The sequence below is a fragment of the Peromyscus eremicus genome, unplaced genomic scaffold, assembly GCF_949786415.1.
Source record: "Peromyscus eremicus unplaced genomic scaffold, PerEre_H2_v1 PerEre#2#chr22_unloc_1, whole genome shotgun sequence".
Lineage (NCBI taxonomy): Eukaryota > Metazoa > Chordata > Mammalia > Rodentia > Cricetidae > Peromyscus > Peromyscus eremicus.
Genome location: NW_026734286.1, coordinates 11,679,674 through 11,800,336, shown reverse-complemented (window position 1 = coordinate 11,800,336; position 120,663 = coordinate 11,679,674). Strand labels below are relative to the sequence as shown.

Sequence of the window (120,663 nt, the reverse complement as noted above, 5' to 3'; positions counted from 1 at the left end):
GCATCCAGCTAAGGAATCTGAAGACCACTGAACAAATGAGGCATCTGAAGAAAAAGAATGAATCATTCAGAGTAAATGTACCAAGAAAAAGTAAATTGGCCTATTGGTATAGCACATTTCCAACAGAATAAAATTTCATAAATCTTCCCAAATGTTTGTTTCTGCTGTTCTCTATGGACTCATAATGCAAATGGTCTTTTTGTATTCCCAGTTCAATTAAAAAGCAAAGCATAGCCGGGTGGTGGTGGTGTACACCTTTAATCCCAGCACTCGGGAGGCAGAGGCAGGTGGATCTCTGTGAGTTCAAGGCCAGCCTAGTCTACAGAGCAAGATCCAGGACAGGCACCAAAACTACACAGAGAAACCCTGTCTCGAAAAAAAAAATTAAAAAAGTAAAGCTGGCTTTGGAGTTGGAGTGTGGCTCTCTCCTTCTCTAAACCCAAGCATGCTTATTAAAGGAAAATGCAAAATCTGTCTCATGTCAGAAGAACCACCTGAAATGGGACAGAAGAAAAACCAAAATTAAGGGACTATTCTATTGACACTAATCTCATAATTCTTTGGTTTTATTTTGACTCTTTAAAATTTTTCTTAAGGTATAAATATCTCAAAATCTATAAAATTAATATATATATATATTTCAACTTTTTGTCATGATGTTAATGGACATGTAGAAAACTAATTCTAGAAAATGGCTTTAACTAACTTCTTGTACATGATTTCAGGTTTGAGTCTCTATCAGGTAACTAAAATTTAAGTTGTTTTTTTTTTTTAAAAAAAACAAAACAAGTTAAAATTTAAGTTTTTGTACTCTGGTTATGCCTAACAAATTATGGTCCTTTAAGCTCTTCTAGATCTGCTGCATATGACATTTAAAATGTTTAAGTTTTCTGCAATGAACCATGATTACACCTAACAGTGACCTTTGAAGTTTCCAAAAGGAGCCCCACAATGACAATTCCACTGGGACTATGGTAATGCCATAAGGCTGACAGACACTGCCTAAAGATCAGCGTTGAACTACAAACTGTTCAGGACAATTTCAAGGTGGCTAGCTGAGATGGTCCAGCCTCACAGACTACTCTAGCCAGGATTTGAGATAAGCCCTGCACTTTACCATTTCACAGAAACTAGATAACAAATGATACAGCTAGCTCTCCCAGGGCTTGACAATTATCCCAGTTTTTTTCAGGGACCCCTAAAGATGCCATGATCCCCAGATAGCAGGTAGTAATTTTAAGAACACAATGCCCACATTCCCAAGAGGGAAGATGGGCAGTTTTTGGTCATTCAATGGGTTATGGTTATTGTTTAGGGGGATTAGTTACAAGTTGTTATTGGTAATGGTCAGGAAAAAATCTAAACAAAGGAGATTAGATTCAGGGATCTCATTCTAAAAAGAAAAAGGGGGTATATAGACATAGGATAAAAGGGTAGATTATTAAATGTACTTTTAAACCAAAAAAGCAACTACTAGTCTTAAATATTTTGCATTGATATGGATTTTTTGTATATTGATACAAATTTGAGGTTATTTTTGTTATACTGTATCTGTTTCTACACTTGTTTAAGATATTTTTGTATATTGATACAAATTTAAGGTTATTTTGGTTAGAACATACTGTATATATGTTTCTACTCTTGTTCAAGGTATTGTACCTATATAGCTCATTTAACAATGTAATGCCATTTTCTAGTCCCTTGAAAGTTATTATTACAAACTATTTAGGATAATAAAGAAATGTAGGTTAATAGTTAGTCACCTATTATAATCAAACTTGTAGTCATGTTAGGTATGTTTTCAAGGTCAAACAGAGATGTATTTTAGATAGACAGGTGGTCTTCAAATGCTTCAGAGACCTACAGAATATGGCATTTAAGATGTTTTAATAACATAAGGTTCTTTTTTTTTTTTTTTATGAGAATGAGACATGTCTGTGCCTGGCAGCACCAATCTACTTCAGAGATAATGGGTATCGAAGAAACTCCATATGGAGTTTACTTTCTTTGTGGCAAAAGTTAGCCACTGGGCAAGAAAGTGCCCTTGCCTTGACTGCTGACAGTATGCTGTCCAAATTGGACAAGCAGAGCAGAAAAGAAAGTGACTGCCAAACTTTGCAAAGACAAGGCAGGATAGTCCTTCAAAAATCCTACTTCACAGATAAGTCTGTCAGATATGCTAGACCTGCAGGCCAAATATGGATGCCCCAACATTGCAGAGGAACCTTGGGTAACATCCAGGCAGCCTGCTGTTACTGTCATTTCTTATTTTTGGAAGTTGTTTGCTCTATACTTCCTGTTTACTCGGGTAGTAGTATATCCTTCTCAAGTCTCTGATGGAGTTGAAGACTAGATAGCTATTGCTGTGGGATGGTCTGTATGTCAAGTGTGTTGCTGATTGGTCAATAAATAAATCACTGATTGGCCAGTGGCCAGGCAGGAAGTATAGGCGGGACAAGAGGGAGAATAAAGCTGGGAAGTGGAAGGCTGAGTCAGGGACACTGCCAGCAGCCACGATGACAAACAGCATGTGAAGATGCCGGTAAGCCACGAGCCACATGGCAAGGTATAGATTTACAGAAATGGATTAATTTAAGCTGTAAGAACAGTTAGCAAGAAGCCTGCCACGGCCATACAGTTTGTAACCAATATAAGTCTCTGTGTTTACTTGGTTGGGTCTGAGCGGCTGTGGGACTGGCAGGTGAGAGAGATTTGCCCTGACCATGGGCCAGGCAGGAAAACTCTAGCTACAAGCTATAGTTATAGTTTTCCTTGTTAACAAATTCAGAAAAGAAACTCACAAAAGAGGTGTAAAGTGTATAAGGTTGAGAGACATAAAAAGATAGTTTTGGGTTGGTAATACAAGTTAGGATAGAAAGTGAATTAGGTACAATACTTTGGACTCACCAAGGTAGGATAGATAATGGAGTATTTTCTCTGAATTTGTTAAATTGTTTTGTAATTTGACATTGTTAAAGTAATTCTTGCCTGTATACATTTGTATATAGTTATTGTACTTATTGCATATAGTTTTTCTATGCTAGTTAAAACCTTTGTTTTTTATTTAGACAAAAAGGGGGAAATGTGTGATATTTTGTGTTCTGACAAATAAAGCTTGCTTGGAATCAGAAGGCAGAGCTAGTCACTAGTTAGCCATAGCGGTCTAGAGGTCTGTACAGAGAGGAACAGGAAGTGATAAGGCAGGGAAGAGACAGGACCTCAGTCCCTTTGGACTGGAGGAATGGAAGAGGAAGAAAGAGACTGTGGCTGCTCTCCTGCTTCTCTGATCTTTCAGCTTTTATCCCAACATCTGACTCCTGGTTTTCATTGATAAGGTTTATTCTTCACAGAACCACAGGGCTGAAGCTGCCAAGTTCTCCTGCCTGCTTGGGATGGATCCTGGCCCCTCCTTAAATTAATTTGCATGAACTTCAACTTATTAACACTCTTTTAAAACAAATCATTCCTTGGGCCTTTTCCTTTTACAGGTTGCAGGGTTAGCTGGGTGTACTCTTTCCCTGAGGGTACCTCTCCCTTTATTCCATTTAGCACCAAGATTTTCTTTAAACTTATTTCTTTGAGTGCACGGCTTGGTTCCAACAGTCCATTACCTGGTGCTCTTTTTCTCCTCAGACTGTATATTTTGCATTTATTTTGCCTCACTTGCTCTTTCTCATTGTAGATCTGCATAAGAGTGATTACTAAAAACCACATGTCACAGTCAATACTAGACTGTCTTGTGTTGTGGAATATTTGCTTAACTAGGCAAAGATGTGGTACATTTGTTTATGTTGTAGAATATTCCTTTTGACTATGTAAAGATGTGTTCCATTTGTTTATGCTGCATTTTTTAACAATGTAAAGATGTGTTGCTTTCCCTGCCTAAGGCACCTGATTGGTCTAATAAAAAGCTGAACAGCCAATAGCTAGGCAGTAGAGGGATGGGCAGGGCTGGCGGGCAGAGAGAATAAGTAGGAGGAGGAATCTAGGCTCAAGAAGAAGGAATTGAGAGAGAACAAGGGAGAAAGAGAGGGAAATGCCCAGAGCCAGACAGTCAAGCATCCACTGGACAGACAGACAGACACAGAGTAGGAAAGTAGGACATACAGAATGAAAGAAAGGTAAAAAGCCCTGAGGTAAAATGTAGATGAAGAGAAACAGGTTAATTTAAGTTATAAGAGCCTGTGGGACATGCATAAGCTAAGGCTGAGCATTCACAATTAATATTAAATCTTCATCCATGTCATGATTTGGGAGCTGGCTGGGGGCCCCAAAGAAAGCCTGCTGCAGTCTTGAAATCTTCTCTGCCAACAACACTGATCCAAAACTCTTCCATTTAGCTTCAGGAAGATTTTTAGGACAAGGGCAGAAATCAGCCACCTTCTTTGCTAAAATATCACAAGAACGATCTAGTCCAGTTTCTAACATATTTCCCCTCTGAAACCTCTTGAGCGGGACCATCATTGTCTACATTTCTTCCAGCACCCTGCCTTCCATGCTTCTACTGGCATGGCCCATTAAGCCCCACTTAAAGCGTTCGGCCACTTCCCTAATCCAAGTTCTGTCGTAGTGTTCTGTGGCTGTGAAGAAACACCATGACTAAGGCAATTTATAAAAGAAAACATTTAGTTAGGGGCCTGCTTACAGTTTCAGAGGGTGAGTCCATGACCATCATGGCAGGGATCCCGGCAGCAGGCAGGCAGACATGGTGCTGGACAGTAGCTGAGAACTTACATCCGACCCATAAGTTGGAGACAGAGAATGAGAGACTGAGTCTCCCGTGGACTTTTGAAACCTCAAAGCCCACCCCAGTGATGTCCAGCAAGGCCACACCTACTAATCCTTCCCAAAACAGTGAGCCCACGGGGGCCATTCTCACTGAGACCCCCACAGCAGGGACCTGCACACCTGGCATACACTCACATACACATAAAAACACGGATAAGATGCCAGTGAGTCAGCCCAGTGTTAACAGCACTCCCTGCTCTTCTAGAGGACACGGTTCAGTTCCCAGTCCTCACATCAGGTGGCTCATAACTGCCTGTGACTCCAGCTCCAGGGGATCTGACAGCTTTCTGCCTTCCACAGGCACTGGGCACACGCGATGCATATTTAAAAAAAAAAAAAAACCTATGCACATATACAAAAACAAATCTTTAGAGACAAATTTTAAAATTAAAAAAGTCAGATTGTCTCCAAAAAAAGGTATAAAAATCAAACATTCGGGGGGCTGAAGAGATGGCTCAGCTGTTAAGAGCACTGGCTGCCCTTCCAGAGGACCCAGGTTCGATTCCCAGCACCCACCTGGCAGCTCACAACTGCTTGCAATGCCAGTTACAGGAGATCCAACCCCCTCACACAGACATGCAGGCAGGCAGAACACCAATGCACATAAAATAAATAATTAATTTAAAAAATAAAACATTTAGTGACCATGAATCATAAAAAAAAAATTGTTCACAATTACGATGTAATTTTACTGCTCACAAACAATGAAAGCAAATTTGAGCACTAATGAGATGATGTGCTCATCTGTTTTGACGTTAACATTAACTGGTTAAAATGTTTGATCCTGGAATGTAAAACAGCTTCAATGTTTTTCAGCCGATCGGTGTTCCAATCTGACCATCGCCGACGCTGAGAGTGCTACTTCATACACGTGCACAGCGCAGAACGGCAGAAGGGTGTGCAGGGCCACTGTTTTTATGTGTGTGTGTGCAGGTGCGCATGCTTGTGTGCACTGTGGAGCCTGCAGGAGGATGGACCTATGTATCTTTATCTGCCCCCACCTCTGGCTTGTTACTGGCTGCTGCTGCTTTGAGACAGAATCTCTTACTGAACCGGAAGCTCGGTCCTCCAGCTAGGCCGGCTGGCTTGCCAAGGAGCTCCTGAGACCGGCCTGACTCTGCTCCCCAACACCACAGCACATGCCGCCATACCTGGCTTTTAACAAGTTTGTTTGTTTTTTTAAACAAAACTCAAATCAGCAACTCAAACAGCCATTTTTAAAATCAAGCGTTCTAGCAGAAAACGATCCATAGACACATTCATTTGATACACAGGGTGGGATGACAATACTGAGTCTTGGTTTTCCAAAATTAAACCATTATGTTTCTATGAGAGCAGAAAGCGTTTTCGTACAATTTGAACACCACAGTCATACACAGTAGGCCGACCATTGGTGACACTGGTCACGGCTCGTCCTCGTAAGGGCACCAGCGAGCTGCATGTCCAGAGCTGCAGTGAAGCTGTGTGTGGTGCGCTACAGGAAAGTGAGGCCAGAGACATCTCAGTCTTGCTATGTTTTTGTTTGTTTGTTTGTTTTTTGGTTTTTTGAGACAGGGTTTCTCTGTGTATCTTTGCGCCTTTCCTGGGACTCACTTGGTAGCCCAGGCTGGCCTCGAACTCACAGAGATCCGCCTGGCTCTGCCTCCCGAGTGCTGTTATGGTTTTTTTTTAATAATTTATTTAACTTTATTTTATGTGCATTGGTGTGAAGGTGTCAGATCCCCTGGAACTGGAGTTACAGACAGTTGTGAGCTGCCATGTGGGTGCTGGGAATTGAACCTGGGTCCTCTGGAAGAGCAGCCAGTGCTCTTAACCACTGAGCCATTCCTCCAGCCCCAGTCTTGTTATGTTTTTTATTTTGAGTTTCTTTTTGGCTGTATTATACTCCAAAACCTCTAACTGTTGTCCAGTTTTCCACACCCTGCCCAACTCCTCAGTCCTGTATGGAGTTGCAGCCCCAAGGTTCTTAAGAAACCTGGGGCCCATCCCTGCTGGTCCTGTGAACCAGAGTCCCAATGGCCTCCCCAGCTGATGTTAATGAAGGACCCACTGTAGGACTGACACTAAGACCCAAACTCTTCTATGGAAGAGCTCCCTAGCTTTGACTGCAGGGGGCACACCTCGAGGGACCTCAGCTGTGCACAGGCAGGCGCACACGCAGGAAGAGCCTGGCCTGACTCCAGGGACACAGCGAGGTTGGAGACAGAAAGAGCCCCACCCTGTCCGTGCAAAGACGGGTGTGGGAGAGAAAGTGCCACACATCAGCCCAAATATGTTCACAGTCAGGCCAGCCCAACCCTGAGAGTAGCCACGCAGCTCAACCGTAGGGGAAGCCACCCAGGACAGCAGCGCACAGGGAGGGAGCATATGACTGGCTTTGACAGACACAGATCAGCCAATACCAAAGATCCCAAACGCCTCCCCAGATGCACATCACCCTGACTTCAAACTACCCATCGTTCCCCGTGCGGGAGCTATCCCCATAACGCAGGTTGCTCCCCTCTGTCCCGCCACTGGGTTTCCTCCTCCATCCTCCCCTGAGCCCCCTCCCCACACCCGTCCCCCTAACCGGTAGGTGCAGCACGGCTTCTTCCGGCGTAGCTCGGCTCCAGGCTGCCCTTGACTCCCTGGATTCCCTGCCCTGTCTCCCCACCCCCACCCCCGCCCCGTCTCTCTCCGCATCGGGACTTCTTGCTTCTCTGAACTACTTCCTGGCTCTTCTTTCCCGTTTGTTTTGGTCCTCGGCACTTCTCCGGTTCTCCATTTCAAAGCGGACACCACGTTTCCCGCTGCATGAGTCGCGGAGAGGTCTTGAGGATGGAGGTTCTCCCGGGACCGCTCCACTCAGCGATGCTTCCAGCCGAGACTGTGGTGATGCTCGTGGTGACCACTAGGTGGCGGCCCCCTCACGGCTACGGGTGCCCTCCTGCGACAAGGAGGAGGCTCCCGGCTTAGCGCCCAGGTCTCCCTACAGCTGGGCAGCCTTTACAGACCAGAAAGAGGTGCCGAAGAGCTTGCGTGCATGAAAACTACCATTGAACAAAGCTTAGAGCCAGAGCATCGTTCCTGGGACTATCGCCTGCCCCCGAAGGGTCACGGGTGTCCCACAGACCAAGGTGTGTGTTCCAGGGGATGGACGCAGACTGGTGCTCCAGAGGGGAGCAGGGTTGAAACCATCAATACAAAGGCAGCACCCAGGGCCTGGCCACTAGCACAGGTGTGGGCTGCCTGGATTCCCTGCGCACCTGAGGCTCCGCTGGAGGCCCTGCTGCCCCAGCAGCACCCACGTGTTCTTCTGAGAACAGGGATCTCTTCTGAGATCCCACAGAGCGGTCAGAACTAGGAAATGAAGCACATAGAGGGTGGGGGTGTTTGACCCCTGCTGCCTGGGAACCTAAGCTATCCATCAACTTCTGTTCGCGCCTTACAGGATCTTTCAAGGTGTTCTTCTCTGGCGGCCAGGCAGGACTGTTTTCCATCTGCATAGAAGCTTCACCGTCCTCCACCACCTGGTTGGTTTCCAGGGGTGCTCTGGAGGTAATCTACAGGAGACCTTCCATTTGGGCCCCTCTACAGGTACCGCCAACTGATGAAGGTTCAGGCTGGGCTGTACCTCAGTGTCAGAATGCGCATAAGTTCGTAGGTTCAAACTCCCGCACCAGAAAGGCAGGGAGGAAAAAGACGGACATAGATTCATTGTTTCACAGTTCTGAGGCTCCAAGTCCAAGCTACCTCTAAAGCTGGGGTGTCAGCAGGGCTAGGAATCTTTAAGAGCAGATCTGAGCCAGGCAGTGATGGTACACGCCTTTAATCCCAGCATTTGGGAGACAGAGGCAAGCGGATCTCTGTGAGCAAGTTCCAGGACAGCCAGGGCTACACAGAGAAACCCTGTCTCGAAAAAAAAAAAAAAAAAAAAAAAAACAGATCTGAGAAGCCAACACACCCGACATTGAGCCAACTCAATAAACAGTAGCAGAGTCGAGACATTACCACACTTAGCAGTATGGCCAGAAAAGTATGGGGCAGGCCAGAGGGCACAAGTGGACTCTGAGCAGTGAAGCCTGGGGGGGGGGGGGGCTGTAGTGCGGAGGGCCCAGAGCCGGAAGTATGGAGCACACACACTCCCAAGAGCCTAAGTCCTGTGTCTTGTGATCACGCTTACAGTAAATGCTCCGAGCATATCTGTGATGATATATTGTGTACCCTAATAAATTTGCCTGAAGATCAGAGAACAGAACAAACCACTGATTAAACCTAGAGGCCAGGCAGTGATGGCACACACCTTTAATCCTAGCACTTGGGAGGCAGGGATCTATCTGGATCTCTGTGAGTTCATGGCCACAGTGGACTACATTGACTCAGTCTAGGAGAGAAACAGAGCCAGGCAGTGGTGGTGCACACCTTTAGTCCCAGTGTTTGGGAACCACACACCTTTAATCCCAGCACTTGAGATCTCACACCTTTAATCCCAGTATTTGGAAAGCACACATACCTGCCATTAATCCCAGCACTAGGAAGGAAGTGGTGGCTGGGTAGAGAAAGGTATATAAGGTGTGAGGAGACAGGAACTAAAAGCTTTTTCAGCTGGACCCCTTTTGGCGGAGGACTCAGAGACATTCAGTCAGAGGATTCCTGGAGTTGACGAAGTAAGATGTGGCTGTGAGTTGTTCCTTTGTCTCTCTGATCTTTCAGCATTTACCCTAATATCTGGCTTGGGGTTTTTATTAAAAACCCATGCAATGAACTACTGTATGGTCTTTTTATAAAAAACCCAGAGCCTGATATTGGGGTAAATGCTGAAAGATCAGAGAGACAAAGGAACAAGCCATGTCTTACCTCCAGGACTACTCAGTCTGAAAAGCTTTCCTCAGCCAAAAGACTTTAGTTCCTGTCTCCTCATGCCTTATATTCCTTTCTCCACCTACCCATGTCATTTCCTGTCTCAACTTTGCTAGTGCTGGAATTAAAGGCATGTGGCTCCCAACTAATGAGATTAAAGGTGTGTGCCACCACTGCCTGGCTCTGTTTCTCTCTAGACTGAGTCAATCTCATGTAATCCAGGGTGGCTTTGAACTCACAGACATCCAGACGGATCTCTGCCTCCCAAGTGCTAGGATTAAAGGTGTGTGCCACCACTGCCTGGCATCTATGTCTAATCTAGTGGCTTGTTCTGTTCTCTGATCTTCAGGCAAATTTATTGGGGTACAAAATATGTCACCACATTTTCCCTTTTTTGTCTAAAATAATAAAAGGTTATAAATAATAGAAAAACTATATACAATAAGTATATATAATATATGCAGTCAAGAATTATATTAGCAATGTCCAGTCCATTAACATTTGACAGATTCAGAGAAAATATTCTATTATTCATCCTATTTTGGTGAGTCCAAAATGTTGTACCTAATTCACTTTCTATCCTAACTTGTTTTTTTTTTTCTAGACACATAAGCTTTTAGTTTATTTGTTCTCCCCAAAATTGTCTGTACACCACCACAGATCAAATCACCGAAGATTTACTCCTTTGGCTTTTTGCCAACACCAACATTGGCCTTTGCCGTGCCCCTGACCTTCTTCATTCTGTTCTTGCGCTCCTTCCGCTGTTTCCGGGAGGTCTTCTTCTTCTCATAGAGGCCATGTCTTGCAAGTCTGTGTTTGGGCTCATTCTTCTTAGCATAATCTAGAGAATCATAGATCATGCTGAAGCCAGTGGTTTTGCCGCCACCAAAGTGGGTCCTGAATCCGAACACAAAGATGACATCTGGTGTGGTTTTGTACATTTTGGCTAGCTTCTCCCAAATTTCAGTCTTTGGTACTGTTGCCTTCCCAGGGTGAAGGACATCAATAACCATCTGTTTCCTCTGAAGCAGACGGTTAGTCATGAACTTCCTGGTCCGGATCGTTACTGTGTCATTAATGATGGCTACGGTGCCCGAGCTGCACAGGAGGAAAAGAGGATTGCTCTCTTCTATCCTAACTTGTATTACCAACTCAAAACTATCCTTTGATTTCTTTCAAACTTATAGACTTTACACCTCTTTAGTGAGTTTCTTTTCTGAATTTGTTAATAAGAAAAACTATAACTATCTAATCTTCAATTCCCTCAGAGACCCTAAAAGGAAATAATATTACCTGAATAAACAGGAAGTACAAACAGGCAACTTCCAAAAAATGTGAGAAATGACAGAAACAGCTGGCTGCCTGGACAGTCACCTAAGGTTCCTCTGCAACATTGGGGCATCCATCTTCAGCCTACAAGCCTGGCATATCTGACAGACTCAGCTTGTGAAGCAGGATTTTCTAAAGAGCCTTCCTACTTTGTCTTGGCAAGGTTTGGCAGTCCTTTTTTGTGTGTGTGTGCCCTATTTGTCCCATTTGGACAAACATACTGTCAGCAGTTGAGGGAAGGGTATTTTCTTGCCCAGTGACTAACTTTTGCCACATATGGAGTTTCTTCAATGCCCATCATCTTCTCTGAAGTAGATTGGTGCTGCCAGGAGCAGACGTGTCTCGTTGTCATTTAAAAAAAAAGAATCTGTTATTAAAACATCTTAAATGCCATATTCTATAGATCGATGAAGTTTTTGAAGATGATCTGTCTATCTAAAATATATCTGTTTGACCTTGAAAACATACCTAACATGACTACAAATTTGATTGTAATGACTAACTACTAACTTTCATTTCTTTATATCCTAACTAGTTGGTAATAATAACTTTCAAGGACTAGTAATTTGCATTACATTGTTATATGAGCTGTATAGGTACATACCTTGAACAAGATTAGAAATATATGTACAGTATTTTCTAAAAAAATCAATCTTAAATTTGTATCAATATACATAATTTGTATACAATATACAAAAATCCAATCCAAAGTAAATATTTAAAACTAGTAGTTGCTTTGTAAAAGTAGATTCAATAATCTACCTTTTAATGTTATATCTATATTCCTGTTATTTCTTTTCAGAGTAGATTTAATAATCTACCCTCTTATCCTATCATTTCTACATAATACATTTCTATATCATATCTCCCTTTCTTCTTTTAGAAAGAGATTGACTATGACCAATAACAATTTTTAACCAACTCCTAAACAAAGACAAACATCCATAAGCCATTTTTGGGGGGAATGTGGGTATAGGTTTCTAGGCTACTTCCTGCTGATTTGGGGGTGCTGGCAATCTTACGGGGACACAAAGAAAATTTAGGATTATGGTCAAGTCCTGATTGGAGTAGTCTGTGAGGCTATATCATCTCAGCTAGCCATCTCAATATTGTCCTGTGCAGTTTGTAGTCCAAAGCCGATCTTTGGGTGGTGTTTGTTAGTTTGGTGGCATGATCATAGTCCTGATGGAATCGTCATTGTGGGGTCCCATCATCTTTTTGGAGACTTCAAAGTCACTGTTAGGTATGGTCCTGGTTCACTGCAGAAAATGGAGACTCAAACCCAAAATCATGTACAGGAAGCTAGATGAACCCTTTTTTTTAGAATTAGTTAGTACTCTATATAACCATTAATATCATGACAAAAGTTTAGAATATATATATTAATCTTATGAATTTTGATATAAAATCCATACCTTAAGAAAAGTTTTTAAAAGTCCAAATAAAACCAAAGGATCATGAGATTAATAGCAATAGAGTAGTCCCTTAATTTTGGTTTTTCTTCTGTCCCATATCAGGTGGCTCTTCTGATATGATACAGAGATTTTGCATTTTTCTTTTAACAAGCATGCTGGGCTTTAGAGAAGGAGAGAACCACACTCCAACTCCAAATCCAACTTTAATTTTTAATTGAACTGGCACTACATAAAGACCATTTGCATTATGTGTCTGTAGAAAACAGCAGAAACAAACATTTAGGAAGACTTATGAAATTTTATCCTGTTGGTAATGTGACATACCAATAGGCCAATTTACTCTTTTTCTTGGTACATTTTTTCTGGATGATTTGTCCTTTTACTTTAGATGTCTCATTTGTCCAGTGTTCTTCAGATTCCTTAGCCTTCATTCTCCTCAAAGGCAAAAACAAAACCCTTCCCCAACCCTAACTTTGGGGAGGTTCTAAATCTAATCTTTATTATTTTGATTTATAATTTCTTCTTAAATTTTTGTTTTATTTTCTAAAGGTGTTGTATCATCCAGAGCAGTATGGTTTCTTACAATAGTCATTAGGTTCTTTAATTGCACTGGGAAGGAGTTTCCTCCAAGATGGCAAGAAAGGATTGAACTGAATTTCCCACCAGCAAAGGCAAAGGATTACCTTGTGTGTCCCTTGTTGATCTACATTTATTAGTCCAGTGTCTACCTTTGCAACACTTTCTGCATAATCCAGAAGGGAGGGATATTCTGTTGGGATTATTTCTTGAGAAAACATTATTTCTAGGAATGCCCTGTTTACAGTCCCTGTTTAGGTGATCTGGTTTATCACAGTTGAAACATTTGATATATTATCTGTCTAGCTTCTGAAATTGGTATCATTCTATTTACTGCTAAAATCAGTCTTTGTAAGAAATCAGTGAAGGTTTCTTTTAGCCCTGTGTAACTTTTGTAAATGACTCCATTTTCTTTCCTACTTCTTAAATTCTGTCCCAAGCACTCAAGGCTACCATGTGGCATAAAGCCAGGGAGTGGTCATCATATAAAGATTGTCTTTGTATATCAGCATAATCTCCCTCTCTAAGATGTTGATCTTGAGAGATTTCCATACCTGTAGTCCTACTTTGTTGTTCAATGATCTTAGCCTCATCCTTCCACCAGGTCCTCCATTGTAATTGGGGACCAATCTCTAAGACTGCTCTAACCAAATCTCTCTAGTCGTGAAGGATAATTCTATTACATGTTGACCATGAGTTTAACATCTGCTTCACAAAAGATGAGTGAATGTCATATGAGACTATCACTTCTTTGAATCTCCTCAAATCTAACATTTGTATTGGAGTCCAGTCAGCTTATACCCAGTCTTGGAGATATCTACCATTTGACAGTTCCTGTAAGGTTACTGAACAAATTAAGGTTGGCTGTTTGAAAGCCTTAGGCTGTTTCTCTGTAATCTTATAATGCAATGCTGAGATTGGTTCTCTTTAAATTCTTCTGTCTGAGTCTGAATATCTCTATGCTCTGTTTTAACAGGTTTTTCTAAAACTTTTATCTTGGCACTCATATTAAATGATAAAACAGAAATAAATGATCAAACAAATAATACTTTTAATTGACATTACATAAATCCCATCAATATTAATTATTCTCTCATTTAATTGTTCCATTTACAGACCATTTAATGTATAGTCAAACAGAGACCAAATGCCTTCCATTGTGAAAATGTTTTTTAATGTGGGGAAAACTTTCTTTTAACTAATTCCTCCCTTCAAGAAATCTGCTGAGAATGATGATTCAGATGATGCTGTGGCAGCGGGAGGGGCCCCAAGGAAAGCCAAAACCCACCAGGAGAGGAAGAAAGCAAAAGATTCAGCCATCTGGACAGGAGACATGAGCAAAAGTGGCTAACTCCTGTGGTTTTTGGAGCCCAAAAACCTATGGAATTTGATGCAGAGGGGCTGTAACAAAAACTAAGCCAGCAGGTTAGAGAGTCTAGCCCAGGCAGGGTGGAGATTCTGGCCATGTATAGCTCAGGCCTGAGACAGGGGCTGAAAGTCCACAGGCAAGTGGCTTTTGCATGAATTCATACCCCACAAGTTGGGCGCCAGATATAACATGAATTGCTAAATGGTCTTTTTATAAAAAACCCAGAGTCTGATATTGGGGTGAATGCTGAAAGATCAGAGAGACAAAGGAACAAGCCACCTCTTACCTCTAGAACTCCTCAGTCTTAAAGAGCTCCAGCCAAAAGAGCTTCCTCAGCCTAAAAGGCTTAATTCCAGTCTCTTCACACCTTATATACCTTTCTCCGTAAACCTATATCATTTCCTGTCTCAACTTTGCTAGTGCTGGGATTAAAGGCATGTGATAGCCAAACACTGGGGTTAAAGGTGTGTGCCACCACTGCCTGGCTCTGTTTCTCTCCTAGACTGAGTCAATGTAGTCCAGGGTGGCTTTGAACTCACAGAGATCCAGATGGATCTCTGCCTCCCAAGTGCTAAGATTAAAGATGTGTACCACCACTGCCTGGCCTCTGTATTTAATCTAGTGGCTTGTTCTGTTCTCTGATATTCAGGCAAATTCATTAGGGTACACAATATATCACCACAAGACCATTTAGAAATTAGAGCAGCATCTGGTGTCCAACTTTTGGGGTATGAATTCACAAATTCACCAGCTTAAGCCAGAGCTGCATGTGACCAGAGGCCCGACCCTGCTGGCTAAGTTTTTTTTTTTTTGTTGTTGTTGTTTTTAAGATTTATTTATTTATTTATTTATTTATTTATTTATTTATTTATTTATTATGTATACAGCTTGTATGACTGCAGGCCAGAAGAGGGCACCAGATCTCATTACAGATGGTTGTGAGCCACCATGTGCATGCTGGGAATTGAACTCAGGACCTCTGGAAAAGCAGTCAGTGGTGCCCGCTGGCTAAGTTTTTGTTGCAGCCTCTCTGTAGCAAATTCCACAGGTTTGGGGGCTCCAAACATGCCAGAATTAGCAGCTTTCACACACTTCCTTGTGCAGATAGGTGGACCTTCACTTCTTTCCTCTCCCAGTGGGTTTTGGCTTTCTCTGGGCCCATTCTGAATCATCATTGTCAGCAGATTTGGTGAGTCAATTGGGATTTCTTAAAGGGAGGAATTAGTTAAAAGAAAGTTTTTTTTCCCACATTAAAAAAATGGGAAACATTGTCACATTGGAATGTGTTTGGTCTCTGTTTGACTATACATTAAACGGTCTGAAAATGGAACAATTAAATGAGAGGACAATTATTGTTGATGGGATTTATGTAATGTCAATTATAAATATTATTTGTTTGATCATTTCTTGTGGCTGGAGTCCTGCTGAGCTCCTGGCCTGGTTCCAGAGAGCAGCACCTAGCCCTAATCCTTCCTGTGTTTAACCACACCTTTGTTTCTCTTGTCGCCCTGTGTGAATCTTGTTTGAGAGTCAAGGATCAGAGAGTCTCCCAAGGATCAAAGGCCTAGGCAAAACTTGTTCAGGAAACAAGGAAAACTGTGGTACCTGAGAAATCAAGTACATTGCACTGGGCATTTTATGGCTGGGAGCTCCTTTAAGGTTGCTTTGAAGGTATGGAAATTAACTGGCTAAACTGTAACTAGAGAGAAATAACAATGCCCTAGGCGAAGGGATAGTGCTTCTGTCCTTCAGGGCTTGTTCCCCCTGCAGCCAAGTAAAGCTAGATTCATTCTTAAGATGCCTCTGAGTCTTCTTTCCACGGATCCACATGAACCCACACAACTGTGCTGCAACACACAGCTACAATTTCTGTTTGATCATTCAAAAAGTTGGTTAATATGTGTGCCAAGATAAAAGTTTTGGAAAAACCTGTTAAAACAGAGCATAGAGATATTCAGACTCAGACAGAAGAATTTAAAGAGAACCAATCTCAGCATTGCATTATAAGATTACAGAGAAACAGCCTAAGGCTTTCAAACAGCCAACCTTAATTTGTTCAGTAACCTTACAGGAACTGTCAAATGGTAGATATCTCCAAGACTGGGTATAAGCTGACTGGACTCCAATACAAATGTTAGATTTGAGGAGATTCAAAGAAGTGATAATCTCATATGACATTCACTCATCTTTTGTGAAGCAGATGTTAAACTCATGGTCAACATGTAATAGAATTATCCCTCAAGACTGGAGAGAGGGCCTGGAGAGAGGGCTCAGAGGTTGAGAGCAACAGCTGCTCTTCCAGAGGTTCCATGAGTTCAATTCCCAGCAACCACATGGTAGCTCACAACCATCTGTAATGAGATCTGGTGCTCTCTTCTGGCCTGAAGGGATACATGAAGGCAGAACACTGTATACATAATAAATAAATAAATCTTAAAAAAAAAAAAAAGACAGGAGAGATTTGATTAGAGTAGTCTTAGAGGCTGGTCCCCAATTACAATGGGGGACCTAGTGGAAGGATGAGGCTAAGACCATTGAACAATGGAGTAGGGCTAGAGGTATGGAAATTGTTCAAGATCAACTTCTTGGAGCAGACAATTATGCTGATATACAAACACAATATTTATATGATTACCACTCCCTGGCTTTATGCCACATGGTAGCCTTGAGTGCTTGGGACAGAATTTAAGAAGTAGGAAAGAAAATTGAGTCATTTACAAAAGTTATTCAAGGCCCCCAAAAAAACCCTTCACTGATTTCTAACAAAGACTGACTTTAGCAGTGAATGATACCAAATTCAGAAGCTAGACAAATAATAATTGAATCTCTAGCTTTTGAAAATGCTAATGGACAATGCAAAAGGGTAATTAGGCCATTAAAGGCAAGATCAGCACACTTGGAGGTATGGATCTGAGATATAATAAATATTGAATCTTATGATCATGATGATGCTTGGATAAGAGAGGTGATTCCCAGAGGTTTGAAGAAAAATAGCAATGTCAAATATTTCAATTGTGGTAAACAAGGTCACCTAAAAAGGGACTGTAAACAGAGCATTCCTAGAAACAACGTTTTTGCAAGGAATAATCCCAACAGAATGTCCCTCCCTTCTGGATTACGCAGAAGGTGTGGCAAAGGCAGACAATGGATTAATGAAAGTAGATCAACAAGGGACATACAAGATAATCCTTTGCCTTTGCCATCAGGAAACTCCCTGAGGGGCCTCTCACAGGCCCCCATGTCAAATTCAGTTCAGTCCTTTCCTGTTACCATGGAAGAAACCCCTTCCCAGAGCAATTAAAGAACCTAATGCCTATTGTGAAAAACCATACTGCTCAGGGTATATAGAACAGCTATAGAAAAGAGAACAAAAAATTTGAGAGCAACAATAAAGCAAATTTTTTGGCGAACTTCTATAAATGAACAAAGACCAAATTTTAAAATGCGAGAAAATTATGTTGTCATTGAAAATCTTGTAGACACAGGTGTAGATGTAACAATAATTGCACCAGAATCTTGCCATCAAATTGGCCTCTTCAGGAGGTAAATGTTCAGCTTTTAGGTATTGGAACATTATCTCAAGTGAACAGAGCAAGAGATGGGTCGAATGTATTGGGCCAAAAGGACAGAAAGGAAAATTAAAGCCATATGTAGCTAATATAGCTATGAATCTATGGGGACGTGATTTGTTACAGCAATGGAATACCCAGATTAACATTCCTCCAACCTCAGAAACAAACCATAAACTAATGTATGTTCTGGGAAAAATATTAGAAGGTATTATAAAGAACAATCACCAACCATCCAGATTATACAAGAACAGGGCACAAGAACTGATGATCTTTCAAAGATACCAACAATCCTACCTTTAAAATAGTTAACAAAGCCAGGTGGCAGTGACACATGCCTTTAATCCCAGGACTTGGGAGGCAAAGCCAGGCAGATCTCTGTGAGTTCGAGGCCAGCCTGGTCTACAGAGTGAGATCCAGGAGAGGCACCAAAACTACACATAGAAACCCTGCCTCAAAAAAACAAAACAAAACAAAAAAAAAAGGTTAACAGACAAGCCTGCATGGGTTCAGCAATGGCCTTTAACAACAAAGAAACTTCAGACCTTAGAACAACTGTTTCAGGAGCAGCTAAATGCTCAGCATATTGAAAAATCAACCAGCCCTTGGAATTCTCCTCCATTTGTTATTAAAATGAAATCTAGTAAGTGGAGAATAGTAACAGATCTAAGAGCTGTTAACAAGGTAATTCAGCCAATGGGTTCTCTACACCCTAGACTTTCTTTGCCTGCTCTGTTAACTAAAGGATAGCCTCATGTAGTTATTAATTTAAAGGATTGTTTCTTCTCAATACTCTTACAAGTAAAAGACAGAAAAAAAATTGCCTTCACGGTGCCTACTTACAAGTCTCAGACTGTTAAGAGATATCAATGGAAAGTTCTCCCACAGGGAATGTTAAATACCCCTACCCTATGCCAATATTTTGTATGACAGCCATTGGAAGTAATATGTAAACAATTTCCAAAATCTAAAGTTTACCATTACATGAACAACATTTTGCTAGCTGATTCAAATGTAGACACTTTAGAAAGAATGTTTGAAGAAGTAAAGAAAATTTTGCCTTGTTGGGGGTTACAAATTGCTCCTGAAAAGATACAAAGAGGAAATCCTATCAATTATTTAGGATATAGGTCTACAAAAATTTAGACTCCAAAAGGTGCAAATTATGAGAGATCAATTGCAGACTCTTAATGACTTTCAAAGATTGCTAGGAGACATTTCCTATCTATGGCACACTATTGCGGTAAAAAATGATGAACTGAGTAATTTGTTCAAAACCTTAGATGGTGACAAGGACTTAAGTAATCCAAGAGAATTATCAGCTGAAGCTGAGAGAGAATTGGCTTTGGTGGAAAAGAAAATACAGGATGTACATTTGGATCGTGTGGATCCAAAGCTTGATTGCATTTTAGTTATATTACCCTCTAAGCATTCTCCTACAGGAATATTAATGCAGAGGGAAGATATTTTAGAATGGATCTTTTTACCACATTAACACAGTGAAAAATTAAAAACTTTTGTGGAAAAGATCTTTGAGTTGATTCTAAAAGGAAAATTGAGACTTCATCAATTATCAGGAATACTCCCAGCAGGAATTATAGTACCTTTAACTAATGATGGAATTGACAAATTATGGACATAACGTGAACCTTGGCAAAGAGCTTGCAGTAATTTTTTGGGAGAGATTAACAACAAATATCCCAAAAGCAAGAAAATTCAATTTATAAAGAGAACCAGCTGGATCATGCCTGGCGTTGTATGGAACACCAATATCTGGAGCCCCTACATTTTATATTGATGCAAACAAACAAGGAAAGGCAGGTTACAAATCAGAAAATTTAAGTAAAGTGGTTCAAAGTCCTTACAATTCTGTCCAAAAATCAGAATTATAAGCCATTCTGATGGTATTAATGGATTTTATAGAAACTGTCAACATAGTTACTGACTCTCAGTATGCAGAAAGAGTGGTCTTACATATTGAAACTGATTAATTTATCCCTGATAAGTCAGAATTAACTTTATTATTTATTCAGTTACAAGAAGTAATCAGGAATAGGAATCATCCCTTACATACAACATACATCCGATCCCATACGTTCTGCCAGGCCCTCTAGCACAAGGTAATGAAGAGATTGATCAACTATTGATAAGAAATGTGTTGGAGACCTCAGAATATCATTAAAAACATTATGTCAATAGTAAGATTTTAAAAAAGGACTTTTCTATAACCTGGCAACAAGCCAAGGATATTATAAGGAAATGTCTTACTTGTTCTTTATACAATCAAACTATATTACCAGCAGGATGTAACCCAAAGGGTACTCAGAGGAATGAAATCTGGTAGATGGATGTGATTCATTTTGCAGAATTTGGAAAATTAAAATATGCACACCCCACACCATTGATACCTATTCAGGATTTGAATGGACAACTGCTCTGAGTTCTGAAAAGGCTGATTCTGTAATCACACATTTGCTAGAAGTTATGGCTGTCATGGGTATACCTGCACAAATTAAAACTGACAATGCTCCAGCATATGTCTCTGGTAAAATGAAACAGGTTTTTTTTTTTTTTTTGCTTATTACAATATTATATGTATACCACACAATCCCACAGGCCAAGCAGTCATAAAAAGATTAAATCAAACTCTAAAGTTTATACTAAATAAACAGAAAGGGGTAACAAAGACCCCTCCAGAAATAGATTAAAAATGTTTTATTAACTTTGAGTTTTCTTAGTCCTAATGAGAAAGGAACAACAGCTGCGGAGAGACATTGGCTAATAGAAAAAAACTACAGAATTAAATCAGCCTATATACTTTAATGATGTGCTGACCTGACCTCAGAATGGAAACCAGGATATGTGTTACGTTGGGGACAAGGTTTTGCTTTTGTTTCCACAAAAGAAGAAAAGCTATGGATACCACCAAAATTGATAAGTGTTCGATTTGAACAAGAGAGACCTCTTAATTGGAAGAGGTGATAGTTCGTCAACCTGCATGACCATTCAATTTAAACTACCCGATATAACTAACAAATGCTTTTCATTTGATCAGATATAACTTGCCAAAAAGGAATCTCCCCAAAGTTAAGGTTGGGAAAGGGTTTTGTTTTTGTCTTTCAGGAGAATGAAGACTAAGGATTCTGAAGAACACTGGACAAATGAGACATCTGAAGAAAAAGGACAAATCATCAGAAAAAAATGTCCCACAAAAAAGATTTTCTGCAGTAAACCATGACCACATCCAACAGCAACTTTAAGTCTCCAAAAAGATGATGGGACCCCACAATGACAATTCCATCAGGACAATGATAACACCACTAAGCTGACAAACACCACCCAAAGATTGGCTTTGGACTACAAACTACTCAGGACAATATCCAGATGGCTAGCTGAGACGATACAGCCTCACAGACTACTCCAATCAGTACTTGACCATATTCCTAAATTTTCTTTGTGTCCCCATAAGACTACCAATGCCCTAATCATCAGGAAGTAGCCTAGAAACCTACACTCACATTCCCCCAAAAAATGGCTTATGGATGTTTGTCTTTGTTTAGGGGTTGGTTAAAAATTGTTACTGGTCATAGTCAATCTCTTTCTAAAAGAAGAAAGGGGGATATGATATAGAAATGTATTATGTAGAAATGATAGGACAAAAGGGTAGATTATTAAATCTACTCTGAAAAGAAAATGGGGAGGATACAGATATAATAATATAAAAAGGTAGATTATTGAATCTACTTTTACAAAGCAACTACTAGTTTTAAATATTTTATATTGGATTGGATTTTTATGTATTATATACAAATTTTGTACATTTATACAAATTTGAGATTGACTTTGTTAGAACAGACTGTACATACACTTCTAATCTTGTTCAAGGTATTGCACCTATAGAGTTCATGTACTGCAAATTGCTAGTCCTTGAAAGTTATTATTGAAAGTTTATATTAGGATATAAAGAAATGAAAGTTAGTAGTTAGATATTACAGTCAAAGTTGTAGTCATATTAGGTATGTTTTCAAGGCCCAACAGATATATTTTAGATAGACCCATCATCTTCAAAAACTTTGAAGATCTGTAGAATATGGCATTTAAGACGTTTTAATAACATAGATTCTTTTTTTAAATGACAATGAGACATATCTGCTCCTGGCAGCACCAATCTACTTCAGAGAAGGTGATGGGCATCAGAGAAATTCCATATGCAGTTTACTTTTTTTGTGGCAAAAGTTAGCCACTGGGCAAGAAAGTACCTTGCCTCGACTGCTGACAATATGATGTCCAAATGGGATAAGCAGAACACAAAAGAAAGGACTGCTTGCCAGGCGGTGGTGGCGCACGCCTTTAATCCCAGCACTCGGGAGGCAGAGGCAGGTGGATCTCTGTGAGTTCAAGGCCAGCCTGGTTTCAAAGCAAGTTCCAGGAAAGGCGCAAAGCTACACAGAGAAACCCTGTCTCGGAAAAAAAAAAAAAAAAAGAAAGAAAGAAAAAGAAAAGAAAGAACTGCTGAACCTTGCCTAGACAAGGTAGGAAGGCCTTTTAGAGAATCCTGCTTCACAGAGGAGTCTCTCAGATATGCTAGGCCTGTATGGGGAAGATGAATACCCAACATTGCAGAGGAACCTTGGGTGGCTGTCCAAGCAGCCAGCCGTTTCTGTCATTTCTCAAATTTTTTGGAAGTCCCTTGTTTACACTTCCTGCTTACTTAGGTAATATTATTTCCTTCTCTGGTCTGTGAGGTAGTTGAAGACTAGATAGTTGTAGTTTTCCTTATTAACAAACTCAGAAAATATAACTCACTAAAGAGGTGTAAAGTGTATAAGTTTGAAAGACATCAAAAGATAGTTTTGGGTTGGTAATACAAGTTAGGATAGAAAGTGAATTAGGTACAACATTTTAGACTCACCAAAATAGGATAGATAATGGAGTATTTTCTCTGAATTCATCAAATGTTTATGAACTGGACATTGTTAATGTAATTCTTGAATGTATATATTGTATATACTTCTTGTACTTATTGTATATAATTTTTTATATTAGTTATGTAGCAAGCACATACCCCGGTTCCAGGATAGGAATAATCACTCTTGTTTCAGACTTGGTATAACACTCATTTATTCACACAGTAAGATTACAAGTAATATTTATAACGTCTTCCGAATGGAAACGGGAGTACCTCTCTGGGCGTACAGGTCCGGCCTCGCCACGTCTGTTCCTCTGGATCTTGGGTCAGCCCTCCTGTAGTCAACCATGTCTGCACTGAGGACAAGATCTCACATCTCTGGCGGCAGCAGCGGCGGCGGAGGAGGAGGAGAGTCGTCTCACGCAAGGGTCTGACGAGCTCTATTGGTCGGGTCTGGGGCTTCATCTTTTATATTCTTTCCTGGCTAGGTTTCTAGTCTTATCCCTACTTCCACACATAGCTTATAGCTTATCACTACTCCATTTGTGGTTTATTTACGTCGTTCTATTGCTTATCACTCCTGACCAGGGTTGTTCACCCTAGGTCTTACATGTTCCTTACAAGTTATAACCTTCTTTTATTATTTTAGACAAAAAAAAAGGGGGGAATGTGGTGATATACTATGTACCCTAATAAAATCTGCCTGAAGATCAGAGAACAGAACAAACCATTAGATTAGACATAGATGTCAGGCAGTGGTGACACACACCATTAATCCTAACACTTGGCAGGCAGAGATCCATCTGGGTCTCTGTGAGTTCAAAGCCACCCAGGACTACATTGACTCAGTCTAGGAGAGAAACAGATACAGACAGTGGTGGCACACACCTTTAATCCCAGTACTTGGCAATCACATGCCTTCAATACCAGCACTTGAGATCTCCCACCTTTAATCCCAGTATTTGGAAAGCACACACACATGCCATTAATCCCAGCACTAGGAAGGAAGTGATGGCTGGGTAGAGAAAGGTATATAAGGTGTGAGGAGACAGGAACTAAAGGCTTTTTCAGCTGGTCCCTTTTGGCGGAGGACTCAGAGACATTCAGTCTGAGGATTCGTGGAGTTGTCAAGGTGAGATGTGGCTGTGGCTTGTTCCTTTGTCTCTCTGATCTTTCAGCATTTACCCTAATATCTGGCTTGGGTTTGTTTTTTTTTTTTAATTAAAAGACCTACCTCAAATTCAAGTTACACATATCTGTTGGGGAATATTATTTTAAGGTAAGTTGCTTTTGTTTATGTTGCATTTGTTTAACTCTGTGAAGTTGTGTTATTTTGTCTGTCTAAAACACTAGATGTTCTAATAAAGAGTGAGCGGCCAATAGCAAGACAGGAGAAAGGATAGGTGGGGATGGCAGGTAAAGAGAAAATATACAGAAGGAAAAATCTGAGAGGAAGGAAGAAGTAGCCAGAGAAGGAGGACATCAGGGGTCAGCCACCCAGCCACACAGAAAGCCATGGAGTAAGAAATGATGAAAGGTATACAGAAATAGAGAAAGGTAAAAGCCCAAAAGCAAAAGCTAGATGGGATGATTCGAGTTAAGTAAAGCTAACTAGCAACAAGCCAAGCTAAGACAGGACATTTAATTAAGAATAAGCCTTTGTGCATGATTTATTTGAGAGCTGGGTGATGGGGCCACCAAAAGAAAAAACCAACAACACATATCATTCATTATTGCCCAAACTCTATGACCTTAGGAGGCCCTAATTTTTTCCTCGGACTTTGCAATTCTTTCCCGGAGATAGAACATCCCAGAACTTGCTCTAAAGAAGCAGAAAGGGTAGGAGCTGACAGAATTCTCAGGCTTCCACCTCTTCCCAGGGCCTTGGTTAGCACTGAAGAGTCAGAGGGGACCTAGGGCTGCCCAGGCACCCTCCGCGGCTGTGGGCAGAGGCTGCCATGAGCATCCACAAGCCCAGGCTTCAGGAAGGCAGAGCTGAGCTCCAGTGTGGTCCTCCATCCTGGCGTTTCCCAGCACAGTCTGGTTCCTATGGAGACGCCCAGAGTGGAACCAGGCTGAGCTGGGCTTCCCGCCATGCGCCAGGCTCTAGCCTCAGACTAAATTAAGTCGTCCCGGTGGGGGAGGTGGAAAGAGAGGGATCTAAAATGAGCTGGGTGAGTCAGCACTGGGGGCCTGAGGGGGATGCAGCCAGCCCACCAAGGTCTCATTCAGTGAGGGGGGGCCACGTAGCAGCTCCGTCTGAGAGAGGTTTATTAATAGACATCAGGCTTTCTGCACCTTAAGAGAAGTGACCATCCCACTCCATGCCAGGAGCTCCCCTGGTTCAGAGAGACACACATGACCCCAGCAGGGCCCAGGGTCCCCTAGGGCAGAGTCGCCTGAGTGCAGAAGACTGATCTGTGGGTGAGGCAATGAGCAGTAACAGCTGTGAAGACCACAGGCTGTGGCAAACCGCCTGCCCTCACTACCCCTCTGCAACCAGAGGCGGATGCCCTGAGCGCCGGCCTGGTCCAGATGGCGGTGGGCAGTGGGATACTCCCACCAGGGGCAAGCCCAGAATGAGGACCAGTGAAGGGCCAAACGGCAGAGCTGGCCACCATCTGGTCTGGGTGGGATGCTGGAGCTGCCGGCTACAACCTCATATTGGCCACTAGGGCCTCTGCTTCAGGAAAACTCATGGCTCCTTTAGATTAAAACTCACTTGTTACTCTTGGGGCTGAGCTGCTGGGAGCATGCCCAGCTTCTGGTAAAAGGAAGAAGAGAGGCCTGTGAGGCAGAGGGAACATTTAACCCCTCAGCTACCATCAGTGAGTGCTAAACTCCCGACTGCCTCAGCCCCAGGCCAAGCTAACCCACCCCCTGATCCCCCTGACTGCCTCAGCCCCAGGCCAAGCTAACCCACCCCCTGATCCCCCTGACTGCCTCAGCCCCAGGCCAAGCTAACCCACCCCCTGCCCTACAAGGACGGTGGAGGGGGTCTGTGGAGGGGATCTGAGGGCTGATCTTTAATGTCAACTTGACTTAGCCAAGGAAGAGACAGCTTCAGCTGAGGACATGTCTCCACCAGGTTGGCCTGAAGGCAATTCTGTGGGAGCATTTTCTTGATTGATGATTGACGTAGGGGCTCAGCTCACTGGAGGAGGTGTCACTCTGGGAAGGTGGTCCTGGTGTATATCTCCAGGTTCCTGCTTCAGTTCCTGTCCTGACTTCCCTCGATAGTGGACTGTAACCTGTAAGCCAAATACACCCTTTCTTCTCCAAACTGCTTTTTGTTATGGTGTTTTATCTCCCTTTCCTCCCTAAGCTGCTTTTTGTTACGGTGACTGGGTAAGAGGAGAATGGTGGGAGGATGGTGGAGAATGGTAGAGGATGATGGAGGATGGTAGAGGATGATGGAGGATGGTGGAGGATGATGGAGGATGATGAAGGATGGTAGAGGATGATGGAGGATGGTGGAGAATGATAGAGGATGGTGGAGGATGATGAAGGATGGTAGAGGATGATGGAGGATGGTGGAGAATGATAGAGGATGGTGGAGGATGGTGGAGGATGATGGAGGATGATGAAAGATGGTAGAGGATGGTGGAGAATGATGGAGGATGGTGGAGGATGATGGAGGATGACAGAGGATATTGGAAGATGGTGATAAGAGGATGATGGAGGATGATGGAGGATGATGGAGGATGGTGGAGGATGATGGAGGATGGTGAAGGATGGTGGAGGATGATGGAGGATGTAGAGGATGATGGAAGATGGTGGAGGATGATGGAAGATGATGGAGGATGATGGAGGATGACAGAGGATATTGGAAGATGGTGATAAGAGGATGATGGAGGATGGTGGAGGATGATGGAAGATGGTGGAGGATGATGGAGGATGGTAGAGGATGATGGAGGATGGTAGAGGATGGTGGAAGATGGTGGAGGATGATGGAGGATGATGGAGGATGATGGAGGATGATGGAAGATGGTGGAGGATGATGGAGGATGATGGAGGATGATGGAGGATGGTAGAGGATGATGGAGGATGGTGGAGGATGATGGAAGATGGTGGAGGATGATGGAGGATGATGGAAGATGGTGGAGGATGGTGGAGGATGATGGAGGACGACAGAGGATGGTGGAGGATGATGGAAGATGGTGGAGGATGATGGAGGATGATGGAGGACGACAGAGGATATTGGAAGATGGTGATAAGAGGATGGTGGAGGATCCAGATAATGAGGAGAAAAGATGGGAAGGTAGTGGTAGGATGAGGGTAAGATTATGGGATGGATTTTGAGGTGTGTGACAGGATCAGTCATTGGACACCTTCCACATGGGGCTGTATTAGTTTACTGTTGCTTTGATAAAATATCCTAACAAGATAAAATATCCTAACAAGCTGGAGAGACGGCTCAGCAGAGGACCCAGGTTAAGTTCCCAGCACCCACATGGTAGCTCACAGTCACCTATAACTCCAGAGGATCCAATGCCCTCCTCTGGCCTCTGTTGGCACTATAAATACATGGTACATAGACATACACGCAAGCAAAATACCCATACACATAAAATAAAAAAAAAATGAAGAAAATAGTAAAACACCCTAACGAAAACAAATTAAAGGAGAAAGGGTTTATTTTTACTCGAATTCGGTGGAGCACAGTCCATCCTGGCAGGGAAATCATGACAGCAAGAGCAGCTGCTAGCCACATTGTATCCAGTCAGGAAACAGAGTGATGAATGCTGGGACTCAGCTCACTTTCTCCCTCCCCACCCCACTCCCACCCTTCCCAGAGACAGGGTTTTCTCTGCATGGCCCTGGCTGTCCTGGAACTCACTCTGTAGACCAGGCTGGCCTCGAACTCACAGAGATCCGCCTGGCTCTGCCTCTGAGAGCTGAGATTAAAGGTGTGCACCACCACATCCAGCTCACACTGCTCCCTTTTATTCAGGCCAGGCCAGGCGCCATTCACATTTAGATGGGCCTTCCTACCTCAATTAACCTAATCTACACCATCCCTCACAAGCAGGGCTAGAGGCTATCTACTAGAGAAGTATCAATCACACCTCTTGTCTATTTGACGCCTAAACTTCTCAGCTTTAAGTCCTAACCTTCCTTCCCTTGTCCCCAGAGTCTCATGGCCGTCTCATAATGTTGAATGCATCCCATCCAATTGCAAAGGTCACCTATAGACTTTAACAGTTCTAACACTTTCAGAAAGTCCAAGATCTCCCTAATTGTGAAGGCCTATAAAATCAAACACACTGCATCCTACCGATACACAACAGCACACAATGAACATTTCCATTCCAGACAGGAAACGATACGATATGGTAAGTACCTACCAGACCAAATAAAGAAGGAAACCCAGGATGCAAACACCAAGTCCCCCAGCCCCATGTCTGGCATCTGTGGTTTAGAATCATCTGGTCTCCAGAGGGTTTGGGTAGCCCACTCCTCCAGCTCTGCCACCAAAGCATGCACAACCTTTCCCTTGGGCTCACCCCCACGGCATGCCTACAGCTCTGCTACACTGGTGTACTATGGTCCTGGCCCCTACTTCCTCCTGAGTAGAGTTTGCTTTTCACACACAGCGGCCTCTCAAAGCCTTGCAGAGACTCCGGCCCTGCCTCCCATTGCCTGGCTCAGTGGCTCTCTGGAGCCATGGTATAAGACTCCATGACCCCTCCATCCTGCATCTTTTATACCTGGAAAACTGGACCTCATGGGTGATGCTGCCAAGTTCAAGTCCAGCCTGGTCTGCAGAGTGACTTCCAGGACAGCCAGGGCTACACAGAGAAATAAAATAAAAAATTAAAAAAAAAAAAAAAAAAAAAAAAAAGAGGCTGGGCAGTGGTGGCGTACACCTTTAATCCCAATACTCGGGAGGCAGAGGCAGGCGGATCTCTGTGAGTTCGAGGCCAGCCTGGTGTACAAAGCGAGATCCAGGAACAGGCACCAAAACTACACAGAGAAACCTTGCCTCCAAAAAAAAAAAAAAAAAAAAAAAAAATTTCTGTTTGTCCTGTTAAAGTCATTGGAAGTTTAGGTTTCTATTTGTAACTAAGATCCTGTTTGTCCTGTGCAGGTTGAGGGATCTGTGTGCAGTCAAAGATAAGATCCTGTTTGTCCTGTGTTAGGTCCTTGCAAGTTAAGGTTTCTACTTGTAATTAAGAGTAACTTCCTGTTTCTTAGGTCTGACGGAAACTATTGCAACCCCTTTCCATGATTCCTCCCCCTGTTCCTTCCCTTTCATTTATCTTTCTACCAATGTGTAACTGCCAACCTTCTCCCCTTTGTGAACTCCATATCTCTCCTACAAGGACCCCAAGAGACCAGCAGGGGCTGCTCTCTCAAGTCCCAACAGGGTGAGGCAGCCTGCTGGCCAGTCCCAGTGAGCCCCAAAATATAGTTTGCTTTAATTGGACAACTGTAGACTTGGCCTTTTCTCCTCCTGATTCTCTGGGTTAACAGTTGGGACATCAGCCGGGTGGTGGTGGCGGCGGCGGCGGCGGCGGCGGCGGCGGCGGCGGCGGCGGCGCACGCCTTTAATCCCAGCACTGGGGAGGCAGAGCCAGGCAGATCTCTGTGAGTTCGAGGCCAGCCTGGGCTACAGAGTGAGATCCAGGAAAGGCGCAAAACTACACAGAGAATCCCTGTCTCGAAAAACAAAAACAAAAAAAAAACAAAAACAAAAAACAAAAAACAAAAAACAAACAAACAAACAAAAAACAGTTGGGGCAGCAACACAGTAGTAACTCCTCAGCCTCCTCACAGACCTCGGGTGTTGAGTTTCCTCTGCACCAGGAGCCTGGCAATCTCCCTGCAAACTCTGCACACCCTCACCAGACAACGCCAGCCCCACCCCATCTCTGTCCTGCCCCACAGACATCTGGCAGTGGGCTGGGGATCGGGGTTCCTACTAAAATATCATCGAAACCCATCGCCTGGGCTGGCAAGATGGGTAAAGACTTGCACCCAAGTCTGACAACCTAACTTTGATCCCAGGGACGCACATGGTAGGAGAGAACTGACTCCCATGGGTTGTCCTCTGACCTCCTCATACACACACACACACACACACACACACACACACACACACACACAAACACGCACGCGCACATGTACACACACATAAACACAAGTATACAAACATTCACACACATATACACACACTCAATAAATACATAAAAATTTTAAAAATCTGTTTTGAGACAGGGTCTCATTATGTACCCCAGGCTAGCCTAGAACTTGCTGTGTAGACCAGCCTGGCCTCAAACTCATAGAGATCCACCTACCTCTGCCTCCCAAGTAAAATAAGGATAATTGTTAGGTTTCACAGCCAGGACAAAAGGCTAAGGCGCCATTAACATATCAAAGCAGACCTGGCCTCCAGGTTCTCCCAGCATCCCTCAGTCCCTACCCTAAATTCTCAGCCTCAGTCCTGTTACAGGACCCTTCTGGATGGCATACCCAGTCCCTACCTAAATTCTCCAGGCCGGGGGCTGGGCTGCCCTTCCTTATATAATCCAACCACTTTGGGGACCCTGCCCTCCCGGGCCTCCTCTCTCCCTCCCCATCCCCCACTCCTCACATGGCTCAGGGTCACACCCACTCTGGACTCTCCCAGATGTTCGAGCCTTTCTCCTCCACCATACGTAGAAGTCAGCATGTCCTTCCGTTTTATTTCTCTTTTCATTCATCTGGCGCCCAAACCCAGCAAACCTAACAATAATGATATAATAATAATAATAATAATAATAATAATAATAATAATAATTTAATTTTAAAAAACCTTATACCCAGAACAAAGTGCATGAATCCCAGGCTTGTCCCTGTTCAGGACGCAACCCTTCACACACATCTCCCTTTCCTGTCCCCTCCCCCTCCAGGAAGCCCCTAGTCTCACCCTCGAAGGTAGCACAGCCATGTCCTGGCTGGAGCACTGGACTGAGCAGGAGCTCAGGCACACAGGGACCACGCACTGTCCCACTGAGGCTAAGCTCTTGTGGGCTGCCAGCTGGCCACTTGGCTGCCTGGACGTCCCCTCCGCAGGGCGGCAGGTTCCCAGAGTAAGAACAAGGGCATGGCCATCCGCGGTGTGGTCCGCGGTGTGGTCGAGGCGGTGGGTTTTATTGTAGACATGAGGGAGAGCTCAGTCACGGGCATCTGGAAGAGGCCAGAGCAGAGAAAGTAGCGGATTGAACATGGCCAGCCGAATAGACGAGAGGTGGGGAAGACAGGCAAGAGAGGGGACCAGGGGCCAGAGCAGAGGACCGAGAGGACCAAGAGAAGAACCAAGGGAGCAGTGGCCAAATCGGCAGGTTTTTGTAGGAATCCGAAGCTGAGGGACCGCAACCCTTGGGCTATGGAGGTTTAGGGCGGGAGTTGGCTGGGGGTGGAGGGGTGGGGGTGAGAAGAGCAGGGAGGAACCACAGGGACAGACGGAGCCTGGCGACCAGCATGCGCTTTGGTATGCTAATAGGAACCACAGCCATTCTTCCTGGGTTTCTTTGGGACCTGATTGAGAGCAGGAGAGGGGGGGAAATGCATCCTGTTGTCACCTGGCTTTGGGGAATAGGACATATCCCAAGGTGGGAGAGGGTTTGGGATGTCATCTGGGACACTAGCCCAGGGACAGGAGTCATCATAGGGTCCTATCTTCTACTAGAGATTCAGGAGCCAGATTTGAGTACCAACTAAAGAATGCTGAGCACCTTCTACATGCAGAGAAGGCATTGAGTGTTTGCTGTGTGCAGCCAGCATGCACTGAGCACTTACTGTATGTGGCTAACGTACTGAGTGCAGAGAAGGCATTGAGTGTTTGCTGTGTACAGCCAGCATGCACTGAGCGCTCACAGCACGCAGCAAGTTGAATCATGTGGCCAGCGGTCCACATGTCTTAACCTCATTCCCTTCTCAGGTTAAGACAAATCCAAAGCTTGGAAAGGGACAAAAACATCCCTGCTGCCTTCTTGTTATACCCTAGATCAAAGCTCTCTTAGTGTGGTATGGCTTGGCATGGTGTGGCATGTGAGTTCTGGGGCAAGGGAGTCTGATCAGATGAAGACTGATTACCTGAGGCCTAAAGCCCTCCCCATGTCAATCAAGACCCCCAGTAGACTTCACAGACCCCCTCCCAGGAGTCAGGCCCAGCCCTCCCCCCTCCCAATGGGAGAGGCTGGTTCCCACTCGGGCCCCAGCCTCCAGAGAGCAGAACCAGTATCGTGTGTCAGTCTCTGCCCCTCCTACACCACCAGGCCGGCAGGATGCAGGGTGCTGGAGAGGGAACAGAGTCACAGAAAAGGGGCAACCTGCCCGGATGCAAACCAAGGTTGCACAGGAGCAGCCCTGAACCCTAACTTCAGCGGCCCTAACGGCAGTAGCTTACACCAACCCACTGTAAAGTGAGTCAGCAGGTGGCCAGCTCACAGACCACACCCTGGAAACACCCAAGTCTTCATGGCTTTGCAGCCGTCAACTCCAGCAGCTTGAAACCCAAAGTCAGTTGAGCTGGCTGAGGCCCCTCCCACATGGAGCGAGGAGGGAAGAGGGTCGCGGGGGAGGGCGGGGAGGGAGGGACACCATCTGGGGGCCATTGCTCTGACAACCTGCAGTTACCACCTAATACCATTGTGTTAATTACCACTGCAGAGTATGAGGACTGAGCAGTGAGCCCAAGGTTACTCAAGACCACACACACACACACACACACACACACACACACACACCACACACACACATACACACCACATACACACACCACACACACACACACCACACACACACACACACCACATACACACACCACACACATACACATACACCACTACCCCCCCACACACACACACACATACCACACACATAGACATAAATTGGTGAAATTATTAAGGCCACTCCACGTAGTTAAAAGGGAGGTTTATTTAGTGGCGTAACTTGCAAATGAAGGGATAGGTAGGTTGCAGGGTCTGGGGAAGACGTAGTGCAGTTCTCTGGAGAATTCTGCTCCGTCTACCTCTAGTATCCAGGGTCCAGGAACCAAGAGAAGGCAGCGCATCCAGATCTCGGGTCTTCAGGACCCTCTCTTGGTCCCGCCTTGTAGGCGTGACAGTTACCGAAGCTTCAATGGGGGTTGGAACTTCCAGATCAAAGCTGGAATGGCTACCCACTACACACATACACCACTACACACACACACACACACACACACACACACACACACACACAAACACAGGCTTTCCAAGCTAATCATATGCTCAGCTGGAACCCCACACTCAAGTGGAAAATAGAGGCTTGAGCTGGGCATGGAGATGAAGGCCCCCTCAAGCAGCCACAGCACCTCATTCCAGTGAGTGGGCTTTTAGGGGCAGGTAGGGCTCAAGAGATCCTGGAAAGCTTGGGAGAGGGCCAGTGAGGGCATACAGGGCATCAATGAGACTGTGCCTGGGGCCTTCCTCGTCCCTTCCACAAATCTCGGGGAGGACACTCACGCCCTCTTCATTTCCTCCCAGCTCTGAAGTGTCCACAGCCCAGGCTTCTGAAGCTGTATCCGTTGTCTGCTTCTTCCTGGGACTCCCCAGGACAGGGACCTCACCCCTCAGCCATGAGGCTTACTGCTCCAGTGTTCAGGCTGGAGCACAAAAGAGACTTAGCACCTTTCCAAACCGGAAGGATGCCCAGCCATGGACTTTAAGCACAGCTGGACCCAGAGAGCCAACATGGACATAACCTTCACCCTCAGTTCTGCTTCCTCTACGCTGGTCCCCTCTGAAGAAGGCACTAAGAGGCTTCTGCCTCTGAGGACCTGGATGTCCACTGCATCTTCAAGGCAGGACGGCTCAGATGGAAGCCACGTTGGCAGGGTTGTGTGCTGACACTCACATCTGCCTTTACCATTGCCACAGACCATATGGGGCCTGATAACCGTGAGGACCGCAAGGCAAAGAGAAATTCTCCTGGGATTCCTGTCGACACTGTCCACGCTCCCTCATGTGTCCTCCTGGGCAGCATGAGGCAGAGTGGGGGACCAGGCTCAAAGGGGCTCTCAGCTTCAGGCAGAGAGATGGGCATGGGGATGCAGGACCTGTGCTTTGGCCTGGGAACGCCACTGCCAGACACAGGGTGAAACATGGAATTAAGGGGCACACTCACATTACATATAGACACAGGCAAACACACACACAAACACACAAGTGTACAAACCAAAACAGGGATGTGTTCAGAGCCACACAGGGTATCAGGGTGACACACAGAACACTTGCTTCTGAGAGATGACATAGCTCTGGAGTGGCACACAGGTGGCCCAGGAGAAGCCCAATGGCCCTGGCAACACATCCCAGGACCTTGGCCTCAGTGGTGCTGCTCATCTGCCCACTGGCAGCAGAGGCTGCTGGCAACTCCAAGGCAGGAGGAGGATCCCAGTGTCAGCAAGAGGACTTGTGAGCTAAACTGGCTAGTCCTGGGCAGAGAGGGACACTGGGTACTGTCCTGGGCAGAGAAGGACACAGAGTCCTGTCCCAGGCAGACAGGGACATAAGGGTCCTGTCCTGGGTCAGAGGGACACAGAGGTCCTGTCCCAGGCAGAGAGGGACATGGGATCCTGTCCTGGGTCAGAGAGACATAAGGGTCCTGTCCTGGGTCAGAGGGACACAGAGGTCCTATCTTAGGTCCTGGGGCCAGAAGGACATGAGGTCCTTAGTGGGGATCAGAGAGGTCACAGGGCCTTGGGTGGACACCAGAGCTGTGCCCTGTCCTGGAATTCTAGGAGACCTTCAGTCCAGGGCTCTGAGCCTTCAGTCAGTGGACACCCAGCCTGGGTTCTACTTGATTGTCTCCTGTAGCCGAGGACCCACCAGGCCAGCCCTCCCCAAGTGGTCACGGACTTCCCATATTCCTTCCTCCAATGTTGTAACTCATGCCCAGATTGGCAGAGGGCCACAGGCCACAGTGTGGCAGCTCTAATCCTTAGCATGGGTCCCTCCCACCCACAGGACAGAGGTTAGGAACCCACAATGACCAGAGAGGCCAGCAAAGTGATGAGGACGGTGTGACAATGAGGGGCAGTGGGACCTTCTCTCTCTAGTCTGCTGCCCATCTAAGGCATCCCCACCTAGGACCCTGGGTGTCCTGTACATGGGTGCATGAGGAATGGTGATTCCCAGGGACTAGATGATCCTATCCCAACTCTGGTGACAGACACACGGCCATGCAGTGAGTCACTGCAGAGAAAACCCTGTTCCAGCTGAGAGGCCCCAAAGGGCTTCCTGTAGGAAGCACCTACTGCAGGGGCATCCTCCAGACCTGCCTCAGAGTCTCACTGGGCCAGACAGGGGCAGGCCAGTTCCTGGTTTAGGCAACTGACAGTCCCCGAAGAGTCCCCTAGTCGGCAGGACCTAGGGAGGAAATGGAGACAGCTCTCTGGGGACTGCACAGCCTGACCAGGCTCCACTCCCAGCCTCAACCAGACAGCTGGACTCTCAGCAGAATCCATGGGCCTCCAGCAGCTCAGGAGACATCAGCAACGTCCATTCTGCAGGCTGTTGTGAGGAAGGGCTGTGTTGATGTGGATGCAGGTTGAGGACAGAGCCCAGCATTCGGATCCGTGAGTCCCCCCTCACACAGGCTGGGTCTCCCTCCCTCTTCTGTCCAGTCCCAAGCAACAGAGAGTAGGAGTATGAGAAAGGTCTTCCTCACCAGAGGCCCCCACCCTGCCTGCCATCCACAGTGAAACTCCTGTTGTTATTAAACACAAAGCAAGCAGACCTGCACCCCCGCACTCCCCAAACACCTTTACTGCACTAAAAACGGCATTATAAACAAACACATTTGGGGGAGGCGTCTTAAAGATTCACACACAGTCAACTGCAAACACAAGAGATATCAAACAGTATAGAAAACAGGACCCCACGAAGGATAGTGGATGGGAAACAAAATAGCAGGCGATCCACGGGTACCTCTCTCTATCCTGACTGACCAGCCCAAGTCCTGGGTTCTGCCCAGTTCCAGAGACAGTGGGGGCCAGGCATAGGGAGGAGTCAACTCCAAGGTGCCACTGGGCTGCGCCTCCAGGGCCCCTAAGGAATCAGCTCCCATGCCCTTCTCTAGAGGGACTTGGGCTTTTGGAGTTTGAAGATAGCAAAAGAGGAAGGAAGGATACGGGATCCTCCCTGGTCCATCAGTGCCCCACAGGCAGTCCATTCTGTTCTGAGCCATAGAGTGTGCAAACACAGCAGCCATTCAGGGAGCCATTTATCCCACCCAGGAGGGTTTCCTAGGCAGGGAAACCACTCACAGCCCAGCCCCATCCCTCCCACCCATCACCACAGCCTATTTACACTCGGGAGCAAAGGGCATCCTGGCACGGCAGTTTGTCTGCAGCCTGCAGGACGCGGAGGGAGTCAGAGGCTTGAGGCCGAAGCTCTGGGTTACAGGTGGCTCTGATTGGCCAGCAGGAGCGGGGAGAAGCCTGTGCCAAAGAGCCAACAGCCAGGAGACACTGCCTCCCTCAGCTCCTAGTGCGCCCCGGCCTTCCAGTCTCCCCAGCTCCAGCCAGAAGGCCAAGCCCTCCTGTAGCTCTGGATGGAACCCCAGCCCCAGGACCTGAGAGGCTGGGTCGACCTGAAGCCAGCCTGGCCAAGGAGGATGACCTCCCACAGACTGGGGGATGTCACAGAGAGCTTCTCAGAGCGTCTGAGCAGAGAGTATAGTAACCAGACTGTGAGGGAAATCACCCCCGTGCAGCGAAGGGAAAAAAAAAAAAAAAAAAAAAAAAGGCCAGCCCCTCAGGGAACTCAGCTCCGGGCCCCAGCTGCCTTAGGTACCCGGGATCCTGGGACCGCTAAGAACCCCACAGCTCTAGATGGAAGGGTGGGTCAGGCAGTTATCACGGAGTGGGGGGGTGGGGGGTGCCGGCCGGCAGAGCAGTGCTTTGCGCCTGCAGCCCAGCTTCTCCTAGGAAAAGAGCATCTTCTCCTAAGAAAAGAGCAATCCACGGAGAGAGACCCAGGGAAACACAGGGCCACAGGCCCCGCCCACCCCCTCCCCCCAGCTGAGCTCAGGGCGGAGGGGGAGGAGCCAGTGACCTCACAGAAAGGGCAGCAGGGAGGTCAGTGGCAGTTCCTCCTCCCCCAGGAGTGTGTCCCGCTTGAGGCTGCTGCCCTTATTGACCACCTTGATTCTGAGGGCCAGCTTGCGCACGCTGGCCGGCCCCAGGCCGTCGAAAAAGAAGTCCTCGTTGAAGACGGGGTGGCGGCTGTTTTTGATGATGGTGCTCCGCTGCTTCTGCAGCTTCCCGGGCACCAGGCACAGCCCCACGCAGCAGTTGATGCTCCGGGCATCACAAGGCCGGTCATACAGGCCCTCGGCCGCCAGCAGGCGCACACGCAGGCGGGCCTGAGCCGCCTCGTACTCGGCCAGCAGCCTCACGCTGCCCCTGGTGCCCATCCGCACTGTGTGCTCTCCACGTGGTGCCTGGCCAGACTCGGGGCCTGGTTCCGGGGTGGCCCTGCGGGTCAAGCGGCGACGGACACCTGGGCTAGTGTCCGGGGTGCTGTCGTCGGCAGACAGGGAGCCATGGCGGCCCACCGAGTGTTTCAGCTGGCTCACCTTGGCTTGGCTGTCCTGAGCGAAGCCCTTGAGCAGCGACACAGAGCGAGAGAGCAAAGGGGACCCGAAGGGGGAGGACTCAGCAGAGGACCCCGTGTCACTTTCCCCACCACTGAAGTAGCGGCTAGGGCTCATCAGGGCCCCCCCAGCCTCCCGGGATCCTCCATCACCCCCGTTGGCCTTGGCACCTGCTCGCCGGCGCCCAGAACCGGGGGAGCCCACCTGGGCGAGGGCCCCGTGCTCACTGTGGAAAAGGGACTCCTTGCGTCTGGTGTGGGGGCTCTCGGCCAGTGTGGCAAAGCCATAGGATGTCTGAGCCTTGGGCACAGAGGGCAGTGACATGGCACCCTGTGCCTGGGGGTCGGCGTTGGTGGCCTCCTCCGCGGTCCAGTCCTCCGCGCTCTCTATCTGAATCACGTGTCTTGTGGCTGCCTTCAGCAGGCTCCTGCTCTCCGAGGCCAGCTTGACAGGCAGCCGGGGGCTTCGCGGGGCTCGGCGGGGCCCAGGTGAGGCCAGGTTCTGCTCCGAGGTGGATGGGCCCAGGTCTGCCTGGCCCTCGGCCTCTGTGGGGCCTGAGGGCAGCTTGGGGGGGATGAAGAAGTCGGGGATCTTGTCCGGCGTCAGCACGTTGCTGTACAGAGGGCCCTTGGAGGCCTTGTCCCCAGCCTCACCACCCACCCCTCGGCTGGCTCCGTTGTCCCCGGACCCTCGAAGCCGTTCCAAGAACCACATGTTGGTTTTTCTCATGAGGGCAACAGGCAAAGACCAGGGAGTCTGAGAAAAGAAATAGGGGTGTCAGGGGTGACAGCTGAGCTCAAAGGTCACCTGTCAGCGCTGTCAGAGGGTGGGACCTATGTGCATGGGTCACCTGTTAGGGTTACCAAAAGGCCAGCATTTGTGCCCAGGGGTCAACTGATTATCAGAACTGTCAGAGGCTAGCACTTGTACACGGGGGGAGGGGGGGTCATCTGCCAGGGCCCCATGGGGTTGACACCTGGTTCAGGGGTCACCACCTGTCAGGGTCGCGGCCAGCGTAATGCAGGGTCACGCTGAGCGCTTGAGGCGCCCTGAGTAGTGTCAGCCTCCCTCCCGCGCCAGCGGGGCCCAGCCTGTATCCCGCGCACCTACCCACCCACCTGAAGAGCTCGGGGTCCCCCCCAGGAACCACAGGCCTGAGCTGTCCCGGCCCCGCCCCCAGCAGCCACCCACCTGTGGCTTCGCTCGGCTGCTGCGCCTTGCGTGGGGGGAGGAGGCGGCGGCCCTGGGCCCCCCGCGCGGCGAGCTGACCGCGCCCCCGGCTTTCCGTGAGCGGGGTCTGGGCACTGCGGAGCGCGCGGGGCTCACCTGCCGCGGGCTGCAGCGACTCCGGAACGCGGGGCTCGGCTGCGGGCCCGGCGCGGCTGCGAGCGAGGCGGCAGCGCAGTGCCCAGCTCTGCGCTCGGCGCGGGAAACCGCCCACCCAGCCGTATTCCTCCGAATGCGGCCGCGCGCCCGCGTCCCCGCAATCCGGGAGGGGCGGGGCCTCCCGGAACTGGCGGGGGTGGGAGGGGTGGGGGGGAGACATCGGGGGCGGGGCTCCTAATATAAATAGGGTGGGGTCTGCCTGTGGGACCCGGCCTTGGAGATGGTCCCTTATTAGGGCTGGGGGCGGGGTTGGATGATGGGCGGGGCTCCTGGTTAAAATAGGGTGGAGTCTGAGGAAGGGGCGGGGCTGGCAGGAGTGGCAGGACTTTGTTGATCCGGGCCCGGGGGCGGGGCCGGTAGCATTGGACCAATTGCCTGGCACAAGGAGGGAGCGCTGAGAAGGTTAGGGGAACCCACTGGTACAGGCCAGGGGCGGATCCAGCTGTGTGGGACGGGTCTTGGGCTCTGGGCAGGGTCTCCTGATACCAACTTGTATGGCCTGTGATCCTGAGCAGGACCCCACAGTACTGATCCGGGCCTCCTGGTACTACACTGAGTGGAGTACAGACTGGATGGAGAGCTGGGGGGTGGGGCTTGTGACACTGGACCCTGCTGAGGCAAGCTGTACCACTTCCGGTCCGGGCACCGCCCCTCATCTCTGGGGAGCATAGCAGGCCCCTTCACTAGCCAGTGGCGCTTCATCCAATAATAATAGTTATAATGATTGGAATTGCGAACGGAGTCCCAATCAGCTTCTAAATGACCTTCTCCATCTCGGGTTCCCATGGCCACCCGGCAGGGAGTCGTGCTCAGCGGTTTGTAGAGAGGTGACAGTTTCTCTCTAGAAGGACCTACCCAGAGGGAGGCCTGGTCACTGCTAACTGGGTTTCCACAGCTCAGTGTTAGGTCTTGAGGGGCTGCACCTTTCATGGGCCTGCATTTATCTAGGACCCATCTATGGCCAAATGACCCAAATGCTGGGGACAATCTGATGGTCATCCTGATGCCCACTGAGACAGGTGCCCACAGAGCAACACACAGGTGAATGGTAGTGTAGGCGTGTGACTCTCCATGACACAACTACAGCAAGCGGCCGTGGTGGCACACGGCTTTGATCCCAGCACTCGGGAGGCAGAGGCAGGGGGATCACTGTGAGTGAGGCCAGCCTGGGCTACAGAGTGAGATCCAGGACAGCCAGGGCTACACAGTGAGACCCTGTCTCAAATTAACACAACAACAAAAACTGCGACATGTGAATGGAAGAAACTGCCATCAGTCACGGCCGATGAAGAGGCCTGGATCACAGTCCCTAGGAACCAGGCTGCCTCGGTCTGCTCAGCTGGAGCTTGAATCTTACGGCCATACACACTTCCTGCTGTGTGCCATCAGGCAAGCTTCCAAACCTCCGTCCCTCTGCCACCTCAGTGATTCCACAGGCCACGTTTGTCCCCTGCTGAGGGTCCCACAGAGCCTGAGAGGTGTTGGTTAGAATTTTCTCCCAGGCCTTCTGCAGGTGAGCAAGTGTCTTAGCCAAGGGTGCGGACCCAGGCAGCAAAGAGCTCCAGAGGCTGGTTCCAAAAGCTGAGCCCGGCTGCTGTCCCCTGCACCCTGTTACATTTGGAAGCGTAGAAAGGGAAGCCCATGGGGAAAGGAACCTGGAAGTGGGTCTCCACTCCCACCCGGTTGGCCCCCGTGGACCCCACCCTGCAGGGAAGGAGCCCAGCCCTTCCAGCTGGCAGATGGCAAACAGGAGCCTCTTGGTCAACAAAGCCGTCTGCCTCTGTCAGCAGAAGCACTGACAGGCAGATGTGGCCAACCCCCTCCTGTCTGGGCTGGGTTCATGCTGGGGAGAGCTCCTAGAGTAGGAGGTATCGATCTAGCTTCTTCCTGCGGTCCTGGATCGTGACACCTCCTGCTGTGTGACCTCAGCCCCCAGGGCCAGTGGGAGGGGCATTTCCCAGAGGTCTGTGTGGCATTCTGCTCCTGTCTGGGGCTGGAGAGATGGCTCAGTGCTTCAGAGAACTTGGCTCTCATTGCAGAGCCAGGTTCAGTTCCTCGTACCCATATGGTGCACACACACACACACACACACACACACACACACACACACACACACACGGGTGAAACATTCATACACATAAAACACAACGCGATGCTATAGAATTAACACGCGGGGCTCAAGACTCAGCGCCAATCCTTGTGCCCACAGCTCTAGCAAGAGGTCTCACCTCAGATCACAGAGGCCTGACTGCTCCTGCCCCATAGCCTGTTCACTTCCAGACATGTGCCGTGCTTGGCAGGCCCACAGGGAGCTAGGCCTCCCGTCCCTGTGTAAGGGGCTTATGGGCACTTCAGAGGAAGAGAGCCCCAGAATTCGAACTCAGAACTCTGCTACACCCATCCCGAGATCCCTCGGGGCAAATGTTAATTGAGTAGTTGAAGGTGTGAAAGGTAGGGCTGGGGGGGGTGTGGAATCCCCCCCCAGGGCCAAGCACATGCGCTTCCTGGAGAACTGAACCTGAGTCCTGGATAGGAGGAGGGTTGGTTGGCCACATAAGCCTCTCTTTACCAGTGGCTCAGCTCAGTGATCGGGTAGATAACGGAGCCTGGCAGCTCTGCCATCCTGTCACCCCTCACCACGTGTGGGTCTTTGGTGAGTCACTAGCATCCATCTCCTAGCCTGCACAGTGAGGCCTGGAGTCCCTAAACTCAGGCAGGTGTGAGTACATGTCCTGAGGGGCACCAGACACAGGACTTCAGAGAGGACAGGGGACTAGACCTTGTGAAAACCTGATATATGAATGGATTCATGAATGAATGAATGGAGCTAGTTTAGACCCCTCTTTGACCCAGGTTCCAGAATCTAACCACAATGCCTCTTCCCGGTCTTCAGACATCCCTGTCCTATCAACAGGACACTCCCTGCCCGAGTGGCTCTTTTCAAGTTTATGACCTCATGCTGAAGCAGTCCAGCAGCTCTCTCTGGCACCTAGCCACTCCTCAGTCCTGTGTCCTCCACCCCTGGGCATCTTTCTGTTCCCTGGGTATGCCAGCTTCACATACACAAGGCCTCTGTGCATGTTCCCACTCTGCCTAGAACTCTGTCACCTCCACCCTGGGATCAACAGCAGCCCTACAGCGATGCCCTTCAGATTTCCTGGGATCCTTTTCCCAGGTGTTACCTGGAAAGTGCACTTAGTGGTGACTTGCTGATCAATGTCTGGGATAGTCTTGCATCCCTGCAGAAGTCCTGGCGGATGAGAAGTGCTCAAAGGACTGTGGTGGGATGAATGGATGAGCCGGCATGCGGGTAGATGAGTAAGTGGATAGAAGGGTGGGTGGGGTGTGGATAGGGCTGAAGGTGGGGTGGGTAGATGGATGGATGGGTGAGTGGGTGGATGAGAGAGAATGGATGGATGGGTGAGTGAATATATAGATGGATGGATGGGTGGGTGGGTAAATGGATGGATGGATGGGTTGATAGAAGGATGAACTAACTAGTTGGGTAGTGGGTGGGTGGATGAAAGAATGGGCTGGTGAGTGGATGGGTAGATACATGGATAGATATGTAGATGAACTGAAAGGTAGATGGATGGATGGGTGATTGGATGGATGGCATATGAACGGGTGAGTAGAAAGATGAGTGGGTGGATGGATAAGTTAGGAGGGGGATGGGTAGGGGGATGGAAAGATGGGTGGGTGGGGACGGGGCTCTCAGCCTCTGTATTTGGAGGAAGAGGATATCAAAGTGATCTGTAACTCTGCCTTTATTGGTGTCTCATGTTTGGGGCAGATGGAAGCTCTTACTCCCATGCCCTCCCTGGCATGGACTCCAGAACACCACACAGAGGTGCCCAGTCCTCCCTAGGGGCCCCTGTGTTCAGGGGCCATTCATTCAGGTGGGGCCCCTAGGGGGTAGGTCACAGTGATTCCAAGAAGGGGCTGGGGTAACACTGAACAGAGAAAGAGAGGCCTGCTTATTCTTGGAATAAAATCGTAGGCTTGTTGAGAGCTGGGGCACGGGGTGGGGTGGGGGGACTGTGGAGTGGTCAGACCCCACAGGCGCTCCAGCCCCAGGACTCAGCACAGCTTCCTCCTCAGCCTCAGTTATCCACCCGGGAACCCTGGCAGGCCACACAGGTGCAGCAGGCTCACGTTCAACGCTGTGTTTAATTACAGTTGAAGGTCCAGGCAGGTAACAGCTGGGAGGTGCTGAGTGGACGCCACACCTCAGTGAGGTTCCTCGGCCTCTGACTCACCTGGATGCCCTACCATTCCAGGTGAGCCTCAAGGCTGCTCCCCCAGCAGGGGGTTGAGACCCCAAAGCACCTTGACCCCCCCCCCCAAAGGCAACAGTGCATCTGGGTCCTCAGAGCCCAGCCAGGGCAGGAATCCACACCTGCCCACACGTCATTCCGTGGACACAGCCTGATGTCTCTGCCCCACGGGGAACCGAAGGCAGGGCCTGCATCTGGGGTGTCTTTGTTAAAGGCGACTCGGTCAGTCTTTGGTTTATACTACCTCACCCAAGCTCAGGGTGGAGGCTCAGGCAGGGCCAGGGGCTTGGACTCCGACTGTCTCACTGGCCCAGCCAGCCGAGCGCAGCTAGGGAAAGGCGGCTTCCTGAGGCTCATGCGGAAGGAGAAATGACGGCCACTCTGTTTCTGGTGGTTTCAAGGTCCAAGAGAAAGGCTGAGCCCTCAAGGCCATGGCAAGGGCCTTCGGGGGCAGGAGCTGGGCTGAGGACCATCACCTGTGGACAGAAAGAGGTAAAGTTAGGGTGTCCGTGACACGGCCACCTCTGTTCATCCAACAGAAAGGACCTCAGCAGCCATGGACACACAGCTACCTGGGACTTGGGATTCCGAGGCTGCTGCTGGGTGCCCCAGGGCAATACCTTAACCTCTCTGTGCAGACAAAGATGCTAGCCTCAGAACCTGTCTCAGAACCCTGTGGTCTAAGAGATAGCATAAGGACGCCGAGTGTTCACGTCTAGGCTCACAAATTCCTTTGAGGCTAAAATAGAACCTTTGTCTGGGTGACATACACCAACCCAGCATGGTACAGATATCGGAGAGGTCCACAGGGCCACATCATTTCAACAGAGCAGTTCTGCCTGCAGCCCTGGCCCCCAGGCAGGAGGAGAGGTTGTCATGGGGACGAAGAACAGCTTGACCTGACCAGCAGCTCTGGGGAAAATTCCACAGTGCCCCCCCTACTTCCCCCAACCCAGCTCCCACATCCAGCTGCTACCTCCTGCCCTCCCTACCACAGCCACCTCCCTCCTGCTGCTCTGCCCAGAGACCCTGAGGTCATCACGTCTTTTACTCCCTCTCCGTCAGCCCTCCATCCCCTGAACACCAAAAGCCCAAAGGTCAACCGAACCCACCCTCCCCCAGACAGGAAACCTGGGCAAGCAGCACACAGTAGGGCCAGCCCTTGGAGGGTGGCGTGACTGCTTCTAGGGGCTGGACTGGCTTTGGGATGATAAAATGTTCTGTAATTAGCTGTTGCTGGCGGTAGCCGCACCACACAGTGAATGTACTAAAGCCACGGGCGGCGGCGCACAGAGTGGGTGGCTATCGCCGGAAGACAGCGGATGGAGCAGGCTCCTGGGCACCTGGCTCACGGCTCCCGGGAGACCACTCCCCGCAGGTGCAGCTCGCTCTCCGCAGCCACGATGGGCAGGCCGTTCTTCAGGTGGTAGTCTATGAGGTGACTGATGCTCTCAAACAGTACGTCTTTCGTCCGCACCTGTGGGCAGAGACCTCAGCACCCACCCCAAACACACCCCACAGGCCACGCCCCCACCGGCTTAGACTCCACCCCAGAATCAGCCCCAAGACCGGTGTGGTAAGGCACACACCCATGAGCCCAGTGCTCAGGGAGGCTGAGGCAGGAGGATTTTGAGTATAAGGACAGCCTTGTTGACTCTTGTCTCAAAAACAACAATAAAAAGCAGAAAAGCTGGGGTTGGGGATTTAGCTCAGTGGTAGAGCGCTTGCCTAGCAAGTGCAAGGCCCTGGGTTCCGTCCTCAGCGCCAACCAAAAAAAAAAGCAGAAGAGCTGAGGCGTCTCAGTCGGTAACGTGCCTGCTGAGCAAGCATGGGGACCTGAGTCTGGATCCCCAACTCCCCGCGAAAGCTTCGTGCACCTGTAACCCCGGTACCGAAAGGGAGGAGCCTGCTCACCAGCCAACCTAAATCTTAGAGCACCAGCTTCAGTGAGAGACCATGCCTCAAAAGACAGGGTGGAGCTGGATGCCCTTAACCCCAGCATTCAGGGGGGCAGAGGCTAAGCTGGTCTACAAGCTACAAGACAACCACTGCTACACATCGAGACCCTGCCTCAAAAAAGGTACAAAGCCACGGAGAAAGACACACAAGCACACGTGCACACAAGAGAAGGAAGGAGACACACAGGAAGGGGGTGAGGGGGAGCCAGGAACACAAAGACAGAGATGGTATCGATGTGTCCACAAGCCAAAGACAGCAAGAATCACCAACCACTCCCAGACCCCAGCAAAGGCCTGGCACAGAGGTCTCCCCAGGACAAGCCCTGCCCTCTTCTAAGCTGTATCATTGGTGGCCGTGTGCTTCAGAAACCCAGGAAACCAAGACACCCCTGAAATCACAGGAGGGTCCAGCTAGACTGTGGTTCTCAACCTGTGGGTCACAAACCCCTTGGGGTTGAAAACCCCTTTCACACAGGGGTCGCACATCAGATATCCTGCCTATCAGATGTTTACATTATAATTCATAACAGTAGACAATTGGAAGTTATGAAGCAGCAACAAAGTAACACGAGGAACTGTATTAAAGGGTCACAGCATTAGAAAGGCTGAGAACCACTGCTCTAGACAGTAAAATAACTACGGCTTCCATGGCTGAGAAAGCTCCAAGCCCCGATCCTTCGTCCCTGTGGCATTAGAAGGACTTCCCAAACCCGAGGGCTTCAGAAGCAGTCATCTGTGTTCTCATGGCGCCGGCAAGATCCATGCCAGAGGAACGGGGAGCAAGGCCAGCCATGCTGCCTTTCAAGAGGCAGTCTGTGGTTCAGAAAAATAAGCAGATGGGGCTGGAGAGACGGCTCTGCAGTTAAGAGCACCGGCTGCTCTCGGGAGGACCATGGTTTGATTCCCAGCACCCACCTGGGCATTCATAACATTCATAACTCCAGTCCTCTGGGATCCTCTTCTGGCCTCCGAGGACACTACTGCACACACACATACATGTAGGCAAAACACCCATAGACATAAAATAATAATAACAAATTTGAAAAAAAAAAAGGGGGAAAATGAACAGAGCTAGGTGTGGTGGTGCACACCTTTAATCCCAGCACTCCACAGAGGCGGGCAGAGCTCTGAGTTCAAAGCCAGGCTGATGGTCTACAGAGGGAGTTTCATGCCAGACAGAGCTACACACAGTCAGAATTCGACTAAAAAAGGGGGTGGTGGTGACAACTGATTCCACAAAGGATCTGACTTGATAAATTAGAGATCCAGATAAACAAATCACAACTGCCATCCTGCATGTGGGGAACAGGCACCCAGTTGGAGAGGCTGGGGCTAGAAGTACTTCTGTGAACCCCAAAATGCTTTTCAAAGTTTTTTGAAACTTTAAAATGTTTGTTTGTTTATTTATTTATTTATTTATTCATTCATTCATTCATTCATTTATTTATTTATTTATTTTGAGACAACATTCTCATTCTGAAGTTCCAGGCTGGCCTGAAACTTTCTGCAATCCTCCTGCCTCAGCCTCCCAAGTGCTGGAGTGACAGGCATGAGTCACCACATTTGGATTCAACATTCTTTTTTATTCATCCCAGCACTCAGGAGGCAGAGGCAGGTGGCTCTCTGTAAATTGGAGCCTGGTCTTCAGAGCGAGTTCCAGGAAAGCCAGGCCTACACAGAGAAATCCTGTCTCAAAAGAAAATATCTTTAACTGAAAAATGTTTAGTTCTCCAGAAGCTAATGCCAACGAGCTTTTCGACCCTTAGGGATCATTATCTAAAAACCGGGGCCAACCCTGAAGTCCGGGGCCCCTGCCACCCCTCCTTCCCGAGGCCAGCTTACCACGCCCTCGGGGTCCACCAGCAGCAGATGCTTGGGCTGCCCTGCGTGCATGCCTGTGAGGACATACTGCCCCGGGTTGGTGACGCTGTCTCTCACGAGGAAGTCCCCGTCGGCACGAAGCAGCTTCTCCGCAGCCCGACGGCTCATGCGTCCATGGTACCAGGGCTCCTGCCTCAATTGCTCCTCTGTGGGTGCGATGGGGGCCCTGCGGGTAGGGGGGCTGGGCCACTGGTCCTCCAAAGGGAGCGGGGCTGCAGCGATGCCTGCTGCCACTGAGCACTCGTGCAGCTTCAGGGCATCCTCAAAGGGTCCTGTGGGTCATTTTTTTTTCTGTTGCTGGGACAGAACCCAGGCCTTCGGGCTTGCCAGGTAGGCTCACTCCAGAGTCCCACCCCCAGCCCCTCACTGGGGATTCTGGGCGGGGCTCCACCCTGACCACGCCCCCAGACCATCACTGGGGGATTCTAGGCGGGGCTCCAACCTGACCACGCCCCCAGCCCCTCCTGGGGGATTCTAGGCGGGGCTCCACCCTGACCACGCTCCCAGCCCCTCACTGGGGGATTCTAGGCGGGGCTCCACCCTGACCACGCCCCAGCCCCTCACTGGGGGATTCTAGGCGGGGCTCCACCCTGACCACGCCCCCAGCCCCTCACTGGGGATTCTAGGCGGGGCTCCACCCTGACCACGCCCCCAGCCCCTCACTGGGGATTCTAGGCGGGGCTCCACCCTGACCACGCCCCCAGCCCCTCACTGGGAGATTCTAGGCAAAGACTCTATCCCTCAGTCATGTCCCCAGTCCTTGTTTTACTTTTTGAGAGTCTCACCCAGTTGCCAAGGCCAGCCTTGAATTCTTTCTGCCTCATGCTCTTACTTTGTTGAATGCCCAGGGTTGCGCTGCAAGCCCAGATCTGAAACTTACTAGGCTCTATCTGGCGTTGGGTCGCAGCCTCTGCAACCCCAGCCTTGTGACTGTTGACAAGGTTTACTGGTTCCATTCACTGTCAAAGCTGTTTTCAGGGGAAGCTGAGACACACCAGAACTCCCTTCGCCCTGCCTCTACCGCCACAGACGCCACGGACGCCTCTACCGCCACGGACGCTCTACCGCCACGGATGCTCTACCGCCACGGACGCCTCTACCGCCACGGACGCCTCTACCGCCACGGATGCTCTACTGCCACAGACGGCTCCACCGCCACGGGCACCTCTACCGCCACGGACACCTCCACCGCCACGGATGCTCTACCGCCACGGAGGCCTCTACCGCCACGGATGCTCTACCGCCACGGATGCTCTACCGCCACGGACGGCTCTCATGGCTGACCACATCTTATGCCCTTGGCCTGGCTGACTGTTGGTAACAGCTGGTGGCCTCACCTCCCTACCTCTGTGGAACTGTCACTGCTCTGGGCCAGGTGACTTCTCCCAGTCTCGGGACCCTCCAGGGACGGGGGGAGGCAGAATGTGACTCAGATCGGCACCCACGTGCCTGACACAGGCCCCCACAGGCCCCACCGACTCCCCTGCCAAGTGGTGACGGCTGTCGCTCCTGGTCGGCTGCCTCTGCAGGGAGCTCACCCCAACCTGCTTTCCCGCTGTGAGGAGCCAAGAGGCCATGCTGTACAACCAGTGCCACCACCGCACACAGCAGGCGCTCAGGAGCTGTTACCTCTCGCCACAATTAGAGTGATGAGGAATGCAACGGCCGAGGTCTGGGGAATGGCTCAGTGCAAACCAGAGGACCAGAGTTCGATTCCCAGCACCCGTGTAAAGAGCTGGGGGCAACGGTGTGTCCTGGTAACTCCAACACAGAGGAAACGGAGACAGGAGGATCCCGGGGCTCACTGGGCGGGCAGCCTAACCTAGTTAGTAAATCCCGGGCCACTGAAAGGACGAGGTGTTTAGCACTGAGCAACAGTAGCCAAGGCTGTCTTCTGGCTTCTAAATGCTTATCGGCACACACCAAAGAAAAGCGACCGTAAAGACCGACTGCAAAGATCTGGAGGAAGAAATCTCTAGCCATGTGGGAGGCCCTGAGAGAGTCAGCACCCCGCAGTACCCAGGGGCGGGGGTGGGGCTGACATGAGAATATGGAGTGTTACAAACCCTTCTGGGCCATCAGACTGAGTCATCTTCCTGGGGGGGGGGCGGGCACTGGCTCCGCCACCACACCAGTTCTCCCTCCTCAGGATGGCGTTGCCAGAGGAGGAAGGTGGACCAGCTCTCCAACCCCCACATGAGACCCTGAGTTGAGATTGAGACAGCCAGAGAGATCTAGCCAATTAGGTAGGGACTGCCAGGCCCACTGCCAGCTCAGGGGTCTCCCCTCACTGTGGGCAGCGGCTGGGCTGCCCACAAAAGGGGTTTCAGCCTCACCCATCAGACCAGCTTGGGCATGGCACGGAAGTCTGCCCCTAGCCGACTGAGGTTCATAGTCTGGGACCGTCTACCCTCTGGGTTCCCAAGGACGCATTCCCCATGCCATCCCAGATCAGACGGAGAACCGGCCACGCACGCATGTCAAACAGGTCCTTCTTCGGGCTGTCCTCAGGCAGCAGAGGTGCCTCAGAAACGTCCTCGGGCTCCATGGCGTCCAGGCCCTGGGTGTTGACATACAGGTGCTCCTCGTAGTCATGTGGCCCTCGAGCATCTGCCTGCACATAGCCATCCCCAGGTGGGGCTGGAAAGGATGGAGGGTGGCAGGTCAGATGGAAACCCAGAGGACTTGGAGAGGGGAGCAGGACAGTGAATGGAACAAGACCCAGAGGGAGCGGGAGGGGGCAGGGACGCCACCAGTGTCACTCCACAGGTGGTGTCACTCCACAGGGCCCAAACCCAGGCTTGTCCAGGAGTAAAGAGCCACACAGCGCTCCAGCTGGGGACAGAGGCTGGTCACATGTGCAAGACTGGGCCAGAGCCCAGATATGCCACAGCAAGAGGGCCGCTCTCTGGCCAAAGGAAGGGTAGGCAGGGGCACCAAGCTCCAAAGAGCTGGACGCTCACGTGGACCCTCTGTTTAAACAGTAAAAGCCGGGGCTCTCGAGTGCCTGCACTATGTGACCGGCCACATGGTTGAGCTATTCCCACACTCTGCTCCTATTTTAAGGTGGCTGGCGGCAACCTCCTCCCCTTTCGTGTGTGTGTGTGTGTGTACATGTGGAGGCTGGAGGTCAGCGTTGGGTGTCTTCCTCACATATCCATCCTATTTTCTGAGACAAGGTCTCTCACTGAACCCGAAGCTCTGATTAAACTAGAAGAGATGGATGGTCAATGAGCCCTGGGGACCCTCCTGTCTCTGTCCTCGGCACTGGGACTCCGGACACGGACCATCTCACTCAGCTTTTACCTGGATGAGAGAGATCAATGTGGTTCTTCGTGCTGTTTCCCTTTGTAGTTACTTCTGGAATGGACCTGTCTCCGGAGGGCTATTGACATCGTGCCAGGTCCTACACCTCATCTCCACCCACCCAGGGGTAGCAGGGCGCCCTGTCCCCCAGCCTCGCCCCTCAGGGTCACTGGGGGCTGTGCTGACCTCATGAAGAGCCCTGACTATCATTTGTCCCGTCTGAGCTCAGCTGAGCAGATTTCTCAGAACCCCAGGCAGGAAGTGAGGATCGAACGGTAGCAGCGGTGGCCAAGCCCTCCTCGGGCAGTGCGAGCCCTGCCTGTGTTATCAGCATGATACAGGACACATGGCTCTGCCCTCTGAGAGCCCAGACATGTCACTTAGCCTCTGTAAAATGGGGAGAGTAAGAGCTCAATCATAAAATACTGATGGCAACTAAATGTGAATCCAGGAGCCAGCAGGATGTGATGTTCAAGGCCAGTTGGGTTGCAGAATGAGACCCTATATCAAAGGGTTTTTTTTGTTTTGTTTTGTTTTGTTTTTTGTCCTTTTCTGTTTTAAGGAAAATGCATCTATTTGTGAGCAGAAGTTCAAGGTCATCCTCAGCTACATAGTGAATTCAAGGCCAGCCTCGGCTACATGTGATCCTCTCTCTCTCTCTCTACACACACACACACACACACACACACACACACACACACACACACACACACACGAGAGTCAGAGGGGCTGACAAGACCTGAGATCTGTATGAACACTGACCGGGTCAAGTGGATGCCGGGAGAGAAGCAAGCCAAAGCCACAGCCCCAAATGGGAAGATTTATAAGGCACTGGGTGATCTCTGTCAAGTTCACAGAGGCCCCATCCACCTGGGAGTGGGTGCACAGTCCTCATACCAGAGAGGTCACATTGCTCTGTACGGAGGAGTATTATACAGTCATGAAAAGATGAAGAAGTCTGCAGTGTACAGGTGTGGGAAGATTCCACAAAGGATTGTCACTTGGTGCTCTATCAGTGAGCTCCGCACTGGAGACACTGGAAGGCAATTCATATTTGACATGCTTGAGTGTGCACAGAGAATTCTGGAAACCCTCAGTCATTAGTCACTAATATGCCAGCCTCGCCAAGGTACAGGGCAGGGGACACGGTCTCGCAGGAGGGCAGTGCCCCCTGGAGTTTAGAAGGGTGAGAAGCTGAGTGTGCCCCCAATGAAGATGGCAGGATAGGGGTAGAGCTGGGAGCACACAGCCTGCGGGGCACACGCAGAGAGGTTTGTCGGGGACGGGACATTTCAGGGGACCCCAGACTCTGTGAGGCCACACAACCTACCTATTCCAGAGGGACCCACGTCCCAAGGCAAGCCACGGGCATCTCTCCGTGCAGGTGACATTCCCTGCAAGAAAGGCGTGGTGACCCTGGTATGTGCCAGGCCCTCTTCCTACCCAGCACCCCTCACCACCCCGAGGGCAGCCCCAGGCCCCTCTGGCCCCATAGGACAGTGGAGACTGACCTGTCCGAGGCCCCCGAGTGTGGCCAGTGCGCAGGGCTGTGTGACAGCCAGTCTGGAGTCCACCAGCCCACCCAGGGGTGGCTCCTTCCCTGGAATGCTGTTGTAGTAATTGTGGTCCCCAGCCTCATCATCGTCACCCCAGGCCGACTCCTCCAGCCCCGTCAGCCTGAGGGCACAGAGCAAGGCTAGAATGCTTGGCCCTCCCTTCCCAACCCTCCACCTCCACCCATCAGCCACGCCTTCCCCACGTAACACGGGGGACAGTAACCATGATCCATGAGAGGGGACGTGGTGCCCTGTGCATAGGGTGGCCACGAACACCGGCCGCTGTCTGTACTAGAACCAGAGAGCAGCAGGCAGCACCCAGATGTAAGACATCCCACCCTCCTCTGCTATCAGAGGGGATCCCCTCAAGAGGACAAGGGTGCTGCCACCTGCCAGCCCTCAGTCTAGATGAGATAAATGGGGATGGGGCCACACAAGGTATTCTGGGCAAAGGAAGGCAGAGGCGGCCTGCCTCTGGAGAGTAGAGCTAGCAGCCTGGCCCCAGAAACCTGGTGTCTCTTTACCTTTCGGGGGGCACGACGGCCTTGGGGGGACTGTGCAGGTATTGCTTGAAGCGCAGCTCGAAGGCTTGGCCTACAGTGCTGATGATGCTCTGGGCTAGACCCTCACAGCATTCCAAGATGTGGCAGGCTGGGGAGGTCACGGGGTCAGTGGGCCTGTGACCTCCAGCACAGCCCTGCCCCGGGCCCAGGTCCCTGAGCTCCCTTCAGCTCACCTCTCTGGTTGATGGGGTCCTTGGCCACATAGGCCACGTAATCAGTCATGTCCTGGAGAGACAGGTGAGAGAGGTCAGCCGGTTCAGCTCCCCGGGTTGGGGGTCAGGGGGCCCAGCTGGGGTCAGGGCAGGCTGCGGTGACACGGGACGCCGAGGTCCGCCCACCCATCTTACCGTGTCACCGCCTGAAGCGAAGGAGATTGACTGCATATGATGGTTGGCGATGATCTGTGGGGACAGGGAAGCGGGTGTGGTCACGTGTGGTCACCGAGAGCCTGGCAGGTGAGCCACAGCCACACGGAGATGACATGGGGACGCTGTCTAACACTGTAAGGCCTCAGAGTCCCACCTGGGTCTCAGCCCCGTGCGAACTGGACAGGGCCTAAGGAAGGCACCGGAAGCCAGGTCTCGGGAGTCACATGATCGGGTGCCCACCTGAATGCAGACATGGCCACACCCTCAGTCACACACACACTCCCAGCCGCCTATCCCAGCCCTGGTCTCTGAATATGGACCAGCTATGTGTTCACTCCCGCTCATTTACACGACCCCACCCCGTCTGCTGCCTGTCACTCGGTTCCTAAAGTTGTAGAGGGATTTGATTTCCTCAGAATTAAAGCGTGCCCTCCTGGAGGGAGAAGGAGAAAGGGAGGAGTGGGGAGGAGGGAGGAGTGGGGAGGAGGGAGGAGTGGGGAGGAGGGAGGAGTGGGGAGGAGAAAGGGAGGAGTGGGGAGGAGGGAGAAGTGGGGAGGAGGAAGGAGTGGGGAGAAGGGAGGAGTGGGGAGAAGGGAGGAGTGGGGAGGAGGGAGGAGTGGGAAGGAGAAAGGGAGGAGTGGGGAGGAGGGAGGAATGGGGAGGAGTGGGGAGGAAGGAGGAGGGAGGAGTGGGGAGGAGAAAGGGAGGAGTGGGGAGGAGAAAGGGAGGAGTGGGGAGGAGTGGGGAGGAGAAAGGGAGGAGTGGGGAGGGGGGAGGAGGGGGGAGGAGGGAGGAATGGGGAGGAGAGAGGAGTGGGGAGGAGGGTGGAATGGGGAGGAGGGAGGAGTGGGGAGGAGGGAGAAGTGGGGATGAGGGAGGAGTGGGGAGGAGAAAGGGAGGAGTGGGGAGGAGAAAAGGAGTGGGGAGGAGAAAGGGAGGAGTGGGGAGGAGTGGGGAGGGGGGAGGAGGAAGGGAGGAGTGGGGAGGAGGGAGGAGTGGGGAGGAGGGAGGAGTGGGGAGGAGGGAGGCCCCTAAGACTCAACATAACAAAACTCACAAGACTCACAAGCTGAAACTGAGGCTTCAGGGGCCACATCTTCCCAGGAGCCTCTACAACCCCTCAGCGGGACCACGGGCTCAGGAGGAGACGGAACAAGCAGTGTCCTCCCACAGCGGCGGAGCTTGGGCGTCAGACTGCTCCAGGCTCTGCTCCAGGCTCTGGCCCCCTGCCCGCTGCCTTCCTTTGCCCTATCCCTAGGCCTGTGTCCAGAGTGGTCTTCCTTCTCCGTTAACAGCAGCAGCAGCAGCTCCTTCGGGAGCCCTTCCATGCTGCAGGCTCCCGTCTCTGTGTGGGGCAGAGTACCCCCACCTTCTAGAACCCACTCACTAAAAGTGTCTTCTCGGAAGACACCCCCCATGCAGGGCATCACACCCTGCACTCTACCAACTGAGTCCTCGCCCACAAGCATGTTCCTTTGGCACCAGCTGCATCTGATGTGAGGCCAGCTTGTCCTGTATCCGATGTGAGATGCCATGTGTAGCTCTGCGTGCCGTCCTGCACCTCGGCATGTGCCTACACCAGCAGCAGCCAGGAGGGTCAGAGACGCATGGATGGAAGGAATGCTCACTGAGGAATTATGGCTGCGACCACTGTTGATAAACTCAGCCTGTGCCTTGCTAGCGATAAAATTCCAGCTCATACTTCCTTGGATCTCAGATCTACCAGGGCGAAGTGAGAATTTGTGCACTAAGAGACCCAGGTCTGCCACATACCTGATGACCTGGTTAGGGTTAGAGTTAAGGTTAGGGGTTGGGGTAGGTTGCAATTGGGGCTAGTGTTAGAAGTGCGGCTGAAGTCAAGCACGGTGACCCATGCCTTTAATCCCAACAGAGGCAAGTGGGTGATCTCTACGAGTTTCGGGCCAGGCAAGGCTACGTGGTGAGTCTTTGCCTCAAAACAAAACAGTGGGGTTGGGATGGAGGTCGGAGCTAGAGTTAGGGTAATCAGAATTAAGAGTTGGGCTTGGGGTTCAGGTGGTTAGAGTCGGGATAAGGGTTATTGTTGGGGTCGAGGTCTTCCCGCAGCCTGTTCCCCACGGTGAGCGCCTCAGCAGGGCCTGCCCACCCTGCCTCAGTCTATCCTCATTTCAGTCCCCCCGACTGGACCCGGGCATGGCCCGTCGCCAGGACAACTGCTCAGCCAGCCCTGCATTGCCCCCAGCAGAGATGGGAATGCCATGGTCACTACGGACTCCAGACTCCTCCCCAGGTTCATGCTGTCCTTTCCCACAGGAGATGCCTCTCCTCCCCACGTCCAGGGGGAGCCCACTTCCAAGTCCTCAGAGTGCAGAGTGCTGAGAATGGTCCCTGGCCGCCGCCCACTCCAGCCCAGGTCCCCTCCCGGACAACTGCGGACATATCTGCCCTCGTGGTGGCCTTGCCCTGCATAAAGGCAGCAAGTAGACCATTCGGATCCTGGCTACCGGGGACTTCGTGCCCATAGTGACCCCCACATCCTGGCTCCACCTCAGCGGGCTTCATATGTTTCTGGACATCTTAAGGATCCTGCAGATTATAGGAGAGGCCTGCCAGGTGGGTGTGGCCGAGAGCTTTGAGGTTGGGTGGAGCCAAGAGCAGGGTAAAGGGTTTGTAGATGGATAGAGCCAAGGGTAAGGCCCAAGGTTGGTTCACCAGTGGGTGGAGTTGAGGGTGGGGCCAGATAGCACTGTGGACTGGGTTGAAAGTGGGCATGGCGGGGTCTATGGTGGCACTGACGGAGCGGCAGTGCTGAGGGTGGGGATGTGGATGGAGCTAGCTGTGGAGGGACTGAAGCCAGGTGGTGGGGGGGCACACTTTAATCCCAGCACTCGAGAGGCAGAGGCAGACGGATCTCTGGGTTCGAGGCCAGCCTGGTCTACAGAGTGAGTTCCGGGAGAGTCAGGGCTACACAGAGAAACCCTGTCTGGAAGTATAGGACTGAGAAGAATGATGCTGGGTAGAGTGGGGGTGGAGCCAAGGTCAGGATGTGGGTGGGGTAAATGGCTGTAGGCTGGGCAAAGGTGGGGTTGTGGGTGAGGGCAGTGGCTCCCACCTGGCGGGTGGCAGGAACAGAGAGGTTGAGGCCATCCACAGAGATGTTGACCGAGATGCTCATGCCAGCGAAGCGCAGGTTGCTCTTCCCCAGGATGGAGGCCAGCGCCTTGTTGGGGGCCTGGGAGGGTAGAGTGTGCCACCTGAGTCAGATGCCCGGGGCCAGAGCGGCTCTGGGTGGCGACATCGTTCCCTGCAGCCTCCCAAGACACACAGTAGCTCTGCAGGACCACAGGCAACACCCACCTTCTTCTTCCAGGAGCCCCGGACACCTGGCACGGCCTCATGGAGCCGGCTGATGGCTTCCCTGCGGAAGGGGGAGACCGAACTTAGAAACGCCAAGGAAAGCCGGGCGTGATGATCCCTTTGCTCAGGAGGCGAAGGCAGGAAGACAGTAAGATCAAGGCCAGCCTGGGCTTCATGAGAGCAGGTGGTGTCAAGGACTAGGGGCAGAGGTAGGACATGAGGCTGATGGGAAGTGAAGAGTCCTGGGTACCCAGTGTCCAGCATGGGCGAATGCACGCACAGCACGGTCCGTCCACCCACTGGAGTATTACTCAGCCCTGAAGAGGAGGTCTGACATGCACTACAGCATGAAGGGACCGTGAGGACACTTGTGATCAGTGAGACATGTGGTTAATCACCCAGGGGTGAGCCTCAGGGGACGTGTGCAGAGGGCTATCTCAATTGTGTTGAGGCGGGGAGAGCTGTCCACTAAGGTGGCACCATCCCCTAGGTAGGGGATGCTAGACTGTGTACGAATGAACAAAGCAAACTGAGCGTAAACATGCACATATTAATTCATCTCTTCTGTTCCCTATTATGACTGTGATCCTCAAGCAAATTTAACTTTATTATCTATCTATTATTTGATTACATCTTTATTATGATGAGCAGATCCTTCGAGCTTCTGCCTGATGCACTTCCCTCTGACGCACTGAGTGAGCTAAATAAACCCCGTCTCCCTTGAATGGCTTTTCTCAGGGTCTTGTCAGAGCGGCACCCAGTGACTAAGACAGAGACATGAGGCCACGGTGTGGGGCTCCCTGCGAAGAAATGCCCGGAGACAGGAAGTGGATTCGTAGGTGCTGGGTGGGCTGTGGGCAGATAACTGCTCATGAGAACAGGTCTTCCTTTTAGGGTGTTGGAATGTTCTGGAAATAGATCAGGTGGCTATAAAACACTATGCAGAGATATTTTAAAACAATGAATTGCAGTGTACAGGGGTGGGTTGTTGGGGCAATAAATCCTGTCTACTGTTTTTGTTTGTTTCTTGAGACAATCTCATTCCGTAGCCTAGGCTAGCCTGGTCATGGCAAACCTCCTGCCTCTGTCTCCCAAGCGCTGGAATTCCAGGTGTGAGTCACCACACCTGGCTTTGGGTCTTAGTTGTTTTGTTTGTTTGTTTGTTTTTGTCTTGTTTTTTTCCAGACACGGCTTTGCTATGTAGCTTTGGAGCCTGTCCTGGAACTCACTCTGTAGACCAGGCTGGCCTCGAACTCAGACAGATCCTCCTGCCTCTGCCTCCCGAGTGCTGGGATTAAAGGTGTGCACCACCGCCCAGCTGTGTCTTAGTTTTTAAGTTCACAGCAATTGGAATAAACAAAGCCTTTCCCAACACCCTCCTGAAGTCACACCCCACTGCAGGGCAGGCTGAAGGGAAACCGAGTTTGGGGAATGTTCTTCACAGCCATGCACAACAGCCAGAAACAGAGCTGAGACCCAAAGCTGAAGGACAGCCAGTGCTGAGCCCAGTCTTCTACTGTCTTTGGGTGCCTGGCAGGTCACCTCTACCCCACTATGCCACCTCAAGAGGCCTCATGATGGACGGGCCAACTGCGACCCAAGCTCCCAGCCCACTCCAAGGCCTCACCTTGTCACTTGCGTTCGGGTGTTGAAATCCAGAGACCGCATGGATCGGAGCACCTCAATACAGCCCATGTACTGGGGGAGAGAGAGTGTGATCAGTCAGCAGGCGGAGCCCAGCCCAGGAGCTGGTTCTCTGCAAAGAACTTAACTTTCTCTCCAGCGATCCAGAGCTCTTCTCCCTCCCTGACATCCACAGCCACTGCCCCAGGACCTTTACGCCTGGTGTCCTGGATCTACCCTCCCCCACCTAACACTGAGTCCTGCCCATCCCCGACCCCAAGGCTCAATTTCAATGTCCAGGCTCGGATGCCGGATGGTGGCATGCGCGTTCACTGAGTCCAGTCACCACCCACAGGACTGGCAGACAAGATCCAGACAGGGACCATCTGGCAGGCAAAGACACAAACATCAGCCTTCCACAGAAACCTCATCGCTGTAGTTCGGTTGGTAGAGCCCTCGCCCAGCATGTATTAGGCCCTGGGCTCCATCCCAAGCACCCCATAAATGCGGTGTGGTGGCACACACCTGAGGAGGCAGGAGGATGAGGAGGTGAAGGCCATCTTTGGCCACATAGGGAGTCTGTTTTGTGTTGCTTTTTGTTTTCCGAGGCAGGGTTTCTCTGTGTAGCCCTGGCTGTCCTGGAACTCTGTAGCCCAGGCTGGCCTCGAACTCACAGAGATCCGCCTGCCTCTGCCTCCCGAGTGCTGGGATTAAAGGCGTGCACCACCACTACCCTGCTATATAGGGAGTCCGAGGCCAACTTGGGATACAGAGACCCTGTCTCAAAAGAAAAAGAAACTTTGTGGGCCTCTATCTAGACAAACATCTCTGTGGAAAGGGACACAGTCAGCGGAACACAGGAGGAGCAAAGCGGAACCTTCAGTACATCCACCACCTGGCGTCCCCTCTGGAAGGGAAGCTGGCATGGGGGTGCACACCTGTCATCCCAGCACTCAGGAGGCTGAGGCTACCCTGAGCTGCATAGGGAGACTGTCTCAACAGAAGGGGGGAGCGAGGAATCTAGCTAGAAGAGGAAGTGACCAGAAATGACTGCCACTTCCTTCCAACCCCATCTTGGCAGCTGGTGACACAGCCTCCACCCACACGCTGGGGGGGTGGGGGGTGGGGGGTGCACGTGAGGTTCCCTGGAACTGGAGCCGCCCAGCTGTGGGAGCTGGGAATCACGTGCAGGTCCCTCTGCAAGACAGGCTCTTAACTAACACCGAGGCATCTCCCCAGCCTGCCGCTGACTTATGTCTCATCAGTTAATTTATTTTGGAGTCCTGCTTGTTGCCGAGGCTAGCCCCAAACTCCAGGCTTTGAGACATACTGCAGCTTCCCCATTCCCCAAGTGCTGGGACCATGTATACACACAGCCGCACCCAGCTTATTCTGTAATTTTGTATCATTTATTTACTTAGGTTGTTTAGGGGACAGGGACTCACGTAGCCCAGGCTAGCCTCAAACTCACTATATAACCAAGTATGACCTTACACTCCTGACCCTCCAGCCGCCACCTTCCAAGTGCTGGGATTCCAGTCATGTGGCACCATGACCACCTCCCAGGTAAAATAAAATAAAAAGATCAATGCATACATACATGCTTTCACCCAGTGACTCCAACTCTAGACTTTTCAGTCCACCAGCCCTGTGCCATGTGGGCAGATTCCCCGTGGGTGAGGAGAAATCAGCCAAGGCACCTACTGTCCTGTCCCCTCCCAGCACCGGACCCACCACAGCCCTCCTCTTGCAGCGACTGCCTCGGTTTCTCCTGAGGGGTTCCAGTGCTGATGGTGCCGACACAGGACCAATGAGTTCCACAGTCACAGAGTGACGGCTGAATTCACTGTAGCCAAATAAATAGCTTTGCAGCCCAAGTAGATCCCCTCATGCGGACACGCAGACACTAAGCTCTGCCCGTGCTCTCTCCAAGTTTACACTAACCTGGCTGCCCTCTGCGCTGGAGAAGCTGAACACACACGGCCCACAGTAGTAAAACGAGACAAGTTATTTTTATGAATTTATATGATACGATTTCCAAAGGCTGCTGCTCGGCGACAAGAGGGAAGGGGGAGGAGTCATCACGAGGACATTCGTGTGACTCGATGTGAAGGAACACGGGGGTGCATGCTCACCCACAGTTTGCATTCCCAGGTACATGAACTCAGCAGTCAGGCTGCCTCCAGGCAGAGGACCAGGATGCCACTGACACTCTAAAGTGACAATACATCACCCCTCACAGGCCACGTGATGATTTTGCCAGTACAATATCAGCAAGGGGACAGGGTCTCAGAAGCACGGGGACCTCGGATGCATCCCTGGCAGTCATCTAAGGTGACATGACTGTCCAAGATGCAAGGCCAGGAGCTGGATGAAGTGCCTTGTCCCAGCAGGCTGCTCACGTGCGAAAGGGTTCAGAGAGAGCACTCAGGACCCGCCCAGCACAGAACCGCCAGGAAGGGGAGTCTGCGCTCACGTCTCTGGGCCCCATGGGAGCAGGACAGGAGGAGCCGGGGAGATGGAACGGTACTGCCAGGCTAGAAGTGGGAGCCAGAATATGGCTGGGAAGCCAAGGCCACAGGCCCCTGCTGTGATGGTGTTACAGGGTTCATTCACTCTGAGTGGAAGAGGTATGGGGGAGCTACAGACAGAAGCGAGCTGAGCACCTCGCCTAAGGGATGGATGGTCAGTGAGGGATGAGTGGGAAGATGGGTGGATGGATGGATGAACGGGTGGATGGATGGGTAAATGAATGGATGCTTGTTGGGTGGGTGAGCGGGTGGGTGAGCAGGTTGGTGGATGGATGCTTGTTAGGTGGGTGAGCGGGTGGGTGGATGGAAGATTGTTGGGTGGGTGAGTGGGTGGGTGGATGGAAGATTGTTGGGTGGGTGAGCAGGTTGGTGGATGGAAGATTGTTGGGTGGGTGAGCGGGTGGGTGGTAGGCCGATGGCGAGCTTGTCAGTTCATGGACAGAGAAGAGTAACAGATAAACGGACAACATGGACTCCCTATCGGGCGTGTCTCTCTGCGTGGTACCATCAGAGAGCATCAGCCAGGCTCCCTGCTTTGGAAAGGCCCAGTTGCCCCCAGATCCCTCATTCCTGGCCCTTGTCTCTGTCAGTGGCAGTGCCCCAGGCCCTACAACATGTCTCACGCTGTCCTTCTGGGGGCCTAGGGAGCTGATGACTCATGGGACAAGCATGAGGACCTGACATAAGCACCCACATAAAAAGTGGAGCATTGTGGTATACACTGATAACCCCACTGTTAGAGATGCAAAGAGACACAGAATTCCTAGGACTTCCTTGCTGGCCAACCTCGCCCAATTGGTGAGCTACGGGCCAGTGAGAGTACATGTGCACATGCATCACACACACACACACACACACACACACACGTACACACATACTAAGGGAGGAGGGCTGTGCTACAGGGAATGGAGCAGCCACATGTCACAGTCACTGTCAGCTGGCACGTCTCAGGACATAAATGGGCCCTAGTCGGTGTGGTTCCAAAGCCACACGGCCCTGTTCTGGCTGGTCAGTCAGGAAAAGCACCAAGAACATGGCCCACAGGAAAGAAAGCCCTTTCTCCAGGACCACAGCCACCAGGAGAAGAGCTAGCCAGGGCAGCCAAGACCCTGAGGACGAAGAAGAGGTCTCCAGGGACCACCTGACAATCCCCACAAGGATAGGGCTTACGAATACTTCCATCCACATTCTAGAGGCCAAAGACCAGGATCCAGATGTGCTGGGGTTGAGCTGCCTCCAGAGGCTCCACAGAGCCCTTCCTGCCTCTCCCGGGTCCTCTGAGGCTTTTGGTTGGCGGCTACACCACTCATTCTCCCTGAACCGTCACAGCCTCCTTCCCCACGTCTTCCCACGCTATTTCTAAGGACAGCAGTCACCAGATTCGGGACTTAGCCTTCCTGGCCCAAGCCCATCTCCACGGACTACATCTGCAGAGACGCTGTGCCCATGTCTGGCTGCATTCTGAGGTACCAAGTTGGCATGAATTTGGAGGGGCACCTTCACCCCAGGACAAATGCCCACAACCTGGGTGCTTGACGGAGCCGCTGGGTTAGCCAATGCAAGCCGCCCACCCAGGACCTCTGTCTTCTGACATACGCCTCCTGCTTTGAGCCGCTCCACCAGGGCTGACAGTGACCACTCCTGGGAAAGTCTCAGGTGGCCCTCTGCTTCCCTGAGTTCTGCAGCTCAGAAAACATCCCATGTGGTGACATCGGTTCCCAGATGAATCTAGATATCTGGGGTTTGGCCTGAGCTCATCCGCAGGGTCCCTTCTGCCACAGGCTGTGGTCACAGGGACCCAATGAGGGGGGTCATCAGTCTACTGGCCACAGAGACACGTGAGAGCACGGCACGGTGCCGGGTCCTGCAGGCAGAGCCTCTGACTGATGCTTGACAGCAACTACCGGTAAATAAGGGTGGCACCGCCTCCCTCAGGGGCCAGAGTCTCGCTCAGATGGATCCATGTGATCATCTCCCTGCCCCCTGCTCTGACCTTCCCATTGTCAACCAGGAGGCCGGCCTGGCTCCCCACATTCACATTGTCAAGGCTCAAGCTTGGGGAGCAGGTAAGTGCCTCGGCTGCTTCACCCCACACGCCTTTCTGCCCTGTCCATTTCTAACATGGACACCATTCTGCATAACCCCCAGTCACCCAGGGCCGAGCCACGTCAGCTCTCCCCACACCTCCCACGTCCCCCTCGAATCCCTGTAGCCCCCTCTGTGCCCCATGATGCTGTTCTGACAACATCCCTGAAAAGATCCTTTGGAAACCCCAAGCTCCACCTTATCCAAGTCTCCCACTGTTACTGGAAAATTCCAGATTTGCCCCCTGCCACAGGGCCTTTGCACTGGTTGTGTCCTGCCAGAAGAGTCTCTGTGCCAGGGGTTTCCACAATTTCAGGTCTCAGCACTTGAGAGACGTCTTCCAAACCACTGTGACTGGAGAAGTTACAACTCCCACCGACGTCACCCAATTTTACTGTCCCTGCTCCTTCCCATGGGCTGTCTTCTGGTGTATTTATTATCTGTGTCTCCTACTGCAATCAAAGACTTGGCAGACAGGGACCAGAGACTCCCCACATCCTCTACAAGGTCACTATTCCACGGGGGCTGATCTAAACCCCACGCTGCTCACACCCCAACATCTGGAACCCCAACAACGACAGTTTCTGAACTCTCCACACATATCCACCAGACAGGACGGGGCCCCGGAGGAACTGGGTGTGAGGCAGCTGTGTGACACCAGAACCCAGCTGAACATCAAACCAGACACGGGAGAAAGGGGGCGGAAGCCAGAACGTGGGCACCAGCTACAGAGGGCACTCACATCCCGAATGTGCACGGGCCGAGGACCCAGAGGGAGATCCAAACACGGCCTGGGCGCTGCGCGGACCCAGAGCCACAGCCGGGACCAGGCATGCACCCGGAGGTTTCAGTGTCAAGGCCGAAGCGCTGGAGGGTTATCCGTCATCCGAGCTACTGCAGCCACGGACCACAGGCGAGGGACAGAAGACAGCAGGACCGCTATCACTCCATTCTGGAGGCTGGTCTGCAGACGGCGCTCCTCTGAGGCTCCACAGAGGGTCCCCTTCCCCTCCCAGCATCTGGGCTCCCAGGAATCGCCAGTGGCCCTTGGCTCAAGACTTTTATCTGTTGTTCTAGCCTCTAGCTCTTCTCTGAGCTGTTCAGTTGTCTTATGACAGGGTCTCGAATAGCCCAGGCTATCTCAAACTCGCCCTCTAGCAAAGGATAACATTGAATTCCTGATCCCCTGCCTCCACCTCCCAAGTACGGGGATGACAGGTGTGAGCCATCATGCCTGGCCCCTTGTGTCTCAGCTTTGGGCCTCAGTCACTGCAGGAGGGCCCACCCTGCTCCAGAGAAACCTCAGCTGAATCCACAACACCCATAACCAACCTGCTTCCTTCTTTTCTGTGTGTGTTTGGTTGTTGTGAGACAGATCTGGAACCCACGATGCAGACCAGGTTGGCCTCGAACTCACAGATTCTCCATCCTTAGCTTCTCCAGTGAGGGATTAAAGGCGTTCATCACCATGCCCACCTTCTTTTTCTTTGGATATGTAGCCCAGGCTGGCCTAGAACTCTTGGCAATCCTTCTGCTTCGGCCTGAATGCTGGGATTACAGGTGTGCCCCACCACTCTCAGCTGAACTCACTTCCGAAAAAGGTCCTATTTGTAGGTCCCCACTGGAGGACTCACCCAGCCCAGGGAGGAGGGACGTGACACTGTGCGGAAAGTGACATCCGGGTGGGAAAACGGGGCACAGTGAAAGACACAAACACCCTCTCAGCATCCTGGTCCAGGACATCCAACAAACGGCATTCAGGGATCGCTTGTCATCTCATAGATTGTGGTGGGCATGACACCAGACTAGGGTGCCCATGGCGAGCATCACGGACCAGCTTACTTTCAAGTGGTCGATCAAACTGCACACACAGGGGTAGATGCTTGGAGTGAAGATAAAATGTCCCGGGGACAAGTGGGAGATCATCCCCCACACCGCATCCCTTGCAAAGGTCACAATAAAAACCTGGTAGGGGGCCGGGCGGTGGCGGCACACCTTTAATCCCAGCACTCGGGAGGCAGAGGCAGGAGGATCTCTGTGAGTTCGAGACCAGCTTGGTCTACACAGCGAGATCCAGGACAGCCAGGACTGTTATATAGAGAAACCTTGTCTCGGAAAACAAAAAATCTGGTTTTTCGGGGGAAGGGGATTGGAGCTGGCGCTCATTGGATACAGATCTCGTCTGGCATAAATAAGGCTTTGAGTTCCATCCCCAGCACCGTATAGACGGGGTATGGTGGATGACTGTCACCCCAACATTTGCAAAATGGAGGCAGGAGGATCAGGAACTCAAGGTCATCCTTGGCTACCTAGTGACTTCCAGGCCAGCCCGAGCTACAAGAGACTCTGTTTCAAAAACAAAACAAAGAATAAAGTTCCGGGAGTGGTGGCACACATCTAACACCCCAATATCCGGGAAGTGGATGAGGCAGGATTGGCGGCCGGCAGTTGGGGATTGAAATCCTCTCCCCAAATCCCTACCCCCTCCCACCCCTGCCAAAATAAAAGGGATAAACACAGCCAGGCCCATTCACTTCGGCAGTTCTGGTGTCGAATCTGGAGCCCTGAGCGAGCTTAGGTTCCACGCTCCATCCAAGGTCTTTGCGTGTCCTCACTAAATCGCTGCAAAGTCGCTTTCCCTGAGGCTCCGAGGGTGACGGGGTCTTCTGCTCCCTGGCCTCACCTGGGAGACTCTCGCGCCCAATAGCTGGGGGGGGGGAGGGGGGAATAGCCTGCGCATGCGTGTGTCCCCTCCCCACCTGCGCCCTCTCCCCGCCCCTCCCCACGTGACGCCGTGGGAACTCGGACCCCAGTGCCTGCGGGTGGGGGCGGCCAAGAAGCGCGCACTGGAAACGGGGGTTCCAGGGTAGTGGGGCGAGCTCACTTGGCTCTGGGGATCCGGGAGACCAAACTGGAGGGAGTCCCCCTCCCCGGCGTGCGGGTAAGGAGGCTGGGCGCACTCACCCGCACGATGTAGGAGACCCCGGGCCCCAGGACCCTAGCGTCGGGGTGCAGCCAGCCATGCGCAGGCTTGTGGATGAAGCCGCCCTTGCGCGCCCACTCGTCGGCGACGTCGGGGGTCCCCCGCGCGCCCCGCGCCCCTGAACCCCGGCAGCGGCCAAGCGCGGGCAGCGGGCAGGGCGCGGCGCAGCGCGGTTCGCAGGCGCCCAGCACGGCGGCCAGCGCGGGGACCCCGGGCTCGGGTTGCGCCTCTGCCGCCCCCGCCGCGCGCGCCGCCGCCGGACCGCGACCCAGGAAGCCACCGGGCGCCGCGAACTTCCACTGCGGCATGCGCGGCAGCAGCGCGCAGAAGGTGGTGGGCGCCTCGGGCTCGGGGGCCGCGCGGCCACCCGGACCCTGCGTCATGGCCGCGGCCGCCGAGGAGCCCCGGCTGAGCCTGGCGCCGAGCCGCGCGCTCCTCCCCGCCGGGTGATGTCACCGCCTCGGCGCAGCGCGCAGCCGCGGGGGGCTGCGCTCCTGGGACCCCGGCCCTCCGCTGGCGGCACCGCATCCGACCCTGCATGGCCTGCCGGGGCTCCCGGAGGGGCTGTCCAGTCACGCTCTGACTGATGGGGAAACTGAGGCTAGGGGTCCCAGATGGGAGGCGGGGCAGGATCCTCCAACCTCGAAGTCCCCCTTCGGCCCCGCTCCAGCACCACCCTACCCTACCCTTTTCCTAAATGGAGAAACTGAGGCCTAGGGTCGCAGGTGCGGGGCGTCATCCTCCAACCCCGAGGTCCCCATCACCATTCCAGCAACATCCTGCTCTTCTTTACTTCTAAGTTGGGAACTGAGGCCTGGCTCCGGGCCCTAAAGTGCCCCCTAAGCCACTGTTCCAGCTGGGGCAGGGCAGTAGCTCACTAGGGAAACTGAGGGCCAGGGCAGGGGGAAGGCACAACAGGGAGTTGGGGTCTAGGGTGGCAGAGGCAGGCTGAGGGGGCCCCCGTCATCGACACTGTTTCAGCCATATCCTGCCCAACTTCTAAATAAGGCCTGGGGCAGGGCAGTGGCCGGGGTCCAGGACTAGAGAACTCGAACTCAGAGGTTCCTCCCCTTGCCCCCTCCACCTGGACCTTGTCCTGTTTTACTGTTTAGTGGGAAAACTGAAGCCTGGATGGAGGCAGGACGAGGTTTAAAGGGAAACTGAGGCCTGGAAGTACCTCAGGTGCCCAGGACACCGCAGGTGGGGCTGCGGTAGAAGGGTCTGAGGGTCAACACAGGCCGCCTCTTCTGGCGCCTGGCCTGGCTCCCAGGCTGTCAGCCAAGGACACGCATCGGTTCTTGGAGTCACCAGTTCCATCCCAGGTTCAAGGGACCTCTGAGATGCCTCCCTCGGACCCCGAGGGGATTCCTTCTGTGAGGGAAAGGGGGTGTCGTCATCCTCCTCCCCTGCGCCCTACCCAGGACAGTCCTGACGGGAAACAAAGAGAAGAGGGCTGGGCGGGGCGGGGTGCGGAGGAGGGGCAAGGCCAGCCGGATCGATGAGGAGAGAAACTAGATCACCGCCTGCGAAGGGGGCGGGGAGCGCGGGCGGGGATGCTCAGCGGCATCAACAAAGGCACACCAGCAAGCCCTTGGTGCTCTTGGGTGGAGGAGAAATGTTGCTGGGCTGAGGTCTGAGAAGGGGGCTGTGGGATCTGGCTGTATGGAGTGTGGACCACGGCATTCCGGGTCTAGGTGCCCATCCACCGTGTGTCCTTCCATCTGAATGGAGAGGTTGTAGGGAGCGTTGGCTCTACTCTTTAATCCGCGGTACAAATGACAGTAGATCATACTGTAATACTTTAAACTCCTACACATCCTTCAAAGCCCAGTTTACAGTACCCCTTCCCAAGAACCTAGGAGGTCCCACAATCCAAATCCAGGCTCCTGGTGCCAGGGCTTCCATTTGCCCCACCTGAACTGGGAGAGGTCGGTAAAGTTGTGGGCCTGGAGGGCAGTGTTTAATGTTCTTTTGTGGCGCGACTGGAAATGCTAAATAAACCAATGTGCACGGTGTTGCCAGCTGTTGATGGGCGATTTATTGGCAAGCAACTCTAGAGGGTGGTGTAGAGAGGGCAGAGGTATCAGGGCCACCTCCAGGAGAAGTCTCCTGCCTCATCTGCAGAAACCCAAGTGGCCTAGATGTTGAATTCTAGGACACACAGCTCCCTGTCCAGCCAGGGGAAGGGACACCTCTCCCTGGCCTGGCTTGACCTGGGAAAAGAAACTGGGGCCCTGGAGGGAGGCTCACCCTCACCCTGGATGGGGCCTTGGGTCATGGGCCCCAGGGACAGAGAGATCAAGTGGCCTCCAAGGACCTTGGACTGCAGAAGGGGAGGGAGGCACCTCTTTGCCCCATTCTGAAGAAGCTAGGCCCAGAAAGGGCCCCGGCTCCCTGTACCCGGCAGCCATCAGTATTTGGTGTACCCTGCCATGGTAGACGCCCGCTTTGAATGACGGATGCCCATGGTGTATGCTGGAGCCCGGGCCCGGTTCACGGTGACCTGTTCTGGGTTGTGGGTACCAGGACCAGGTGTCTCCTCCAGGGGCCGCGGGGTTCGGGGTCTCCCCAGTATGCTGAAGGCCGGCCTACGCTGCCGGTAGGTGTTGGGGTCAGGACTCTCGTACTGCCCAGGGCCTGGAATCTCGGAGGGATCCTGAGGGGGGCGTGCTGGGGGCGTGCGGCTCACAACTGTGTAGCTGGGGCTGCTAGGCTTGATAAAGATCTGTGATCCCCAGAGGGGAGGCATGGTGTAGGCATTGGGGGCTGGAACAGAGGCGTCCGGGGGCTTCTGTCGGAGGCGGGAGCCCAGAGTGAAAGCTGGGGGGTTCCGCTGGCGTACCGGGGGCGCTTTCTCGGGGCTGTAGGCCCCAGGGCCTGGCGTCACCTCCAGACCTGGAGAATGAATGAGCATTGGCACAAGATGGAGGCCTCACCTGACCTGCGCCACAGGTCATGCAGACCCAGAGTCTCCCCCAGGAGCGTTCTTCACACTTGCATTCTTTGCCTGATACTCCCGGCCCTGAGCCAGCAAAGGCTCCCGCTTCCACCCCTTCCTCCAACCACCCCACGCCCACCAGTGGTACCTTCTACCCCTCCAGGGCCACGTGATCACCCAGATTATCCTCTCTGAAGATCTGGGCACCCTGAGATGGACTACTAAGGTGGGCCTGTGTCCACCGGGGAGTTCACTAAAAATGTCTAAGCTGCTTCTGTCCTGTATTTGACTCAGCATTAGTGTGACTAAAGAGCTGGGGTGGGGCAGTGAGGGAAAGCTGAGCAGAGTCATGGAGCACAGGGAGATGGATGAGTGGGTGAGGAGGAAGGTGGCGGCATGGGTGGATGAGTGGATGGATGGGTGGATGGACATAGAATAGATGGATGGTGGGTATATAAATGGCTATGTAGGTGGATGGTGGATGGATGGATGGGTAGATGGTGGATGGATGGATAGATGAGTTGATGGGTGGGTGGGTGGATGGACGGGCGGATGGATGTATGGATGGATGGATGGATGGATGAATAGGTGAGTAGATGGGTGGATGGTGGATGGATAGATGGATGGATGGATGGGTGGGTAGATGGTGGATGGATGGATGGGTGGGTGGGTAAGTGGATGGATGCATGGGTGGGTGGATGGATGGGTGGGTGGATGGATGGACGGATGGACAGACGGACGGATGGATGGATGGGTGGATGGATGGATGGATAGGTGAGTGGATGGGTGGGTGAGTGGATGGCTGGGTGGGTGGATGGGTGGGTGGGTGGGTGGATGGGTGGGTGGGTGGGTGGATGGGTGGGTGGGTGGGTGGATGGATGGATAACGGACGGACGGACGGATGGACGGATGGATGGATGGATAGGTGAGTGGACGGGTGGTGAGTGAATGGGTGGATGGGTGGGTGAGTGGGTGGGTGGGTGGGTGGATGGATGGGTGGGTAAGTGGATGGATGGATGGACGGACGGACGGACGGACGGACGGATGGATGGATGGATAGGTGAGTGGATGTGTGGGTAAGTGGATGGGTGGGTGGGTGGGTGGGTGGATGGATGGGTGGATGGATGGATATAGAATAGATGAATGGCTGGGTGGATGGATGGTAGATGGGTAGGTGGGTGGATGGGTGGGTGGGTGGGTGGATAGGTGAGTTGATGGGTGGGTGGGTAGGTGGGTGGATAGATGGATGGATGGATGGGTGAACATAGGATAGATGGATGGGTGGGTATATGAATGGCTGGGTAGATGGATGGTAGATGGGTAGGTGGGTGGATGGGTGAATGGGTAGATGGGCGGGTGGATGGATAGATGGGTGGATGGGTAGATGGATGGGTGGGTGGATGGATGGATGGATAGATGGATGGACATAAAATGGATAGATGGGTGGGTAGATGAATGGGTGGGTAGATGAATGGATGGATTGAGAACACATGCAGAGAATAAAATCAAGTGTCTGAGCATTCCTCTGGAACCATGAAGTCGGGGTAACAAAAGGGGCCAGAGCCAGGCCTCCCTGCCCCTAGGCAGCGGGGTCACCATGTGCTGCCACCTCAGCTCAAGGCTGTGGGAGTGGAGTAGTGACCCTTCATCTGAAACTCGGGTTTTATCCTTGCAAACATTGAAGTTCTCAGAGCTCCAATCATGCGGGAAGAGAACAGTCTCCAAGACCACAAGAGGCCGTTTCCCACCACACACACACCGTACTCACCTCGAATCTTGCCCCGGCCCTGCATGGAGTAAGCAGGAGGACAGCTACGGCCAAATCGAGTAACTTTGGGGTCCAAGAAATAGACAGGTCCTGGGCTGGAATCCTGAAGAGGTGCTGGGGAAAGGACCCAGAATCCCAAAGGTGCCCTGAGCTAAGGGCTCCCCACACCCGGCCCAGAGCCTCCCAAGAGCCTGAGGTATATCTCAACCTTGGCTCCAGCCTGGGAAGTACAGATGCTCCTGAAAGGGATCAAGCAGAGGGATTGTGCAGGGCATGCCAATCCCTGCAGGGCCTTTGCTCACAGGGAGTCACCTTGAGTCACCCTTGAGATGGCTCAGCCTGCCTGACCCACATTTTCACGTCAACATGGAAGGCAGAGATCACTGAAGCCACAGCTGGTCACTATTTTCACAGTTGTCTATGTGGGAATGGAACCCAGGCCCTCATAAATGGTAGTCTTGAGCTCTCCCCATTAGCCATACCCCAGCCATTCACTGGGGGATTCTAGGCGGGGCTCCACCCTGGCCACACCCCCAGCCCCTCACTGGGGGGTTCTAGGCGGGGCTCCACCCTGACCACGCCCCCAGCCCCTCACTGGGGATTCTAGGCAGGGGCTCCACCCTGACCACGCCCCCAGCCCCTCACTGGGGATTCTAGGCGGGGCTCCACCCTGACCACGCCCTCAGCCCCCTCACCGGGGATTCTAAGTGGGGCTCCACTCCTTTTTACTTAAACCCATGATCCTCCTGCATCAGCTTTTGCGTTGTCAAAATGACAGGTCTGTACCGCCATGCCTGGCCTGATCACTGATTGTTGGATGTGCATGGTGAGCATCGGAGTTCAGTCAGCATGGTAAGTGTTGATGCACCCATACTGGGCCCTGTGAGTGAATGATACACCTCACCAGGTTTTTCTCGAAGCCTCAGTGAGTCCCAGGATGTGCATAGGTACCACCCAGGTGTGGGCTTCTGTGCACACCCACACAGGCCATGTTTGCACACACAGTAGCCTCCCTGTCACCTCTGTGATGGTCACTAATGTTAAATCATGGCCCTCAGAAACACCCCTATGCCCCTATTTGAGTGACAGGAATTTGTTCCCACCTCTCCCCTAGCTCAGAGCTAATCTAAATGACTCCCAGGATAGGAGCAGATGGGGTCACAGCCACCAATATGTGCTGGGTCACACACAGGAAGATGCCTGTCCCTTGTCTCCTCAGCCTGTGGGAAACAGGACTGTCAGCGCTTAGCCCCTGCTCTGCATGGGCAAACCTCCTTCCCATTTTCCTACCCAGTGATGAGAGACCCCAGCTCACCCACCAGGGCGTGTCCCACCCAACCTGCAGGCTACACCTGGTGGGCTCGTCTCCTGGGTCCCCCTTCAAACTTTTCTCTGTGTAAGACCCCCTGGCTGTCCCAGAACTTGCTCTGTAGACCAGGCTGGCCTCAAACTCATAGAGATCCTCCTGCCTCTGCCTCCCAAGTGCTAGGATTAAGGATGGGCACTACCACAGCCAGTTAAGACTTCATTTTTCATTTTAAATGATGTGTACTTGTTGGGGAGAATTTGTGCACTGTGGGTGCAGGGCCCACAGAGGCCAGAAGACAGCATCAGGTTCCCTGGAGGTGGAGTCACAGGAGATTGTGAGCCACACTCTGCAAGAACTCGCAAGGGTTGCCAATACCATCTCCAGGCCCATCCCACCTCCATCTCACTGACCGCACAGCCCACAGCCCACCCGGGGCCCTCACCTGTTCCAGCTTGGGGAGAGGCTCAGTGGCTCCTCCAGCCTTCTGTCTCACGGCCTCTAAGTATTTACAGCAGTTCTGGACCCAGATGGCCTCTGTCCGGTCCACTGGGGCCTCAGAGCAGCTTTAGGAGCGAGCACTGGGACTAAAGGCTGCTGTGTTCAGCCAACATCACTGAGAACTCAAAGCTTGCCATGGGGCTCGGATGCCACACACTGAAGACTGTCAGAGAGAGGCTCCTGTGCCTGCTCACCTGCGTCTCTGCCAGCCACTAAAGACCACCCTGCCCTTGGGACAACAGAGGCACTCATACAGTTTGAGTGCTTTGTGGACACCAAGCAAGACTATGGCTTTTTTTTTTAATCACACCTAAGGTCTTACACATGGTAGGCTAGTGCTCTACCCACTGGGCTACACCCTGACCCTAGCCACCCAGTCCTTGTTGATCCATCAGAATCATGGTGTCTGGCCAGATGTGGTGATACACATCTGTGATCCCAGAGTTTGGGAGGTGGAGGCAGGAGGATCAGGAGTTCAGAGTCAGCCTGAGCGATACGAGAAGGCAACAACTTACCCAACGGGGCACAGCAGCGGGGAGGAAGACCCGACCCGCCTGCCCCGCGTCGCTCACCCTGGTGGCTCCTTCAGTGGGACTCTGGAGGCCCAAGGATGGACCCTGTACCCCTCAGCTGGCCTTACCTTCACTGGGCCTCCGAGCGAGTGAGTAGGCGGGACTGGCTACCTTGGTGCAATCGTGATTGACGTAGCCAACGGTGGATGGAAGGATGTACAGGCCAGGTCCGGAGCCTAAGACCCGGAGACTGGATCAGAGCTGGCGCGCGGAACCCTGAGAGGCTGGGCAAAGAGTCCCACCCTGGACCCCAGCCACCTCCATGGCAGAGCAGGGGGAGGGGTGCTGGAGGACTGAGCGACACCTCCATTGTGAGCTAGTCATGAGTCACAGGACTGCAGAGACGAGCAAGGAAGGCAGGATAACACAGGGAACTAAGGCTAGAAACAAAGACCAAGTGGTGGGGAAACTGAGGCCGGGGTATAGAAACTGCCACGGCTAAGGAAACGCAGGCCGGGGATATAGAAACCACTGAGGGAGGGAAACCGAGCCCAGGACAGAGAGAAACGCCACCTCAGAGGTGGGGAGACAGAACCCGGTGTAGATGTGACTCCATCCTAGGTGGGAAACTGAGGCACAGGCTACAGCCTGAATCCTCCACCAATGTCTGCCCTGCTGGGAGTCCAGCTGCAGCCCCCGCACACACTCTGCAGTCCCCACAGGTACCCTCCCTCTGACTTCCTCCCTCTGGTTCTGCCCTACTGCGCTCAACCTGTCCCCATGCAGGGCAACTGTGCAGGGCCAGAGACCCCCCCAGAGGACATGTGGACCTGCCTGCACATACTGCCTCTGCTGAACTCTAGGACATCCCAGGAGCCCCCAGAAGGAGGACAGGAGGAGCCCTCCCCAACCAGGCCAGCACGAACCGTTCTCCAGGGTGGCCATTCCACAGGACTTCCTCAGCCCAGTCTCCGGAATGTGGCCCTCGGCCACCCGTCGGGCCAGGGGCACTGTGGCCAACCTGGCCGCTGGGTCGCAGCTGAGGGTCCCCATGGTGAGCAGGGCCTGGTGTGGGCTCCTGCGCCCTGCGGTGCTGCTGCCACAAACCAGGCCTTGTCCCCAATCCTCACAGCTCAGCCGGTATGTTGGCAGAGGCCTGGCCTCACCACACCCTCCCACCACCACACAGACAGCCCCTTGTCCCTACGCAAGGATCTCAGGGCCTGGCCCGAGCCAGGCTGGTCGGCCGGACGCTGGCCTGGAAGTGGAGCTGAGATCAAGTGTCAGCCAGGTGGCTGGATGGCCCAGGAAAGACTCCAGTGTCAGCCGAACAGGTCCCCAGGGAGCCGGCTGAGCTGGGCCACGGGGCCAGAGTGGGCCCCAGGGAGCCAGGACTGCAAACAGAACACCAGCAGCAGCAGGAATGAAGAGTACAGCACCCCATTTCCACAGAGCCCAGGGCTGTGTACAGCACGTCCCCTACCCAGCCGGGTGATCGTTCACCAGCAAGCATGTGCCCAGCACCTGATGCATCCCAGACTCCTTTCAGGGTGGTGTGACATACCAGAAACAGACTGGTGAAGGGCGGGTGTGTTCTCGGGGTGGGGAAGGATAGATGTGATAGATTGTTCTGGTAGGAACCGTGCTGAGAAGGAAGACCATGCCAGGATGAGGGGACCAGCCGTGCGAAGGTCCTGAGGCAGGGCTGAGGACAGCAGTCCAGGGTCATCCTGTTTTCACCTTTGCTGAAGGCTCCTCCTGTGTTCCAGCCAGAGTTCTGGGAAGGTTAGCCGAACGAAACACAGATATATTTCTTCCCGTTTGTTTCTACCCTACTGGGAATTTTTTTAAATGTAGTGACTTGGGTTTTGCTTTGTGTTGTTTTGTTTGAGACAAGGACTCATAATGTAGCCCAGGTTGGTCTTGAACTCCTGATCCTTTGGTCTCAGCCTCCCTGGTGCTAGAATTGCTCTTCTATGGTCACAGATGGAGGAAATAGAGGTGAATGCACCTATATTTCTTTTCTTCTTTCTTTTTCTTTCTTTCTTTCTTTCTTTCTTTCTTTCTTTCTTTCTTTCTTTCTTCCTTTCTTTCTTTTTTTTCCCCCAAACAAGGTTTCTCTGTGTAGCTTTGGCTGTCTTGGAACTCATTCTGTAGCCCAGGCTGGCCTCGAACCCAGAGATCCGCCTGCCTCTGCCTCCCGAGTGCTGGGATTAAAGGTGTGCTCAACCACGCCTGGCCTAACTCGTATCTGTTCTATAGCCCATCTATACACGCATAGGGCAGTGGTGGTGCACGCCTTTATCCAGCACTTGGGAGGCAGAGGCAGGCGGATCTCTGGGTTCGAGGCCAGCCTGGTCTACAGAATGAGTTCCAGGACTGCCAGGGCTGCACACAGAAACCCTGTCTCAAAACACAAACAAACAAATGAACAAAAGCTAAATCAGCTGCACAGAGTTCAAGAGTTTTGAGGAGCTGAGAAAGAGTCCACACCAGATGATGATGAACAAGACCAAGGCCGGAGGAGGCTGCCGGGGTCAGGGCTGGAGGGTGAAGCTTGCCGTGTTCTGTTACAAGGTAAAGGCCACACTGGGTCTGTAGCAGGAAACAGCAGGTTCAAATCCTGGTCCAGATGGACAAACCGGTGGCTAGGGGGCAATCCAACAGGCAGCGCCAGTGAGGGGACCTGAGCTGAGCCAATGCGCCAGGAATAGTAGGGAGTCCTCGGCTTGTTGCTCCTTGACACACAGGCCAGGTATCAGATGATGGATGAATTGGTGTGGGGCCATGCCACGACAGTGTCCATCAGTTACAGGATCCAGGTGAGGGAGTTACACCTTTCCTCTGTTGGATGTGTCTGATAAATTCTTGGTCCTGGTTTACCTGATGTGATTTTAATATGTCTGTGTGTCCCCCACAATCTCTATTGACCTCAGTAAACATAGAGTGGCTCCTTTTCTACCACCAGGAAGACATCATGTGCCAACCTTGTATTGCCTGCCCAGGTGGTGCAGCTCCTGGGTCCACCCAGGGACTGTGGTCATTCTTCTCCCTCGGGACAAAGTCAAAGGCTGCTTGTAAAGTGGATGATGGCGGAGTTGCCTAGAGCAATGCACAGTTGAGAGGGAGACTGTTTTATACACTATGGAGTAACTTAGTAACTGAGGGGAGGAGAGAGACAGACAGACAGACAGACAGTGGGACAGGTATGAAAGGCCTGGTCTGGGCAGGAAGGAATCTTCACCCTGGCACTCAAGGGAAGGTTTGAGGGCTGGTGGATCCCCGAGCCTACTGCACAGGGAACTCACGGGTACCCTCTGGTGGATGACTGGAGAACAAGTCCTAGCATGTCTCTGTAGGTCTGTGGAGATACTCTAGAAAAGAAAGGTGGGGACATGAGAAGACAGGTAAAAGCAGATAAGAAGGGATGAATAAGTGGAGGACGGTGAAGGATGATGGAGGATGGTGGAGAAGGGTGGAGGATGGTGGAGGAGGGTGGAGGAGGGTGGAGGATAGTGGAGGATGGTGGAGGATGGTGGAGGATGATGGAGGATGATGGGAGGATGGTGGAGGATGATGGGAGGATGACGGGAGGATGGTGGAGGATGGTGGAGGATGATGGGAGGATGGTGGGAAGATGGTGGAGGATGGTGAAGGATGGTGGAGGAGGGTGGAGGATGGTGGAGGAGGGTGGAGGAGGGTGGAGGATGGTGGAGGATGGTGGAGGAGGGTGGAGGATGGTGGAGGAGGGTGGAGGATAGTGGGAGGATGGTGGAGGATGGTGGAGGATGATAGGAGGATGGTGGAGGATGATGAAGGATGGTGGAGGATGGTGGAGGATGGTGGAGGAGGGTGGAGGATGGTGGAGGATGGTGGAGGAGGGTGGAGGAGGGTGGAGGATAGTGGGAGGATGGTGGAGGATGGTGGAAGATGATGGAGGATGGTGGAGGATGGGGGAGGATGATGGAGGATGGTGGAGGAGGGTGGAGGAGGGTGGAGGAGGGTGGAGGATAGTGGGAGGATGGTGGAGGATGGTGGAGGATGGTGGAAGATGATGGAGGATGGTGGAGGATGGGGGAGGATGATGGAGGATGGTGGAGGAGGGTGGAGGATAGTGGGAGGATGGTGGAGGATGATGGAGGATGATGGAGGATTATGGGAGGATGGTGGAGGATGGTGGAGGATGGTGGGAAGATGGTGGAGGATGGTGAAGGATGGTGGAGGATGGTGGAGGATGGTGGAGGGTGGGAAGATGGTGGACAATGGTGGGAGGATGGTGGAGGATGGTGGAGGATGATGAAGAACAGTGGGAGGATGGTGGAGGATGATGGAGGATGGTGGAGGATGGTAGAGGATGGTGGAGGGTGGGAAGATGGTGGACAATGGTGGGAGAATGGTGGAGGATGGTGAAGAACAGTGGGAGGATGGTGGAGGATGGTGGAGTGTAGCTTGAGTTTTCCTGCCTGGCCCACAGTCAGGACAAATCTCTCTCACCTGCCAGTCCCACAGCCTCTCAGACCCGACCAAGTAAACACAGAGACTTATATTGCTTTCATACTGTATGGCTGTGGCAGGCTTCTTGCTAACTGTTCTTATATCTTAAATTAATCCATTTCCATTAATCTATACCTTGCCACATGGCTTGTGGCTTACCGGCATCTTCACAAGCTGTTTCTCATCATGGCGGCTGGCAGTGTCTCTCTGACTCAGCCTTCCACTTCACAGCTTTATTCTCCTCCTTGCCCCGCCTATACTTCCTGCCTAGCCAACGGCCAATCAGTGTTTTATTGATTAATCAGCAACACATTTGCCATACATCCCACAGCAGTGGAGGGTGGTGAAGAACGGTGGGAGGACGGTTGAGGGTGGCAGGAGGTCGGTGGGCAGAGGTGTGAGATAGTGGGAGGATGGTGACAATTAACAGCACTATTTTATTTTCTTTTTTTGCTTTTCAAGTCAGGGTTTCTCCGTGTGACTGTCCTGGATCTCACTCTGTAGACCAGGCTGGCCTAGAAGTCACAGAGATCCGCCCATCTCTGCCTCTTGAGTGATTAAAGGGATTAAAGGCGTGCGCCACCCAGCGCAATGAGGTTTAAAGGAAGACTATGAAATGGAATGAAGAGAGTGTATCCTCAGGGGGAGACCCACAGCTAATCCTGCAACCTGTGAAAGGAAAAAAGTCTACAATGTAACTGAAGGAGGGGCAGTTCCAGCCCCGACAGACAGGAGAACTTGGCAGCTTCAGCCACGTGGTTCTCGCTTTGTCGAGAGGATACAGGAATCTTCCTCTATGGTTCAGGAATACCGCTAAGACCAGGTGTAGGGCGGGGAGTCCCTCCTGGAGGCCTGGAGAGGCCATTGTGCGACGCTGATGAAGCCTGGATTGCCTTGGAGACCCCGCAATATTAGAGATGCCAAAGCCATGGACGTTGGCCAAGTAGAGCATCAGATAAAATGCCTGAGAGAGAAAAATGTGTCGCAGTCAGCAAAATTGTAAGGAATGGGAAACATGAGGAGCCGTCTAGTAAGCCCTTTGACAACATCAGGCATATAGACACAGAATTTGAAATTTATCCTGCTGGGTTCTGGTCTTGCTTTCGTCCCAAATATATATATATGTATTTATATGTGTATATATGTATATATATATATGTGTGTGTGTGTATATATATAGGTGTATATGTGTGTGTGTGTGTGTGTGTGTGTGTGTGTGTGTGTGTGTGTATTGCTATTCCCCCTTTTTCCCTTCTGGGATGATAATGTATGTTCTTTTCCATTGTATTTGGAATTATGTAATTTTACAGGGGGTCACCATTAAGATTGCCTTGAGTCTCAGAAGACTTGATCTTTGAGACAGTGTTGAGACTGAAAGACTACAGGGACTTTTTAAATTTTATATACATTGGTGTTCTGCCTGCATGTATGTCTGTGTGAGGGTGCCAGACCCCCTGGAACTGGAGTTACAGACAGAGCTGCCATGTGCGTGCTGGTCCTTTGGAAGAGTACCCAGTGCTCTCCACCCCTGAGCCATCTCTCCAGCCCCCAACAGGGACTTTTAAAGTTGAACTGAATGCATTTGCATTATTAGATAGCCATGAATTTGTGGGGTTCAGGGGTAGAATGTGGTGGTTTGAGTGAGAATGGGCCCCACAAGCTCATATATTTGGATGGTTGGTCCCCAGTTGTTGGAACTGTTTAGGAAGGATTAGGAGGTGTGGCCTTGCTGGAGGAAGTGTGTCATTGGGAGTAACTGCTCTTGGCCACTGCTCCAGAGCCATGCCTTCCCACCCTGCTGCCATGCTCCCCATCACCATGGTCATGGACTCACCCTCTGACACTGTAAGCAAGTGGCCAATTAAATTCTTTCTTTTACAAGTTGCCATGGTCACAGTGTCTCTTCACAGCAATAGAACAATGACCAAGGCATGGAGGAAAGGTTTATTTTAACTTATGTGTCCTGATCACAGCCCTTCATTAAGGGAACTTTGGGAACTGGAGGCAGGAACCAAAGCAGAGGCCATGGAACAAGGGTTCTCGTCATGTGGGTCACGACCCCTTTAGAGTCAAATGACTCAGAGGAATCGCATATCAGATATCCTGTATATCAGATATTAACATTATGATTCATAACAGTAGCAAAATTACAGTTATGAAGGAGTGATTTTTATGCCTGGGGCCTTCCTACACCACGAGGAACTGTATTAAAGGATCACGGCATTAGGAAGGTGAGACCCACTGCCATGCTGCTTACAAGCTCGCTCCCCATGGCTTGCTCAGCCTGCTTTCTTGTGTAACTCACGACCACCTGCCCAGGGGTGGCCCCGCCCACAGTGAGCCAGACCCTCCTGCATTAATCATCAGTCAAGAAAATGCCATAAAGACTTGTTTCTGGGCAATCAGATGGGGGCATTTCCTCCATTAAGATTCCTTCTTCCTGCAGGTGTGGTAGTGCACACCTTTAATCCCAGCACTGGGAGGCAGAGGCAGGAGGATCTCTGTGAGTTCGAGGCCAGCCTGGTCTACAGAGTGAGCTACACGGAGAAACCCTGTCTTGAAAAACAAACAAAAAGAAAGTAGGAGAGAAGGGAGGGAAAAAGAACCAAATAAATAAAAAACGTAATGAAAAAGATTTAACAACACAAGACGGACAGACCGCTGTTGGGGAACGGCTCCCAGGCTGAGCAATCACGAGGACCTGTGTTCAAATCCCCAGAACCCACATGAATCTCTGTGGTAGAAGTCATCTGTAATTGAGTGCTCCTAAGGCAGGATGGGAAGTGGAGTCAGGAGATGCCCTGGAACTCTCAGGCCGGCCACCTTGACATGTGAAGGAACAAACAAGACTCCATCTCAAACAAAAGCAAGGACTGACACCAGCCTGTCTTCTGATGTCCACGTTTGTGCTGTCACTGGAGCAACCCCACCCCACCCCATATACACCAGGACCCTCCAGGTTGTCCTCTGGCCTCCACACACAAGCATATACACACACATGCATACACACACACATGCATACACACACACATGCATACACACACGCATGCATACACACACGCATGCATACACACACATGCATACACACACACATACATACACACACATATGCACAGACACACACATGCATACACACATACACACATGCATACACACATACACACATTCATACACACACACACACACACACACACACACACATACACGAACATGCATGTACACAAAGAGGATGTAGGAGATTAAACAACAAAACAGACTTCTCATTGATGGAGGATGTAGTGGGAGGCAATTGCATTGATGCAGACGGGCTCCAGGGACCGACCAGGCTGGTGTGGGACTGTGGGTGATCAAACAAGGCAGATTCTAGATCCACTCTGTTATCCCAAGGCAGTGGGCAGGAGATGGAGGGTGGCAGGCAGGCTGGTACATGCCTGTCACCCAAGCACTGGGGAGACTGAGGCAGGGAGACTGTACAGCCTGAATGGGCGCTCCCGAGGGGACTGAGTGTCTTGGATTCCTGTTGTTTGTGTCCCTGGCCTCCGGGGACAATGGCGACTCAGAAGGCTGGACGTCCGTCCATCCACAGGTGCCAGCTCACAAACTGCCCTCACCTTGATCTGTCCCTCACCTTCCTGGTACCGCTCATCTTGTCCTGTGTCCCAGAGCCAGGCCCGCTGACTCATACAGAGCTCGGCAGTGGCCTGCTGGCTGCGTCCCGTGGGGACACTGACAAAGAAAACCTGTCCCATCCCAGCTGGGCTCCTGTCCCTTCCCTCCCAGAAATAGTTGCCAGCCATGCAGGTCAGAACTGGTTCACGTGCTCTGCTGGGGGATCCAGCCTCAGGTTCGGAACAGGAGGACATGAACCTCCCCAGAAGTGAAAGGCTCATGTGCTGAGGACCGGTGGGATCTGGAGAGGGGACTCACAAAGTCTTTCCTTCCCTTTCTGGCGGCCCCTCCTGTTTCCCAGCACACCTCACACCACGCCTTCTGCCTGGTATGCCCTCTCCTCCCCTCCCCCAAGCCTTTGTCTGTCCTCATATGAATGACCTTCCTGACCCCAATCTACCCCACAGGTCACCCCATGCCCATTCAGCCAGGCTGTAGCTCAAGACACTCACCAAGCACTTTCTAGTTCACAAATCCTGTTTTCCAAGCTGGAAGCAAGCTGTGGCTTAAGCCTGGTGCGCCCCCAAAAGACCCTGCGTCCCAGCATCAGAGGTGGTAGACAGTTTAAAGAGCAGGTCCTAGGCAGAGGTCCCAAGGTCACTGATGTCATACCCTCAAAGAGGCTTGTGGGGCTCCAGTCTCTTCCTCACTCTCGGCCCCTGTTTTTGTCTTGTTTGGTTTTTGAGACAGGGTCTTATGAGGAAGTCCAGGCTAGGCTCAACTTTATGGCAATTCTCCTGCCTCAACCCACTGAGTGCTGGGATGGCAGGTGTGTGCCACTATTCCCAGGTCTGCTGCAGCTGCATGCAGTGGTGTACACATGTACCAAGGGGTCAGCAGGCTGAGACAGGAGACTTAAGTTTGAGAACAGCCTGGGCTACATAGTGAGTTCCTGGCCAGCCGGGGTTATGAAAATTAAATGAATAAAATATCAGATTTCCCTAGTATCTTCACCCCAGGTAAGGAAGTGAGGCACTTGAGTCCATCCTGATGACAAGGCCTGCTGCTTAGCAACCTTGTCATCATAATCTCAGCCCCCTAATAATAGGTTGGTAACTTTGGTAACAGAACCCAGACACAAGGAAATTGAACCCATCTCCCTAGAAACAGGACCCCAGACCTATCAACATTCAGCCAGCCCCTAGCAACAGAACCTCAGGCTTAGCGCAGTTCTCCACCCTTAGCAACACAGTCCCAGCCCCTAGCAACAGGATCCTAGCCTAGCAACACTGTCTCAGTCCCTAGCAACATGATCCCAGCCTAGCAACATCATCCCAGCCCCTAGCAACAGGATCCCAGCCTAGCAACACTGTCTCAGCCCCTAACAACAGGATCCCAGCCTATCAACATGGTCCCAGGCAACAGTGCCAACTCCTGAGCGGGTAACACATCCCTGCCACAGGGAGACCGTGAGTGCGTCTTTGGTCTCCAGTGCCTGCACCCTGGCACTGGCCAAAGCTCCCTAAGTGAGACTTGTGATTGACAAGTAAATGAGAATCGAAGTTCCCTCAGCTCCAAAGGCCCCTGCAGCCCTTGCATCCTCGGCTGAGAGTGCTGAGGACTGAGCGCCCAGGTGCCTGGCTTCCATAGTTTTGTGGGTCACATCCTCGGCCCGCAGCATGACGGGAAATGGAGTTCAGTCACGGTGGTGGCACAGGACTCCAGAGAACTGAGACTTGGCTGAGACCACAGGGAAGGGCTAAGTTTGTGTGGGTGGGGCCAAGTGTGGAGAGGTGGGAGGAAGGTGTTGCTGAGCCCATAGGTGTGTCCTGGGCGGGTGGGGAGGGCTAGAGAAAGCTGATCTCAGATGGGTGGGGCGTGGAGTACGAAGGTCAAAGGCTGAGGGAAAGGCGTGCTGGTGGGTAGGGTGCGGAGGGAGGGCCAGGAAGTGTTACAGGCTGGAAACCAGACTCTACCCCTCTGTAAGGCATAGGTTGGAGTGGAGTTAGGGTGGGTTTGGGGTTGAAGTGAGAGTAGGGTTGGGGTTGGGGTTAAGGTAGAAGGCTAGGCGGTGGTGCACGCCTTTAATCCCAGCAGTACGGAGGCAGAGCCAGGCAGATCTCTGTGAGTTCGAGGCCAGCCTGGGCTACAGAGCAAGATCCAGGACAGCCAGGGCTACAGAGAAACCCTGTCTCGAAAAACCAAAGAAGAATAAGAAGGAGGAGAAGGAGGAGGAGGAGGAAGAAGAGGAGGAGGAGGAGAAAGAGGAAGAGCAGGAGGGGGGGGCTAGGTTAGCATCAGGGTTAAATGCCTGATGGCACCTGCTTTGTGCCGCTAGGTCCTGGTAACCCTTCTCATTCCTGTGTCCAACCATCAACCACATGAGTTCTGAGAGGTCCCCAGAATACTGGTCCAGTCAGGGCCACTATTGGAGTGTGTCTCAAGTGAGGGCCAGCATGGCGTCCCCGGGCATGAAACAGTCCATAGGGACCTGAGATCAGGGCTTCAGGTTGTTCAGTCAAATGGTGGGTGGTTCCGAAAGCCAGGCCCTGTCAGGTCCTGCTCAGGGGCCCCCAGTCCACTTGTGACCCCTACCCAGGCCTGCCTGGGCCCACTCCTGGGCAAAGCCAGCACCCACCAAACAGTTATCACAGCATCATGGCACTCTGGTCCTCTAACAGGTGTGAGGGGTCACCAGAGAGTCCCTTAGGCTCCCAGCCTCTCGGTCCAGGTTTGTCCTCAGAGGTCACTGTCCCCAGCAACCTTGCAGGGGATAGCTTTTGTCTTGGATATCAGGCTGTTGTGGGGCTCCCCAGACCAATATTCCCTGAGACAACCCTTTGCTAACTCCCCGGACAGACAGCTGATGAAGGGATAAGCAGTCTGGGGTGAGGACTGGGTGGTGGTTTCCTATCTGCGGAGGAACTGCAGCCATCCCGCCCGCCCGTCCCAGGCCAGCAGATGTCACTATCAGCCCAGGAACCTGTGATGCACTCAGCTGGCCAGACCCACCCCAGCAGGAGTCCTCAGAGCCAGAATTTGGCTTCCCTGGCCTCTGTGACTCCTGACATCTCCAAGTTCAGGCAATCCAGGGCCAGGCTGGCGGACCTCCTCCCGCCCCTCCAGATGGAAGGCAGCATGAAGTCCCTCAGGCTGGCAGGTCCTGTGACAGCTTCCCCCACCCCCACCTCATTCTGCAAATGACAAAGGCAGGCAGAGCAAACTTTTCCGATAGCATTGCTTACGATTTATTGGCGCCTCCCTCCAGGCCCAGCACAGCTCAGACAGGTGATTTCAGGGACACAAGGTCCATGCGGATTGGAGTCAGGTGTCCCACCATGGACGGTGGGTAACCAGGTCTAGTCCTCCCTCCATGGGTGGTCTGTACAGGAGGGAGTGTCTGTCTGTGTGTCTCAAGAGTGCACTAGAATGTGCTTGTTGTTTTTAAAGGTTTTGTTATTTTATTCTTTTTTATGGTCCCTTTCGATTTTAATGTGCATTGGTATTTTGCTTGCACGTATGTCTGTGCGAGGGTGTCAGATCCCCTGGAACTGGAGTCACAGTGAAAGGACCAGGCAGACGCCATAACAGGCTGTCAGTCTCTCTCAGCGATCTCAGTGCTGATGTGCCGGTACGTGGGCTGTCTGTGTAAGCGTTACTTGTTCCTGTCTGCCAACTGACCTCCCTTCTCTCCCTGGAAGAGAAGGAGAGAGAGGCACAGCAAGGGCCGCCTCCCTCCCTCCCTCCCTCCCCAGCTCTCTGGCTACCAGGCCTGCAGCCAGCCGCTCTCACAGAGGGTGGGGGTGCACGCTCTCAGTGCAGGCGGGCAGAGACAGGGGCTCTGGGCAGGACGATGGGGAATTGACTGCCTGCAACTGACAAAAATTGTGTGAACACTGAACAGAGAATCTGACTTTACTCGGAGGAGTTAACAATAACTTTTGTTCAGGAACACTGGCAGCCAAGACACACTCTATGCCCACTGCTCGCCCTCCCTTCCTACCTAAGCCAAGTTCTTCACTGTGTTAACTTCAAGGTCTCCTCTGCCGGCCAGCAGCTATCCTTGTTAACACTTCTCCCTCCTGATATTGCTTGAAAAAGAAATGTTGAATTACCAGTCAAAGACACATGGATCTATTTGAGTTCAATGGGTTACAAATACTTGCCATCATTTAAGAAAACTGGTTACAAATTATTGTTGGTTAAGATAAGGAGGAAAAAAAACTGTATCAAATTCCAAGTAGAGGATAGCTCAATGAATTAAATAGGAAAAAAAAAAAAGATGTTTTAGGATGTAATGTGGGTTTTTTGTTTTGTTTTGTTTTGTTTTTTGTTTTTTGTTTTGTTTTGTTTGTTTGTTTTGTTTTGTTTTTTCGAGACAGGGTTTCTCTGTGTAGCTTTGCGCCTTTCCTGGAACTCACTTGGTAGCCCAGGCTGGCCTCGAACTCACAGAGATCTGCCTGGCTCTGCCTCCCGAGTGCTGGGATTAAAGGCGTGCGCTACCACCGCCCGGCATGTTTTTATAAGAATATGAAGGCCTGAGCTGTGAGGATGAAAGTTTGAATAAAGGATTTTTTGGTTTGAGGAAACAGGTTTTTGTTTGTTTGTTTTGTTTTGTTTAAGATTTACTTATTTACTTATTGTGTATACAATGTTCTGCCTGCATGTATGCCTGTAGGCCAGAAGAGGGCACCAGATCTCATACAGATGGTTGTGAGCCACCATGTGGGTGCTGGGAATTGAACTCAGGACCTCTGGAAGAACAGTCAGTGCTCTTAACTGCTGAGCCATCTCTCCAGCCCCATTTGGGGGGGGGCGGGGTTTGGGGAGGTTGCCTTTTTTTTAATAACGTATTTATTTTATGTACATTGGTGTTTTAGTGCCCTAGGACTGGAGTTACAGACAGTTGTGAGATGCCATGTGGGTGCTGGGAATTGAACCCGGGTCCTCTCGAAGAACAATCAGTACTCTTAACCCCTGAGACATCTCCCCAGCCCTGAAAACAGTTTAAGATGTAAAAATTTAAAGGCTTAAGCATGTCATGAGGGTTTGAGTATGTGATATTTTGGGTCTGAGGAAGTAGTTTGAGGTATAAAAATGTGGAACTTTAAGTAAGTTGTAAGGTTTGAATATAAGTACAGTTTATGTGGGGTCTAAGATGTAAAGGTTTTAGGTATGGGAATATAAAAAGAATGTTTTGGGAAGAAGGAAAGTAACTGAAGACATGTGAAATGCAAGTTATTGGGATGTGTAAAAGCAGGTTTTGAATGTCTGAGGATGCGAACACTTAAGTAGTGATAAAAGAAAGTGATTTGAGATGTATAAAAACTGAACCATGTTCCAGACTTCTTTCTCTTGTTATTCTGCTGTTACATTGAGACTCCAAAGGTTCATAGTTGTAAGAATGTCTGTCTACTCTGCAGGTGTGAATGAAAATGTGGCCACATGTATGTTTGGTTTTGAGTGTCTGAGTTTGTGTGTCCTCTGTGTTAAGGACTACAAGTTAATACTGGTCATCTGGCTATCCAGATACTAGTTTAAAGCATAAACTGTTAATGCTTATTTAATTATAAGCTATTTAAATAATAAGAAAAAACAGAATCTGAGAGGTGCATTTGACTAATATATCTACAGGATAATAAATTGGCCTGGTTGTTGTTACCAAACTTAGAGATGTTTTCAAGATTAGGCCTAGATTTGTCGGGCTCAGATGTATTTAATAGATAATGGTTCTCAAACCTGTCAAAGATCTGATGCATATGACATTTAAATTATTTGATAAAAAGCTTACTATAGTGAACAGAGACTCCCAGCTCCTAGCAATGACTCCCAAGGTCTCCAAAGAAGATATGGAACAACGACAAGAAGATGCCACCTGAATTGTGGATGACACCAACCACTGGGCAAGATGCCCCCACTCAACACCTGCTGGCCAGGGATCTGGCCCAGAATGGACAAATGAGACACTGACAAGATAAGATCAGTCTTTCCCAAGTTGCTCCTCCACAGGAGAACTTCCATGTTATGGGCCCAGCAGCCAAGACTGATGCTGTCCTGACACCTGTCCTGCCAACGCTGTGAAGTCTACAGGAGCCTGGGGTGATGGCGCTCTGGATAATGGATAGTCTGTTGTTTTTTAATAGACTTGGAAGTCTGCACTCAGGTAAAATTTATCCTTCTCGGATCTCTGATGGCATTGATGACTGGGCTAGCTATAACTTGGTCAGCTTAGCAACATCAGACAACCTTCCACAAGGTTGCAGCCACTTCATTAATTAATTCATTAATGCATTAATTAATTAAAAGCTACTAAGTCTCAGAGAGAGAGAGAGAAAAACTGGGTCTAAATATAGACTTATAGATGCTTTTCATCAGGCCAAAAACATTTCAGTCCAATCTATACCTGGCTCTCTAGATAGAAAAGACGGTATGGATTTGGATTTCAGGGCAAATTGATAATACTACAATTACCGAGACTGTGGGTCTGAAGTTCATAAATTTTAACTCCTGTTCCTAGTTTATATCTTTCTCAACAGGTTTCCACTTGGATGACAGACACATCCAAGCATCATTTGCTGACGAGCCCTGAACTTGCTGAAAGCTGATATGGACCAGTTCAGCCGATATACATGCCATCTCTTCAGCTGGTCAATAAAATGTTAACATTCTGGCTTTCTAGGGCCCTGACAACAATGTCCCAAGGTCAGCAGGAAGTAATTACAGAAGAGAAAACATCGCCCTTGTCCGTCACCCCCCACCCCCATGTTAGAACAAAATGGAATTTCTTGTCATGGGGACCTGAGATAAAGTAATAACTGCTCCCCATTCTCATTTCCAAGTTCCTTCAGGATAAGGAACTCTGTCAGCCATCGCAGGGATTTTGGCCCTTGTGCTTCTGCTAATTACTGTTGGCTCTTACGTCATTGATGTCTTAACTGAATGATGACTCCTGTCTGGTACCACTAAACTGAGGATGCTAGAATCCCAACATCAGCCCCTGAACCCATGACACACTTGCAGATGGCAACAACCGAGTAAGGGAGGCCCACTTTGCCACTGATGATGGGAAACCTCTACGTCCTGGTCCAATTCGTCTCCAAAATTATCTAATACCCTGGTGATAAAGTCTTTTACCAAAAAGAAACGTCTCCAAGGTTGGAGACGATACACCACTCAAAGGGGGAATGAAAGGACCAAGCAGTCGCCATAACAGGCTGCTCAGTCTTCTCTCAGAGATCAGGCCTCAATTTTAGTTTCCTGAGACTTGAGCAAGCAGTTTCTGGGAGGGCCATGACATAGTCCTTGGACTAGCTCCCTTTCTGCACGTACTCTGACTGCTCAAGATTCAGCCAGTTGTTTACTGTCTGGGACCCCTCACCAACGTGTGAGGCCAGCCGGCCCCCATGGCAGCTCAAGGACAGAGCCTGGGACTTGTCCAGGCCTGCCCCAAAATGATAACTGTAACCGCCAACCAGTAAATTCAAAGGTTACACACCCTCACCCAATCATATGATGCCAAGGCTTGTACCACCCTGTTTCCGGTTTTTCCCTTTAAAAACCCCTCACCCTGAGAGCTCAGGGCCGTCCTCCTTCACCTGGCTAGCCAGTGTGTTGGACGAGGATCAAGCCTGGGCTTGCTTGTTATCAATAAACCCCTGTGTGTTTTATGTCGGATATTGGTTCTGTGGTGGTCTTGCTCGGGGGTCTTGCGATGTGGGCACAACAACAGAACCAGGGTCCTCTGGAAGAACAGCCAGTGCTCTTACCCGATGAGCCATCTCTCCACCCACCCTCCTTTTGGTTTGTTTGTTTTTGTCTGTTTGCTTAATATTTATCCAATTTTGGCCTCCCTACATAGTCCTGGCTGTCCAGGAACTCACTCTGTAGCCCAGGCTGGCCTCGAACTCACAGAGATCAACCTGCCCCTGCCTCCTGAGTGCTGGGATTAAAGGTGTGTGCCACCATCGCCCTGACAGCCCTGTATCTATGTGTACGGGGATGGGGTTGGGGGGTGCATGTAAGTCTGAGTGACCTCAGAGGCTAGAACAGAACGTTGGATCTCCCTGGAACTAAATTTACAGAGCTACCTGACCTGTGTGCTTAGGACTCAGGTCCTCTGAGGAGGAGTACATGCTCTTAACCACTGAGCCATCTCTCCAGCCCCTGACACTGTCCTCTCAAAGTCCAGCTTCCAGCTGGCCCCCCTCTTCATGCTCCACAGGGCCAGAGCACCCCGGGCCAGGGGCCCCAGCCAGTCTCCCAGCCAGTCTCTTGCTACCCTGGCCTCTGGGAATCACTCTGAAGGAGCCAGGAACGGTGAGCAGGCAAGATTGATGAGTGAGTGAGGGCGAGCGGAAGGGCCAGTGTTGGAGCAAGGCTACCTTCTGGAACCTTCCTCGCGCTGTAGGCAGGGGAGCCAGGATGTCAGGTCTCCTGAGAAGGCTGGACCTCTGTGGAGAGGGGGGCTTCCTGTGACGCCAGGAGGACTTCCTCCTTGTAGGACAATGGCGGGAAGGGGGGTCGGGCCCTGGACTTGCAGGGAAGGAGGACCGGAGGTGCCCAAGGGCCACGGAGAGCACAACAGAGTCCTGCTGGCCCTTGGCCCCAGTGGGGACAGACGGCCCCTGGGCCACCAGCGCTCCAGGCCCCTGTGCCCTCACTGCGTCTGCCTGTGTCTCTGTGTCTGTCTGTGTGCCTCTGCACCTCCCTCTGTCTCTGTTTCTTAGTTTTCTGAACTGTCTGCCTCTCTCTGTCTCTGTCCCTCTCTGTCCTCTGTCTGTGTGTGTGTCACGTCTCTGTCCCTCTGTCCTCTGTCTCTGTGTGTGTCACGTCTCTGTCCCTCTGTCCTCTGTCTCTGTGTGTGTCCCGTCTCTGTCCCTCTGTCCTCTGTCTCTGTGTGTGTCACGTCTCTGTCCCTCTGTCCTCTGTCTCTGTGTGTGTCACGTCTCTGTCCCTCTCTGTCCTCTGTCTCTGTGTGTGTCACGTCTCTGTCCCTCTCTGTCCTCTGTCTCTGTGTGTGTCACGTCTCTGTCCCTCTCTGTCCTCTGTCTCTGTGTGTCCCGTCTCTGTCCCTCTGTCCTCTGTCTCTGTGTGTGTGTCGCGTCCCTGTCCCACTCCCCGCCCCCCCCACCCCGCCCCTCGTTTTCTCCTAGTCTCCCCACTCCTCCTCCCCCCCTCTGCCCACAGTTGTCCCCTCTACACTGTGGCTCTGGCTCCTGCTCGCTCTCCTCCACCACGAACAGGATGCTCCACTGTCTTGCAGGTGGAGCCAGAGCTGAGAAGAGTGTCCTTTGAGACCTTCAAGGAAAGCAGGAACCACGCCTGCAGCCCCCAGCACCTCAGCCTGCCTGGCGCCTGCTGACCCCCCCCACCTGGCCTGGTACAGCAGGAAGCCGGGTCAGGGGCTGGGGAGCAGCCCATTCACCAGCCCGCTGCCCCCCACCCGGGTTAAGGGCCCAGCTTCCGGGGAAGGGCCCGCGTCTTGAAGTCACCTTCCTGCACAGCTTCCGGGCACTGGCGCATGCTGGGTGAGGGGGGCGGGGGGATGGGACCCAGGCAGCCACAGTTCTGAGTCCACACACCTGAGTCTGGTGTCTTCTACTCTCTCTGTGCCTCGGTTTCCCCACTGGGATACCAGCCTCCACCTGTCACACACCCTGCCGTGGGTGCCTCAGTTTCTACTTCTAAGAAGATCCTGACAGTCTGCAGGCTGGGCAGGGGTCAGGGGTCATGGCAGGAGCAGACAGAGTCTCACCCTGTATAGTTAGGGTTTCTGTTGCTGTGATAAACTGCCATGTCCAAAGGCAACTTAGGGAGGAAAGTGTTTACTTCAGATCACTGTCCTTCACGAAGGGAAGCCAAGGCAGGGCCCTGAGGCAGGAGCTGATGCAGAGGCCATGGGGGAGCTGCTGACTGGCTTGCTCCCCATGGCTTGCCCAGTCTGCTTTCTTTCGTTTTGTTTTTTGTTTTGTTTTGTTTTTTCATTTTCTGAGACAGGGTTTCTCTGTGTAGCCCTGGCTGTCCTGGATCTCGCTCTGTAGCCCAGGCTGGCCTCAAACTCGCAGAGATCCGCCTGGCTCTGCCTCGTGAGTGCTGGGATTAAAGGAGTGCACCACCACCGCCCGGCTCAGTCTGCTTTCTTATAGCACCCAGGCCCACCTACCTGCCCAGGGATAGCACCACTCACAATGGGCTGGGCCTCCCATGTCAATCATTGATCAAAAATACACCTGCACGACTCAACTGGGCAGCGGTGACATACATCTTTAATCCCAGCACTCAGGAGGCAGAGGCAGGTGGATCTCTGTGAGTTCGAGGCCAGCCTGGGCTACCAAGTGAGTTCCAGGATAGGCAGGGCTACACAGAGAAACCCTGTCTGGAAAAACAAAACAAACAAAAAATACCCCCAAAGTCTGTAGGTTTGACCACAGACCAACCTGGTGGGCATTTTTTCCAACTGAAGTTCTCTCTTCCCAAATGGCTCTGCTTATGTCAAGTTGCCAAAACCGGAGGCAAGCACACTCCTGATGTTGGTGGAGACAGACTTCAAGTGTCTGAAGACTTGGCCTCCACAGGGGCCTTAGGAAGGCAGAGGAGGGGGAGGGTCTTGGAGACTGGAGAGAGCAGAGCAGTGGTGCAAAGGTCCTGTGGCTGCCTGAGGCGGGAAGGACACAGGGCTCTAGCCTTTCTTCTCTGGGTGCAGCACAACCCCGGGGGTGTTGATATGTAGACGGGTGTCCCTCAGTAAGGGTCTGGGCCAAGAGCAAAACATAGGAGGGACGGTGTGCCCATCTTGGAGGAAAGTGGGAGAGAACTCAAAGAAGTGTGTGAGAGAGAGCCTCAGAACTCAGCGCTGAGGTCCACGATCTACCCCAGACGTGTCAAAAGCGAGCCAGCTCCAGTCCCCGGCTCTGTTGGAACTGCAAGGTCTCATGCGATGAAAGGACACAGACTGGTGGTAACTGACACGTCAGGTAGAACTCAGTCCCAGGAGAAACCCCCACTCTGGGCGTGGCCGCAGGGGACCCCATCATCCAGAACCGAGTCTGGCCTCTCTGCCGCTCTCGTGTGGCCACCTCTGGAAATGAAGTCAGAGCTCGAGTCGGCCGGGGTGGAGCTGTCTAGGACTGGCTGATTTCCATGCACTTGACCCACCATGGTGACCCCAGCCTCTAGCCTCAGCCTTCCCGTCCATAGAACTGGGGCCTGGAACCTTCCCAGACCCTCCCTGCGCGTCTGTTCCGCCTGTGTTCCCGGGTCCCTGACTCTCTGCCTCCTGCGGAGTGGAGGTCGGGCTGGGAAAGCCCCCCGGGAAACTCCCACGGATAGGGAGAAGGGGGAGGAGAGGCAGGGTCTCAAGACGGCGGGAAGCCACAAGCTGCTGCTATTTAAACCGCTTCCCTTGGCGGTCACAAGACAGAAGGACGACATGGAGTCCAGCCTGGTCCTCCTGCTGGCCCTGGCCATGGCGCCCTTCCAGCCTGGCAGTGGTGAGCAGGGGTGTAGGGAGGGGAGGGGGCTTTGGGAGATGAGTGGGCACAAGGGAAAGAGCTTTGGGGGTGCTATGAAAGCCCAGGGCTTTGAGAGGCTGGCCCGGGGATGTGGGGCTCTGGTTGCTCTCTAGTCAAGACCAGGGACCTGGGGCAGAGGTCTAGAGTCCTGGGGTCTCAACCCAGGGTCAGGGTCAGGACTGGAATCTGGGACCCAGTTGCCCCAACATGAGTTTATTGTTGTTTCCCCTCAGGCCAGTCCCTCCATGTGGATCCCCCCGATCCTGTGGTGGCTGTGGCCAAAGACACATCCCTCCAGCTCAACTGCAGCCTGCCCTGTGACGAGGGTGTAGCCCAGGTGCAGTGGCGTGGCCTGGACACCGACCTGGGCAATGTGCAGAACCTCCCAGGCAGCAGCACCCTCTCCATACACGGCCTGCTGACAGACGCTGGCACACGTTTGTGTGTGGGCTCCTGTGGGGGCCGAAGCGTCCAGCACTCTGTGCAGATCATTGTGTACGGTGAGGCCCACTCTGCCCTTGTAGGTGCCACCTACCCAGGGGTATCAGGACCTTGCACCACACCAATGCCATCACCCACCAGGTCCCCGCACCCCAGACCCACAAGGCTGACACATCCGCCCTTCCTGTCCCAGACACCTAAGGCACATAGCTGTATCATCACCCCAACCAAACCCACCTCCTCCGCCTGGCTCAGCCCTGGGCCCCATCTTCCATCCGCAGCCTTCCCAGACCAGCTGGTGGTGTCTTGGTCAGCACAGGACCAAGAGGTGTCCTGCACAGCCCACAACATCTGGCCCCCAGGCCCAGACATTCTCTCTTTCACCCTGCTACTGGGAGACCAGAGACTGGAGGGGGCCCGGGCCCTGGAACCAGAGCAAGAGGAGGAGATGCAGGAGGCCGAGGGCACGCCGCTGCTCCGAATGTCACAGCGCTGGCTGCTGCCCTCCCTGGAGACCCCGGCCCCTCCCGCCCTCTACTGCCAGGTCACCATGCAGCTGCCCAACCTAGTGCTGACCCACAAAAGGGGGCTTCCAGGTAAGTCCTCGGGGCCCACCTGCCTCTGGGCTTGGCTACCCTGGAGCTTGAACCAGGATTGTGTGTCCCCGCCTGGAGAGTCCCAAGAGAACTGGTCCCTGTGAGGCAGCCAGAAAAAAGACTAATTCAAAAGATGAGGGCCTACCCTGCGCCAACTCCAAAATGATATCTCCATCCTTTTCTGTCTGTCCCGGAAGACTAGATGGGGGCCAACACTCAGTAGGTGTTTGATAAACACTGCTGAGTAGACTCAATGCAGGTCCCAGAACGCAGGAGTTCTAGAGATGCTGGCTGAGCAGATTCACAGGATTGGCACACTGTAGGTGCTTTGTAAACAGTGGTCAAGTAGACTCATAGAAACTGCACCCAGTAGGTGCTTTATAAACACTGGCCTAGCCTTTAATCCCAGCACTTGGGAGAGAGAGGCAGGTGGATCTCTGAGTTTGAGGCCAGCCTGGTCTACAGAGCAAGTTCCAGGACAGCCAGAGCTACACGGAGAAACCCTGTCTCAGAAAACCAAAATAAATAAATAAGCGGGGGCTGGAGAGATGGCTCAGAGGTTAAGAGCACTGGCTGCTCTTCCAAAGGTCCTGAGTTCAATTCCCAGCACCCACATGGTGGCTCTCAACCATCTGTAATGAGATCTGGTGCCCTCTTCTGGCCCGCAGGGATACGTGCAGACAGAACACTATACATAATAAATAAAGAAATAAATAAATAAATAAATAAATAAATAAATAAATAAATAAATAAGCAGTGGCCTAGTAGACTCGTACAGGACCCAGGAAGTTCTGTCTGTGTCTGCATCTCCTGGCCCAGCCACTATGATGCCCTGTGTCACTTGAGTGACAGGAGTGGAGGGGGAGGGGAGTTCTGTCCTACCACCAGGCTGCAGATGAAGAAACTGGGGCAGGAGAGAGGCCCGGGGCTACAGAAGAACATTCTGTTTGCAGTCCTACAGAGCTGGACCTCACCAGAGCCCCCCAATACCACCTCTGCCAAGCCCTACATCCTGACCTCATCACACACTACTGAGGCCAGCTCCACTGGGCTCCCCACCAGCACAAGCCTGCCATCTACCCCTCCTCGTTCCACACTTAGCCCTAGGACTCTGAGCTCCGCTGGCACTTGCTATCCCGAGATCCACCAGGACCAGGAGGCAGTCTGGCAGCTACTCTGTGAAGCATCCTGTGGGCCTGGAGTGACTGTGCGCTGGATCCTGGCTCCTGGCAACCTGGCAGCCTACCACAAGAGGGAGGCCGGGGCTCAGGCGTGGCTAAGCGTCCCTCCCCCAGGTCCCATTCCCGAGGGCTGGTTCCAGTGCCGCCTGGACCCCGGGGGGCAGGCAGCCAGTCTGTATGTCTCCAGTCAGGTGTTCCCAAAACCCTGTGAGTGCTGGGGCCCTGGGAGGGACGGACATATGGGATTAAAATGATGGTTGGGGCCGGGCGGTGGTGGTGCACACATTTAATCCCAGCACTCGGGAGGCAGAGCCAGGCGGATCTCTGTGAGTTCGAGGCCAGCCTGGTCTACAGAGTGAGATCCAGGACAGCAAAGGCTACACAGAGAAACCCTGTTTTTTTTAAAAAAAAAAAAAAAAACTAGTTGGGTTTCTGTGCCACGCCTCAGTTCAGTATGCTTTCCTGGCTGTGAAAGAACTTAAGACTTCCAAGCACCTTGCAGACACAGAGATTCTGTGAAACAGACGGTAAAGAGAGATGACCAGAAAGGAGTTTAAAAAAAAAAAAGTTTTTTAATGTTGGCTTCACATGGCTGAGGCTGGCCTCAAACTTGGTGTGTAGCTGATCCTCTTGCCTCAGCCCCCTAAGTGCCGGGATAACAGGTGTGCACCACTACCCCTGTTTCAGTGGTTCAATTTTAAAACACATTAATTAGTTGGGGAGTCCACTTTTAAACCATAGGGCCTATGTACGGTCCCCTCAGCGGGGCCTGCAGGCACCGGGCTGATGATATCCTCTTCTCTACTCTTTCAGCCTCCGACATCACCCTGTGGATTGGCAGCTTGGTGCTGGGGCTGCTCGCGCTGGCCTTCCTTGCCTACCGCCTGTGGAAACGCTACGGGCCGAGTGCTCCCCCAGACACCAGCTCATGCACACTCCTGTGAAGCTGGGTTCGGGGCAGTCAAGATGTTAGGGTGTGGCCCCTTCCCTTGGTGGTCAGCACATCTACAGGTTCCTTCCGGCTGCTCGCCCGGCGCAGAATAAAGGCCCCTTGTCTGGCCACTGGTGTGTCCTGTCGTACTGTAAAGCAGAGACGCTTTGCGCATCTCTCAGTCCTACCCCCGGGGGCCCTGGAGACAGGCACACATCCCAGTCTGTCTTGGTAGGCCCGAGCAGGATGCCAGGCTGGGAAACGCCTGCGCTTCCTAAGAGTAACTAAGGAGGTTCCCAATGGCCTGGAAAAAAAGTACTTGGGGGGCGTAGCTGGGGCAAACACCGAGATGGGTGTGAGGGGGGCGAGGGGACGGAGGTGACAGCCAGAGGAGAGACGTGCAAGGGTCCTGGAGAGCCTCCACAGTTACGGCAAGAGCAACCCCTGGTGGTCAGGACGGGGAGTCGTGGGGACTCGCTCGAGGCGAGCTAATCCTGAAAGTGAAGTGAAGCCAAAATCCCGGCAGAGCCCAAGCCGAGCGCACCACCTGAGACTCAACGCAGAAAAGGGCCGGAATCCCGCTCTCAGTCCTAGATTCCCGGCGGACGGACCCCCACGCACGTCTGAGGGGGTTTCTCTGGTACCCAAGGAGCCTGGTTGCTAGGAGACCATGCTTGCGAAGACTTGCCCGCTACCAAGATGGCAAGCAATCGCGCTTCAAGCCAGAAACCAAGCCCTTCCTGGGGGACCATTTTGAAGTCTGGCAAGCTCATGATTCCGGACCGAAGTTAAGAGATGCAGTCATGGAGTACCAGCAGAGACGTAAACGGAGAATACCAGTTAGGGCACCGGGGGATAGGTAGCCTGTGCCTGTCACTGCCCAGACGCTGTCAGAGAGGAAGCCGCTCCTCTGCCCTTAACAGAAATGGCCGCCCAAGGAGGATGCTTTGTCGCGCCGTGAATTATGGCAGCACTTCCGGCCCCGCTGCCCTCAGCAAAGATGGCGGCAGTGGAGAAGCGGCGGCCGGCAGTAGCACCAGCGGCCAATTTCGCGGACAGCGGCCGCTCGTCGGTGTCTCAGGCGGCGGCGGCGGCTGAGAGCGAGGAGGATTTCCTCCGGCAGGTCGGCGTGACAGAGATGCTGCGCGCGGCCCTACTGAAGGTGCTGGAGACGCGGCCCGAGGAGCCCATCGCCTTCTTGGCGCACTACTTCGAGAACATGGGCCTGCGCTCGCCAGCCAACGGCGGCGCCGGGGAGCCCCCAGGCCAGCTCCTCCTGCAGCAGCAGCGCCTGGGCCGCGCGCTGTGGCACCTTCGCCTGGCTCACCACTCGCAGAGGTGCGGACCGATGGCGGGCGGGGTGCCTGGACTACACCTCCCGACAGGCCCCGCGCGGGCTCAACCCCCCGCCGGCGCGGGGCGTATCCGGGAGTAGTAGTCTGTCCTCTTTCCCCGGACCTGGTCCGTTTAGGGCGGTATAGCGTCCGGAATACAGCCCCCGGCATGCTTCGCGTAGATTTCGGCCGCTGTGATCGCGGGCTGTACTGGGAATTGTGGTCCTGGTAGGAAGTATTGGGAGTTGTAGTCCACCTTTGCTGGAGCTTCCAGATGATTATGGCCTAGGGGGGTTTTGCTTTTGGGCTTGTGCTCAATTTCTCCTCGCAGCCCAGGGTTTTGGAGGTCAAGAAGCCATCCCTGCAGTCAGAGCATAAATAGCTGCGGTGCTTGTCCCGGAGATGGGCAGCCTGTGTACTGAGGCCCCACCCCGCAGTATGGTCCTGAGATGCACCCGCAGAGCACAGGCTGGTCTAGAGCCAGGTGTGAACCGTGCAGGGAGGCCTGGAGCTCGGCAGTTGCTCTGTGCCCCAGTGGGAATAGTTCCAGTGGAGAAGATGAGTGAGGAGCACTTCAGTGGATGGGGGAAGTTGATCAGTAGGTGTCATCAACCAGAGAGAGAGAAAGTGGGTGAGTTGGTGTCTGGGGTCTCAGCACGGAAGTGGCTTTACAAAGGGTGCGTGGAGGACTCAGAAGGTGTTGGGCAGCAGTGACCCCCGCTTTCCCCAGGGGAGTGAAAGTCCAGGGAGCGTTCCTGCTGCTTCTCTCCTGGAGTCCCAGAGAAGCTGGAACAAGTTGGGCAGAGCAGGGTGGATCTGAGCCAAGCAAACACCTCTGCACCAGGGGCAGAGGGCTCGGGATCCCCGGACGATGGCCAGGAAGGGAAGGGTGGAGCAGGACGGGCTGTTGAGGGCGGGGTACGGTCGGTCGGTCGGACAGGCACAAAGGCTGGGAGATCAGTGGTTCTGGAAGGTTGCTGATCACTTGGTGAGGAGCTCGAGCAAGGAGGTGGACAGAGTGTACAGCTGAGACGGCACTGGGGGTGGGAGTGGGGAGACGGAAGGCATCTGCGTGGCAGTCTTTCTTTTGGACCACCAACAAGCTCCCAAATCATGGCACGGAGACTTAGTATTAGTTATGGACGCTGGACCTTAGCTTAGGCTCGTTTCTTGCAAGCTCATCTGCATTTTGCCTCGGGCTTTTTACCTTTCATTCTGTTTATCTTTTCCTGTTTCCTCCTGGCTCCAGGCATCGCCCTCTCCTTCTCTCTCTCATTCCTAGATTCTCCCTCCTACTTATTCTCTCTGCCCGCCAGCCCCACCTATCCCTCCTCTGCCTAGCTATTGGCTGTTCAGCTTTTTATTAGACCAATCAGGTGTCTTAGGCAGGCAAGGTAAAACAGCAACACATCTTTACATCATTAAACAAATACAGCAGAAACAAATGTAACACATATTTGCCTAGTTAAATCAATATTCCACAGCAGAAACAAATGTGGCACATCTTGACATAGTTAAAGTAATATTCCACAACACCAGCAAAGGAGCAAGCGCACAGGCCTGCACCCTGAGGTGCCCCAGGGAAGGAGGCCAGGAACAAACTGCCTCCTGGGGCATCTGTCTAGAAGAGTCTCCCAGGGCTGTGGGGGACCAGCCCCCACCATCATTTACCCCAGAGACTCTGGGGAATGAGGAATAAGAGACTTAGTTAGAAACAGAGGGGAGAGAGAACACAGGATAGACTCAGGTGGGCCTGGATCCTTAGCCACCGGCCCAAAGGTCTATTTATAGCAATGCCAAGGGGTGGAGCAGAAGACCTCCCCTTCCTAGTTACAGTCCTGGTGCCCAGGCCCGTGGTCCAGTCAACCTGCCATGCAGTCCTGCAGGGTACAGCCACTAGGAAACCTAGTGGGCTCCAACACAAGGGTGAAAAGCAGTCAACTTAGTGATTTAAAACAGGAACATTGTGAGTTGAAGTCACAGCCCACCTGAGGATCTAGGGCAGGGTTTCTGACCATGTCACCAGGTCTCTGTGCCCTGCCAGCCGCTGGGTCCATGCCTGGCATCCTCTGACACGGCCTCATCTTAAGCGGCTGAAACCATGAAAGCAGTGTGTTTACCACATTCTGAGGTTTGTGGATGTGAACTTGGGGATCACTGCTCACCCCCGGACCTAGTGTTATACCACTAACTCGGCAGCTCAGGACAGCAGAGGACATGGAAAGGAGCCAGCAGGCAGGTGGGGTCCCCAGAGATGCAGCCAAGGGTGGACCCAGAAGCCACAGCCTGTCTGTGTCTGATGTCACAGAGCTAGGTCTCTCTTCCTCCCCCAGTCACTGCTCCCCACTTCAGACCCCATGGTGGATGTCTGTGAAGAGAGTGGGTCCTTGTGCCGTGCTCAGCCTGAGCCACCACACATGGCAGCCACTGACGCCTGTCACTGAGTCACTTCTCTGGAGCTGAGGGACCGCGCTTCTCAAGTCCCTCCAGGCCTCTCTATAGCCTGGTGTCCCCTTCGGTCACCTCCCCAGCGGCCTGTGAGCACCACTTAAGATCACTCTTCACCCCAGATGACTGAAGCCTTGGCCACAACGGAGGAAGCCCGGAATCAGACCCATGCGACAAAACCCTGCACGCCTTCCTGGCTGCTGTGCTGCTGATGGGGCAGGGGGAGGGCCACTGGCCACACTGTCCCTAAGCTGTTAGGGAGTCATTTCTGTGATCAAGTACAACGTAATGAGCTAAACTGAGTCACTAGCTGGTCACACTGAGGACAATCCAGCACGCGCCTCCCTTCAGGCACTCTCCATGAGGCACCCCAGACCCTGCAGGGTGCTCAAGAGCCAGGAGCTCTCCGAGTGTAGAGGAGAGCTGGAACAGGGGTGTGTGCCCCCCCATACATCATCCAGCCCCACCCCAGGGAAAGCCACTGGCAGGAGGAGGGAGGCCCCCGCTGCCTGCGCACAGTGTGAGCACTCAGCAGAGAGAACTGCAGAGTGGAGCCGCAGCCCATGCTCTCCCAGCTCTGGAGCTCACCCCCTTGTCTGTGCTCCCCTCACCTCTCAGGGACTCAGTGGGGATCCCCAGGAGAGGATGTGAGCCATCCGAGAGGTGGGTGTCCTTGTACCAGGCCGTAATTACGTGATCTGTGGCTGGGAACAGCCAAGGGCAGGGTGGCTGGACCCCTCCGCTGTGCCTGCACGAGATCATGTCCATCCTCCCAAGAATCTGGAGTTGCAGAACTGGGGTTTGCATTCCTTGGGTAAGCAGAGCACGGCTCACAGAGGCAGCAGCGTCAGAAAGCCAGTGACCCTGGGAGACAGGTCTGGACCTGGTCCAGGAACAGAGCAAGGGCCCACCCAGGCCTTTTACCCCTGGAGGTCACTGCCAGAGGAGGCAGGATCAGGACAAGAGAGCTAGTGGCTATAGGTCAACCGGAGTATCAGTCAGGAAGAGCTATGTTGTGCTGCTATGACAAACAGTCCCAGAGTCTCCGCGGCTGGGCCCTGCTAAATGACCTTCACAAAAGACACACGGTCTGCTCTCTGGGCGTCTGCAGCTGGCTAGGATTTATTAAGCACCTACTACGTGAAGGTCTCTAGAAGATGAAGCATCTAAGAAGCCCCCAGGAGGTCAGGATGGAGCAGACCCCCCTCATTGTGAAGCTGAGCCACACAAGGACCGAGTAAGGTCCACTGTCAGGCAGTTACTCTCTGGGTAAGTCCTGCAGTGAGACTATCAGCCTACTCAGAGCCTCGATTTCTTACAAGGCTGTGTTCATGATCACCACTGTGGTCCACAAGGAGGGACCACACCCTGGGGTCAGGGAAGGATCCGCCTGACTCAGCATGCCCTCCCTGCTCACTAGCTGTCAGTTGAGAATGTGACCTAGCCACAGGTTCATGTCAGAACTGGCCACTTTGTGTCTCAATAAAACTTTAATTATAAGACATAGTGGAGATGCAGGGAGATCGTGGGCTCAAGGCTCAGCTACTGAGAGACCTTGCTTCGAAATAAACAGCTGGCTTGTCACAGCTGGCTTGTCACAGGACAGCTGCATGAAGATGTCACAGTAAGGCTCAGGTGTGTGCATGGTGGCAGTGAGGACTGGCGTGCCCTCCCCTGCAGCCGTGTGCTGGGGCACAGTGAATGGTAGACACCCCAACATGTCTGCTGGTGGTTGAATGGCACTTACCAGGTGCATACTGTGTGCCGGGATGGGCCCGGCTGGCAGAACCCTCCTTAGCATGTGCAAGCCACTGGTTCCAGCCCCAGCACCACATAAAGTGGACATGGTGCACTCAGGACATGGAGGCAGGGGGATCCGATGCATGAGACTCTGTCTCAAACGAACCCCCGATGGCTCATCCAGTAAAGGTGCTTGCGGAATTTTGACAACTTGAATTCATTCAGTTTCTGGAAGCCATGTGGAAACAGAAGCAACCCAACTCTAAAGGATTGCCCTCTGACCACCCACACATACAGACACATGTATGTACATGTATGGTTACAACTAATAATGAATTGGTTTTGTGACAAGGTCTCACTGTGGCCTCAAACTCACAGAGATCCTCCTGCCTCTGCCCCCTAAGTGCTGGGATTAAAAGATTGCTCTACCACTTCCTTTTTTAAATTTATTTTATTTTTATTTTATGTGCATTGGTGTTTTGCCATGGGTGTCCAGTCCCCTGGAACTGGAGTTATAGGCAGTTATGAGCCGCCGAGTGGGTGCTGGGAATTGAACCTGAGTCCTCTGGAAGAGCAGTCAGTGCTCTTAACCTCTGAGTCATCTCTCCAGGCCCTGTTCTACCACTTTCATCTTAAATATTCTTTTAAATTTGATTTTATATGTGTGGGTGTTTTGCCTGCATGTATGTCTGTGCACCATGTGCATGCCTGGTGCCTTGGAGGCCAGAAGAGGGCGTCAGATCCCCTGGAACTGGAGTTACAGACAGTTGTGAGTTGCCATGTGGTGCTGAGAATCAGCTCCGTCCTCTGCAAATGCAGGCCTACCGACCGAACCATCTCTGCAGCCCCGTAAATAAATCTTAAGAAAGCAAACACTTGGGGTTCCTCCATGCCTGGTGCCCTGGAGGGAGGGGCAGACGAATGAGGAGCTGGATTGCTGGGGTGCTGGGAAGGTCTGGAAAGGCTCCGGGTGACCGGCCAGGATGGGGGCCTCCTGACACCCCACTGTCCCCGCAGGACCGCCTTCAACAACAACGTGAGCGTGGCCTACGAGTGTCTGAGCGCCAGCGGCCGCAAGAAGAAGCCTGGGCTGGACGGGCGCACGTACAGCGAGCTGCTGAAGCGCGTGTGCAGGGACGGCGGGGCCCCCGAGGAGGTGGTGGCACCGCTTCTGCGCAAGATCCAGTGCCGGGACCACGAGGCTGTGCCGCTGGGCATCTTCCGCGCCGGCATGCTGTCATGCTTTGTGCTGCTGGAGTTTGTGGCGCGCGCCGGCGCCCTCTTCCAGCTGCTGGAGGACCCGGGCCTGGCGGTGGCCGATCGGCGTGTGGGCCAGGCCGTGCTGGACACGCTGGAGGGCGCGCTGGGCACGGGAGACCTGGCGGCGGCGCCCACACACTACCTAGAGGCCGGTTCCCGCTTGGGCCCCGACAATCTGGCACGTGCCCTGGACAGGGCGGCGGCTGGACGGCGGCCTAGCGCACCCATGTCCCGAGAGGAGTTCCTGGAGAAGGCTGCCGCCCTCTTCATCGCCAAGGTCAAGCCGGTGGGCTGAGTCCAGGACACAAGCACACCCTGCTGCCACCTCCCCGGGAAGGCATGGGCTTGGGATCTGCAAACCGGTGTCCAGACAACCTGCACAGGGCCCTCACCCAGGGAGGGGGACCTGGGTGGACCCTGCAGGACCAGCACCTTCAGCTCAGTCCCCTCTGTACTGGCCTGTCTTCCCTGCTCACAGAAATAAAATCTGAAAAGACCCAGCCTTGCTGGTCGCCTGTGTGCAGCTCCCTAGCCATTGCCAGGCACTGCAGGTTCCTCCCAACCCAAGGTCCCGCAGGGTCACCAAAGAAGATGAGGGGATATTGGGAGGATTTTCCCAAGGACAACTTATCTCTGCTGATGTCAAAACTAGTAACTTCTTAGACCACCAGGTCTAACTTCCTTAGACTGCCAGCCCCCAAATCATGACACGGAGACTAATTAATTATGAATGCTCGCCCTTAGGCTTGGGTCTAGCTAGCTAGCTTTCTTTAACTTAACCCATTTCTGATCATCTGTGTGTGGGCCTGAGGCTCGTTTACCTCATCTCCTGCTGTCCATCCTGCTTTCAAGCTTCCTCTGTGCCTGGCTGACTGTCCTCCGGTTGGCTGGCCCCCTTTTCTCTCTGCCTGCCAGCCCCACCGATCCCTCCTCTGCCGAGCTATTGGCCACTCATCTTTTTATTAGACCAGTCAGGTGCCTTAGTCAGGCAAGGTAAAACAGTAACACATCTTTACATAGTTAAACAATTATTCTGCAACACATCTTTACATAGTTAAACCAATATTCTGTTCCACAAGAACTCCACTCCTAAGGTCCTCACTGGGGAATTCTAGGTGTGGCTCCATCCTGACCACGCCCCCAGCCCTCTCTGGGAGATTCTAGGCGGGGCTCCACCCTGACCACGCCCCCAGCCCCTCACTGGGAGATTCTAGGCCGGGCTCCACCCTGACCACGCCCCTAGCCCCTCACTGGGGGATTCTGGGCGGGGCTCCACCCTGACCACGCCCCCAGCTCTCACTAGGGGATTCCTGGCAGGGGCTCTATTCCTTAGCCAGGTCCTCAGCCTTCTTGGAGTCTTGTGTGTGTGTGTGTGTGTGTGTGTGTGTGTGTGTGTGTATGTGTGTGTGTGAAGATCAGAGGACAGCTGGCAGGAATCAGATCTGCCCTTCCACCAGCTGAATTCAGGTCAGTTTTGGTGGCAAGTGCCTTTACCAGCTGAGCCATCTTACCCGCTCTAGTTATTCTTTTTTTGTTTTTGTTTTTGTTTTTGTTTTTGTTTTTGAGACAGGGTTTCCCTGTGCGCCTTTTCTGGAACTCACCCTTGTTATTTTGAGACAAGGTCTCACTAGGTTGCCTCGGCTGGCTTGAACTCATGACCCTCCTGCCTCACCTTCCCATCCAGCTTGAGTGACACAAGGCACCACCTTGCCCAGCTGCATGGATGCTTTCTAAATTCCATGACTGAGTAGAGACAGATGAGCCTGTCCCATCTCTCAGCATTTCTGGGACATGAGCCAATCAACACTGACTAGATGAGAGATTTCCAGAAACTTCCTCAGTGCCCTAACTCCCCTGGGAGCTCACTAGGCAGGTGAGAGGGAGAATCAGTGCCCTCTCGCCGTGGCCAGGACACCAGAGTGACAGGAATAACAACCTCATAGCCTCTGCTAGCTTAGGAATGCTATCCCACCGGACTTGGCTCCCCTGCTGTATGAAGAAGCTCCTGGGGCTGGGGGAAGGGTGCACTGAGCAGAACCTGGATGCCAGGGTGAGGTTGGAGTGGGGTTTGGGGTGCCCAGCAGTGAGCAGACCTGATGCAACCCAACCGTAACTTCCTGAGCAAGGCCCCTCCCGTTCCACTTCCTGGCCTGCACCAGTCACAGATCACCCCATGACCTATGGAGGGTGTCCCTGCAGGTGTCAAGCAGGGAAGCATACCTCTCGGAGAGATGAGAATGAAAACCTGGAGTAGATTGACTTCATCAGCCTGGACCAGACTTTAGGAGTCAAATGCCCGAGGTTCATTGTCAGCATATTTAAAATAATACAATTTGGGGAAAGGTTTCCAGGGTACAATCAGTGCAATTCCAGGTGTAGAATAAAGCTTAAGATGTGACTATGAAGAAACTCCTTTACAAAGTCCATGTGACCGTGAAGGTGGGTTCTATAGCTAAAAGACCTAGTGTGGTCTTTTAGAATCTAGTGTGGTCTCTGGGAGAGAGAGTGTAGAGATCAGCAGGACATAGAGTGCTTTAGATATCTCCCCTAAAGATGGGTAATGGTCTAGGGAGGGACTGTTATTTATTAAGTGGCGCTGTTTACCATGCAAGAGAAGCCACAAGGCACAACGAAACCCACTATAAGAGTTATTGAGGGAATAGAAAGGGTGTGCATAGGCCTATGGAATGTCTGCGCAGGAAGAGAGGGGAGGAATAGGTGGAATCCGCTTTTATAGGTACCCACACACATATGCACACATGGGCTTACGTAGCTACGCCACACATGTGAATAGATTACATGATCACACAGTGCAAGGATTACATAGGACACAAGGCCCTAGGATGACTAAGCATCTTGCCTGGCTACTGGACAGTGCATGCACGGTCATGTAGCTGGGGGAGTGGCCAGGAATCCTAACAGGGACGAGTCTGGAATAATCATTCTGGGGAATTTGAGTAAGGTCTTCCTCTATAGCAAAAGATGAGTGAGGTCTGCTTCCACAGATAGCTGGGCAGACGTACACCATGTGGGCGTGGCGGCGGCCACTAATTCACAACCCAGATGCTGCATCCATGTGGAGAGTTTATTATAATAGAGAGATGAAGAGAAAGATTGAGAGAGACAGAGAGAAAGAGAGAGAAGGAGAGTGAGGGGGTCTAAGGAGTGCACTTTGTGGAAGGAAAAGGGGAGGAAGAGAGAGGAAGGGGAGGAGTTTTTCCCTTTTACATCGGGGTCGCAGGGCAGCGACAAGGGGTGGAATTTCAAGGGGCGGTTCAGAATATTGACACTCTCCCTCACTCTGTCCAGACACGCTGGCCTCTGGCTAGTTTGGATTCTCTCCACTTCAGGGCCTTTCTGTTGGTTAAGCGGCCATGCCCGACAGAGGAAAGTGCTGGCTGGCAGAAGAATCAAAGCCATAGGTACCTTCCTAGAGCTTTATTGGGGGGGGGAGAGAGAGAGAGAGAGAGAGAGAGAGAGAGAGAGAGAGAGAGAGACCGCACCAAGGGGGGAAGTATGGAAGGAGAGAGTGCGGAAAGAGAGAACACAGAGAGGGCACGCTGCTGTGGGATGTTCTGTATGGCAAATGTGTTGCTAATTAGTCAATAAATAAAACACTGATTGGCCATTGGCTAGGCAGGAAGTGTAGGCGGGAAAAGGAGGAGAATAAAGCTGGGAAGTGGAAGGCTGAGTCAGAGAGACACTGCCAGCCGCCACCATGACAAACAGCATGTGAAGATGCCGGTAAGCCACGAGCCATGTGGCAAGGTATAGATTTATAGAAATGGATTAATTTAAGCTGTAAGAACAGTTAGCAAGAAGCCTGCCACGGCCATACAGTTTGTAAGCAATATAAGTCTCTGTGTTTACTTGGTCGGGTCTGAGCGGCTGTGGGACTGGTGGGTGACAAAGATTTGCCCTGACTGTGGGCAAGGCAGGAAAACTCTAGCTACAGCACGCCCCCTTTTTAGGCTGGGACGCCATCGCAGGCTGGTGATGTAATTAAGGACATAATCCTTACACTTTCCATGTCTGTTTCAGTTTCCTGTGACACTGTTCCCCATTCATCTGACAATTCACGTTACCCCCTAAGAGCTGGCTCCCATGTCCACGGTAATGCTCCTGCCCTGTTCTCTGACCTCTGAAACACTTTTTCCCTCACAGGAACTAGTTACCATGAACAGTGCATTTGTTTATTGGTTTTTTGAGACAGGGTTTCTCTGTATAGCCCTGGCTGTCCTGGATCTTGCTCTGTAGACCAGGCTGGCCTCGGACTCACAAAGATCCACCTGCCTCCACCTCCTGAGCGATGGGATTAAAAGCGTGCACCACCGGGGCTGGAGAGATGGCTCAGAGGTTAAGAGCACTGCTTGTTCTTCCAAAGGTCCTGAGTTCAATTCCCAGCAACCACATGGTGGCTCACAACCATCTGTAATGAGATCTGGTGCCCTCTTCTGGCCTGCAGGGATATGTGCAGACAGAACACTGTATACATAATAAATAAATAAATTTAAAAAAAAAAAAAAAGCGTGCACCACCAGCGCCCGGCTGCCACCAGGGAATTTATTTTATCTCTGGAAACGGTTTCTCTGCCGTACTCCCTTCAGCCCAAGGTTCAGGGACTCTGCTGTCATTGCTGGTTCCCAGAATCTCCCTCCACCTGAGAGGGAAGGAGGAAGTGAATTTCATGAAGGCAAGGTCAATTCCTGTTACTTCTATTACATTACCACAGACTTACCCAGCCATCGCTGGTCCATCCCACCATCTAAGGGGAGGGGGACAACACCCCTTAGCTAGTGGCCCTTGCTGTGAAACAATCCGTTTCTACACTATGAACATGTATTACTCTCATTTGTTAATAAATGAGATTGGCCAATACTGGGCAGGAAGAGACTGAGTGCGGGAGAGCCAGACATTCAGAATTCTGGGAAGAGGAAGGGCAGAGTCAGAGGGTCACTGGCAAGCACAGAGAAGCAAGATGAGAATGTGGTACTGAGAAAAGGTACCAAGCCATGTGGCTAAACTTAGATAAGAATTATGGGTTAATTTAACTGTAAGAGTTCGTTAGTAACAAGCCTGAGCTACCTGCCGAGCATTTATAAGTCATATTAAGCCTCTGAGTTGGTTATTTGGGACTGAGTGGCCGGGACAGAAAACTCCACTTACAGCCCCTTCCTCCCTCTTCAATGCCTACAGAACATTGCCTCCCAGTCTCCATGTCCTCTCACCCTCCCTCTGAGGACCCTAGGACAGTCTCTAACTCTCTGCACTTGAACCTATTGGCCAGCTTCCTTGGGCCATGTCCACAAAGGTGACAGGTCTATGTGTTCTGGGGGTCAGATAGAGATGTATCTATAGGCATTCTGCTCTAGGTGAAGTTGGCCTCGAGTCTGGTTCTGTCCATGCAGAGCAAGTAGCTCTACTTTTGCAGGATATTTGATCACACTGTGAACCCCGAGGTTGTGTTATTTACTGCAAAAACCTATTTCTAGGTGTGGTGTGGCTCATTCCTAGGACACACTTTTTTTTTTTTTTTTTTTTTTTTTTTTGTCAGGGTTTCTCCATGTAGTTTTGGTGCCTGTCCTGGATCTCGCTCCATAGACCAGGCTAGCCTTGAACTCACAGAGATCCCCTGGCTCTGCCTCCTGAGTACTGGGATAAAAGGTGTGTGCCACCAACCGCTGGCCCTAGCACACACCTTTAATATAGAGGTTTCTGCTTATTGTAAACAGTATTAAATAAAAACAACATCCCATAGGTGAAGAGGCAGAGCAAGCAACCAGTAGACAGGAAGTGACCATGGAGAGTAAGAGAGAGTCAGGAGGATGGATAGAGAGGCACACAGGAAGTGGAAGAGGAGGGACATTTGAGTTTGAGGAGGTTTTGAGATTGTACACTAGCTGAGGAGGAAGGTCAGCTGGGTGCTTTCTCTGCCTCTCTGAGCTAGCAGGCTTTCACCCCAGCATCTGGCTCCAGAGTCTTTGTTGGTAAAATCAAATCATTGAGCAGGGCAGCGGTGGCGCACGCCTTTAATCCTAGCACTGGGGAGGCAGAGCCAGGCGGATCTCTGTGAGTTCGAGGCCAGCCTGGTCTATAGAGCAAGTTCCAGGACAGGCACCAAAACTATACAGAGAAACCCTGTTTTCAAAAACAAAACCAAAAAGAACAACAAAAAAAAACCCACAACACCCTAGAGCCTCCCTCAACCCCAGCCCCTCAAGAAACCACAGCTGTGTGCTTAGCTACTGCCTCCAAAATGCCATTTTTTTTAAACAGAGTCTCACGTAGCCCAGATTTGTGGAATAATCTTTTTTTTAAATTTTATTTATTATGTATACAGTATTCTGCCTGCATGTGTCCTTGCAGGCCAGAAGGGAGCACCAGATCTCATTACAGATGGTTGTCAGCCACCATGTGGTTGCTGGGAATTGAACTCAGGACCTCTGGAAGAGCAGTCAGTGCTCTTAACCACTGAGCCATCTCTCCAGCCCGGAATAATCTTTTTTGTATCCTGTGAAGATGTGTCACTCTGATTGGTTTAATAAAAAGCTAGACAGCCAATAGCTAGTCAGGATTTCCAAGCACAGAGGATACTGGGAAGAAGGGCAGAAATGCCAGCAGACAGAGAGGAAGTAGGATCCCGAGTACAGAGTAACCAAGCCACATAAAAATAGCAGGTTAAAAAATATTGGTTGATTTAAGTTATAAAAGCTAGTGGGCCGGGCGGTGGTGGCGCACACTTTTAATTCCAGCACTCGGGAGGCAGAGGCAGGCGGATCTCTATGAGTTCGAGGCCAGCCAAGTACCTGACCCTGGCTCCTTTCTCTCCCCTATGCTTAGCAGCAAAGGACCCCCAGGGGAGCAGCAGCCTGTCCTCTGGACCCCCAAGTGGGTGGGTGACTCCCTCAAGTATGGCTTTTTGCACAGTGAAATGGATGACGGAGTTGGTTTGATGTTCTTTAACACGTGACAAAAATCAGCTGAGGGAGGAGAGGGGACTTTTGGTAACATGGACACCATTGTGAGTCACGGGGGAAGCCATGTTCATGGAGGTCAGGCTGGCTCAGTAGGCAGAGTGCTCACCTGCCATGCACAAGGCCCAGGGTTCCCTTACTGGCAGAGGCCATTGTCATGAGCTATTGCGGGCCATGACACAATTACAGTTTATAGCAATTGATAATTCAGATGTCAACCCACCAGTGGAATGTTCTCTGATGGGCTAACCTGTCGAGCAAGGCTTGCAGGCCACCGACTCTGAATACTGCTGCCCTCATCTGTAATTTCTTGTGCAATAACAGCTATGATATCTCTCCATCACTGTGCATTTCCATAAAATGTGTATATGTGATCTCATGGTTACATCTCAGTCTTATGGGCACATACATCTGTGGGTGTCAGAAAGACGACTTTTCGTTTAGCTGTATAATGTTGACACATAGAAAACATACTAGGATGCTTCATAGCCAGATCCGTTGTCCCACGAGACTGTAGACAAACCCTGCCTTGTTCCTTTTACTCATACTAACAAAAATAGCAATCTCGCCTCAGTCTAACACAAACTGCACACATTTAGCTCATTTTCCCTCAGAGCAAGTTCAAACTAAACTAAAGGCCTTTGTAAATAGATCATAAATTTAAAACTTCACAGTTATGCACAAGGTCAGAGTCTCAGGTGTCCACCAAGGTTACTAACACAAAACACCCTAAGAAAAGCCTGCCAATTCTTCGCTTGCCAAGTCTGCTGATAAAAAGCTATGTCTCAGAGTTTGTCACACCAGGCACTGAGCCCCCTCCCTCTGGTCCTGAGACCTTGGAACCTTGCATTATTACGGTAATGGCTCTGCTCCTTATTGTCTATTCTAGGAATGTGCTATGACCTTGAGGGTTTTGAAACTTTTCTAAGGATTGCAAGGAGTCTCCTGTTAGAAATGTAAGGATAGTCAGACAAAAGAGGAGCTAAGAATGAGAGCTGAAAAGAAGCTGTAGATTTAGAGAAGCAGGAGAGTAAAGAGACATGCAACGAAGTATGATATGAACAGATTCATTCCTTCACCCTCAGATGTACATCCAGTTAGTAAAGCATTATGTAGTCTATCCCTGGGGGTCCTCATATCCCCCTTGTTTAACAAGCATCTCCTTTAGAATGCAATTAAATCTTTCAACAACTGCTTATCCTGTATTCCTGTAATGTGTTTTATGTTGTAACACACACACAAAAAAAGTTTCATTTTATTGTAAACATAAACTGGGGCATTATCAGTTTTTATTTGTATCGGTATACCCATTACAGTCATTGTTTCTAATAGCTGTATAATTATAGGATCAGCCTTTTCAGAACTTAAGGCAGATGCCCATTGAAATCCAGAGTATGTATCAATGGTATGATGAATATATTTTAATTTCCTAAATTCTGCTAAATGAAATACATCCATTTGCCAAATTTCTTTTCTTTGTGCACCTTTAGGATTAGTTCCTGCAAGTAAAGGAACTTGGTTATATAAAGAATGTAGCACGAATTCTAATTGGTCTTAATAATAAAAACCTAGAGTCAGATATCGGGGTAAATGCTGAAAGATCAGAGAAGTAAAGGAGCAGCCACAGTCACCTGTTACCTCCATGACTCCTCAGATGAAAAAGGGGTGAGATCCTGTCTCCACCTACCTTATATTACTGTCTTCACCTCCCTAGTGCTGGGATTAAAGGTGTGTGCCACCACTGCCTGGCCTCTATAGTTAACTAGTGGCTAGCTCCACACTCTGATCTCCAGGCAAGCTTTATTTATTAGAGCACAAATAAAATATCACCACAAAAAAACAAAGAGTTTTTATGATTTCCTTAGTCTGTTACCAAGTAACGTAAAGTTTTTTCATTAAGCCCCTACTATTAACATGTTTCTTAAGAAATTCTGAATCTTCCAACACATTTCCTATCAATAATTGATCAATTTCTTCTTTTCCTTTTGCTAATGGTCCAGACAACCTAGTATGACATTGAATATGGGTAATATAAAGTGGGCAGTTCCATTCTCAGATTGCCCGTTGCGGTTGTGCAAACAATAAAGTTAATTCTGAATTATCAGGAATAAGTTCAGCAGTTTCTATATGCAGTACAACCCCTTCTGCATATTGAGAATCAGTAATTATGTTAATAGATTCATTAAAGTTTAATAAAACCATTAGAATGGCAAAGAACTCTGACTTTTGAACTGAAGTATATGGACTTGGAACTATTTTACTTATATTTCCTGCTTTGCAACCAGTCATTCCTAATTTTTGTTTGTTTGTTTGTTTTTTCGAGACAGGGTTTCTCTGTGTAGCTTTAGGCCTTTCCTGGAACTCTCTCTGTAGTCCAGGCTGGCCTCGAACTCACAGAGATCTGCCTGCCTCTGCCTCCCAGTGCTGGGATTAAAGGCGTGCGGCACCACCACCCGGCTCTAATGTTTTTGCATCAGTATAGAATGTGCCCTAGGAATACGTGCTGTTTTCACTATGCAGGGAAGAATCCATTCAGTTCTTTTTATAAACTGAAGTCGCTTATTTTTTGGGATATTTGTTGTTAATTTCTCCTAAAAAATTACAAGTTCTTTGCCAATCATCATTAATCACCGCAATTGCACAATTTCAGCACTAGTACAGGGTACTACTATCTAAGTTGGATCCATTCCTGACAATTGACTAATTCAAACACCTTGTCTATACAGCTTGTCTTTAACTTTTAACTCTGTGAGCTAGGAAAATCTATTCTAAAATATTATCCTCCCTCTGCATAATGAGTCCAGTAGGGGAATGATTGGAAGGTAAAATTACTAAAATACATTCAGTTGTGAATCAAACCAGCTGTGGAAATCTGCAGGAACTCCCCCAACAGGTGACAAATGGCCTAATTCAAATGGGTCAATACAAAATGAAAAAACCCACAAGTTCCCATCCAGGGAAGGTCAGGTATGGCTGGACCCAGGAACACTAACCGAAATGAGGCCTAATGGTACACACTTGGCATCCCAGGAACTTAAGAGGACCACAGTTCCTCAACCAGTGTGGGCTATAGAGAGAGTTAAAAGACATTCTCAGCAATGTTGAGAAACCCTGTCTCAAAAGTAAACAAACACACTGCGGGGGGGGGGGGGGGTGCAGAGGCACACACCTTTAAACCAGCACTAGGGAGGCAGAGGCAGGCAGATCTCAGTGAGTTTGAGGCCAGCCTGGGCTACAGAGCGAGAGCGAGATCCAGGAAAGCCAGGGCTACAGAGAAACCCTGTCTCAAAAAAAAAAAAAAAAAAAAAAAAAAGACAAAAATCCCAGAAGCTCTGTCCCCAGCATCTTTCTTCTGTTTTCTGGGAGGTCTCAGCTTTCCAGAATGGAGAAGAAATGGTCCCATAATCCCTGCCCGAGCTGCCAGCCCTGTTCCTGGAAAATGCCCAAGGACTAAGGCTCATCATGAGGCACTCCTGCAGCCTGGGGTGGGGACAGCCCCTTTCTTTGAGCAGGCTTGGACTATCCTGACCAGATGACCAGTCTCAGACGTCCATGTCTGAACACGCCAGGCTATAAGTGGGGACACCCCAGTCACCAGAGGCCAAGCCAGTATACTTCTCAGATGCTCAACACCCAACATTCAGGATGTCTGAGCCCAGATGCAGGCTCACCCGGGAGCATGGAGGGAGGGAGGGAGGGAGGGGAGCCCTGTCCCTCTGTCCATCAGGGCTTCCCAGTGGAGGCTGGGGGAGTGGTCACCCCAGGCACACTGAGAGGAAAGCCTGGGTTATTTGCTGTGTCTTGACAACTAGATACCACTGTAAAATGGAGACATGCTCACAGACAAGAGGAGCAGAGAACACGAGTAACCCTCGCAAAAGCAAGGGGCCCAGGGGCCTAGAGTGCTGACTAGAAGGAACCCAGAGCCCCCAGAGAGGACAGCCAAGGCCTGGCCCGTGAGGTGGCCCTGGCGCTGAGGCTCTCCCCTGGCCACATCAACCAGCCCCACCTTTGGCACTGTCTCCCTGTCCCCAAACACGTCTCCTCGCTATCCCCAACCAGGACAGGATGCTGGAGCCCCTGTAGGTGCTGCTGTGGGTAGGGAGTTGCCCTTTCTCCAGAACGCCCACGAGCAGCGTCAGTTACCAGCACAACCCAGGGCCAGAACCACCCACCCCTAGAGGTCACAGGTACACCACACACACCCCCAACGCTCATGACCCAAAGTCCAAGCATGGAGCGTGGGTGTCTGCACCGGACAGCCTCAGGGACTTTGCACGTCTGTTCTCGCTCCTATAACCTCCCGGGATGCCTCTCCACCGCTTTCCGGTCTGTTTAAGCAGGACTAGGGTGTGGTCAAAGGTCAGCCTGACATGAGGGTCGAGCGCCGGGATTGAGATTCCACCTCCTGGAAGCCAGGCCTGCGGACCCCAAGTCACCGCCTCTGTCCGCCCTCCTTCTAAGCAAGCGGGTAGAGACCAAAAGGGAACACCCACAGCCTCACGTTGGGAAAACAAGGCGGATCCTGCTCCGCCCCCGCTCAAGCCACGCCCAGCTTCCCGCCCATAGCCACGCCCCCTTGACGTCACAAAAAAGGCCCCCAAAGCCGCAGCTGCTGGGCCGCACCGCGCAGCCCTGCCCTGCCCGCCACCCAGCACACAGGCATCCGCGGAGCTCTTCTGGCCGGAGGCGACGGCGGCCTCCGGGGCTTCGGAAACGCAAGGCGCCTGCGCGGCAGGGCGGGGGAAGAAGACTACAGTTCCCGGCGTGCCCCGCGGGCGGGCGCGCAGACACATTCCGGACCCGGTGGAGGCGTCGCACAGGCGCATTCTAGACCCGGCAGTGGCGCGCAGGCGCATTTTCGGCCCGGCGGCAGCGGTGCGCAGGCGCATTCGAGGCCCGGGTGTGGCACGCAGGCGCATTCGGGACCCGGAGCCGGCGCGCAGGCGCATTCGAGGTCCAGTGGTTGCTGCGCGCAGGCGCATTCGGCGCGGGCCGGGCCGGGCCGAAGCGAACGCCGGGTGGGCAGCGGCGCCAGAGCGAGTGGAGCCTTCGGGGTCCCCGGGTGGCGGCGGCGGCGGTGCAGAGGAGGAAGGCGGAGGCTCTCCCCCTGCGGGCGCGCGACCCGGCCCGTCCCGCGAGCTCGTGCCGGCCCCGCGGCCCGGCCCGGCCCCGGCCCCGGGTCCCTCCGCCGCCGCCGCCACCGCCATGGCCCGGCCGCTGGTTCCCAGCTCGCAGAAGGCGCTGCTGCTGGAGCTGAAGGGGCTGCAGGAGGAGCCGGTGGAGGGCTTCCGGGTGACGCTGGTGGACGAGGGCGACCTGTACAACTGGGAGGTGGCCATCTTCGGGCCCCCCAACACCTACTACGAGGGCGGCTACTTCAAGGTGAGACGGGCCTCAGTTTACCCTTTGTACCAAACCCCCCTCAGGTTGGCTCAGGCCCTGTGTGCAAGACGGCCCTTCCCTTTTTGTTGGGCACGTGCTGACCGAACCCCGGAGGACGTCTCCCTGGACTGCCCTCCGACAGAGACCACAGAGGACCAGGGACAGCTAATGACTGGCCTGTCCCCAGGCAGTCCCCCACCACAAGACACAGGGCCCTGCAGAGCCTGCTGCTAGCCAGCTTGTTCCCAGGTTGTCCCCACGCCTCCCAGCATGCTCTGGTGAAGATCTCCCCAGGGACAGCTGCTGGCCTTGTCGCCAGGCAGTCCCCTCACCACAAGACAGGGGAGCCTTCGGAACCCCCTGCTGGCACGCATGTTCCCGGGCTGTCCCCCATCCCACTAACATGTCCCTGGGGAAGGTTCTCCCTTGGCTGCCCACATCCCAGGACATAAAGGCCCAGGGTCAGCTGCTGACTGGCATCCTCAGGCTGTCCCCCCACTCTGGAACACAAACCCCCGGAGACAGCTGCCTGCTGGCATGTCCTCAGGCTGTCCCCCACTCTGCTGGCCGCTGGGTCCCCAGGGAAGAGATGTGCAGCCTGGACGGCCACCTGCTCCAGTTCCAGCAGAGGCCCTGACGGGGCTTTGGCAGACGCGCCTGCTTGGACGACAGCCACCTTTAGCCCTTGCCAGGGTTTATGTAATACATTCCGAGGGGACAGTGGAGGCAGGGGCCTGGCTGCCCACCCGGAATCCTCAGAGCTGCACCCTGGCTTCCTGCCAGGGGCTCTGGCCCCGCGAGCTCTGTTTGCCCCATGGCAGGCAGCCTTTCTCAGGTTCCACTTCCAGGCAATGTCATCTGCCCTCTGGTGGCTTCGGGCTCCATGTACCAGATGTTTTTGTGATTGGGAGCAGGGAGCCTAGGCTGACCCAACACTGCCAAGTATAGGGACCCACATCAGTGCAGCTGTACCATCCTGCCTGCTGTGGACTGGGACTCCTAGCAGTCACAGAGTCACGTTCTAGAGCCAAGAGGAGCAAGGTGAGGACTAGGTGGATGCACAAATCCCAGCCAGTCCAGGCCCAGGTGTAGGTCCATGACGGATGTTTGTCCTGTGTCGTCTTTGTGGCTGATGTCCTCACCGTTCCTGGTCAGTGACTGGGATAGCAGCAGTCACTCACCAGGGTAACTCTAGAGTAGGGTTCCCAGGTACAGCGGATGGAGAACGGGAGGCATGTGGACACCTTTGCCTCCCGTCCTAGAGTGTGGTCTGAACTGAGAAGCCCCTGGGGTGTCCAGACGCTGTTAATACCTCGTGGAGCAGGGATCCCAGGGGACTGCCATGGACAGCTGAGCTGGTTCCCACCTGTAAAGGATTGTGGGTAGAGCCTCCTAGGCTCACATTATTCTAGGGCCAGCTTGGGAGGAGGCCCTGCAGGATGTCAGTCAGATCTGCCAGCGTGGGTGCCTTCTGTGTGGTATGGGTGGCTGAGACATGGAGCCCCTCTGAGGGCAGCTGTTAGAGCTTCTGGATGGCAGCTGTCTTACTCTGTGGCTGTCCAGGGAGGGTGGGGGCCTCCCGATGCTGAGCCTCAGTTGGCTCTTGTTTGTTTGTTTGTTTGTTTGTTTCAAGACAGGGTTTCTCTGTGTAGTTTTGGTGCCTGTCTTAGATCTCGCTCTGTAGACCAGGCTGGCCTCGAACTCAGAGAGACTCACCTGGCTCTGCTCCCGAGTGTTGGGACTAAAGGCGTGCGCCACCACTGCGTGGCAGTTTGTGCATTTTGGTTTTTCAAGACAGGGTTTCTTTCTATGCGTAGCTTTGCACCTTTTCTGGAACTCACTTGGTAGCCCAGGCTGGCCTCGAACTCACAGAGATCCGCAGCAGTTTGTGCATTTTTAAAGAGCATCTGGAGCTACAGAAGTGATGGGTCTTGTTCCAGCAAGGCCACATTCCTTCTCAGCTGTTCTGAGGGGATCAGGGTTGGAAACTCTGCACTAGATTTGTGGTTGTCCAGTGGGAAGGAGTCACGGGGCAGAGCCTTCAGCTTGAATTCCTGGCTGGCTCTGAGGCCATAGGCCACTTCCCTTAAGTGTTCCCTTTGCCCAGAGGACATTCTAGAGGCTGTTCTCGGGCCTTCCTCCTCTACCAGTCTAAAGTCTGCAGGGCAGTGGGCAGGGTGAGCCTCAGCTACAAGCAGCTGCTGTGGCCAGGCTCCAGCTTGTCTCTGGCGCCTCCCTTGACCTAGGCCCCTGGCCGGGTGGTGCAGGTAGGAAGCCGGCTGACTCATCCCCTGGCTGGTCCACAACAAGGCTCCGTCACCCTAAGCCTTTCCTTACCTGGGTGCCAGGTCACAGAGCTAGTGCCCGGACTGCACAGGGACTGGGTTGGCTTCAGTGCGTGAACAGACGAGAGGCAGCCTGTCACACTGTTCTTCATCCCCTCTGGGCACAGCTCCTAACACCAGTGCTCGGTGGGCTGCCATTGAACCACCCCACTTTCTGCCCCCCAGGCTCGCCTCAAGTTCCCCATCGATTACCCATATTCCCCACCAGCCTTCCGGTTCCTCACCAAGATGTGGCACCCAAACATCTATGAGGTAAGTCAGTCACTAGAGCGCTGCACATGCCTGCCTCAGGCACACCCCACCACACACACCCTCACGCTGCCCTTACACTTGGCTCACGCCTCATCTGATCCCGGTCACTCTTGCAGACAGGGGACGTGTGCATCTCCATCCTCCATCCCCCAGTTGATGACCCTCAGAGTGGGGAGCTGCCCTCAGAGCGGTGGAACCCCACACAGAATGTCAGGTGAGAGCTGCACGTGTCCTCACACCGTGGGCACCCCGAGACACCCTGCACCTCGTCCCTCCTTCCTTACTCCTCCAGTCTGGGGTCCCCGGGTCTGTGGGGAGCTGAGCTTGCAACCGCGGCCCGCAGGACCATCCTCCTGAGTGTGATCTCCCTGCTGAATGAGCCCAACACCTTCTCGCCCGCCAATGTGGACGCCTCGGTGATGTACAGAAAGTGGAAGGAGAGCAAGGGGAAGGACCGCGAGTACACAGACATCATCCGGTGAGTGCCGGTCTCGGGCAGGACCGTGCCGCCGCCGCCGCCGCCGCCGCCGCCGCCGCCGCCGCCACCGCCGCTGCCGGGTCTTTTTACAGTAGATGCTGCTGCTGTAAGAGCGATCTGGGCTTCATGTGTGGGGTGGGGTACACCCCCACGGAGCAACACGCGTGCGCGCGCGTGTCCTGCCATGTCAGCTCTTCTCTGTCCCCCTATAACACAGCTGCTCCCTGGGCAGCTGTTAAATGTCTCCAATCTTCCATCCCTCTGTGTGCCCCCCAGAGGCACTGAGTGGACCGCCCAGGATGGCCACGATCCTCTCGCGTCTTTCTTCCTAAGTGGGTGGCACTCCAGGCCTCCCCCAGCTCTTCGTGTGTAAGCATCACTTGCCTTTGCATCTGTGGTCCGAAACTTGGAGCCCACTGTGAGCCAGGAGCCTGTGTGTGGCGTGTCCACTTCCATCATCACTGTTCAGCAGGGGGGTTCCTGGCTCGTTTGGGGGTCAGATGGTTTCCCTTACACACCTAAAGCTGTGTGTAGAGTTGCATTTGCAGGATCCTAGGCAGATGTCAAGCCCTGCAGCTCCGCAGCCCTGCTGAGTGTCCACACAGGCACCAACCCGCCTTCCCAGTCTTGGTCGCTTAGTTTCTCTGTTTTCTGAGACAGGCTTTCCTGTAACCCCAGACCTTCCTCTCAAGTTCCCTCTTGATGCCGGGGTGACATAACACCTCACAGCCAGCCATCCCCTGCCTCAACACTGACCTAGGAGGACAGCGCTTGTCCACACACAGTGACCCAAACACACGGGCTGGTATTGTTCCCACGCTGGCAGCAGCCCAGGCCTATCAGCAGGCATGCTGAGCAAGCCACACATGTCAGCCTGGAGCTGGACAGGACGAGTGCCCGCCCAGCAGGAGCCCTGTGCCTTGTCCTGCAGAAGGCAGGCCCGACTTCTCAGAATGGACACAGGCTGCAGCAAGACCTGAAAGGTTCATCAGAACAAAATGTGCCTCTGCTTCCCCTCCGCTGTGTGGCCGCTGTGGTCCTGTGTGGAGGTGTTAGTTATTCGGGGAGGTGTCACCACGCTCAGATCAGCATGGTCTGGAAGTCCCTGCAGCCCTGTCCCCATTGTCCTGCTTAGGCTGTCCTGCAGCTCACCACCCTCCTGCCTGTCCCTCAGCCAGGAAGAAGGCAAGCTGCCCTGCAGGCTTTCTCTTCTTAGATTTTTGAGACAAAGTCTCACTGTATCGCCCTGGCTGCCCTGGAACTAACCATGTGTCCCAGGCTGGCCTCGAACTCAGAGACTCACCTGCTTCTGCCTCCTGAGTGCTAAGATTAAAGGTGTGTGCCACCACCCTGAGGGTTAGCTGTGGCCTGTTTTGGTTGGCTGTTCTGTCTGTCATTTGTAAGTAAATGTCTTCAGCTTGAGATTGCCATAGGCACACTCAGCCTCTCCACCACTCACTTCCTGTCAGCCTGACGGTCGGGGCTGGGTCGGGGCTGGGGTGTCGGCTAGAATGGTGTCTGGTGGGCTGCACCTGCACGGAGCACGGTTGGGTGCAGCACCAGTGGAGGATCTGGTCTGGTCACTGCAGGTTCCTGCCTCCTGGAGAATGCCTTTGGCCTAGTTCCCTGGCTGCTTCCTTGCTGCGTCCCTGTCCCAGAACAGAAGCCCCAGGCTATTTTTACTGTTCTGACTCCAGGCACCACTTGCTATGACCATGAGGAGGCCTGTGCTGCTCCTGGGACTCAACCTGAGAGCCGGTGTCTAGCCACAGGGACAGGACAGCTGGAAGTCTGTGGGAAGGGCCTTGAGATTGGTCTAGGCTATTCTGATGTGCTGCCGTGGTGGCCCTCCAGCACGGTCTGTACCCCATTCTCTCTGTGGGAAGCTAAGACCGGCATCCGCCCTACCCCTCACCTTTCCCATCAGGACCTGCACCCTGAGGATGGCCTGGGGGCACCTGAGCCTCTGGCCCAGGCCTGATTTCTTCGTTAAGTGCTGCGTCCTGGCATCCCTGTCCCTTCCCCAAGACCACCTTAGGAAGTGCCTCAGCTCAGCTGCAGTTGGCGAGCTTGTTTGGTGTGTGTGGGTGTGTGAGTGGGTGCACACAGAGAACCCAGGGGACAAAGTTTGGTGTCCCTGCCCTGTCACTTTCCGCCCAGGTCCTCCTGTGTGCTCCCCACAGCGCTGGCAGTGCCAGCCTGGGGGCTGCTGTGCTGCGGCTGGTGTGGGTGCTGGGAGCTGGGCGCGGGTCCACCGTAGCCCTAGCCAGCCCCAGACTCAGCACTTCCTCCCTCAGCCTCCAAGTGCCAGGCAGCAGGCCTGGCCCACACCTGCCCCATGGTTGCTTTCCTGCCTGGGAGCTGGTCTCTGAGGCCGCCCACTGCCCTCCCCTCCCCCGTTGTCTCCTGACCCCTTCCTCCCACCAGCTCCTCACTCTCCGTTCATTGTCTTTGGAATCCGGGGTGCCTGGCCGTGGCCTCACCTCCCCTGTCTCCCCAGGAAGCAGGTCCTGGGGACCAAGGTGGACGCGGAGCGTGATGGCGTGAAGGTGCCCACCACGCTGGCTGAGTACTGCGTGAAGACCAAGGCGCCGGCGCCCGACGAGGGCTCGGACCTCTTCTACGATGACTACTATGAGGATGGCGAAGTGGAGGAGGCCGACAGCTGCTTTGGGGACGAAGAGGATGACTCTGGCACCGAGGAGTCCTGACCTGCGTCCCCGAAATAAACTTACAAATTTTACCTCAGCAGGACCCGTGTGGGCCTCAGGCGACAGACTACCTCACTGAGGTTCCGTGTGGGCTCCCGTCCTGTGACCCTTAGGTCCTCTTACCCCGTGGTGCCTGGCAGACACCCCACTCGGCTCACAGATGGTGACAAGTCTGGGAGGCTGGGGACCTCCTGGTGGGGAGGCAGAGACTCCCTCCCAGCCCGACCGCAGGGCCAGCCCCACAGTCGTCTCCTCTGCTTTGGTGTGTGTGAAGTCCAAATAAAATGGCTTTCTGAGAAGCTGGGAGAAGCAGCCAGGACAGTAGGATGGGCAGGAGGAACACTGATAACGGTCTGTTCATCGTGCTCAGTGGTCGACAGGGGCCCCAGGCCCTGGAGCAGCTCCCTGCTGCCTGCAGATCAGGCTGGCCTGCATCCGGCAGTACAGCTGCACCATCGGCCTGCACCCACCTCAAGCCTGCGGTCAGGAGGCCTGGGCCTGGGGTCTGTGTCTCTGGAAAGCCCTGGATGCTGAGGCATGTGGAGGGCCCGTATTCCCAGCAGTTCTTGTGGTCAGGTACTTCTCGGCTCTGGAAGCCCCAGTACCTGCCCGAGGAGTCCCTGTGGCTGGGGCACTGAGATGCGGCCTAGTGACTCCCCAAGAGAAGGGTGGGCAGG

At 52.3% G+C, this 120,663-nt stretch overlaps 7 protein-coding genes across 9 annotated transcripts; 3 read left to right on the top strand and 4 right to left on the bottom strand.

Annotated features, from left to right (window-relative positions):
* Positions 1-10,285: 10,285 nt before the first annotated feature.
* Positions 10,286-10,749, bottom strand: LOC131900642 (small ribosomal subunit protein eS24-like). Its single transcript, XM_059251944.1, has one exon. It carries the CDS (start codon positions 10,668-10,670, stop codon positions 10,305-10,307), a length of 366 nt encoding a protein of 121 aa, XP_059107927.1. The 5' UTR covers positions 10,671-10,749; the 3' UTR covers positions 10,286-10,304.
* A 26,130-nt stretch (positions 10,750-36,879) lies between these two features.
* Positions 36,880-38,148, bottom strand: C2cd4c (C2 calcium dependent domain containing 4C). Its single transcript, XM_059252150.1, has one exon. The coding sequence runs from the start codon at positions 38,146-38,148 to the stop codon at positions 36,880-36,882; it is 1,269 nt and encodes a 422-aa protein (XP_059108133.1).
* A 4,442-nt stretch (positions 38,149-42,590) lies between these two features.
* On the bottom strand, positions 42,591-65,655 carry Shc2 (SHC adaptor protein 2). The gene is made up of 13 exons (XM_059251865.1): positions 65,254-65,655; positions 57,678-57,748; positions 56,051-56,111; positions 55,806-55,925; positions 52,694-52,747; positions 52,520-52,571; positions 52,308-52,434; positions 51,739-51,904; positions 51,558-51,621; positions 49,397-49,561; positions 46,883-47,193; positions 44,426-44,559; positions 42,591-43,558 (listed from the first exon to the last, which is right to left on the bottom strand). The coding sequence occupies exons 1-12, from the start codon at positions 65,653-65,655 to the stop codon at positions 44,431-44,433; spliced, it is 1,722 nt and encodes a 573-aa protein (XP_059107848.1). The 3' UTR covers positions 42,591-43,558; positions 44,426-44,430.
* Positions 65,656-67,287: 1,632 nt separating this feature from the next.
* Cimap1d (CIMAP1 family member D) lies at positions 67,288-73,350 on the bottom strand. The gene is made up of 4 exons (XM_059251727.1): positions 73,224-73,350; positions 72,426-72,533; positions 69,979-70,092; positions 67,288-68,167 (listed from the first exon to the last, which is right to left on the bottom strand). Exons 1-4 carry the CDS (start codon positions 73,348-73,350, stop codon positions 67,683-67,685), a joined length of 834 nt encoding a protein of 277 aa, XP_059107710.1. The 3' UTR covers positions 67,288-67,682.
* Positions 73,351-91,828: 18,478 nt separating this feature from the next.
* Madcam1 (mucosal vascular addressin cell adhesion molecule 1) lies at positions 91,829-95,072 on the top strand. Of its 2 annotated transcripts, XM_059251995.1 has the most exons (5): positions 91,829-91,889; positions 92,144-92,410; positions 92,633-92,947; positions 93,901-94,335; positions 94,942-95,072. In XM_059251995.1, exons 1-5 carry the CDS (start codon positions 91,829-91,831, stop codon positions 95,070-95,072), a joined length of 1,209 nt encoding a protein of 402 aa, XP_059107978.1. The 2 variants fall into 2 exon arrangements, with proteins under 2 accessions (XP_059107978.1, XP_059107979.1); XM_059251996.1 differs by lacking the exon at positions 93,901-94,335.
* A 634-nt stretch (positions 95,073-95,706) lies between these two features.
* Tpgs1 (tubulin polyglutamylase complex subunit 1) lies at positions 95,707-102,341 on the top strand. The gene is made up of 2 exons (XM_059251997.1): positions 95,707-96,397; positions 101,599-102,341. The coding sequence occupies exons 1-2, from the start codon at positions 96,024-96,026 to the stop codon at positions 102,134-102,136; spliced, it is 912 nt and encodes a 303-aa protein (XP_059107980.1). The 5' UTR covers positions 95,707-96,023; the 3' UTR covers positions 102,137-102,341.
* An 11,093-nt stretch (positions 102,342-113,434) lies between these two features.
* On the top strand, positions 113,435-120,023 carry Cdc34 (cell division cycle 34, ubiqiutin conjugating enzyme). 2 transcript variants are annotated; one of them, XM_059251835.1, is made up of 5 exons: positions 113,435-114,200; positions 116,711-116,797; positions 116,914-117,011; positions 117,141-117,275; positions 119,780-120,023. In XM_059251835.1, exons 1-5 carry the CDS (start codon positions 114,024-114,026, stop codon positions 119,820-119,822), a joined length of 540 nt encoding a protein of 179 aa, XP_059107818.1. In that variant the 5' UTR covers positions 113,435-114,023; the 3' UTR covers positions 119,823-120,023. The 2 variants fall into 2 exon arrangements, with proteins under 2 accessions (XP_059107818.1, XP_059107817.1); XM_059251834.1 differs by having other exon boundaries at positions 119,776-120,023.
* Positions 120,024-120,663: the final 640 nt, after the last annotated feature.

Bases quoted from the DNA above. Each gene is read 5' to 3' on its own strand.
- Tpgs1 (XM_059251997.1), top strand. From the start codon at position 96,024: ATGGCAGCACTTCCGGCCCCGCTGCCCTCAGCAAAGATGGCGGCAGTG. The intron at 96,398-101,598 runs GTGCGGACCGAT...CTGTCCCCGCAG, and splicing joins CTGGCTCACCACTCGCAGAG to GACCGCCTTCAACAACAACG.
- Cimap1d (XM_059251727.1), bottom strand. From the start codon at position 73,350: ATGGGGACCCTCAGCTGCGACCCAGCGGCCAGGTTGGCCACAGTGCCC. The intron at 72,534-73,223 runs GTTCGTGCTGGC...TCCGGGTCTTAG, and splicing joins AATGGCCACCCTGGAGAACG to GCTCCGGACCTGGCCTGTAC. The intron at 70,093-72,425 runs GTAAGGCCAGCT...TCCTTTCCCCAG, and splicing joins CGCTCGGAGGCCCAGTGAAG to CACCTCTTCAGGATTCCAGC.
- Shc2 (XM_059251865.1), bottom strand. From the start codon at position 65,655: ATGACGCAGGGTCCGGGTGGCCGCGCGGCCCCCGAGCCCGAGGCGCCC. The intron at 52,435-52,519 runs GTGAGCTGAAGG...TGACCTCCCCAG, and splicing joins GGACCCCATCAACCAGAGAG to CCTGCCACATCTTGGAATGC. The intron at 47,194-49,396 runs GTGCGTGGCCGG...AATGACCCACAG, and splicing joins GAAGGACCTGTTTGACATGC to GACCCTTTGAGGATGCCCTG.
- Madcam1 (XM_059251995.1), top strand. From the start codon at position 91,829: ATGGAGTCCAGCCTGGTCCTCCTGCTGGCCCTGGCCATGGCGCCCTTC. The intron at 92,411-92,632 runs GTGAGGCCCACT...TTCCATCCGCAG, and splicing joins TGTGCAGATCATTGTGTACG to CCTTCCCAGACCAGCTGGTG. The intron at 92,948-93,900 runs GTAAGTCCTCGG...TTCTGTTTGCAG, and splicing joins CCACAAAAGGGGGCTTCCAG to TCCTACAGAGCTGGACCTCA.
- Cdc34 (XM_059251834.1), top strand. From the start codon at position 114,024: ATGGCCCGGCCGCTGGTTCCCAGCTCGCAGAAGGCGCTGCTGCTGGAG. The intron at 114,201-116,710 runs GTGAGACGGGCC...TCTGCCCCCCAG, and splicing joins ACGAGGGCGGCTACTTCAAG to GCTCGCCTCAAGTTCCCCAT. The intron at 116,798-116,913 runs GTAAGTCAGTCA...TCACTCTTGCAG, and splicing joins GGCACCCAAACATCTATGAG to ACAGGGGACGTGTGCATCTC.
- LOC131900642 (XM_059251944.1), bottom strand. From the start codon at position 10,670: ATGACTAACCGTCTGCTTCAGAGGAAACAGATGGTTATTGATGTCCTT.
- C2cd4c (XM_059252150.1), bottom strand. From the start codon at position 38,148: ATGAGAAAAACCAACATGTGGTTCTTGGAACGGCTTCGAGGGTCCGGG.